Raw genomic sequence first — 144,179 nt, 5'->3', positions numbered from 1 at the left:
CTTCCGACGAAGACTAAGAACTGTCACACTCCATGTCAGTTCTAGATGAGTGGCAAGCAGACCTTTCCGACTCGGACTATGACGCCTGGGGTTCGGACGAGAAGTCTATTTCCGCCTTCATGCGGGAGACCCTCCTGGGTGCGGCCCAGACAGAGAGGAGCGAGGATCCTGCGGACGCAGATACCCCACTTGACTCAGACACCATATTAGACCCTTCGGGTCAGGCTATGTTCGACCCTCGCAACATACGCCACCCCAGATCAGGAGACTGGTCACCACCGGAGCACCTCTCCAGGTTCATGCACCTGCGGCTCCGCAAACCTCTAGACAAAGAGGTACGCAGTCGACTTAGGTTGGAATGCCCACGTCCTTCCCTTCCAGACAAGGTGGCTCAAACCTCTGAATTTGATAAGGTCATGACGACCTTCATGATGCGAAGCGGACGAGACCCTCACAGAGGGATGGAAAAAGGACTGTGGGGAGCTCAAGACAACCTGCTGGATTCCGTTGGCCCCCTTTCCCGCATCATGTACTTGGCGGACGACGCCTATGCCAAGGCCGATTCCTTTTCTGCCGACAATGTCAGGGAATGGGCACATGACATTCGTGAGTGGGCACAACGATGCTTTTGTTTAATTGGAAACACAAATGTTACGCTCTCTTCTGAGAGACAAAAAGCAGCGCTATACCGTATCAACTGTAAATTGGCAGAGCTTGGCACAAAGGAGATTGGGCCCCAGGCACAAGGGAAACTGTTTGGCGAACAGTTCCTCAAAGAACTCAACAAACACGTAAACGCGTTCACTTCACTTAATAAAGCGCAGTCCTCTATGCGCCGAGTTTTCAGAGGCAACCCCATGAGAGGGGTTTTTGGAAGGGCTGGTCGGCAACGGGGCCGTGCCGCCAGCCGGTTCTGGCCTTCAGGCCCCCGCACCCAGCCGACACCATTCTACCCTACCAGGGATTACAGGCAACCACCCGCCTACTCCAGAGGCTCAGACAGAGGCCGTGGACTGCGTGGTCCCGGACGTTCCCGATTTGCTACAGGTAAGCAATCTTATTCCTCCTCTCTTACCATGCACCCGCACTGCGGGCCGTATTTCCCTTTCTTTCCAGAACTGGGCCACCCTGTCGTCAGACATGTGGATTCTACAAACAGTACGGGGCTACATCAAAGACCTGGTAGGAACCCCCGTTCAGGCGCACCCCCCGTGCCACATCTACCTATCATGTCACGACCACGATCTAGTCGATACGGAACTGCACAAACTACGGGACAAGGGAGCCATACAGCCGGCCCACGACGTTGGAAGCTTTTTCAGCAATATCTTTCTGGTCCGCAGGTCATCAACCTGCGCGACCTCAACGCATATGTGGTGTACCGCCAATTCAAGATGGAGGGCATCCATCTTCTACGAGATCTCCTGCGAAACAACGATTGGTTTACCAGGCTCGACCTAAAGGACGCATACCTGTCCGTCCCAGTACATCCGGACTGCCGACCCCTTCTCCGATTCCTTTGGCACGACCGTCCTTGGCAATTCACCTGCCTCCCTTTCGGGCTCAGCTTGGCCCCATGGTGTTTCACCAAACTCCTGAAACCAGTGGTAGCCCACCTGCGGTCCAGGGGCAACCGGTGCATCATTTACTTGGATGACATCCTTCTCTTCTGCTCCGAGAAGTTCAGGCTACGTCAACACACTCGTCTAGCGGTGACACTTCTGGAATCCCTGGGTTTCGTGGTGAACCGCCAGAAGTCGGAATCGACTCCCTCTCAGACGATACAATTCCTGGGCTTCGAGATCGACTCCACATCATGCACTCTGAGACTGCCATCCTTAAAGATCTCGTCAATTCGCAAGGAAATCCGCAGAGTACTCCGTTGCGACTCCATCCCATTACGCAACTTAGCCAGGATCGTGGGACTCCTCTCCGCCTCCATTCAGGCCATATTCCCAGGCCCCCTCCATTACAGGGCCATGCAATGCCTCAAAGCAAGATTCCTGCGCCACAGGCCCACATACGATCAACCCGTCCCAGTGACGGCGGAGGTTCGTGAAGAACTATCATGGTGGCTGGACAGCATGCAGGCCTGGAACGGCAGGGCCATATTCGGAGATTCCCCGGATTTTATACTGGAGTCCGACGCCAGCTTGTGGGGCTGGGGCACTACCAGTGGGACCACTTCCACGGGGGGAACATGGACATCACAGGAGCTCTCCATGCACATAAATTGCCTAGAACTCCTGGCGGGGTCCTTCGCGATCCGCAGACTTGCTCGGGAGAAGTCCAACTGCTGCATCCTCCTTCGCATGGACAACGTCTCCGCAGTCCGATATATCAATCGCCTGGGGGGTGCCCGCTCCCGCCTTCTGTCGGACATCACGAAAGACATCTTCGACTTTTGTCTCCCCCGCAACATCACACTCCAGGCCAAATACCTCCCCGGAGAGATCAATCTCACGGCGGACTGGTTCTCCCGTCATTGGAGGGACGTCAGCGACTGGAAGCTGGACACGAGAATATTCCGGGCCATCACAGCCCGGAGAGGTCCTTTTCACCTGTACCTGTTTGCCTCCCGCAACAACCACCAAACCCCGGAGTTCTTCAGCTGGCTCCCGGACCCGGACAGCAAGGCGACGGACGCATTTCTCCAACGTTGGCCGATCACCGGGGCCTATGCGTTTCCCCCATTCTCCATGATTGCGAGAACACTGCACCAAATCCGGACACAACAAGTGACACTGATCCTCATAACACCCTTGTGGCAGAGCCAACCTTGGTTCCCGGATCTCCTGGCCTCCTCATGCAAGGACCCTCTGCTCCTACCGTCCTTCCCGGACCTGCTCACGGATCCCAAAGGTAATCTTCACCCACTCCTCCTAGAAGACCGTCTGCCCCTTGTGGCTTGGACTCTTTCAGGGGTTCCTGGCAAGTCAGCGGACTATCGCAGGCTACTAGGGACCTCTTATGGAACTCCTGGGTCCTCGGAACTAGACGCTGCTACCTTTCAGCTTGGGCCTCGTGGTCTACTTGGTGCATGGAACAGGACTCTGATCCATTTACAGCACCTATTCCCATGATTCTCAACTTTCTTTCGTCATTATTTATGACGGGTCGCTCTTACCGCTCCGTTAACGTCGTTCGTTCGGCGATTTTGGCGTCCCACACCCCCGTCAGGGACCTCCTGGTTGGCAAAGACCCTCTGGTCTGTCGCCTTCTCCGCGGCATGCGGCTACGCCGCCCTCTGGCCCCCAAGTACACACACCTCTGGGACGTCGGGCTGGTCAGGGGCGTATTAGCCGCGAGGCAAACAAGGCATTTGCCTTGGGCGGCATTTTCCAGGGGGCGGCAAAAAACGCCGCCCCCAAATGCCCAAGGCAAATGTCTTGTTAGCCTTGCGGCTAACAGACATGCTGGGCTGGTTGCTGGTTGCTGGGCGGCCGGCGAGGGAGCTCTTCCCCTGAGCTCTCTGCTCAGCTCCCTCGCGCGCCGCCCGCAGAGTGAGACTAGGAGCCGGAATATGACGTCATATTCCGGCTCCGCCTCCCAGCCTCACTCTGCGGGCGGCGCGCGAGGGAGCTGAGCAGAGAGCTCAGGGGAAGAGCTCCCTCGCCGGCTGCCCAGCCTGCCCGCCAGTGCTGCCCTGCAGCCACTGGACCACCAGGGAATGGGAGAACCCCCCACCCCCAGCATTCCCAAAGGTAAGGAGGCTGGGGGGGGGGAGTAAATAAAAAAAAATGTGTTAATGTGAGTGTGTGTGTGTGTGTGTGTCTAATAGTGTGTGTGTGTGTCTGTTAGTGTGTGTGTGTCTGTGACTGTGTGTGTTAGTGTGTGTGTGTGTCTGTTAGTGTGTGTGTGTGTGTGTGTCTGTTAGTGTGTGTCTGTGACTGTGTGTGTGTGTGTGTCTGTTAGTGTGTGTGTCTGTTAGTGTGTGTGTCTGACTGTGTGTCCGACAGTGTGTGTCTGTTAGTGTGTGTGTCTCACTGTGTGTGTCTGTTAGTGTGTGTGTGTGTCCGACTGTGTGTGTCTGTTAGTGTGTGTGTGTCCGACTGTGTGTGTTTGTTAGTGTGTGTGTCTCACTGTGTGTGTCTGTGTGTGTGTGTGCCCGACTGTGTGTGTTTGTTAGTGTGTGTGTCCGACTGTGTGTGTTTGTTAGTGTGTGTGTCTCACTGTGTGTGTCTGTGAGTGTGTGTGTCCGACTGTGTGTGTTTGTTAGTGTGTGTGTCCGACTGTGTGTGTTTGTTAGTGTGTGTGTGTCCGACTGTGTGTGTTTGTTAGTGTGTGTGTCCGACTGTGTGTGTTTGTTAGTGTGTGTGTCTGTTAGTGTGTGTGTGTCCGACTGTGTGTGTTTGTTAGTGTGTGTGTCCGACTGTGTGTGTTTGTTAGTGTGTGTGTGTCCGACTGTGTTTGTTAGTGTGTGTGTCCGACTGTGTGTGTTTGTTAGTGTGTGTGTCTCACTGTGTGTGTCTTTTAGTGTGTGTGTGTCCGACTGTGTGTGTTTGTTAGTGTGTGTGTGTCCGACTGTGTGTGTCTGACTGTGTGTGTCTGTTAGCTAGTGTATGCGTATCTGTCAGTGAATGTGTGTGTATTTAGAAGGCGGGGCAGGGGGGAAGGGATGGGAGGGGGGGCGCGCACGCGGGGGGGGGGTGTCTGAGTTTTGTCCTGCCTAGGGCAGCACAAAACCAAGATACACCACTGGGGCTGGTTCTCCGTTTTTTTCCGGTATTGGCACCCTAACGAACAATTGTCCCTCCGACAATTGTCAGCTAAATTCGCCTTCCTGCTTTGCCTGGTGTCTTTCCGTCGAGTATCGGACGTATGAGCCTTCGACGTCGACGCTTTCAATGTCGCCCCCGATGGGGTCACATTCCGTATTTCCCGTCGTACCAAGTCGGATTCGACCTCGGTTTTTTACCCGTTTTTTCCAGACGACCCGCAGCTTCGGTTACCTCTCCTCTTCGTAACTCGGTGTCGGTCAACTTCTGGTGTCCTACGTTCGCCCCCACGCTCCGGTCTCTACCACACTGGCTCGATGGATTCGCTGGATCCTCTCTCTCGCCGGTATAGACCCCTCTTTCGGTGCCCATTCCATACGCGGAGCGGCGGCCTCCTCAGCCTTCCTAGCTGGGGCGTTCTTGTCGGATATTCTTCGGGCGGCGGATTGGTCTAGGGAATCTACCTTTTGCACCTTCTACTTCCGCTCTCCTCCTTCTGCTGGGATATCTCTACTTCAGCGTTAAAAGTGCAAAATAGGAAGCCTCCTGTCATGTAATAAAATTGAAGATTATTAAAGATTATGCTAGCTTTAGTGTACTAATAATATTAATTTTAATAAGTACAGGAAGCGAATATTTTCCCTCCCTTTTGTTCCCTCCCCTGACACCTCGGGGGGAGGAGAGGGGGTGGATCTCGAGGTGACGGATATTATTTCTAGTTTAAAGTCGCTGTGTTTCCTACCTATCATGTAGTGGTCTATTCTGGTCAACACTTGACTCTCCTCTTAGGGACCTGACATCTTAAGTTTCAGGAGCATGTTTTATTGTATACTAATATGTGCCCTCTACTCTGTGTTAATTCCTTCTTGAAAGCATACTGATAAAAGGCTCATCTGCTTGACCAGTTATGGTTCAGTACCTAACCTGTTTTATACTCTCCTTTCAGTGTAATCCTCTTTAGGACCTCCACTGGATACCATTTCGGGATCCCTCACGACTCCGCTTAATTGGCTGAGGACTTCGTTTGCTTCTTGGTCCTGGTTTCACTGTTAGGAGTCTCCTCAAGTTCAGCGCTCCATGGAGGACGCTTCCATCGGTTTCGTTTGGGTTTCTAGTTATTTTCGAGTTCAGTCAAGACTTGGATGTCGCTTAAAGGGACTCTATAGTCACCATATAAAAGCAAGAAAGACAGGTCCCCCAGCCTTCCTTCTTGCTTTTATATGAACTTTCATTAATTAAAAAAAAAAAATTCGATGTTTTTATATTAAAAACTTACCTCCGTTCCAGCGCCGAGCTCCCCGCTAGGCCGCGCCCCCTTTTTCGTCAAAATGACGAAATCGCGGGGCCCAATGGGACGGCTTCGCGCTGGACCAATCGCGTTCTTCATAGAGCGGCATTGAATGCCGCCCTATGAAGAACCTGAGCGCTTTACCGCGCATGTGCGTGGAATGCGCGTTCGCGAGCTGAGCTGTCTGACTGACAGCTCAGCTCGCTTTCTAAAATTATCAATCAGGGGGGGGACCTACTGTCCCCCCCCGGCCCCCACCCCTGTGCGGCGGGTGGGGGCCCTAAAATTATCAATAAGGGGGGGACCTATTGTCCCCCCCCGGCCCCCACCCCTGAGCGGTGGGTGGGGGCCCTAAAATTATCGATAAGGGGGGGGGCTACTGTCCCCCCCCGGCCCCCACCCCTGAGCGGCGGGTGGGGGCCCTAAAATTATCAATAAGGGGGGGACCTACTGTCCCCCCCCCGGCCCCCACCCCTGTGCGGCGGGTGGGGGCCCTAAAATTATCAATGAGGGGGGGACCTACTGTCCCCCCCGGCCCCCACCCCTGAGCGGCGGGTGGGGGCCCTACAATTATCAATAAGGGGGGACCTACTGTCCCCCCCCGGCCCCCACCCCTGTGCGGCGGGTGAGGGCCCTAAAATTATCAATAAGCCCCCCGGCCCCCACCCCTGTGCGGCGGGTGGGGGCCCTAAAATTATCAATGAGGGGGGGGACCTACTGTCCCCCCCCCGGCCCCCACCCCTGAGCGGCGGGTGGGGGCCCTACAATTATCAATAAGGGGGGGACCTACTGTCCCCCCCCGGCCCCCACCCCTGTGCGGCGGGTGGGGGCCCTTAATTATCAATGAGGGGGGGACCTACTGTCCCCCCCCCCGGCCCCCACCCCTGAGCGGCGGGTGGGGGCCCTAAAATGATCAATAAGGGGGGGGACCTATTGTCCCCCCCCGGCCCCCACCCCTGTGCGGCGGGTGGGGGCCCTAAAATTATCAATAAGGGGGGGGACCTATTGTCCCCCCCGGCCCCCACCCCTGAGCGGTGGGTGGGGGCCCTAAATACAAAGGGGGGGGACCCTAGTTAACCCTCCCCCCCCCCAAAAAAAAAATATCTCCCTACCTACCCCCCTCACCCTAAAAATAATGAGGGGGGACCATTAACTAAAAACCTGTAAAAAAGAAAAAATGAGATAAAATCAACTTACCATTCGATGTTTTCTTTCTTCTAAAATCTTCTTTCTTCAGCCCCAAAAAAGGCCAAATAAAAATCCATAATAACCGACGCAATTAAAAAAAAAAAAAAAAAAAACGAGCGCAAAAAAAAATAATCCATCTTCACCCATGGAGGGCTCCGCGCAGACTGAGCTCCGCAGGGTGGGGAAGGCTTATAAAGCCTTGCCCCGCCCTGCAATTAGGCTAAGAACACTCTGATTGGTGGGTTTGAGCCAATCAGAGTGCTCTTTGTCATTTTACAAGCGTGGGAAAGTTCTTTGGAATTTTCCCACGCTTGTAAAATGACACAGAGCACTGTGATTGGATGGATTTCAAGCCATCCAATCACAGTGCTCTGTGTCATTTTACAAGCGTGGGAAAGTTCTTTGGAATTTTCCCACGCTTGTAAAATGACACAGAGCACTGTGATTGGATGGATTTCAAGCCATCCAATCACAGTGCTCTGTGTCATTTTACAAGCGTGGGAAAGTTCTTTGGAATTTTCCCACGCTTGTAAAATGACACAGAGCACTGTGATTGGATGGATTTCAAGCCATCCAATCACAGTGCTCTTTGTCATTTTACAAGCGTGGGAAAGTTCTTTGGAATTTCCCCACGCTTGTAAAATGACACAGAGCACTGTGATTGGATGGGTTTCAAGCCATCCAATCACAGTGCTCTGTGTCATTTTACAAGCGTGGGAAAGTTCTTTGGAATTTTCCCACGCTTGTAAAATGACACAGAGCACTGTGATTGGATGGCTTGAAATCCATCCAATCACAGTGCTCTGTGTCATTTTACAAGCGTGGGAAAATTCCAAAGAACTTTCCCACGCTTGTAAAATGACAAAGAGCACTCTGATTGGTTTAAGCCCACCAATCAGAGTGTTCTTAGCCTAATTGCAGGGCGGGGCAAGGCTTTATAAGCCTTCCCCACCCTGCGGAGCTCAGTCTGCGCGGAGCCCTCCATGGGTGAAGATGGATTATTTTTTTTGCGCTCGGTTTTTTTTGTTTTTTTTAATTGCGGCGGTTATTATGGATTTTTATTTGGCCTTTTTTGGGCTGAAGAAAGAAGATTTTAGAAGAAAGAAAACATCGAATGGTAAGTTTTTTTTATCTCTTTTTATTTTTATTTTTTTTTACAGGTTTTTAGTTAATGTTCCCCCCCTCATTATTTTTAGGGTGAGGGGGGTAGGTAGGGAGATAATTTTTTTTTTTGGGGGGGGAGGGTTAACTAGGGTCCCCCCCCCCTTTGTATTTAGGGCCCCACCCACCGCTCAGGGGTGGGGGCCGGGGGGGACAGTAGGTCCCCCCCTTATTGATCATTTTAGGGCCCCCACCCACCGCTCAGGGGTGGGGGCCGGGGGGGGACAATAGGTCCCCCCCTTATTGATAATTTTAGGGCCCCCACCCGCTGCACAGGGGTGGGGGCCGGGGGGGGGGACAATAGGTCCCCCCCTTAATGATAATTTTAGGGCCCCCACCCGCCGCACAGGGTTGGGGGCCGGGGGGGACAGTAGGTCCCCCCCTTATTGATAATTTTAGGGCCCCCACCCGCCGCACAGGGGTGGGGGCCGGGGGGGGACAATAGGTCCCCCCCTTAATGATAATTTTAGGGCCCCCACCCGCCGCACAGGGTTGGGGGCCGGGGGGGGGACAGTAGGTCCCCCCCTTATTGATAATTTTAGGGCCCCCACCCACCGCTCGGGGTGGGGGCCGGGGGGGGACAATAGGTCCCCCCCTTATTGATAATTTTAGGGCCCCCACCCGCCGCACAGGGGTGGGGGCCGGGGGGGGACAGTAGGTCCCCCCCTTATTGATAATTTTAGGGCCCCCACCCGCCGCACAGGGGTGGGGGCCGGGGGGGGACAGTAGGCCTCCCCCCTTATCGATAATTTTAGGGCCCCCACCCACCGCTCAGGGGTGGGGGCCGGGGGGGGACAATAGGTCCCCCCCTTATTGATAATTTTAGGGCCCCCACCCGCCGCACAGGGGTGGGGGCCGGGGGGGGGACAGTAGGCCCCCCCCCTTATCGATAATTTTAGGGCCCCCACCCACCGCTCAGGGGTGGGGGCCGGGGGGGGGGACAGTAGGTCCCCCCCCTTATTGATAATTTTAGGGCCCCCACCCGCCGCACAGGGGTGGGGGCCGGGGGGGGGACAGTAGGCCCCCCCCCTTATCGATAATTTTAGGGCCCCCACCCACCGCTCAGGGGTGGGGGCCGGGGGGGGGGACAGTAGGTCCCCCCCCTTATTGATAATTTTAGGGCCCCCACCCGCCGCACAGGGGTGGGGGCCGGGGGGGGGGACAGTAGGTCCCCCCCCTTATTGATAATTTTAGGGCCCCCACCCGCCGCACAGCGGTGGGGGCCGGGGGGGGGGGGGAAGGAGAGTAGGTCTCCCCCCCCCCCTTCAACCACTATTGTGGACAGTAAGCGTCCCTGTGGGTTCGGGCTTCAGCTGTCAGCTGAAGCTGAAGCTGTCAGCTGAAGCCACGCCCACAGCAGTGCTGACAGGCTATCAGCACACAAAGCGCGTTCACAGTGCTTTGTGTGCTGATAGCCCGTCTGATGCATTCACCCAGAATGCATCGGACGAGAGGCCTTTTTAGGGCCTCTGAACTCGGAAGTCCCTCTGGTGGCCGTCTGATTGACTGCAACAAGAGGTGTTCCAAGCTTCCAATGTAAACACTGCATTTTCTCAGAAAATACAGTGCTTACAAGAAAAAGGCTCCGGGTAGCTGTAGCACTCACCTGAACAACCTCATTAAGCTGAAGTTGTTCAGGTGACTATAGTGTCCCTTTAAAGAAAGAGAAAGTGTGTACAGGCAGCATGACCCTTATATAAACTATGCTGCCCATTGATTTATTGTTACTCTTTACGTTTTTCTTTACTGCTATGGAGTTTAGTAAAGAGAGTTAATGCAAAATACTCGCCTCCTGTCCTTAAAATTAAAATTAAGATTATTAGTACACTAAAGCTAGCATAATATTCAATTATTTGCGACCAATAAATATGGACTATTTTGCAAGCTCAAGGCCCATATTTTGTCCCTTATACAAACTCACTGCAACTCCCAGGAAATCCCCCCCCCATGCAAAAACACGATGCTTTGATAACACCCTCCCTATGCAAACACACCATACTGTGATAATACACCCGCTATACAAACACACCATACTATGCTAATACACCCCCTATACAAACACACCATACTATGATAATACGCCCCCTATACAAACACACCATACTATGATAATACACCCCCTATACAAATACACCATACTATGATAATACACCACCTATACAAACACACCATACTATGATAATACACCCCTTATACAAACACACCATGCTATGATAATACACCCCTATACAAACACACCATACTATGATAATACACCCCTTATACAAACACACCATGCTATGATAATACACCCCCTATACAAACACACCATACTATGATAATGCACCCCTTATACAAACACACCATGCTATTATAATACACCCCCTATACAAACACACCATACTATGATAATACACCCCCTATACAAACACACCATGGTGTTATAATACACACTTCCATGCAAAACACTGCAATTCCCTCAACTGCACTGCCTTGTTAATTTCCAATATTATTTTTATACAATTAACTAATCTACCTAAAACGTCTTATACGAACCTTACGCATAATAGTTGTGACAGGGCCTACCCCTTCAGTCATGGGTGAGTCACGGATTAGTGACTGCTGGGTAGAAGATTTTTTTTTGTTGATTTTCAGTCTGGAAAGTTCAGGCCTATTCTCAATCCAATTCGAATCCATGCATTGTTAAATAGTGTGAACAATGTCTGAGTTTTGCAGTCTAAATGGCCCCATTCAGCATTGCCTTGTTATAAGTAGCTGAATTAGATCTTGGATGCAGATTATCAGGACATGAAAGATTTATTAATGTGTTTTATTTCACGTAATCATCACTACATGGAACACAAATGGTTGTCCTGTGTTATACTGTATTAACAGCAAATGTCTTTAAAGCTGAATTCTCTCCTTCCAAGGCACCCTGCAATTAGTGAGCCCTCCAGGTTATGCCTGTTCTCCTCGAGTTCTCAAGAAACAGCTCATGTTACTCACTAACCCCAGAGACCAGCTAGCCTCTACTTCCCCATCAAGAGCCAGGTGCGGCCATTTTAAACTGAAAGGTCAGGGGTCATGGCTAGAAATAGTGTAAATGTGAGCATTGACGATATGAGATAGTCTTTGACACATGCATTAGTTTTCGTGGATTCATTCAAATAGAGGATGAGAATGTTGTTTGAAAGAAACAAATCACAAATGATAATATGAACCAACCAATTTGTTCATGCGTTCATTCATGTTACGCTGAAAAAGCGGGCGCAAAGGAGCTGAGTTTGGTTTATTCTTGGCAAGTCATCTCCTTTGTTCTTGGTAATATATATAAAGTGTGTGCTCCACGATGTTACGGGACAGCCTCTAAATGTTGATTAATCTTTCTGATTACCTGTGCAAGTATCTCAGGTACTGGTGGGTAGTGTGGTGTCTGCTCTTGGTAGAGTGTGAGTGAGACACCAATTGTTCACTCTCTCTCCACCACCTTGTTTCCCTTCAGCTGACTATGACGGCAAAGTGGCAAGGCCTGGTATATTCCCCTTTGGAGGCTGATGCTGTTCTGCACTGGAAGACAAGGTCCGGTTGCTGGCTGAAGGCATGATATATAAATATACAAAATACAGAATCCAGCGCACTCGCTTATTCACTAAACAATAATTTCAAATCTTAGCGATTGTAATAGTTTTATTTAAAAACACCTCACCTAGGCAAAACATAATGGGGGTTTAGTTACATTATATGATCAAATATAGCATAAGCCTGCCACACCGTCAACGTACCCCATTCTTGGCAGGTCCTACTCTAGCAGCCTAATTCTTGCACTTATGAGATTAATCCACTTACTTGGGAAATGCTTCCTTACTGGGACTCTCTGCAAATCAAGGCTAAATAGGGTCCTGGAATTTTTTGCCTAGTTGAGGTGCTTTTAAATAAAACTATTACAATCGCGAAGATTTGTGATCAAGATGATACTGCGATCAATACTGGGTTTTCATGAAGATCTCCAAAGTTATAATAAGTTAGAATCAATTACACAATTATTACATACACACTATATATATATATTTAAATCAAAATACACTTAGAATGAAATTATTCATGTATAACTTCACAGATGCCTCACACTCAGGGCTCCCGGTCCTGTCAGTTCCTTGGTGCAAAACTCCAGCCTATGATTATAATAAACCTTGATGGGATGCACTTGTAGGTCTTTTTAGGGGTTCAAAACCGCTTTACAGGGAGTGCAGAATTATTAAGCAAGTTGTATTTTTGAGGATTAATTTTATTATTGAACAACAACCATGTTCTCAATGAACCCAAAAAACTCATTAATATCAAAGCTGAATAGTTTTGGAAGTAGTTTTTAGTTTGTTTTTAGTTATAGCTATTTTAGGGGGATATCTGTGTGTGCAGGTGACTATTACTGTGCATAATTATTAGGCAACTTAACAAAAAACAAATATATACCCATTTTAATTATTTATTTTTACCAGTGAAACCAATATAACATCTCAACATTCACAAATATACATTTCTGACATTCAAAAACATAACAAAAACAAATCAGTGACCAATATAGCCACCTTTCTTTGCAAGGACACTCAAAAGCCTGCCATCCATGGACAGGGGCGTATTAGCCGCGAGGCAAACAAGGCATTTGCCTTGGGCGGCATTTTCCAGGGGGCGGCAAAAAAAGCCGCCCCCAAATGCCCAAGGCAAATGTCTTGTTAGCCTTGCGGCTAACAGACATGCCGGCGGGCTGCTGGGCGGCCGGGCGGCACTGCCTGGCGGGCGGGCGGCCGGCCGGCGAGGGAGCACTTCCCCTGAGCTGTCTGCTCAGCTCCCTCGCCAGCCGCAGAGTGAGGCTGGGAGGCGGAGCCGGAATATGACGTCATATTCCGGCTCCCAGCCTCACTCTGAGGCGCGCGAGGGAGCTGAGCAGACAGCTCAGGGGAAGTGCTCCCTCGCCGGCCGGCCGCCCGCCAGGCAGTGCCGCCCGATCGCCCAGCAGCCACTGGACCACCAGGGAGGAAGAGACACCCCCCCCCAGCATTCCCAAAGGTAAGGGAGGGGGGGTGTTAAATGTGTTAAAAATAAATTTTAAAAAAATGTGTTAATGTGGGTGGGTGAGTGTGTGTCTGTGTCTGTTAGTGTTTCTGTCTGTGTCTGTTAGTGTGTGTGTGTCTGTTAGTGTGTCTGTCTGTTAGTGTGTCTGTCAGTGTGTGTCTGTGTCTGTTAGTGTGTGTCTGTTAGTGTGTGTTTGCCTGTGAGTGTGTGTGTCTGCTAGTGAGTGTGTGTGTGTCTGTTAGTGTGTGTGTGTGTCTGTTAGTCTGTGTCTGTGTCTGTTATTGTGTGTCTGTGTCTGTTAGTGTGTGTCTGTGTCTGTTAGTGTGTGTCTGTGTCTGTTAGTGTGTGTGTGTCTGTTAGTGTGTGTGTGTGTCTGTTAGTGTGTGTGTGTGTGTGTCTGTTAGTGTGTGTGTCTGTTAGTGTGTGTGTCTGTTAGTGTGTGTGTCTGTTAGTGTGTGTGTTTGCCTGTGAGTGTGTGTATGTTAGTGAGTGAGTGTGTGTCTGTTAGTGTGTGTCTGTTAGTGAGTGTGTTTGTGTCTGTTACTGAGTGTGTGTGTTTCTGTTAGCGTGTGTGTTTCTGTTAGCGAGTGTGTGTTTCTGTTAGCGAGTGTGTGTTTCTGTTAGCGAGTGTGCGTTTCTGTTAGCGAGTGTGCGTTTCTGTTAGCGAGTGTGCGTTTCTGTTAGCGAGTGTGTGTTTCTGTTAGCGAGTGTGTGTTTCTGTTAGCGAGTGTGTGTTTTTGTTAGCGAGTGTGTGTTTCTGTTAGCGAGTGTGTGTTTCTGTTAGCTAGTGTATGCGTATCTGTCAGTGAATGTGTGTGTGTGTATTTAGAATGCGGGGCGGGGGGGAAAGGTTGGGTGGGGGTGGCGCGGGGGGAGGGGGGGCGCCTGAGTTTTGTCCTGCCTAGGGCAGCACAAAACCAGGATACACCACTGTCCATGGATTCTGTCAGTGTTTTGATCTGTTCACGATCAACATTGCGTGCAGCAGCAACCACAGCCTCCCAGACACTGTTCAGAGAGGTGTACTGTTTTCCCTCCTTGTAAATCTCACATTTGATGATGGACCACAGGTTCTCAATGGGGTTCAGATCAGGTGAACAAGGAGGCCATGTCATTAGATTTTCTTCTTTTATACCCTTTCTTGCCAGCCACGCTGTGGAGTACTTGGACGTGTGTGATGGAGCATTGTCCTGCATGAAAATCATGTTTTTCTTGAAGGATGCAGACTTCTTCCTGTACCACTGCTTGAAGAAGGTGTCTTCCAGAAACTGGCAGTAGGACTGGGAGTTGAGCTTGACTCCATCCTCAACCCGAAACGGCCCCACACGCTCATCTTTGATGATACCAGCCCAAACCAGTACTCCACCTCCACCTTGCTGGCGTCTGAGTCGGACTGGAGCTCTCTGCCCTTTACCAATCCAGCCATGGGCCCATCCATCTGGCCCATCAAGACTCACTCTCATTTCATCAGTCCATAAAACCTTAGAAAAATCAGTCTTGAGATATTTCTTGGCCCAGTCTTGACGTTTCAGCTTGTGTGTCTTGTTCAGTGGTGGTCGTCTTTCAGCCTTTCTTACCTTGGCCATGTCTCTGAGTATTGCACACCTTGTACTTTTGGGCACTCCAGTGATGTTGCAGCTCTGAAATATGGCCAAACTGGTGGCAAGTGGCATCTTGGCAGCTGCACGCTTGACTTTTCTCAGTTCATGGGCAGTTATTTTGCGCCTTGGTTTCTCCACACGCTTCTTGCGACCCTGTTGACTATTTTGAATGAAACGCTTGATTGTTCGATGATCACGCTTCAGAAGCTTTGCAATTTTAAGAGTGCTGCATCCCTCTGCAAGATATCTCACTATTTTTGACTTTTCTGAGCCTGTCAAGTCCTTCTTTTGACCCATTTTGCCAAAGGAAAGGACGTTGCCTAATAATTATGCACACCTGATATAGGGTGTTGATGTCATTAGACCACACCCCTTCTCATTACAGAGATGCACATCACCTAATATGCTTAATTGGTAGTAGGCTTTCGAGCCTATACAGCTTGGAGTAAGACAACATGCATAAAGAGGATGATGTGGTCAAAATACTAATTTGCCTAATAATTCTGCACTCCCTGTATTAGTACACATGTGTGTTATACATTCTGAATTACTGAATTATATACACGGTATATATTTGTTATTTTATTAATTATATATTGAAGGACCTGTCTGACAACTCAGGCAGAAAGTCGAGAGAATGTAATTTGCAAGCTTTATATTGACCCTGTATCTTTCCAAGACACTAAAAAACTAGTACCTAGACTAGTACCTAGACGGCGTATGTCAAATTATGGAGGGCATGGGACGAGACGTGGGCTTGTGCAGGGAGACATCACTCACGCGAGGTGCGATTGGATGTTCTGTTGTGGTATTTGAGTTATTTTCCACCTCGCCTTCGGTTGTAGATCGGCACTTGTCGGCATTAGCTTTCCTGTTTAAGCTGAATGGGTGGGAGGATGCTACAAAGGTTTTTGTAAGGGGCATGAGAGCACACCGGATACGAGAAGACCAGTCTCTTTTGCAGTTTTAGAGGGGCTGCTCATACTAGGGGGAAAGGACATCACCGCTGGCAGCGGAAACCCTTCTTCTCTCGGGGTGGCCGCCTCAGGGAGCAGTAGCCAGAATGAGGGACAAGGTTAATAAACTGGTGTCAATTTTTATAAGGCATACTAGGGGTGTGGAAGTTAGGCATGTGAACTTGGAATCGATGATTCCAGGTTATTACAGGCGGGATGGGGTGCACCCTTTTGACGTTGGAAACGATTTCCTCAACTTGGGTTTCCAGGAAGGCTTACAGCGAGCATTGTTTATGCGTGGGTGGGGTGCTCAAATAGCTTGAGTCTTCATGCTCTGAGCCATGGCGGGAGGTGTAGACATATTGGGGGTAGGTAGGAAAGGTAGCTGGAAGCTTGGAAGTTCTGTACCAATTTTCACTTGGTTGGATTTTGTATTTGGTAGGTTGGAGCCCTTTGGTGGCTCTCAACCTGGTGGTGTAGGGGTGTCTCGGTATACCCCTGCAATGTTAAAACCATTATATTACATTGCCTGTTGTGGCTGTGTGTTGTATTATGCAATTTAATACTGTTATTGTTTATGGATGTTAAATTATGTTGTGGGTCATTTTCAGGGGGTATAATGGTTGGGGATGTAGTTAATGGCATATGTACAGAGTTTTTTCTGACAATATACACCTTTTAATAATTAAAGCCGTGACATTTACCCACTTTAATTTAGTGTCCGTGTCTTTCTGGGAAGGGGGTGAGGCAGGTAATGTAAGGCATATGCCGAAAAGACAACTATGCGCATGTCATGAATTATTCCCTGCTCTGTTCCACTTCAGTGTGCATATAGAATATTGTACTGATTGAACCAGCACATGTCTCGGAGGTGCTGAAATTTGCTCAATGGATCCAACAGACTCAGTAGATGGCGTATAAATACCCAGTTTGGCTGATGGGCAATGATTTCAATAATTCATTACAATTTTGGTTGTTTGCGGAGGAAAAATAAACTCGATGAGATGAGACTTGATGGGATGCTCTGACGTAAATATAAGAATTTTCCACAGTTATGGTCAAATGTAGAGAAAGACATGTTAAAACAATGTGGACGGAGACACAGTGAGAGATTTCCTCTATTTTAGAGAAGAGGAGCCAGGTGTCTGCAGGTTGTTTTTGTGATACCATCAGTGTCATACAAATCCCCTGCACTAAGATAATCTAAACATGTCTGCTAAGGGAATACCAGGTTTACCTTTTCTCCCTCAATAAAATCAAAACAAAATGTTCCACATCAGGGTTATTTACAAAAGTGAGAATTCAAAGTGAATTGTAGATGAATTTAAACTTTAACTTCCCCTATCTCAACAAACAAATATGGGGATTCAGTTCCACCATATGAACATATTGTGTTAAGCCCACCACAACGTCACAATACCCCAATATCGGCAGGTCCTACACCAATTTTAACATGGGAGTTTACATTCTGACTGCAATACTGACAGCTTAAACTGCTTCCAGAGACTCCTCAATTTATGGTTTCCTGTGGTCACATCTTAAAAGGGACACTCATAGTGGATGGGTGGGGTGCTCAGCCCAATAGAAATCTGGTCTCGATTCCAAGTCTACACCGAAAAAAATGGGAATTTGGGGCACACCCAAAACATGCAAATCTAAGTAGTGGTGATGTTGTAAAGACCAAAATCTATACAACATATAGGTAAAGGTACAGCGCACCCACAAAAATAGAGTTTTACATTTTACAAGGCTACTTAAAGTCACTTTCTGGAATAATCCTGTATGTGTCACATTTTCATTTCATGTTAAGCAGTTGCACGCTATTCTATGTCATCACAGAGATAGTAGTGATAAACTGTATCTCTTGGCTCCATGGCTGAGATTATCAATCTTGATGATTTCCAGTGCTTTTTCATAGTAAAAACATTGCAAGACTATTGCGCATGCACATCAAAAAACACGCTGTGCCAGTGAGCATCTCTTCATACAGATGCATTGAATCATTGCATCTCTTATTCTTGTTCTGATATGTCATTTTGTCATTTGACCAATCTCAAAAATCATTAATTGCACTGAAATCTTTTCAGTAAATTGCTTTTCTTAAGTGGATTGTGTACTATACAGAGGCCACAGCTTTTTAAGACCCTGGTGGAAATTAAATGCACCTTTAGAATGACACAGGGTTTGTTCAAATCAATGTTACCTTTTCCATTAGATTGGGACATGTGACTTTATTAGAAACAGGTTTAAAAGCAGGAAATGATCCACGCAACACTCCGCTGTGCAATGCATGACATACAACCTCAGCCGTTTGTTTTTAGGGATTTGGCTGAGTTTGAATGGGAGCGATATGCGGTGACTTTAACCTAGTGACAAGCAGGACACAATTCATCTTGTCTGAGGTGTTTGTGAGCAGGCTTGACGGATGTAATATTATCAGGGCTATTTACTACATATTGGATTTTGTCCCGATATTCCCACGGCATTGGCAATTCTCATATTTACTGAAACCAAATGCGGTCAAATTTTTTTTACTAATTTTCAATGATTTAGATACACACGCATTCACTGACAGACAATCACAAACCCACATTCACTGACAGACAACCACCCACCCACCCACATTCACTGACAGACACACACACACACACACACGCAATTCTCATATTTACTGAAACCAAATGCGGTCACATTTTTTTTACTAATTTTCAATGATTTAGATACACACACATTCACTGACAGACAATCACAAACCCACATTCACTGACAGACAATCACAAACCCACATTCACTGACAGACAACCACCCACCCACCCACATTCACTGACAGACACACACACACACACACACTCACACTCACTCACCGACACACACACACACACACACACACACACACACACACATTTAATTATTTAGACACAGACACACACACTCACTGACAGTCACACACAATCACTCAGACACACACAATCACTCAGACACACAATGACAGACATACACACACTCACTTACAGACACACACTGACAGGTAAGCACACAGACTCACTGACAGACAGACACACACACTGACAGACACACACACACAAAATGATTTATCCTCCAAATTGCTCTCCTCAGAGATCCCCAAACTGCTCCCCTCAGAGATCCCCCAAACTGCTCCCCTCAGAGATCCTTCAAACTGCTCCCCTCAGAGATCCCCCAAACTGCTCTCCTCAGAGATCCCCCAAGCTGATCCCCTCAAAATCCTTCAAACTGCTCTCCTCAAAGATTCTCCAAACTTCTCCCCTCAAAGATCTTCTAAACTTCTCAGAGATCCTCCAAACTGCTCCCCTCAGAGATCCTCCAAACTGATCCCCTCAGAGATCCTCCAACTGCTCCCCTCAGAGATCCTCCAAACTGATCCCCTCAGAGATCCTCCAAACTGCTCTCCTCAGAGATCCCCAAACTGCTCTCCTCAGAGATCCCCCAAGCTGATCCCCTCAAAATCCTTCAAACTGCTCTCCTCAAAGATTCTCCAAACTTCTCCCCTCAAAGATCTTCTAAACTTCTCAGAGATCCTCCAAACTGCTCTCCTCAGAGATCCTCCAAACTGCTCCCCTCAGAGATCCTCCAAACTGCTCCCCTCAGAGATCCCCCAAGCTGCTTCTCTCAGAGATTTTTTCTGTGTTTTCCTTTAGTGTACTGAAAGATATTAAATTTAAATAGTATTCAATACAAATAGTATGTGTACATTTTACAGTACACAGCATTTCCCCACAATTTGATTCATGCATCAAGTGAGAAAAAGTAACCAATAGAGGGAGAAACAGGTGGAGCAGTATTAAACAATATGTCTTTATTATATACGCATCCTCATTTTTCCCACTATTTATCATTTCTCACATGAACTGGGAATAAAATCAACATTTATTAGCTGCCCCCTAACCATTAATCCTCTTTTTTTTCCATTAATCATCTTATTTTTGGCTCCACAGCTGGAACTCTGAACCATGAAACACATGTAATGACTCATCCATTCTTTGTTTTATGATTCGACTCATCACATGAAGATTCCGAGTTACAGAATTCGGGCGACTCGGTGATCACCCAAAATTCGGATAAGTAGCGATTTCTTTAAAAACACGTGCTGCTTCTTAGTAACTATATTTGCACCCCAATAGTTCATCTCAACATCACAATATTTAGTCAGAATACTTGTCTTTTATGGAGTGATTATATAATAGTCATTTGGAAGATTTACACAGCTGAAATGTTTGCATTGACCCATAGCTCATAATCCCTGAACCATAGCTCAGTTTTTCAGACAATTTCAAGGGTTTGTAGTCAGACAGTTAGTTCTATGTGGTGTGAAACGTACAAAAGTAATATTAACTGTCCAGCGGGATACAGACATAATATGAATTTGTTTCTAGAAACGTGATGTGTTATCGGCCTATACACACCACAAGATACATGCATGTCTTGACATATCACAGAAAAACAAAGGATTCTGGGTACTTATAAGTAATTGATTGATGTCCCTTCTTTAGTCTGCTAGCAATTACTCTTGAACTATGTGGGAAGTAATCCCTTATACACTGTCACACACACTGACACAGTCACACAGTAGGTCACAAACTATGAAACAATGTAGCACAAATACCCACTATCACTGATACCCCTGTAAATTCTCATAGAGCCACAAACCTAGCCACAATCGCCACTTCCACAGCATTAAACCTAGCTGGATTCTTAATATTAATTTAACTTAAATTTGCATTTTTGAGCCATGAAAAATAAATGCCACTGTTTTATTATATAGGGAGGGGAAATAAGCACCTGGGGCTCTCATCATTGCTTCAAGGAACACTGTAGGTACTATAACAACGTTATCTTTTTAAAGTTATTATAGTGTTTTTAGTCTTATCCCCACAAAATATTTTATACTGGACACACCCTACTTTTAATTACCTTGGGATGTCTACATTTACAAATGGTATGCCATGATGAGGTTAATTTTCCTTCCTGGGCTGCCATACGGTCTCAAAGGCAACATAGGCCCAGCAAACCAATCTGGCAAATTTCAATGTGCAAACGTGGAAAAGAGGAAATCACTATATTTGATCCCTGTAAGCACCGGTGTATATACCGCGGTAGCAGGGGTCGCAGCTGCGACCGTGCCCGTCACACCAGGGGGCCCGGCTGCCCTGCGGACCACTGCGACCGGGTACCCGCCACCATCTTTTGTAGTCACACAGTCACCACGGAAACCAACACATTGTCAATAATAATTTAGCACTTTGCTCCCAGAATAGTACCTGCTTGTCTGTCTCCCCCAGAACATGCTACAGCACAAACCTATCACACACCCTGCCCCGAGCAACACAGCTTGGTGAATGCTCGACCTGTAGGTGGAGGGTTCTAAAATAATTAGAAATTAAATTAAAAGGTTACTTTTCATAAAACACTGGCTTTTATACAGCCAAAACCAAAGATGAAGAATAACGATAAAACCTGCCACTTACTCCATGGCTGCCGTCAGTGGGGGAGGGATTTAAAGGAGGGAGGGCTGAGAGGACATGCCTCTACTGGCTATCTGCTTTACATGCTGCCATCATGGGTCACATTTACACAGGATTCACATTAACCAAATGGAACTTTTGTTGTGGACTGGATAATGATGCCCCAATGATGCAGCCAGGGTGGAGTTATACCTTCGTCAGTAGAGGGGTTAAACACATACAGACTCCAGGCACCATGACCACTTCAAATCAGTGATGGACATCATGGTACTAGAAATAACCCTTTAATGGGAGTAACCCTCCATTCTTGGGGGAAAGGATACAGAGTTATTACATACATAGTTATTATCAAATCTTTTTATATTAACAGCCTCTTGTCACTGGTCAATGGAACTTTCAAATGGGTCAGTGCCAGAAAATCCTGGAAATGCCTTCTGGGAAACGCAAACACACACACAAAAAAATTATCAAATCTCCAAATGGAGTAAAGTTAGTATGTTTGCAGGCAGGTTCTCGAGTCACGCTCGTTTTCTGTTTAGTGAATCTATCTATATAGTTGTTCTTTATATGTTCTAATTAACAGAATGTTATCTGCTGCTCCATGCGCGGCGTTCACTGCTATCGGGTGATGGAAAGATTCTGGCCAGTCTTTCTGCATTCCTCAGGATAAGGAAAGACATTTTCCAGAACTCAAACTAAAGTGGGAGGCTTGGATTTAAAGCTGGGACCAGGCATAAATCACACTCTATTTTGTTCAACTTCTGGACAATTTTCAAATAATTTTTATGCTGAGATTCTTAAAATCTGTAGGAGGTGACATTACAGAGCAGTAATATTCCCTATGTGAGGATTTCTAGTTGTAGTGTAAATCCATAGGGTATCTTGTCAGAAACACCTAGAGTGCTGTTTCTGTTAAGAAGAAAGAAAGAGAGAGAGAGAGAAAGAAAGAGAGAGAGAGAGGGAAAGGAGGCATGGAAGGGAGGTATGCAGGAAGGAATGAAGGGAGGGAAATATGAAGGAAGATATGAAGTAAGGAAGGAAGGAAGAAAGGAAGGGAGGGAGGGAGATAGGAAGGAAGGAAGGGAGAAGAGAGAGGGAGGAAGTAGTGAAAGAAGATACTAAGGAAGGAAGATAGGAAGGAGAAAGGTAGAATATGTTTAATGATTTTGCAATGTTCAGGGGAGCTAATAGTTAATTTACAGCCATCACACGGAGCACTGAAGGTTTGGTTGTTTAGTACAATAAATCTAATGCTGTGCGATTGCAATGACTAAAGATCATGCAGAGATATGAAGATTCAGCAGTTATAGAATGCATGTTTTTATTTTGCTTTTCCTGACAGAATGCCAGATGGAGGGGTTGTTGGCCCAACACCTGGAACTAATAGCACATGTGAATAAATATTCCATCCCTGATGTCATTGCCGTTATACAGTCCTTTGATCACATATTAATAGCAGCCATTTGTGTCGGCTTGAGAACGGTTTAACCTTGATAGCAAACTGAATGTGGCGTTCTGATGTAGCAGCAAGCCCTTGGTATTATCAGGATTAATTCAATGTTATGGATTCACTCAGCCCCTCACTCGTTCATTTCCAAACTATTCTCTCACGTATTAATGGGCATTAATGTGTAATTCTCACACTCAGAAAACACACATCGTATTCACTAAAGTGAGAATTCAAAGTGAATTTCAAAATAGCCGCATTGCGAAACATTCCCTTAGATATGTTTTCCGTTCAGCCTTAAATTCTAAATTCACTTTAAATTCTCAATTTAGTGAACAACCCTGAGATAACTTAATATGGGTACAAAGAATAAAGGTGTGAAACAGCTTTACCTTAATACATAATACACTAAAAAGCTGTCGATTTGAAGATGCATTAATTATCATCATCTAGCCTGACTTCTATTTTGCAATTCAAGTGTTAGTTATTTCGTAACCTTTTACACCTCTATTATCTCTATGGAAACCTTTCAGTACCCCAATCCCAGATATAAAAAAATTATCAAACTATAGTTATGGGGGAACATAAAGGCTTTCTTGGCACCCCAGGATCAGGGCCGGCCTTAGGGGTGTGCAAGCTGTGTGGCCGCACAGGGCGCCATGGACCAGTTGGCACCCTGACAGCCGACACAGCTCGCACATGGCCGGGTGACAGGGGAGCTAAAACAGGTACTCGGGTGGAGGATTTCATTATTCTCCACTAGGGTCTATTAAAAAAAAAAAAAAAAAATTGAGCCCGTTGGGGCGGGGCTTAATGAGCGGTGGGGCGGGGCTTATCAAAAAGCAGAGGCGGGGCTTATACATACCCGAAGCCTCTGGTAATGAAGCTGCAAAGGAAGTGGGAAGCAGGAAGGCTTCCCTGCTTCCCCAACAACCAACTGCATCCACTCCCCCTTCCAGCCATAATGGAAAGAGGTAAGTCTATGTGTGTGTGACTGTGACTGCCTGCCTGTGTGTTACTGTTTGCCTCTTCATGAGTCTGCCTGCCTGTGTGTGACTGTCTGCCTGCCTGTGTGTGTGTGTGTGTGTGACTGTCTGTGTATGACTGTCTGTCTGTATGACTGCCTGCCTGTGTGTGTGACTATCTGTCTGTGTGACTGTCTGCTTGTGACTGTGTGTGTGACTGCCTGCCTGTGTGTGTGTGTGTGACTGTCTGCCTGTGTGTGTGTGACTGTCTGACTGCCTGTGTGTGACTGCCTCCCTGTGTGTGTGTGTGTGTGTGACTGTCTGCCTGTGTTTCTGTGTGTGTGTGTGTGATTTTCTGCCTGTGTGTGTGACTGTCTGCCTGTGTGTGACTCCAATTGTGTGTCACTGTAGCTGTGCCGTTGTGTGTGCCTGTGCCTGTATGTGTGACTATCTGCCTTTAGCTGAATGTGTGTGTGCCTATCATGGTTCGTGAGTGTCTGCATGCCTGTGTGTGTTTGGCTCTGTGACTGTCTGCCTGTAACTGAACATGTGTGACTGTCTGCCTGTAACTGTGTGTGTGGCTGTCTGCCTGTAACTGAGCGTGTCTGACTGTCTGCTTGTAACTGTTTGTGTGACTGTCTGCTTGTGCCTGTGTGTGTGACTGTATACAGGCAACTTGGTGGGGGGGAGGGGGGCGCTGTGAAAATTTTTCGCACAGGGCGCCTAATGGCCTAAGGCCGGCCCTGCCCAGGATCCCCATTTATCCTTTTACAGCACCCAAGGTGTCCCATTTATCCTTTTCTTGGCACCCAGGCACCACCTTTATCCTTTAAAGACACACCAAGGAGCCCCCTTTATCCTTCCTTGGCACCCCAGGATCTTCTTTGTCATTTTATAGCACCTCAGGAGCCCCCTTTATCCTTTAAAGACACCCCAGGAGCCCCATGTACCCTTTTCTTGGCACCCCAGGAGCCCCCTTTATCCTTTAAAGACACCCCAGGTCCCCCTTTATTGCACCCAGGAGCACCCTTTATCCTTGTAATGCACCCCATGATCAACCTATATCCTTTTATTGCACCCAGGTGCCCCCTTTTTTCTTTTATTGCACCCCAGGATCCACCTATATCCTTTTATTGCACCCAGGAGCCCCCTTTATCCTTTTATTGCACCCCATGATTCCCCTTTATCCTTTTTTTGCACCACAGGCTCCCCCTTTATCCATACTTGGCACTCCAGGAGCCCCATTTATCATTCAACGAACCGTCAGGATTCCCCTTTATCCTTTCATGGCACTCCATGATCCCTTTTATCCTTTTCATTGCACCCCAGGGAGGATGGAGAACTACAGAAAACTTTTATGCTCAAACCATCTTTATTTGAAAAGCAATATTTTTTTTCGATTTTCATTATAAATTGCTATAATATGTTAAAACCATAAATTCTGCAGTTTTTCTTCCCTCTCTCTGCAGTTTGTAGAATTGCTGGGACCCCTTTTTCCTCCAGGGCAGTGAGAACACATGGAGACTGAATTCCAGGGCGCTTGATTCGTACTGTGAAAGAAGAGCACTGCTTGCAGTACAGAACCCTTCTAATAGACGTTTGTTGACCAGAAGCAATGAAAAAGTTTTCCATTTTAATTTATTTTCTATGGAGATTTTAAATCTTGAGTGTTCAGTGTATAATCCTGTGCTCCACTTAACAACACAAGACAGATGTTATTTTGACATTCTGACATTCTCTAATAATAAAAATCTTGTCTTTCTATGCATGCTTAATGCTTGTGCTGCTGGTCTTTCACTAGTAACCCCCACCACTACATTCTGTTACATCTACAACACATTGAGATGGGGAGGGGGGGCTTCCTTGTAGAACAGAATCAATAACAGGTGTGGCAGATACCAGTAAAACCACCTGAAAGACTATATCACTCCCCTGGCCCTCTCACTGAGCTGGAGTGCACTGAATGAGTCATCATGTGTATCTGTGTATCTGTGTTCGCCCTGGAACTCTGGCTTGGCCATATGTACCACCTTGTCCCGGAAAACCTACCTCCTGGTTTTCAACCCTTTCCCAATACTCAAGGAGAGCGCTCTTTGGAGAGGAGCTACAATACCTTGAGTGAAACAATCTCTAACTATGAGCCAGGGGGGCCCCCCCTTCCACAACCATCCATAGACCCTGTTAAAGTACCAGCAAATACCTATAATCACCTGGAACTATTTTTGGCGTTAGACCACGCTAGCGATCAGTCTAAACTTTAATGGGGTTGTGTTTCTACAAACCTCCACGGATCAAAGTGCTATTTGGACAGATTGGGCGCTCCACAGAGAGCTATTCGGGGATATAAAATGTGTGTGTACCATTTTCAGTATGTTTGTGGGTTTTTTATGTATTTGGCTCTCTGTATCCAGGAGATAATTAGCTTACGGAGCTTACTGGGGGGGACAGAGGTATATTCACCAATGGTTACAGTTCTGGCTGAGAATTTAGCGAAGGTAACCAGTCAGGTTACTGGTAGTCCGCTACAACAGGGTTTTAATATTTCCACTTTTTATGACTTTTCTAGTAAAACATTCAATAATTTTGCTATAACTACACTAATTATTTTATACACTAATTATTTTATACACTAATTATTTTGACACACAATTCCTATATGCAGAAGGTTGATACACAGAGAGAGTAATGTCATTGTTTGCCCAGAATTCCAAGGAATGGCACCAGACTCTACTTTAAACACAGTGCGCGTGGAAAGCGTGAAGAGCCTTATCAGAAGCATTTCTATGTTCATAGAACACATTTAGTGATTTTAAAACAAAGTTTAATGTGGAGTTGGATAGGTAAGAGTGGGATGACGGGCGTTTATTCTTTTTTATGCGAACATTATATGTTTTTTACTAATCTTTATTATTTGCATTATTTTAATTATTTTGCTTCATCGCAATGTACGCTAAATGCGCCACTTTGAACAGGATTGCCATTCAAACATGGACCTGAGAACCAAGCATATATTCCAAAGTCCATACAATGCAAACAGCTATAACCTCATGTGTGCTGGAACATCTTCTATGGTCTTTGAAAAAAATCACTGGTATTTAATATCCAATGCAATTACATAAATACGATTGACGTTTTGACCTCTTCAGGTCTTCCTCAAGATCCAAGATCTTGAGGAAGACCTGAAGAGGTCGAAACGTTGATCGTATTTATGTAATTGCATTGGATATTAAACACCAGTGATTTTTTTCAAAGACCATAGGGTGCATCTCTTTTCCTTCCACTATCTATACCCAGCGTGGGATTGTACCATGGCATATTTTTTCACGTTTATATTCCTTGAAAGGGTGAGTGCCACTATACCTGTATATATTTAAATATGTATATATGTCTTCCTCTCTATATTCAATGTGTACTCTGTTCTAATTATTGCAGTCACTTTCTCAATCCATGCAGAAATCTTTACATTCTATTTGTGGTCGGTGCCAATCAGGTGGGCAGTCTGATTGGCACCAACCACAAATAGGAAGGCAGTGCCAATGAGGAGATTTTTCTTACCATCTAAATGACAAAAATCATTTAAGATACTTTTAGCTTTTACCAACAAATACATAGTAACCCCCCTGTTCTAATTATTAATGCTGGTGAAATCTTTCCTTTACATTGTTTAACCTCTACATCAGCCCTTTGCCGTGATCTCAGCCCCAGTAAAAACTTGGTTAATTGCCAATCAGTCATCATGGAAACAGGTGTACTTACAGCAGGTGTTCTGGCTGCTTTCGCCTTCATAAAAATGGCAATTTATTTTTTCCAGTAAAAATATTTTTTTCCATTAAAATGTTATTAAATGTGACTTAAGTGAAATACAAAATCCACAATTTTGTTTCTGAAAGAGTTAGCTATAAAATTTTCTGAAAGTGCTAACAATTTGGCATGACGTACGCGTGGAAATTTGATTCATTATCGCAGAACCTATGAGTAATCCGTGGGTATTAAGTTTAATTGAAGACTTTATGCAAATATATTGAAATGCCAGTCCCTCTCGTTGTGCTGATATTATTGGATGACCGAATCGTTTATATGTCCTACGATATATATTTGTAACAGTCATCAAATGTTTTACATTAACATTTACTGTCATCCAGGAATTTGAAATTAAAGCGGGCATTAAAAAAATATTTTGTCAGTCGTCAGCCATTGAGTAAAGCTTTGACTGGTACTTGAGGATAAAATTCCCTGTAAAATTAGGAAGGATTTTGATGTGTCTCTAAGTGCTTCCAATAGCATCTGAATCCCTTACTGTCATTGTGTCATGTGAGTTATTTCTTCCCAAGAACTGTGTAAGTGGAAAGAACTTTATCCCATAAACCACAGCTTTCCCAACTGCGCGGCGCCACACATTAGTGTGTCGGCTACACCGTCTAAGTGTTTTGCGCAGAGGTGTCTGACAGTAAGGGCACAGCGCTCCCCTCCTGCTGGTCACTCCAGTTCAGCCTCACCTCCCTCCATGTAGTGTAGTCGAGCAGGCGGACTCCGGCAGAGCAAGCGACTGTTAAAAGAGAGAGGTGTTCAAAAGAATATCCCTCTATCAAATGAAGCAGTAATTAGAAGCAATCCTCATCTGATCCGGTCTGCAATTACGGTCTCTTGCCTCACGTGTCTCGAGTGTAGCTGGGCTGCGCGCTCGGGCCTTCGAATGGGGCATTTCCGTCCCGAGCAGCAGCCCAGCTACACACGAGACACGTAAGACAAGAGACCGTAATTGCAGACCGGATCAGATGAGAATTGTAGATTATGCTAGCTTTAGTGTACCTATAATCTTAATTTTATTAATGACAGGAGGCGAGTATTTGCTTAAGTCTCTCTTTACTAGAACTCCACAGCAGCACAGAAAAAACAACCAATCAGAAAAAAGTTAGGTACTATAAAACTCCCCTCCCCATGCATCATTTCCTCTTTCAAGCTGCGACAAAACAGAATAAAAGGCAGAGAACTTCATGGGGAAGAAACGAAGTCCTAGATCTGATGAATATAACGATGTCCACCATTCGAGAATAACCGTCAAACTAGATAGTGTCGATGGACTGTAAACTGAAACGAGAGAAAAACAGAATCGAACAGGTTGATTATCCAATGAAATGTACTCTGAATAAACATGTAGGTACCCAATGTAGCAACCCAAATTAATATTAATATGTAGACATCCCAACCCTACATATGAAGAAACACAGACATAAGGAACAAGCGACAGGTAGCAGAGACAACAAACAGAGTTGCACACTTACCTGATAATCCAAACTATAACATTAAACAAGGGAGGGACAAGAATGGGTGGGAAATACTCGCCTCCTGTCATTAATAAAATTAAGATTATAGGTACACTAAAGCTAGCATAATCTACAATTTTATAACATGACAGGAGGCTTCGTATTTGCTGTTTGAAAGCTCAGTTCACCAATCCAACGCTGTTTGTGTCGCTGGTAATTATACCAGGAAATATCAGAGTAATCCTAATTGGACATTCCAATACGCTAAATGACAGCCGACGGTTCAAAGGAGATGCCAACCGACAAGGTATCTCAAATACGGAAAAAGGCACCCTCCGTCGGTAAATCCATTGTACGTGGCGTAGCAAACTGTTTCCTAGAAGTCGGTCCATGAGCTGGCAAGCCGACCTATTAGTCACATTCCTGTAGTTGTATAACTTCAAAATCCGCTCTATGACCTAGGGTCGCGAGAAGAAAACTGACACCAAGTCTCAACTCATGACCCATAAGGCGGCTCCACCGATCGTGCCAGGGCCATCCGGCGATGTGGCCTTGCAGGGAGATCTCCAATCTCAAGGAATGCACCGAAGACCACCACCAAAATCGCAATAGAAGTCGAGGAGGATCTTCGTACCTTCATGTCCTACCCGGTGGGGTGACTCATCCGAGCATAAATTCATAACGCACACAATGAGAGTGTGGCCAGACCAGCCGTATACAAAGTGATTCCAATAGTCCAAACGGACCGTGTAAACTTCGGACGCCGTAGAGAAAAAGCTCCAGAAGACGTCCGTTCAGGGTTCCGAACTGAACTTGAGTGGAGGAACGGTGGTCGACTATTCTGGGAATAGGGAATCCCAGAAATCCTCAAAGGAATGGGAAAGTGCAAACAGGAACGCAGCTTTCCATCCTGAAATGCCCTCGTCCAAGAGTGAAAGATGTCTGTGTGAGAGTCGGGGTATACCAGGTACCACCATAAGGTCTCGTAGGTCTCCTCGACGATAGTTGGAAAGTAGGGTAGCGCGAATCCAACAAGATGGTTCCCGTGAGGAATAACTAGAGTATAGACGGAGGGTCCTCCATCTCCGAACCCTGATCACCAGGTATACGTTTCGAGGAGACGGGGCAGTCCTGCCATCTTATCCCAAGATCTGAGGACCGGGGAGGTCAAGACAAAACGGGGGTTTCCGGTCGTACCCTGTGAACCATACGTACGGCTTTTTACCTTCAGAGCGGGTAATAGGCTCCCCTTAATCCTGTTACCCGAGCAAGGTAGAGCCCGTTTGCTCCATGAAGGTCCCCGTATCTCCTGCCACCTAAATATGGGAGAAACTGTCTGAGTAGTTGTTCACGATGGTCCGGATATCCAAAAACAGAAAGCAATCCTCTGCTTGTTATGGTGCAGAATATACCCAAACCTGCACTCACATGATACCTGAGTTCCATCCGAAAGCCGTTCCATCTCCAGGAATGTGTATAAATAAGTGGGAGTCACCCCTCGTTATACCACTGTGAGAATATCCCTCCATTACAGGAGAAAGACTAGAGGGAACCAGTCTACCTATGGATATCTTGCATGACCAGGCAGTCCTCTATATCGAAATCAGTAGCACGGACGTCAGAACTACTTGAATGCAGGAGGGACGCCCCTCCATGAAGTCATCGGTGTCTTGCACAGGTACAAGCCTGTGTGAAGAACAAATGGATGGCACCGTAGAGCGTCGAGTGCCTGAGAGAGCCGCGCTCTCTACTAATGTGATCAAATATCGTGCTAACGTCCGGCTGATAGCCTGAGCGGGCCGCACCCGTAAATAACCAAACAGTAGAGTCAGCATCCGTGACTGTTCCTCTCTATGTTCCTCCAAACATGACCCCTGTATCCAGCTCAGTCTCCGGCTGAGGTTGCGGGGGGTTGCGCCCTCTAATAACAAATCAGTGTCCGGTAACGTATCTGAGAGGGGTTCACTCTCTGCTCCAGCCGATGAAATATTCTCGGATTGAAGAGATGGAGAGTCGCACCCTCCTGTGATCCAAGCTAGGGTCCCTAGGGACTCAGGGCGACCAACTAAAGGGTACACTAAATACGAGTATCAGCATAAGGCTGAGGGCAATCTACGGGAAAACGATGGAAAAACTATCAACTGACCGTCCGGATCCCGTGCGCGCGCGCGGGTTCCAGGCGGACCGTTGGTAGTCTGAGGAAAGCAGGAGACGTTCTCCGCAATCCACGAGCACCCAGGAGGTCGGAGGAGGTCAAGTCAGGCCTCTCGACGACCCGAGCGAAAGGAAAAGGAAGTCACGAAAAACGAAAAGGACAACAATAACGTAGGTATGAGTAAAAATGCAAATTCTATCTCAGCTAGAAAGCAAATAGCAGGCCGGAAGGCAGGACAAGTAAGCCCCACCGCACAGGGCCAGGAGCTAACCTTACGCAGGAATAACTACCGATAGCTATATGGATACCGGGAGACAGATACGGAGTTAGTTGATAAAGACAAGGAAAACACTGCGTTCTCCTGTAGGTGACTGAGTACCGGTCCTTGCCTGTGCAAAGTTCTCCTTGGAGATGTGCCGTCGCCGGACTGGCGCAAACCGCGGATGTGTGTCCGGGGTCTTCGTAAGACAACTTGCCCTTCAGGTCTGAGGTTAGGGCCTTCACCCTACCTACCATATCCAGATGGCCGTATATTGGTGTCCTCTTGGATAGCATGGCAATGGTGCTTGTCCGGACACCTGCCTATTTCCGTGTCCTGGTGGGCAGTGGCTTCTCCTCAGTGATATTCCCCTAGGCCCGCGGCCAAAAGGGGGTTCGGCACCAATAGAGCGGGCCCAGCAGGCCAAACTAATGAACACAGGATAGTTGGCCAAGCTAATAGGCACCGACATAGTAGGCCATACAAATGGGGCGCCGACATATCAGGTCGTGCTTAAGGGCACAGACCTAGCAGGCCGTTCTTATGGGCACAGACATAGCAGGCCGTTCTTATGGGCACAGGCAATAGCAGGCCGTTCTTATGGGCACAGACAATAGCAGGCCGTTCTTATGGGCACAGACAATAGCAGGCCGTTCTTATGGGCACAGACAATAGCAGGCCGTTCTTATGGGCACAGACAATAGCAGGCCGTTCTTATGGGCACAGACATAGCAGGCCGTTCTTATGGGCACAGACATAGCAGGCCGTTCTTATGGGCACAGACATAGCAGGCCGTTCTTATGGGCACAGACATAGCAGGCCGTTCTTATGGGCATAGACATAGCAGGCCGTTCTTATGGGCACAGACATAGCAGGCCGTTCTTATGGGCACAGACATAGCAGGCCGTTCTTATGGGCACAGACATAGCAGGCCGTTCTTATGGGCACAGACATAGCAGGCCATTCTTATGGGCACAGACATAGCAGGCCATTCTTATGGGCACAGACATAGCAGGCCATTCTTATGGGCACAGACGTAGCAGGCCATTCTTATGGGCACAGACATAGCAGGCCATTCTTATGGGCATAGACATAGCAGGCCAACTTGGGCTGTGCATTATTACCATATTGTGATGATCATGTTATTTAAATAGTGCCATCCAAGTCTGCAGCGCGGTTCAATGGGTATAGAGTGAGTAACGGGGACCTCTGAGTTCGTAAAGTGGTCCCTAAACCTAGTAGATCCTCGGAGCCTCCTGTGGGATAGGACCCCTAGGTACCAACCCATTTATACCGTGTAATGCCGTGTGAATAACTCGAACCGGGACAGGCAGTCCCTAAATGCCCAGCAGTCAATTAGTGGTAGTCCAGCTGTACCGTGTACAAGCGGAAGTTGTGCCAGTGATTATCGTTTCCAAGAATATAAGATACACTGAGCGGTACTCTCCATAGACTGTGCATGGGTATGCACATGCTCACCCGGATCTGTTTGAGATTTCTTATCGATATCATAGGATACCCTCAATATACCGGCTGAAGGGTATTGAAACCATTGACACTTCCAGGAGTAGGGCTAAATGATAGTCAACTCGATGAAATCCCCTAAGAACCTGATAAAATTCATAGTATCAGTGTAGACTGGACTCCCATACCCATGAATCAGAGCCAAGTCTTGTATCTTCTATATACCACGAACAGAGAATTCCTACCAGAGTAGTCTCAACTGAGACCTTGTGTCTGGACCAGAAAAAAATATATATATACTGGCACTGTATACATCCTGTACGGAGTTTGTATAACTGAGTATGTACATACCTGTAACTTGCAGTAGGCCGTGATATACCTTGACGGTAGAACTCCCAGAAATCTGTGATAGATATACTGTCCGCAAACTCTCAGAAAACTGTGGTAAACACTGTAGGCAAAAACCCACGGCATTCTGTGATATACACTGTCAGCAAAGCTCACAGCAATCCGTGATCTACACTGCCAGTAAAGTGCACAGCTTCTGCGATATACACTGACAGCAATGGACAGCCAAACTCACAGCAGTCTGAGACAGCAAACCAAACTCTTAAACACTCTTAGCGCACGCCGCAATCTGACATATGTATTGCCACTAAAACTCACATCAATCTAAGTCAGCAAAGCTAACTCTTGATAAACACTATAAGCACACACAGCAATCCTACATATGTGTTGCCACTAAAACTCACATCAATCTAAGTCCGCAAACCTAACTCTAGATAAACACTTTAGCACACACAGCAATCAGACATATGTATTGCCACTAAAACTCACATCAATCTGAGTCAGCAAACAAACACTCAATAAACACTATTAGCACACACAGCAACTGACATAAGATTGCCACTAAAACTCCCATCAATCTAAGTCAGCAAACCTAACTCAACACACAGTAATCTGACACATGTGTTGCCACTAAAACCCCACAGTAAGACGTGCATAAAACTGTATAAGGATGTAGAGAAAAAACGACGTGCAAAAACCCTAAGACTCACAGAATCTGTGGGACAACACTGTAAGTAAGCTTACAGCCCTCACAGGCAATAGCAAAAAAGGAGTATTCCCCCGGAGGTCCCAGCCGAGTAACAAGTAGCCGTGATCTGAGCACCGCGGACGGAGGAGGGGTCGCATAGGTGCACTCTCCTCCGCCCGGTCGGCTACCCGCGGCTCTCAGAAGAAATGGAGTGCGGCGGGCGGCCACGTGGCGAGCGGGCGGCCACGTGGATGAGAGAGGCGGCCGCCGGGTACTCGCGTCCGACCGCGAGTACCTCGGGTGCCGGAGAGTCAGAAAGGGGGTCGAGGGAATCAGAGGACAGCCCGAGGCTAGCTGCCAGAAATCCCGAAAGAGCAAGCAGCCCGCGGGAAACGGCGGGACAAGGAGAATGGGGTAGAGAGGGGGGGGAATCCCAATAACAACAAAATAAACCTCTAAATACCATACACCTAACCACATAAGCAGAGGTAGATATATAACAGAGATATATAGTTAAACCCCAAAAATATATCCTGTAAACATACAGAAGGAGAAAGTACAAGATATAAAATAAGAAAATATATATTAAGATACCAAAAATAAATCCCAATAAAACATAACAAAACCCCAAACCACCCACTATAAGCAGGAGGTAGAGGTACTCTGACCTGTACTGGTGCGGAGCAGCAAAGAAAGAGGAAATGATGCATGGGGAGGGGAGTTTTATAGTACCTAACTTTTTTCTGATTGGTTGTTTTTTCTGTGCTGCTGTGGAGTTCTAGTAAAGAGAGACTTAAGCAAATACGAAGCCTCCTGTCATGTTATAAAATTGCTTCTAATTACTGCTTCATTTGATAGAGGGATATTCTTTTGAACACCTCTCTCTTTTAACAGTCAATTGGACAACTGACTGCAAATGAATAGATTTAATTCCACGGTCCACATTTACAGCATGCATAAACTGCGGTGAGATCCAACCATTTTTTCATCATAAAATCAGTGTACTTTTTGCATTCCTTTGAATTTTTCATTTTTGTCATTTTTTCTTATTTTTTTCCTTTTTTCTGCTTTTTCTCCTTTTTTAATTTTTTTTTACTTTTTTTTCATTTTTTCAAACTTTTTGGCTTTTTTCATTTTTTGCTTGTTTTCAACAGAATAGCAATTAAGTGGTGGATCCACCTGAATATTTGAGAACTTTCAGCTTCATGCATATATTGTTCATGGACTGTATATAGTAGTAAATAGTCTGGGATGTTTATATTATGAAATTTTTTTACAAGTATCATAGATGAATTCATAAAGAGATCATCAATTTGTATACTTGGCAATAGTGGTCTTTTTTCTATTTTTATGAATTTGGTGTATCTAGTGTACAATAAATGAATGTTTTCATATTTACACAGTGATCCCTTTTTACTGATAAATATTTTTAGTGAGTGCGGTATTAACTGATATATTTTTTCATTACTATCAGTGCACCTTACTAAAAATGAGTACAGAATGTAAAAATAATGTCTGTATTAAGCATACTGCCCACATACAGTAAATACAGTTAGATCATATATTTCTGCAATAAAGGTATTTAAAATGTTTTGTACCAATCTTAGGGAAGCAAATGTGCTGAGTACTCATTCAATCCTCTCCCCTGGCTGACTTTAGCATTGGTATGATATTTGCCGTTTCCTTTACACTTTGGAAGAGAGGCTGCCGTTTTTAGCCCATTTGCAGACTTTAAATGAATGGAATGAAATTGTTTCTTTACAAGCTAGTAATTATTCCTTGAGTATAAATGTAGGTAAGTATATGTATGCACTACATTCCATTTTGCAAATCAAACGAATGTACAAAACATGCATATAAGATATTTGGAAGTGAAGGGGTTAGTTATTGGTTCCCCTGGTTGGCAAAATACCACCTCAACATGACTAATCACAAAAGAAATTTTATTAATTATACTAAAATATAATTAGTTTTTTTATTTACCAGCTAAATATATTTTGAAAAAAGCACAATTAACTCCATAATGCAGCTACAGTCTACTATGTCGTCCTGCAAAAGCAAGGCTTTTACGCTGTTAGGGCGGCATACTTACCTTTCATAGCGATCTGGATTTAGGGAACTGCTTGACAACTCAGGTAAAGAAAATATGCTGGGGAAAAAACTATTAATTAGTGCAAAAAAATACATGCATTAGAATGCAATTATATATGCATGTATGTATATGTGTATATGTATGTATATAAATATATATATATATATATACATACATACATATACACATATAATTAAAATAAATATATATATATATATATATATATATATATATATATATATATATATAAAATCCAGAGAATTTAATTTGCAAGCCCTATTATGACCCTGTAACTTTCCAAAGAAAAAATAAATATGAACACTAACTTTGGCCAGGGTTTGTGACTAAGTGGCTACTAAAAAGACTGAACATACCCCATTTTGAATATCCTGGGTTGTCTACTATTGCAAATGATATGCCATGATGGGGGTCATTTTTATTCCTGGCTTGCCATATTGTCCCAATGATAAAATAGGTCCAAAAAATCAATATGGCAAATTTCAATATGTTAAGACTGAAATGGGCAAGCTCTTTATTTGACCCTGTAACTTTCCAAAACACCGTAAAATCTCTACCCGTGGGACATCACAGCATAAAAATATGAAGTTACAGCTAACAGTATTATGACATTTACAGTTAAATTGCCATACAGTAGTTGGAAAATACAATTACTTAATTTCTCACAGATTTTTAGCTTTTATTCATATTAAATTATGTTTCATATATAAATGCTTGATGTGAAATTAAAGCCGTGTTTCTCCTGAACAAAATTATAAAAAAATAAAAAAAAATGTGGGTGCATTTAATATAAAAAAGGTAAGTTATTATTGAACAGAAATATAGACAATTCTAGGTTTTGTTGTTTTACTCAGTGATAACCAGGTGTAGAGAAAGATGAATTTTGGATGCTCTTTACCTGTGAGGACAATACAGTGGCCCAATACGCAGTATTAAGTCAAACGCGGAAAAATAATAAACTAAGGAAAAACGTATTACCGGGCCTTAGAATTGCCGGAATTAACGTATATAGAAAAAAACAGAAACTAGCCGAGGTCAGGGATACAAACAGAAGTATAAACAGTAAACAAGAGTCCAAAGGTCAGGAAACCAGAAACACAGATAGTCAGAACAATCCAAAATTGATAACCAGAATAACAATAGACAAAAATGCGCTCTTGGATAACTAAACGGAATGGAAACCACAACAGGTCAAAGAGGAAACAAATTAAGGAGTTTAATTAGCCTAAACCTAACTGCTATTGGTGGGCAGGGATCATGTGATTCCAAAACATGCATGTGCGCCGACGACGTGGCGACGCACGCACATACGTCCACGTGACCCGCGACCCCACCAGAGGGGGGCTACAAAGGACCACGGTTTCGCAGCAGCCAACATCCATAGGAATGCTGTCTTTACTGGGGAAGGACCCTCTGGTGAATCGGGCCGTGACCCGCCGTGTCTTTGAAAAGTATAAGGGGCCAGCTGAGTGGAAATTATGGAGTTATCTACTAAGCGGCTGCAATAGAAGTCCCGAAGTGCCGACGTCCCGAAATTCCAAAATGCCGAAGTTCCAAAATTCCGAAGTTCCAAAGTGCCGAAGTTGCAAAGTTCCGAAGTGTTGAAGTGCCGAATTGCCGAAGTCCCGAATTGCGAAAATCTCGATTTTCGGAATGCCGAACCGAACCGAACCGAAAATGTTCCCCATGCACATGCCTACGTGACATTACCTCCACCCAGATAACAAGCATTGAAAGGTGATGCCAAGGTACAGGTCTGGGCAAAAATGGGTGGCAAAGAGGACAAAACTAGTTTGTGTCAGGGTTTGTCTGGTCACGCCCCCTGGCGCAGTTGCTCGCACCTCTGGTTTCGTTAGTGATTACCGCAACTGGTGTAAGTATTTACAGGTATAAAAAAAAATTCTGTCTTTTCATAAATATGACATCTGATAGTCTTTTTGATTTGTGTGTGGTGCTAGGAGAATTTTTTTTACGAGTTAAAGGCAGCAATTGATTAAAAAAAAAGTTATTCTCCTTAGATTTTCAGACTTAACCAACAAACGTCAAAGCTTTAAAGACATAAAGACATAAAAAAAGCAAACGTTTTTGTTTTACTCTTTCAAATAAATCAGCAGGGGCAAAATAGAAAAAAGTGGGGGCGAAACATCCGTGCAAAACATATGTTTTTGCCTTTTTTGTTCTTATCTTGCATATTTCCTGCATGTTTGTTCACATAGTAATGTGGGCTGTGTAGTAGGGCTCATCGACATAAAACAGGCATGTGTTGTCAATTTTAAAAATAAAAAAAAGTTAAATTTCTCTACGCAATCATTTCTTTGCAGAACAAATGCAGACAAGAACCATCCCTTCCTTTCTCTTTCCCCATCTCTTCATTTTAAAACAATCCTGGTTTTCCCTTCAGAGAAAGTTTTCTTGGCTGCTATGCAAGAGCCACTGGGCATAGAGCCACAGCGGAGGGGCTTAGCTACGAGCAGAGCGCTGAGAGGGGGTCTGGATCCTGCAGCAGAGCATTAGAGCTACAAGCAGAGCACTGAGAGGGGATCTGGATCCTGCAGCAGAGCATTAGAGCTACGAGCAGAGCAGTAAGAGCGTGCCTGGATCCTGCAGCAGAGCATTAGAGCTACCAGCAGAGCACTGAGAGGTGGTCTGGTTCCTGAAGGAGAGCATTAGATCTATGAGCAGAACACTGAGAGGGGGTCTTGATCCTGCAGCAGAGCATTAGATCTATGAGAAGAGCACTGAGAGGGGGTCCTGATCCTGCAGCAGAGCATTAGATCTATGAGCAGAGCACTGAGAGGGGGTCTTGATCCTGCAGAAGAGGATTAGAGCTGCAGAGCGCTGATGGGGAGACATTTGAAGATCTGGAAGGAGGTAAGTGACAGGTCTAATTGGCCAGAAAAAACTTGGTCAACTCTAAGCAAACTATTATGATAAACGGACAGACAAACAGATAGATATAGTTATTTATTACTGGTATTTATAAAGCGCCAACATGCTCCGCAGTGCTGTACAATTGGGGGAGAACGTGCAACATACACAGGCAAAATACAAAAGGTAGAGAGGGCCCTGCCCGTAAGATGATATCTTGCCATTGAAGCTCTTTTATAGAAAGTGCTCAGCAAGATAGCCTGTGAGCTTACAATCTAAGATAGATAGACCGACAAACGGACGGACAGACAGATTGATTGACATGTAGACAGTTGAATGGATAGACAGATTGCTATAGATACATTTAAAGAAAACAGATATCTTTACATATATCTCTAATAAAAAGAGAAGTATTATAATTAAATAAGTGAGTAGAAAGTCCACGTAATAAGTACAGTCATCCCTTGTTAGGTGGAGATGTCTGCACTAGTGGTTAGATAAGTTAAGTGTTAAGAAATCTAGGATTTTACGTTATAGTTAATGAAAACCTTAATCTGTGGTGCAAATGAATCAGTCCATCTACAGGTTCTGCTCATTTATTAAATGGAACAAACAAGACATATTGGGGGGTTTACTGAGTTACACTATACTGTGTGAGCTAGGTAAAATCTCCAATGCTGCCGATGTAAGGACTACTCTAACTCTGTGATATCGCCCTTGATGTTGCAAGTCAGTTATCAGGTCACCAAAGCTTACTGTTTATTGAACAGACTTTGAACAAAAACCTACAGGTGCAATTAATGTATCGCACAGACTATATCTCAAACAGCAACAGATACATCCCATAATCACATGTAAAAGAAACAATATAACATATATGTATATATATTACAATACACAGAAAACTACAATAAATAGGTTGTAATAGATATCTAACAAAGACAATAAATAGCAAACTCCAATCACTTAATTTTTTTAACAAAAAAATGATTTCTAAAAAAAAAAAAATCTCGGAAAAAACAAAACATTGAGGTGTATTTTTTTTTTTACGAGGAATATATAAATAGATAAATAAAGAATATGATCATGAATTTATAACAAAATCAATGAATAGCAAAAAAGATCATGCAGTCAATGTATAAACTAAAATCAGTATCAGGCAATGAACAGAGCTGACAGGTATTTGGTTACATTGTATTTTGCCCTTTTTAACATAGACTTATGTAGGACCAGCAATCTGTGCTCAAGAAGTATTTAAAGGATTTGACAGACCAAAGCAATCTGTTTCATATGACAGAACAGGACCGTCTTACAAACCTATTACCAAGGGAGAGGGTGTGCTCTATACAGCTATAGATAATGGGGATTGGGGCTTAGTTCGAGTCTATAGAGGTGATCTCCTCTGAAATAGTCACTCAGATTTGTGAAAAAATCAACATTAGCGTTCGAGGTGGGGATTGTTTGTTTGTAAAACAACAGAAACAAGTTGTGGTATGGCAATAACATGTCTCAAGCTAAAGATTACTGATACCCCAATTATTGTCAACAATTTAATTTATATCTATTAATTTGAGGAAAGAAATGTATAGGGCTACTCACTAAACACCGGGTTTTGGCCTCAATTAAATATTTTTGGATAATCTTTTTATAAAAATATTTTTTTCTAAATATAAAAATATATAAAACATAAAAAAACTAAATATAATAACATTTGCATATTTTAGACAATATGAAATACTTGAAAGAGTTTATCTAAACATATTAAATCTTTTACATCTTTTGAAAAAAGCTTATCCAACGAGGGTTTCTATTTATTAGTTTTTGTAAAGATTTTAAAATGCATTTTTCAAAAGATAAGCCATTAAAAAATAAAGTGTATATAAAAAACTATATATCACTATATCAAAAAATGGCAAGGTATTACAAAATTAAAACATTTTTTATAATATTTGTGAAGGAAGCTCCCGTGCCACAGACATTTGGAGAGGCATGAAGGCCAGTCTCCTGCCCACTGACTATGGGCCTGGTCCCAAGAGCCCCTGAAAGGGCAATTGTCACTGTGGAGGTGCGTATGGGGGCCTTGAACGCTTACTGTGCTTCACAGCGGGACTTGAGGGCCTCTGGGGATCGCTTGGACTCATTTTACACCTTAAGAGCCTGAATAGGAGATACCCTAAAACACACACTCTGTAACTGTTCTTCGGATTGGAACTGCCTTGAGGTCCGGTAAATCTTTAAGCAGGTACTGCTTTGTTCCTTAACCTAAAATTAGAGTGCTATTTGGAGGGGAGATAAGGCAGACAATGAGGCATCGAAGGATAGCAGGGTCTTGAGTGCGCTTCTTTCCCCAGGGATCCGTGAACCTCTTTTGTGAGACTGGCACGAGGATGTACATTGTTTGGGGGTATGGTCCAGGAAAAGAGGGTTCTGACAGACATTTTGAGTGCTGTGTCTGCAGGGCTGTGAGGGTACAGCAGGGATCTAATTGTGTAAGCTTGGGATCGTGTAATTAAGTCCCCAGACAGAGTGGCACTGGAGAAGGACAATTGTACTGCCCATTGGTTTGTATGGAGGAGCCCCTGCAGGGACAGCCAACATTGCTATGTATACATAGCTGTGTGTGCTCTGCAGTAAAGATCATTCTACCCCCTACATTCAGGCACATCTGAAGAATGAGCTATAAACACTGCTTTACAAGAGTCAAGGTCTCCAGAGCTTCTGCAGCCTGGTCTGGTGGAAGAGGTCCCTTCTGCGACTGGGCCTGAATGTCCTAGAGTCCTCTCTCAAACTGTGATACCGTGTATTGCCATGGTAACCTGTGGCAACGCTCTCATGGATCACAAGAGAAGAGGACCTGATGCTGCTGAAAATGGAAAATTAGACTATTGCCCCCCTCTTCACAATACAATCTTCTGTGTCACTGGACCACCAGTGAATCTAGTATTCCCCCTCCTTGCCCACAAGTAAAACGCAGAGAGGGGGGATATATGTTAATATACATTAAAAAAAAGGATACTCCTCAAATTTTTTTTTTTTTTTTCACTATTTTATATTCTTTATTTTTGTTTGTGCGGGTGATAACAGCATGTTTGATCAGCCACGACAGCTGGACCAAACTCGATAAGGGTAACATATATCAAACAGCATGGCACATAAAAACGGCACATTTTTATATATGGTCTTAGAAATACAAGTCTGGGTCTGTCGTCTCTGTTGTGTTTGCACTGTACTTGTGGGATGACTGTTATATCTGTTAGTAGTCTAACATCGGTAAAAACCTATGTATACTTGGGTGCCTAGGTGTTGCCATATCGCCTATAAGTGAGGCCTATCGTGTCTGCGGTGAGCAGTAGTGGAGGAGCAGCCCAATGTGGCTGTTTTGAGGTTCCTGGAGCTGTATGGAGTGGGGCTGACTAATGTGGTGTTGGCTTGGGGTGCGGGCATGTAATGGGATCCCATACATTCTCAGAGTGATAAGCCTGCATACCTGGCGTCTATGGGCAGCGCCTCTGTCTATATGTGGGCTGTGGTATCTGCAGTCCGTCCGGTGGGTCGTCGGGGGCTACCTTCTGTGGCCCGAGGTGTTAGGCGGAGGTGTTCCAGGATTGGGGGGTGTTTGTCTACAGTTCAGGTATCGTCCTGTGGCGTAGTGCTCTTCTGTCTGTGCGGGGTGCCGGAGCTCGGCTCTCGCACCCAACTAGTGCTTAGGTGGCATGAGTATGTCTGGTAGTCGTCCTGTATATGTTTGGGGGGAGTTATGGGGGGCATGAGCTACGTAGTGTTCCTCTAGGGAGTCAGTCGACGTCAGTGGGGTATGACTTGTGGTGTATGTGACCCAAGATGTCCTGGCATGGGTAGGGGGTAGGCCCGGGGTGTCAGATCCAACCTGGTGCCCTAAGGGTTGGGGGGGTATACAGTACTGTCCAGCTTAAAACGTATCAAACAGGCAAACTAAATAACAATGAAACTCGGCCTGGCCGAGTCCTAATTAGGTGAACTTGAAAGGTTTTCTGCAGGAGACCTCGGCCCAAGTTTAGGTAGTGGCCGTTTTATAGGTATCTTCGTGGATCCTCCGTGGTACAAATGGGGCTGTGCCAGCCGGGTCCCAGGCGTGCGTCGTGGTCGCGGCCCCCGATGCTCCGGAGGTGAGAGCGTCCCGTGGGAGGCCCAGGGTCTCCAGGATGGCCGTTGCCCCTGCAAGGTCCCGGATTGGGTGAACGTTGCCGTCTTGCAGAACCATTAAGGCGTGGGAAGCCTTCCATCGGTAAGGAATATCCCTTGCTCTAAGTAGTGAGGTGAAAGGCTGCAGTGTCTTGCGCCACCCCAGGGTGCTCCCCGACAGGTCTGCAAAGAAAGTAAGGCTTGAATTTTCGAAGTTGTAGGGGGTTTTACCCCTTAGTGCACCTAGCACCGCCGCTTTGTCGTGTTTTGATTGGAAGCGTACAATTAGATCCCGTGGAGCTGTAGTGGGTGCTTTTGACGGTTTCGGGATACGGAACGTGTCTTCAACCGTCACCGCCTTAGCCTGTTTGGGGGTGAGTATTTCTGAGAGCAGCCGCCGCACGCAGTGCGGTATTTCCACGTCGGGGATCGCTTCAGCTAGGCCCCTTATTTTGAGTTTTTTGCTGCGCCTGTGATCTTCCAGCACAGCAAACCTCTGTTCAGTGGCTGTTTGCTGTCGGTGGAGCGTCTGTATCTCCCGTTGCAGGTGGGCAATTTGTGTCCTCGTGTCGTGGGATTCCTTTTCTAGATTTCCCATCCGGCCATTCAGGCCTTGCAGGTCTTTGCGGAATGCCGCCATATCTCCTTGGAGGTCCCTCCGTAGGCCTGCCAGTAGTTCCTGCATGTCTGCCTTAGTTACCGGGGTGGAGTCCGGTTTGGTGGTTGTCGGCGCCGGTCTCGGGTTAGGCTCCCGTTGGTTGGGCATGTGGAAGTCCTCGGGCTCTATGAGCTGGTCGTCGGAGAAGTCGGAACTCTCGCCCAGGTAAGCGGCCATCTTGGGTATGGAGGCACCATGCGCTTGCCGCCACAAGTCCCCGATGCTGGTGCCCGGTTTTGGTTTGTCTGGTTTTTGCTTCTTGATTTTTCGACCCATTTCGGTCCGGGTAGCCTAGGGTCCGTTTTCCTTCTGCTTTTGAGGTTTTTACAGATTTTAAGGGTGGTTAACAGATTGCTGGTCTCGGAGCTCGGTTTGCATGCGACTATTCAGCTCGATGGCTTGGCTCCGCCCCCCGATACTCCTCAAATTTAACTTATTCAACACCACAAACACACACTACATGCGCTACACAGGCTCTGCATCCACTACACAAACACAGACACTGGATCCACTACATCAACACACACAATGCATTCACTACATACACTGTATACAATATACACACTGCATCCACTACACAGGCTCTGCATCCACTACACAAACACAGACACTGTATCCACTACACCAACACACACAATGCATTCACTACATACACTGCATACAATATACACACTGCATCCACTACACAAACGCTGAATCCACTACACAAACACAGACACTGTATCCACTACACCAACACACACAATGCATTCACTACATACACTGCATACAATATACACACTGCATCCACTACACAGACTCTGCATCCACTACACAAACACAGACACTGTGTTTTTTGTGAGGGAACTGATCATTTGAAATACAATTTGTCTGCAGGGTAAATAATACAAAACCCTTGACAACGTGAATGTTAATTAAGTGGGGGCTGGCCAGTCCATGCTAGCTAATTGCCACATTAAAAAACAAAGTAAATAATACAAATTATAATAATACTTATATTAAAAAAAAGCCTAGGAAGGTCAATAAGACCCCCATTTTACCATAAGGGAGGTTTTAAACCTTCCTATGACTTCACCTGCCATGTAGCAGCATGTATCGGAAATATTTAAAATTAGAAACTGGCAGCAATTGGTGCCCTGTCTCTAGAAAGACCCCATTTCATGGGGAGGAGTCTGTAAAATAACGGGAGGCGTGTCTCTCGAAATTTGCTTTCCTTCACCTTAAATTCTCATTAGAGTACTCTGATTGGTTGGCGTACAATCTAACAGACTGTGTTTTCTACAGAACCGCGGCACAATGCAAAATGCGTGTCTCTCTGTGCCTTCACAAGGGTCGCAATTTCCGATATTCTATATAAACGAGTTCCTCTGGAATATCATCCAGTCAAAGTCAGATTTCTTTGCATTGTTTTTTAAAACCCAATACAAAGTCCGAAGGACGGGGGACAGATTGCAGGTTTCCATTAACAGAACAACCCAGGAATAAAATCCAACATTTATTTATTTTTGCAGAAACACAGAAGGTTACATATGCTTTTGCCCCAAAAAATCAAAATGTATAAAGACGACTTTCTCCGGAGCTTGAAAATGATTTCACATTGGGCAGACAGGAGGGGAGAAACTGCTCCTCCACACTGCAGCCCACGTGATGATAGTAATGCTTGTGGCCCCCAATAACCTCAATAAGTAGGTAAGAGCTGCCTGGCCGTGTCCCTTAGTCCACATGTAAGGGTCGAGATTAATACGCAGATTCTGGGCTGTATGATGATTGGGACTAAAAGCTGACATTTAAAGGGACACTATAGTGACCTGAACAACTTTAGCTTAATGAAGCAGTTTTGGTGTATAGAACATGCCCCTGCAGCCTCACTGCTCAATCCTCTGCCATTTAGGAGTTAAATCCCTTTGTTTATGAAGTCACACCTCTCTGCATGTGACTTGCACAGCCTTCCATAAACACTTCCTGTAAAGAGAGCCCTATTTAGGCTTTCTTTATTGCAAGTTTTGTTTAATTAAGATTTTCTTATCCCCTGCTATGTTAATAGCTTGCTAGACCCTGCAAGAGCCTCCTGTATGTGATTAAAGTTCAATCTAGAGATTGAGATACAATTATTTAAGGTAAATTACATCTGTTTGAAAGTGAAACCAGTTTTTTTTTCATGCAGGCTCTGTCAATCATAGCCAGGGGAGGTGTGGCTAGGGCTGCATAAACAGAAACAAAGTGATTTAACTCCTAAATGGCAGAGAATTGAGCAGTGAAATTGCAGGGGAATGATCTATACACTAAAACTGCTTTATTTAGCTAAAGTAATTTAGGTGGCTATAGTGTTCCTTTAAGAAAAAAAAATCAAACTGTACTTAAAAACTTAGACCAAAAATTAACTGTTTTACTGGCAATAGACGTGTGTTAAATAATCAAAAGAAAGTGCTGTTGTAAGTATAGTACAAGATGAATATGTCAAATAATAAACACTGTACAAGCTCCGTGTAAACTATAAAAATCTCAATAAGCAGCAAAATATGGAATAGTTAAACACTGCTTAGCCATGGCAGTGACTGAAAACAATTCACGTGTATTCTTGTAATGAAGGTTGGAACACACACACGGGACACTATGGTCTTGCAATCTCTGTGCAGTACTTTCTGCTACATAGAGCAGACGGATCGCAAAGCGCTAAAAATGGCACTTTCCAATTGATTTCAGCGGGATCAGAACACTGCCGGACAGCCGGAATCCGGACGGAATGCTTCAAATCCTGGAGACTTCCGTTTCAAGCCTGGATGTAAAAAAAAAGGAAAAAAATATTGGAACTTTTTGCCAGATTGCCAGATAGTTAATGTGAATTTGTAAAATGATACCTATTCGTCAACCAATCAGAATGCTCTTACTAATATTAAATAGCATGGGACATTTCCCCCCATAATGTGATAGCTGACAGAGAGCAGGAAAGTACAATATGCCACAAAAGTCAACCAAAAGTCAGAGTTAAATAAATGGAGGCAGTAATACTTGTATATAGTTGACTGTACATCTGTGACAACTACCCCTATAAGTGTACAGAAAAAGGATCGGAGTTACAGCTTTTACCTGAAAAACATGTAGAACAAACAATAGCGTAATAATGTTTGTATGGATGCAGCTGCTGCTAAGGGAGGCTCTTTGCTTCCACCTTATTCCGTGGGACACTGGATACGAATGGAACACGTGGAACACTGGATACGAATAAGAAGATTTATTCCAGTAAATTGACGGTTATAAGGGCTTTCTCCTCTATGAGAGCTCAGTCTGCAGCCAGCCCTCGTGGGGCGAAGAGGAATTCATTTATTCAATAGCGTTTTAAAAAATGTCTGTATTTTAAAAAAGAAAAATTTACAAGTCTGTTTTTTTTTATTAGTTGTGTTGGAATTTATCGATTTTTATTTGTCCTTCTTTGGTGCTGATAGCATTAGGAGAAAAAAAGACTTCTGATTTTAAAAATATAAATATATATTTATTTATTTTAACAGGTATTAGTTTTATTGCCCCCCTGCCCCCCACCTCACTATTAGAGTGAGGAGGGGCAGGTAGGGTCCTTAATTTTTAATGAGGGTGTGGTTAGCTCCTTCCCCTTTCATATAATAATTTGGCACCCCACCTGCTGACAATGGGACACTAGCCCCTCCCCCTTTAATATCATAGTTAAGAACCGCACCGGTGGCTACTAATCTGTCCTGTCCACTTCCCGTTATTTTGTTGAATGTCCCCTACTTGATGCCCATGGCTGGGGTGATGGGGGGACTGGGCCATGGCTGCTAAGTGACTGGTTTTAAACATTTAGTAGACACAATCTGTCGAACAAGACCCTATCTGTCTCATGGCAATTGGGGGAAACTCCCCTTATAGTTATTACTTAACTCCCTTATAGTTATTATGGACCCCACAGGCTATTTATTTATTTTATGTGGTGACTGGCTAACAAGCACTGGCCTGCCGACAGATAATTAACTCTTGGATTGGCAAGGGTTATTTAAATATTTGCTTGCTGGCTGTTAATGCTTAAAACTATTGTTTGCGTTCATAAACGCAAGTGAACGAAAATTGGCCAACGTGCGCCTGTTGAATGCTTTCCGTTCTTTTTAAGTTTGTGAATTTTTCCAAATCCTGTACTTTGTGAAAACAATTTTAATCCAGTGATTGCTGCAGATTTACTCAGATGACCCAAATTCTGACTGTATTTATCTTTAGTAAATATGAGAATTGCCTTTGCGGTCAGAATTTGGTAATTTTCACAGAATTTTTAGCAAAATACGGTGTTTAGTGAATAAATCCTGTTGTGTTTGGTAAGGAATTCCTGCTGTTTTCTATTTAATGGTTTCTTTTTGTGCAAAGAATGAGATCTAGTGAAGGGTGTTATCTACTTATTTGGGATTTTTACACATTCCAGGTAACTTTTCCATGTATGATACATTAATAAATATGAGCCGACAGCATACAGAACACATTCCCACTGATGTCTATGACTGGGAGCATCATTATCATTAGCTAGCTAGGGAGGACATGTCACATTGAAGTCATCTTTCATTTCTATTGGACTATTAGTTAGCATTGTTAACATCACTTACCGCTTTGTCATGTCTTGTTGTGCAAGAGGTTTTGTTGCTGTTTTGGTTCAGTTTTTCAGGATAAATTGTACAAAATTGTAAACATTATGGTTTGTTTGTTTTTTATTTATTTCTATGGGGCTCTCTCTCTTTACGTCTGATCTTTCCATGTATTGGATCAGTGATTGCCAGCAAAAAAAAGTTTTTTATTTTTTTATTGGTCCCGAAGAAAGTACCCAAGTGGGACTGAAACGTTGACAGGCTACTTAACTCGTTTTTTTTCCCCAGACAGTATGCCTGGATGTTCATTATTAATATGATGAAATAAATAAACTATTTTGTTTTCCATTTTTATATGATCAAGCTAAGGCTGATCAAGCATCCGGCAAATGCAATTTACTTACGTAAGTGTGCAAGGAATTTTGTATGTATGTATATATATATATATATATATATATATATATATATATATATATATATATATATATATATATATATATATATATATATATATATATATATATATGATATCTTTTTGTTATTTAAATATTTAAAAAAAATTACTTAAAAAGTTTATACAAAAATATAAAATTATTGAAAAGCTTATCCAACAATATTAAACTGAGGCAAATAGCTAAACGTACACTAAAAGAAATGTAACCCCTACAACTCATTGCATTATTTCAGCTGATTGTGGTGGGTATTATGTCTATCCAAACCCTTCTACAGCTTTCTGTCATATTGGTTTTGAGGGCATTTGACAAAATCCTGTACTCTTTATAATGATATTATTATATCAAATTGGAATTTAAATGTGTGATTTCATTTTCTAAGAGTTGCAGTGGGGGATTTGAGGACTGAAGCCCCAGATGTTGGGGTCTTTAACCCAGGATCTCTACATGTAGTAAAGAGGATATTAGTTTTTTTTTGTTTTGTTTTTAAATTACTCAAAGCAGCTGCCTGATATCTTATTATTATATATTATATTATATGAAACTGAAGATCACTAGTTTAGTGTTCTGCAAGCCTATTAAACAGAGGTGGTCCCTCTCAGGTAACTGTTGAAAGAGGGTGTTTTTAGCCACGGCCGCATTACATTCAATTCTAGGCTGTGCATCATGTTCAGGTTCTGCAATTTTGGGGTATGCAAACTGTACAGCCCCACAGGGTGCAATGCCAACCGTCGCGCAAGGCGGCCAACACAACTCGCACACAGTTCAGGTAGGGTATCCAGCAGGGGGGTGCAGTATATGAAGTTACAGATTCCCTGGTGGTCGGTGGTGGAACGCATGGAGCAGACCATACTAGTCCCAATCTCTTGTAATTCCCCGGCTCTCTGAGTGCATCAGTGCTGGGGGCCATAATTCAAAGCATGTGTTCTTAGTTCCTCAATCAGTGTCAGACCGGGAGGAGCAATTAATAACCAATAAAGCATAGCACTGCAAAATGAATATACCTTTAAGAAATAGTATCCGTCTTTTGTGCTTGACATATTTTTATACACATATATCCCCCCATGATTGCAATGTGAAGGTGGGCTGTGCCATAGTACATTGGAAATATGTATACTATATAAAATATACATACATGTAAATTACATGGGGAAACACACACATACATAGGTATCCACATATGATAATACATATGTGAGAGCATTATAGAATATGTTGGCAAAAATTTCTGTACATAGGTAATTGTCAACACTGTTTTCTTATCTGTAACTTCATGATTTGGTAATTAATCTTTCAGTCTCCATTAAATAATATACTATCTAACTGGAACAAAAAATACATTGAAACACTTTAATTTTCAGGACAGATTCTGGTAATCGTGTTTGGGTTCAATAATAATCACTGTTTTTGTGCTGTTCTGGCAGCTAGATGTTTTCCATCTAAGTGACCCAAAAGTGTGTCAATTCCCACAGAAAGTAACACAGAACAGAAAGGCTATATTAAAAAAAAATCACTCCATTTTGGACGGTGATGAGATTTTCTGAAACCTGGTCAATACAACACATTTGTTTCAAGGGAAACCACATACAATAAGCCTTGGATTAAGTTATTCGTCTGAGTATAAATATTTTCTTTAGTCAATATGCCGACTTCTAGCCAGATCTCTGCACCTCATTACATATTTTCATATTTATGTTATTTTTTCTTCTAATACCAGGGCATGCACAGCTACATTGCAGGCACCATGCCTTGAGATTACTATGGAAAGCCTTTGTTTTTATATTCTAACATTGTTTTTATCACATCTCACAATTGAGTTTAGGGAACATTATCAGGTTAGAAATGTAAACACATTTTCCTAACGCTATACTTTTCCAGTCCCAAATTAGATTAGGCCTCCCCCCCACCAATAAAACATGTTTCACTTACCTTTTTTTTTTCAATGCTGCGTCAAAGTCCTTGAACCCAAGAAATCCTTGTCTCACAACGTCAGATTGTCTGTTGCTTCGTCTTCAGCTTCTCGTCCAATAAAATGATTCTCATCATTTTGTGTCACCTTTTGTGTCACTATACCCCACTCCCTCTAGCATGTCGGGAAGTATTAAATCTAGTGCTTTCCTACAAGCAGCATTTATTGACGTCCTCATGGATGTCGACTGTGAAACTCGGCTGTTGCAATGAAAACGCCTCTAGATAACCACGAGAAGTGTGTTTAGCCCTTCAATGGAAACTTTGTCAAATCTACTAAATGTCAATGTTTTATATTGTAGGGCTCAAACTACAGGATCACTCCACCCAGACCAATTCACTCCTACCCTTAGCTTTTGTGTCACTATACCCCACTCCCTCTAACATGTAAGCTCACTGAGCAGGGCCTCAATCCCTCTGTTACTGTCACTATACCCCACTCCCTCTAACATGTAAACTCATTGAGCAGGGACCTCAATCCCTCTGTTACTGTGTCACTATACCCCACTCCCTCTAACATGTAAACTCACTGAGCAGGACCCTCAATTAGTGTCACTATACCCCACTCCCTCTAACATGTAAGCTCACTGAGCAGGACCCTCAATCCATCTGTTACTGTGTCACTATATCCCACTCCCTCTTACATGTAAACTCACTGAGCAGGGCCCTCAATCCCTCTGTTACTGTGTCACTATACCCCACTCCCTCTAACATGTAAACTCACTGAACAGGACCCTCTATTAGTGTCACTATACCCCACTCCCTCTAACATGTAAGCTCACTGAGCAGGACCCTCAATCCATCTGTTACTGTGTCACTATATCCCACTCCCTCTTACATGTAAGCTCATTGAGCAGGGTCCTCAATCCCTCTGTTACTGTGTCACTATACCCCACTCCCTCCAGCATGTAAACTCACTGAGCAGGGCCTCAATCCCTCTGTTACTGTGTCACTATACCCCACTCCCTCTAGCATGTAAGCTCACCGAGCAGGGCCTCAATCCCTCTGTTACTGTGTCACTATACCCCACTCCCTCTAACATGTAAGCTCACTGAGCAGGGCCTCAATCCCTATGTTACTGTGTCACTATACCCCACTCCCTCTAACATGTAAACTCACTGAGCAGGGCCCTCAATCCCTCTGTTACTGTGTCACTATACCCCACTCCCTCTAACATGTAAGCTCACTGAGCAGGGCCCTCAATCCCTCTGTTACTGTGTCACTATACCCCACTCCCTCTAACATGTAAACTCACTGAGCAGGCCCTCAATCCCTCTGTTACTGTGTCACTATAACCCACTCCCTCCAACATGTTAACTCACTGAGCAGGCCCTCAATCCCTCTATTACTGTGTCACTATACCCCACTCCCTCTAACATGTAAGCTCACTGAGCAGGGCCTCAATCCCTATGTTACTGTTTCACTATACCCCACTCCCTCTAACATGTAAACTCACTGAGCAGGGCCCTCAATCCCTCTGTTACTGTGTCACTATACCCCACTCCCTCTAACATGTAAGCTCACTGAGCAGGGCCCTCAATCCCTCTGTTACTGTGTCACTATACCCCACTCCCTCTAACATGTAAACTCACTGAGCAGGCCCTCAATCCCTCTGTTACTGTGTCACTATAACCCACTCCCTCCAGCATGTAAACTAACTGAGCAGGCCCTCAATCCCTCTGTTACTGTGTCACTATACCCCACTCCCTCTAACATGTAAACTCACTGAGCAGGGCCTCAATCCCTTTGTTACTGTGTCACTATACACCACTCCCTCTAACATGTAAACTCACTGAGCAGGCCCTCAATCCCTCTGTTACTGTGTCACTATACCCCACTCCCTCTAACATGTAAACTCACTGAGCAGGGCCCTCAATCCCTCTGTTACTGTGTCACTATACCCCACTCCCTCTAACATGTAAGCTCACTGAGCAGGCCCTCAATCCCTCTATTACTGTGTCACTATACCCCACTCCTTCTAACATGTAAGCTCACTGAGCAAGGCCCTCAATCCCTCTGTTACTGTGTCACTATACCCCACTCCCTCTAACATGTAAGCTCACTGAGCAGGGCCTCAATCCCTATGTTACTGTGTAACTATACCCCACTCCCTCTAACATGTAAACTCACTGAGCAGGGCCCTCAATCCCTCTGTTACTGTGTCACTATACCCCACTCCCTCTAACATGTAAGCTCACTGAGCAGGGCCCTCAATCCCTCTGTTACTGTGTCCCTCTAACATGTAAACTCACTGAGCAGGCCCTCAATCCCTCTGTTACTGTGTCACTATAACCCACTCCCTCCAGCATGTTAACTAACTGAGCAGGCCCTCAATCCCTATATTACTGTGTCACTATACCCCACTCCCTCTAACATGTAAGCTCACTGAGCAAGGCCCTCAATCCCTCTGTTACTGTGTCACTATACCCCACTCCCTCTAACATGTAAGCTCACTGAGCAGGGCCTCAATCCCTATGTTACTGTGTCACTATACCCCACTCCCTCTAACATGTAAACTCACTGAGCAGGGCCCTCAATCCCTCTGTTACTGTGTCACTATACCCCACTCCCTCTAACATGTAAGCTCACTGAGCAGGGCCCTCAATCCCTCTGTTACTGTGTCACTATACCCCACTCCCTCTAACATGTAAACTCACTGAGCAGGCCCTCAATCCCTCTGTTACTGTGTCACTATAACCCACTCCCTCCAGCATGTTAACTAACTGAGCAGGCCCTCAATCCCTCTGTTACTGTGTCACTATACCCCACTCCCTCTAACATGTAAACTCACTGAGCAGGGCCTCAATCCCTTTGTTACTGTGTCACTATACACCACTCCCTCTAACATGTAAACTCACTGAGCAGGCCCTCAATCCCTCTGTTACTGTGTCACTATACCCCACTCCCTCTAACATGTAAACTCACTGAGCAGGGCCCTCAATCCCTCTGTTACTGTGTCACTATACCCCACTCCCTCTAACATGTAAGCTCACTGAGCAGGCCCTCAATCCCTCTATTACTGTGTCACTATACCCCACTCCCTCTAACATGTAAGCTCACTGAGCAAGGCCCTCAATCCCTCTGTTACTGTGTCAATTTTCCCCACTCCCTCTAACATGTAAACTCACTGAGCAGGGCCCTCAATCCCTCTGTTACTGTGTCACTATACCCCACTCCCTCTAACATGTAAACTCACTGAGCAGGCCCTCAATCCCTCTGTTACTGTGTCACCATACCCCACTCCCTCTAGCATGTAAGCTCATTGAGCAGGACCCTCAATCCCTCTGTTACTGTGTCACTATAACCCACTCCCTCTAGCATGTAAACTCACTGAGCAGGCCCTCAATCCCTCTGTTACTGTGTCACTATACCCCACTCCCTCTAGCATGTAACCTCACTGAGCAGGGCCCTCAATCCCTCTGTTACTGTGTCACTATACCCCACTCCCTCTAGCATGTAACCTCACTGAGCAGGCCCTCAATCCCTCTGTTACTGTGTCACTATACCTCACTCCCTCTAACATGTAAGCTCACTGAGCAAGGCCCTCAATCCCTCTGTTACTGTGTCACTATACCCCACTCCCTCTAACATGTAAGCTCACTGAGCAGGGCCTCAATCCCTATGTTACTGTGTCACTATACCCCACTCCCTCTAACATGTAAACTCACTGAGCAGGCCCTCAATCCCTCTGTTACTGTGTCACTATACCCCACTCCCTCTAACATGTAACCTCACTGAGCAGGGCCTCAATCCCTTTGTTACTGTGTCACTATACACCACTCCCTCTAACATGTAAACTCACTGAGCAGGCCCTCGATCCCTCTGTTACTGTGTCACTATACCCCACTCCCTCTAACATGTAAACTCACTGAGCAGGGACCTCAATCCCTCTGTTACTGTGTCACTATACCCCACTCCCTCTAACATGTAAGCTCACTGAGCAGGCCCTCAATCCCTCTATTACTGTGTCACTATACCCCACTCCCTCTAACATGTAAGCTCACTGAGCAAGGCCCTCAATCCCTCTGTTACTGTGTCACTATACCCCACTCCCTCTAACATGTAAACTCACTGAGCAGGGCCCTCAATCCCTCTGTTACTGTGTCACTATACCCCACTCCCTCTAACATGTAAACTCACTGAGCAGGCCCTCAATCCCTCTGTTACTGTGTCACTATACCCCACTCCCTCTAGCATGTAAGCTCATTGAGCAGGACCCTCAATCCCTCTGTTCCTGTGTGTCCAACTTGTCTGGTTACAAATACGGGTCTGTTAGTCCACCCATTGTACAGCGCTGCAGTATTTGTTGGCGCTTTATAAATAATAATAAGTGAAATACATCTTTGAGCTAGAGCATTGTTAATGGTCCTTTTTTTAAAAAAAAAAAAAGTAAATTTCTAAATTTTCTAAATCTATTGTTTTTTCTTGTTATTGTACGATTGGTTCTGTAGTATGGAGATCGTGTTCCTGACAACCTTTTTCCTTGTGTTTGCAAGCTTTTTGGCTTATAATTATCATCCCTTACTGCAAAGTCCTTAGTCTATGGCTACAGTGCAAAGTGTTCTCCTATTTATATTTTATATCATTCACGGAAATGTATTCTCTCTGATTTAGTCAGTTTTGCAACTTTCTCATCATCTTACGGTAAACAAATGTTCATTGGACAAATAATGAAATGGACTTATAATGTATCTACACTTCCTCATTTGATCATCTAAGCTTTGGCTTAGTGAAGTATTTTTTGTGTATAGATCATGCCTCTGCAGTCTCACTGCTCAATTCTATGATATTTAGGAGTTAAATAACTGTATGTCTGTTTATGCAGCCCTAGTCACACCTCCTCTGGCTGCGACTGACACAGCCTGTGTTCAAACACATTTTAATGACACACAGGAAGCTCCTGCAGGGTCTAGCAAACTATTAAACCAGGGCTGGACTGGGAGAAAAGGGGCGGGGCGGGGCAGCGAGGGTGTGTTTCGTCATCACCAATGACAAACACGCCCCCTCTCAAAGTGAGCATGTTGGTTCAATGCTCTTCCAGGGCAGACCATGCGCAGAACTCTGCTGAAGAGCTTTAGCATGAGAAAAAAAGCCCTGTATTTGTTCTGCACAGTGCAAGCAAATTTAATAACATGCGTGCACTCTGTTTCCTTGCAACTTGTCTCTGGTGTCTCTATAAATGGATACCAGAAGACAAAAGGGCCCGGAAAGAGTATTGTGCATGTGTTTGGAGCCTGCTTGTGGCATTGCGTGTGTGTAGAGTGAGCTGATTGTGGTGTGGTATTGTGTAATAAGGTCGGTTTTAGTTGTGTTGTGTTTTTGGTGTAATGTAATGCATATGTGGCTAGGGACTGTAGAGAATGTGTGTATAGGGGATGTAGCAAGTGTGTGCATACAGGCTATAGTGTGTTTGTGTGTATAGGTGATGTAGTGTTTGTAGGGGTTGTAGAGAGTGTGTGTTTAGGGGTGTAGTATGTGTTTGTTTACAATGAATTTAGTGTGTTTATAAGGGATCCAGAGTGTGTATTTTAGGAATGTAGTGTGTGTGTGTGTGTGTAGGTGGTGCAGTGTGTGTGTATACAGGAGTCTAGTGTGTGTTTGAAGGACCCAAAATGTGTAGGAGATCTAGTGAGTGTGTGTATATAACGGATTCAGAGTGTATAAAGGGATCTAGTGTGTGTATATGATCCAGAGTTGGGTAAGGGATCTAGTGTGTGTCAGGAACGTAATGTGTTTAGGAGTGCAGTATGTGTGTGAGGGGTGCTGTAGTGTATGTATGTGTATATATATATATATATATATATATATATATATATATATATAAATATGTTTGGAAGTATTGTGTGTGTGTGTGTGTGTTTGGTGCAGTGTGAGGGGTGCAGTGGGTGTCTGTGAGGGATGTAGTGTGTATGTGAAGGGTGCAGTATGTGTGTGTGATGGACGCTGTGTTTGAGGGGTGCTGTGTGTGATGTGTGGGGGCTGTGTGTGATGTCTGTGTGGGTGCTGTGTGTAAGGGTGCTGTGTGTGATGGGTGTGAGGGTGCTGTGTGTGATGGGTGTGAGAGTGCTATATGTGACAGTGCTATGTGTGAGAGGGCTGTGTGTGAAGTGTGTGAGAGTGCTGTGTTGTGTGAAAGTGCTGTGTGTGAGTGCTGAGTGTGATGTGTGTGAGTGCTGAGTGTGATGTGTGTGAGAGTGCTGTGTGTGAATGTTAGAAGGGATTGAGTGTTTGGGGGGGGAGTAAAATGAAAAAATAGGCATTATACCCCCCCCCTCCCTTCTTACCTTTAGCCTGGGAGAGAGGGTTCGGGGGGGGGCGGCACTCGCACTCTGACACCATTGCTCTAGATCTCACGAGAGGAACCCGGTGAAGCTGCAAGATAGAGCTCCGCCGGGTCCTCCTCTCCCTCCCCAGCCGCATGTCTGTCCAAGTGGGCCGGTGAGGGAGATCTTTGATCTCCCCACCGGCCCGTCATTGAAAACTGCGGGACCGGGGCTCGGATAGTGCCGGCCTTGCATAGACCGGCAGGGGATGTCCTGTGACCTCCCCTGCCGGCCTTGGAATGAACAATAAAGGAAGTGTAAACATTAGATGACTCTTTACAGGAAGTGTTTAGGTGGGATGTGTAAGTCACAAGCAGGGAGGTGTGACTTAGTGATTTAACTCCTAAATGGGAGAGAATTGAGTGAGACTGCAGGGGCATGGTCTATACACCAAAACTGCTTCATTAAGCTAAAGTTGTTTTGGTGGTTATAGTGTCCCTAAAAATATAGCACATTTTGAATTATGTCTTAAATGCAATTCTGCACATTGTGAGTTTTGTGAACAGTGTCCAATGTGGAGCATTCACCATGAACACCAATAAAGTGTTGCTGCTCCATTTTAGAGGTTCGTATGAATAGGAAGGTTTAAATAATGGGGGCTAGTGGATGAGTGAGTTTGTAAATGGATGTGTGTGGCCAGCAAGGGGCTCTGTGAAGACGCTTTACACAGGACATAAAAAAGGCCCAAGGCTGGCCCCGGGCTTGCTTCCAGCAATGCTTTTATTGACTTAAATCTGACAAAATAGCCTCATAGTTTTGTGAAGCAGACATCCCAACATGAAAAAACTCAGCTCAGGAAGTGCCCATCACCTACTGCGCCACCCCTCCGCCCAACACATACAGTCACCAACATGTCTGGGTTGAAGTGCGTTTTGTACTTCTTTTTTTTTTATTTAGACGCTGCCATGGCTCTAAACCGAGCACTGGAGAGAGAGGGGACGACAGCAAAGCCTGCCTACTGAGAAACCTGATAGGTTAGCTAGCACAAAGTCTTTATAGACGTGATGAGAGAGTGAGAGAGTGACACTCTTTGAAAGAGAGAGCAATCAGGATGCACACTGTTTAATTCTCTCACCAAGTCTGTCACTTGCTCTCTCGGTTTCTCCAGAGTCCGGCATTTAGTTGGAGTGACAGACGTGGCAGGGACGTGGCAGGGATGTATCCAGAACCTAATATTTGGAGGGGCACTGGTAGTGGGTTGTAGTGAGGAGATAGGGGATAGGGGATGTAATTGAGGAGTTAGAGCTGAAGTGTGGGGCAGTGGTAGGTAATGTACGGTATAAGGACTGCAGTAGGGGGTTAGGGGCTGGAGTAGGTGGATGGCTGCAACTGAGAAGTGGGGCTGCAGCAGGAAGGATATGGGATTGTACTGGTGGGTAAAGACTGTAGTCAGGGAATCGGGGCTGTAGTGGGGGATGGGGTGTTAAAAGGAGGTTAAGCACTGTTTTAGGGGATAAGGGTTGCAAGTGGGTAGACAGAGGCTGTAGTGGGAGGGTAGGGTTTGTAGTTGGAGGGATGGGGCTGTAGTCAGGTAGTTTGGTGCTGTAGTAGGGGAGTAACGGGCTGCAATTGTGGGGAAAGGACTATAGTGGGACATATGAGCTGCACTGGGGGATGTACGGTCTCAGTAGCAATGCCACTGTCTGGAGTGTCCGCTCCGCTCGCTCCTTCTGCAAACAGCAGTCTCAGCCAGGTTGGAGGTTCCCTTATGGAGCTGCACTGTAATATCTCAGTAAGCAATTTTGTTGAGAGTCAGCAAGAGAGTTAAATGATCATTTCTAATGGCTATAAACGACCATTGGACTCTCTCTCTAAAAAAATAAATAAAAAAAATATAGAATTTCCAGGCGTCCCGGAGCCGCAATTAAAATGAGGGAGACACCCGAAACGTCCGGGATAGTTTGGATGTCTAGTAACGTATCTTTTGACTGAGCTTTACAAAGACCGATAAGACCCTGATTGGAAAGTGATCCCTACTATTCAGACTCAGGAAATACTACTCAAACCACACTCGGGAACTGCTACTTAGACCACACTCAGTAACTGCTATTCAGACCATACTCAGGAAATACTACTCAATCCACACTCAGTAACTGCTATTCAGACCATACTCAGGAAATACTTCTCAATCCACACTCATTAACTGCTATTCAGACCACACTCAGGAAATGCTACTCAATCCACACTCAGGAATTGCTACTCAGACAACACTCAGGAAGTGCTGCTGAATGATTCCAAGTGTATTACTGTTAAAGCTGCCAATATTTGTAAATTATTATTTTGTAAATAGAGAAAGCAAAACATTTGTATGTGTTCATCCTAAAATGATTAAAACCAAAGAAAAGACTTTGCTGTGGGATTGCTTTTTGTTTTAGTATTAGGTGTCACTGAGTGAGTGAGCTAAAGGGTTAAGTTGTTGAGGTGGTACTTAGTGCCAGGAGTGAGACAGCACTGTTTATAAGAACGGTGTGAGGTTCAGCCTATAAAAGGCAATGCAAGCCTCTGTCACGTAGAAGGGAATGTAAACACATTATATACATCTGAGGATACTGACCTTCCTAATAAAATAACCGAGGATCTGCCATTAACAGGGACTGCAATCATTGCATCAATATCTGAAGAGGACCTCAGCAGAACTGCTTAAAAAAGCGCAATGTAAAATACATCTACTAATACATTGCATTTACTTCTATCTAAATCCGAAAGAACATTTCAGTTTTTTCAGAGTGATTGAAATTCTATGGAGAATAATATGCCGTGCCAAAAAGGTCAACTCACCTGTATTAAAGCACTATTTTCATGCAGAGTACGGCAACCAAGTCCATGCACCAGTTACTTAAAAGTGCAACAGAGATACAACAGCATTGATTGAAACCCTGCGTTGGCCAAATACTCTGCGTTTAGTAAAAACAAGAAGTGCCCTAGATAAAAGCCCAGCTTGACCAACGCATTTCACTATTAAAAGAAAGTGACCGGGGGCAGTATTTCTGTTACCGTCAGGCCAAATTTACATGGCAGGTGTCCAAAGGCGCAGAATTAAATAAAGTCCTTCGTCTGCACATACACTACAAAGATAATTTTATGTTGTGCGTCCAGCAAATGCGTCTCACAATGTCATGTCAGGAGGAAATTACCCACTTTCATGAATTCTTTTTCTCTGAAGTGAACAAAGAAATTATTGGATGGTTTTGGCAGTGAAAGGGTGATAGTCCATTGTTGGGCTTCCATAGTGATAGTACCTCTTTCTCTGTCCTTTAGGTCCAGTGTCCCAATAGACTACCATGTGTTCTACAAGCCCCAATCTCTTGCAATACAGAGCTGTCTCAAAGCAAAGATCACTGGCGTCTATGTCAGCCAAAGGGTAATATTTGTTCTCTACTGGTGGTCTTGGCCGCTGATCGTTCATAGTAAAATTCCCCAGATAAGCTCTGTGCTTTTTACTGTAATTTACGCTAAGTATGAAGCATCAAGCTGGGGAGGCAGAACATTACAGAACACTGGCAAGCCTTCCTCTATAACCAACACAAAATTATGGTTAAAATATAAACGTCTGCAATTCTTTAATGTATACAGACTGTTATAAGACAAAAAACACCTATCTTGATTACACAAACAGAGTTATTCATTCAAGTTTAATTTGTATTTTCTGCGAATTCTATATTTTAGCTCAAAACAGTCCAGCTGAAATTCACTTTGAATCCTGGCAATTCACTTTTTTTTGTAAATAACACAGTATATGCTTAATGATGTGATGATAATGTCTACCAATGAACACCCATTACTATGCTCGCTATCTCATAGTCTGTGTTAAAGGCTTCTCGAGATTTCACAATAAATCCCGAGGAGGAATTATTTTCCCTTGATAAAAACTCATTTTCTTATTTTCTAAAATTATGCCCAGGGTTAGGACTAAGTTGCCTTTAATCCCAGGGCAGCAAGCTGTATATGATTTTTTTGGTGTGGGTCTATTGCGTACACACTATATACTAATTTAGCACCTGATGTTGGATACATTATTTGCTGGTACGCAATATTTTGTCTTCTACTTAGTCAACTTGGCTGCCAGTCAGTTTAGAAGGTTCAGACCTGTTTATAAAAAGCTATTTCTGTAGATGTTCTTTTTATATAAACAATATAAAATGTTTTAAGAAAGCACTGCTCTCTTGTTTAAATGAACTGTTCATTCTGGCAATTTTTGAATGTGAACTGTCTGCACAGGTGTTCATTTTGGAGGAAGGGGTAATGGGTCATGGTATTAAGCTGTGCTGGGTCTAAGCGTCCCTTCCATGACAGGTCCAAGAAAACCTTTTAAAGTGCTGATAGGTTGTGCTCTCTCTAATTACGGCTTAACCAAACAATGGCCAGATTATAAAATAACAATATATGTGCTTTATTTTGTCATTGTGGCACAATCCAACATGGGGTACTGGACAAGGCTCTAAAGCAATCCATGCCCAGATGGCAACTAGTTTAAAGACAACTAGCCCATTACAAAGAACAGATGTATAAAAGACTTAGTGGCAAATGCATCTATTGTGATTACTGACTGTTGTATTAAAGGAGATATTTAAAATTAATATATAAACAATGAAATCAGTTTCACTTAAAACAAAGGATCAATGTTAGCAAAATTAGACAATTCTAGAAAAAAAAACATGGCAGATGGGTAGACTTGTTAAACCTATAAACCACCACTTTAACCGCCCGGAATAAGCCTAAACACAGCAGCCACAATTCTTCAGTAAAAATAAACCATCATAACTTTTCCAGAAGCATATCTCTCTAGGAAATCGTTTTATAAGGCATCGGGCAGAGTGCGCTGATTACCAAACACTGCAACATTAATTAATGTATCCCTGATATTTAAATCAAATAGCAATATAAAAAGAACAAAAAGAACCCACACAAATATATTTTGTAATGGGCTGCCTGTCTGTGGATAATGGAAAACTGAGCTATAGACATGACAGTTCATTTCAAATGCCTCATATTCAAATTAATTTAGTTAATGTAAACTATGAAGGACTGTATTAACCATTGTGCTACATTATACATAAATCTACTGAATTATTTGGTAAGGCAAGAAGATATGACCCAGCTGCGGCAGAGTAGACAATGCGTCTACTAGGTTCTATGTCCACCACTATAGGACTTACAAGGTGGGCACAATAGAGAATGAGGACTTTTCAGGACAATTTCCTTCGCCAATTCAAATCAGGGAGCCTGCTTCAAACTATCAGTATTCCACTGCATGTTCACCAAGCTCAGACGATTTCCTCTGGGAGACTATTATAGGACTGTAAAAACTACAGATATCAGTTAGTAGGGATGGGGAGCCCAACTTCAGAGCAAATATATAGAAGGGAAATGGACATTCTCTGCAGTGAGCACTCCTTCCAATATCCTAGAGCGTCTTGCAGGACTGAAAGCCCTGAAGCATTTTTAACAACAACTTCACCACAAATGGGTAAAGATCAGAACAGACAATGCCACCTTCGTAGCATATATCAACCATCAAGGAGCAACTCAAAGTCGCAGAATGATGAAATTAATGAGACCACTGATGTCCTGGGCACAACTACACCTGGCCGGTTTGACAGCCAATCATCTTCCAGGAGTACAAAATTCTGTGTTAGACTTCCTCGGCAGAGTTAAAATAGATCCAGGAGAATGGAGTTTACCAAACAAGACATTCCAAATGATAGTGAAAAAATAAGGGCTTCCTCAAGTAGACTTAAATAGCAACAAGCAACAACAAGAAGGTGTGTGGGTTCTTCTACAAAAGTCTCAACCCACAAACTGTAGGAAGAGACACACTGACATCATGATGTCAGCTTGATAAAGGCCTCTAGGTAGGCTGAAACATTGCACTTTTTGTTCCAATAAACATGCCTTCCTGCAGCAATCCTGAATGCCTGGACCTAAACTGGGTTTTGACAACCCTGGCCCTGATAAGCACCTGGATTCCTAAGTGTGAATATGGTATGGTATTAGGTTTTATATATATACATATTTTAAGTGTGAAATAAAAATCCCTGTTTCTCCTGAACAAATTATAAAAAACATGATATACAATAAGTGTGGATGCACTTAATATGAAATAGGTACATTATAGTTGAACAGATATATAGTTTAAATTCCAGGTTTCGTTTTGATCAGAACTTGTACAATTACCTCTGTCATTAAAAGGTTAATTCTTTTGGATTAGCACAATGTGTTACAAAAACGTTCTAAAATTACTTATCTATGGAAATCACTGTTAAAGTCGTTAGGAATTTTTATAGATAAATAATTAGAAAAGTTTTTCTAACAGATTGTGCTCGTTTGAAGAGTTTATCCAAAATAATTAAAGGATTTAATATTATGAAACATATTTTAATATCTTCATATTTTTTTTTAAATATATTTATATATTTTTTTGATTTTGTTATATTTTAAAAAAAGATTTTTTGAAAAGTTATTTTTCAAAAATATTAAATAATTTGAAAGGCTTATGGAGCAATATTAAATCGGGGCCTATCTATTCACATCAGACAGTACAGAGTCAGTGCTATATTTATCACTCTTCCGAAATGGCTAGCCATTAATTCAATTGTTTTAAGATCTTTTGAGTGGGGCCTTCTTCTTCACTGTTTCTGGATATTTTAACGTGTTTGTCATAATTACTTTCTTAGATGCCTTTTTAAACCGCTGTACAGTGCTACATAATTTGGTGAAATTTTTTTTAATTATAAAAATTAGAATTTTTTTTAAATAGGAAAAATAAAGCAGGTGGGATTGATGGAGTCACTGTGAAATATTTGAGCAGGAATGCAACGTTCACAGATGCTGCCCTGAAGAGTCAGCCAGGAAGCAAAATGTGTTTGGGGACTACTTAACGGCAAAAGCAACTAAGGGTCGTGGGAGGAATTCTCAGCTTCTGGCCAAAGTCTGCTTCCCATATCCCAGCATGAACCCTAATAATGAGCCCTGGGGATAACCGCGAAAACCAGATACTCAATTCTAACATCAGATGACATCATCAGAAAAACAGATTGATTATTGTTAACACTTTGAATTTCAAGATAACCCAGTATACAGAGCTGCACAATATTTCTGCATCTTCTCAATAAGCTTTCATGGGATTTTAAAGCAGTTCATACAAACATCCAGTCTGATTTAGCAGTAAATAGACAGAAGTACCAATTTTTAGAAATGTGCTTCTTTTGAAAAAGTTGAAGAAGATTCTTATTATACAGAAAGAACAAAACAAATGAAAGTCCAATTTTAAAGTGCATGCTTGTAGGTCATGTCAATTGCACCAACTTAAAGGACCACTATAGTGCCAGGAAAACATACTCGTTTTCCTGGCTCTATAGGGTTCTTGGGCCCCCTCACCCTCGGGGCCCCCTCCCGCCAGGCTCTAGGTTGAGGAAGGGGTTAATCCCTTACCTTTTTTGCAGTGGCGGGCTCCCTCGGCACGAGCCGCGCGTGCATTCAGCCAGTCCACAGGAAACCATTCTTAATGCTTTCCTATGGACGCTGGCGTCGTCTCACTGTGAAAATCACAGTCAATGAGACAGCCACTAGAGGCTGGATTAACCCATATGTAAACATAGCAGTTTCTCTGAAACTGCTATGTTTACAGCAGAAAGGGTTAACCCTAGATGGACCTGGCACCCAGACCACTTCATTAAGCTGAAGTGGTCTGGGTGCCTATAATGGTCCTTTAAGCACATATAATGTAGAAAAAACGCACCTCAGAGGGGATATGATAGCATTGTACAAATATAGTTTAGAAATATATGACCCCAAATATATTTAGGGTCAATACAAACCATTTTCTAGAAATCTATTCATAAACAGGACTATACATAGTGCGGTCCTGCATTTAGACTGGAAGAAAGGAGATTTAGTCTAAATCAAAGGAAAAGGTTTTTATAGTAAGAAGGTGGTTTTATCAGAGTCTGTACAGATGTTTAACCAGCAACTGGATGGATTTTTGCAAAAACATAATATTGAGTGATATAATTTGTAATTAAATGCAAATTCTTTAATATCTATTTGGTAGCAGAATCCATAAAGTCTGTAGAGACGAATGGTGGGCTTGTAGTTAGGGAATCTTACACTTTATTGAATGATAGCTGAAGGTGCCTCCAAAATTGTAAAAATCAGAGATAACAATGAGGAAAAAACAAAAAAATGTAAAAAACAAAATGTAACCTAAAGTAAAAATGTTACTGTCTGCTAAAGGCAATCTGGATAATCCGATATATGCCAGGAATTTGCAGGTTCGGTTTAGAGCAAGTTATTGCCCAAATACCATGTGAAGTGTTGAAATTCCTACATTTACCGGACACCAAATATTAAATCATATCAAATATTTACTTCACCTGATAATAATTTTTTTTTAACAAACCCAGACTTGTTTCATTAAAAAAAAATTCCAATTCATATATTATGTCCGAAATGCAGAATTTATGAAATACCCACATCAGTACTAAATGTAACTAAATTTACCAATTCATCTACCGTGTGACAGTTACTTAGAATTCTTTGTTCAATAAAGTGCAAGGTGTTCACCCTTTATTATATTTTATAATTTCAAATCACTTACAAAACACGAGTCGAGTAATTAAATAAATTAAGCCCTGTGCTCAAACACCCACTGCTCTTGGGCGACTTACTATAATATTCATCAACCCAAACACATAACATGCTGTTCATTAACCCCTTAAGGATCAAACTTCTGGAATAAAAGGGAATCATGACATGTCACACATGTCATGTGTCCTTAAGGGGTTAAAGGGATGATTGACAGGTATTCCAAAGGAACTTGCCGTGAATTAAACTTTTAGACCAAAATAGCTCAAACCAGAAGCATACATGATTTGGAGGATTTTTCCAAGTAATCTGTTTTGCCATAAAATTTGAAATTCACTTGGAATAAATTTTTAGTTTCTGACAATTTTCACTTTAGTAAATAATCCCGATAGAACAAAAAAAAAAAGGTTTTTAGAACGGCTACAATTGTAAGCTCACCTGCTCACGCCAGACCCCTTGGGTGAATTCTACATTAATAATTCACTTTGCAGCTTTCAGCTAAAAGGAAAATCTCTCATGAGACAGAAAGTAATGTTTTTATTAACCTCTACCTGCCTTGACGTGGCAGGTGAGCTTACAATTTAATGGCCATTTTAGTGGTACTAAAAACCTTTATTATTTAAATTTGAGGAGGGATTTGGGATAATAACTTTTTTTTTTTGCGCTATAAAAGGACTAATATATTTCCAGAATTAAAACACATTTCCTATATTCTAATTACTGATTAAATGATATGTTGCTATCTTGCGGCTCCCATACAGAATAATCAGAGATGTTAACAACTACTTAGCAATTGACTTAAATCAGCTTTCCTACTAGATAGCGGTGACATTTTTACCAGTAAACAGCCTAATACTTGCAGCGTCAGGCATTTCAGTATGTAGCGGCTAGCCAGTTGTATAGTAGCGACAATTTTGGAAACATATCCTTAATCTTTATATCCTTGACATAGAGGCCATACTAGGAATATATTACCCTTCCTGTATTACCGCTAGCCTTCACTGCCTCCACTGGAAGGCTATTCCTGGTATCTACTACACTTTCTATATCACTGAAAACCTTTACTGCTCCCACTGGAAGGCTATTCCAGGTATCTACTACCCTTTCTATATCACTGTTACTGCTCCCACTGGAAGGCTATTCCAGGTATCTACTACCCTTTCTATATCACTGTTACTGCTCCCACAGGAAGGCTATTCCAGTTATCTACCGGCTGTATCACTTTTAGCCTTTACTGCTTCGACTGGAAGGCTATTCCAGGTATCTACTACCCTTTCTATATCACTGTTACTGCTTCCACTGGAAGGCTATTCCAGGTATATACTACACTTTCTATATCACTTTTAGCCTTTACTGCTTCCACTGGAAGGCTATTCCAGGTGTCTACTACCCTTTCTGTATCACTGTTACTGCTTCCACTGGAAGGCTATTCCAGGTATCTACTACCCTTTCTATATCACTGTTACTGCTTCCACTGGAAGGCTATTCTAGATATCTATGACCCTCCCTGTATTACTCTTAGCCTTTGCTGCCGTTACTGGAAGGCTATTCCAGGTATTAAGTACACAGTGACCTAGTTAGTACCACAAAGATGAGAGTTAGTGTTTGGGATGTTCCCATTGTGTGATTTACCATGCTTCTGGGTCATGGTTTTATGGGATCTCAGTTCTCAATTAACAATATATATAATGGACAATACCCAAAACTGAAGAAGACATAATCCAATGACACAAGGAGAATGACTTTGATGAGATAACGAGGTTTGTGATGAAAATACGTTCTGGTGACTTTTCAGCATCTTAACAATGCTCTCCTCAGACTCGGTGGGTGGAGATGACAGATCCTACCTGAGCCCTTTCAGCTGCAGAATAAGGGTCAGATTGTACCTTTGTCTGCCTTTATTATTAGGGAATGAATGAAATCGAGGAAGGTCTATTTCCCTTTCTGGATAATATTTCCTGCTTAAGAGGAACAGATTTTCTGTAGGATTTAAGTTCCATCAATGGAAGAATGGAGACATATATCTGTTTATGTATTTATAGGCTGAATTCATTGGGCCCATTAAGGCTTCCTGCAAAGGGCTTTATTAGATCGGGTCCATAAGTTGAATAACTACCCGAGGGAAAAGTGAAGGCCACAGAACCTTCAGGGTTCTTTAGAAACAAGTGATACCTGCTGAGGATCCCTCTGAAGATTCTATGGGGGACAGACCCCAAACATGATTAGTAGCCCCTCGAGCACTCCCCCACCCCACGTGCAGGGTGGTTTAGGGTATAAAACATGACAGCCTTTGCAAACCTCTTGTTCACATGGAAAATGGGGGAAAGTACATTAGTAGGATACGAAAATAATCTCTGAATAAATAACTGTTGACAGTATACTCTATAGTAGATTTTCACTTATCCATTTTTTGGTTATTTTTTTACTTTCTCCTCTAACATTTTGTTGCTAATTAAGTTCCGTTCTGTGTTTGCTCCTTTTTTTCTGGACCCTTTCTGTGCCCTAAAAATGTTGCTGATCCGAGACAAGTGCTGAAAAAATGAGAACATACTGTTAGCCAGCAGTAGAGACCCACAGAGCCAAGAGGGTCCAAACTGGGAGACACAAGTTCAGCATTTTCATAACTACAGCTCCTATGATGCTTAGTCAGGATAAATGACGTGGCGTCGGAGGCTTATATTGATATACAGAAATTGCATTCTTCCTTTTACCAAGGTGATACAGTATTTCAGGAACATTGCTTTGTACAGCGATACTGTTCCCTTTTGCGTCATGCTCCATTTTTGTACCTACACTATTTATTAGGTATCTGTTTTTCCTTTTTCCTCCCTTTTCTTTGATAACACAGCTTTATATCACTGGCTAAGGGCTAAATGCTTTCAGCCTCTTTTCTCATGATGCTGATGGACATGTTTGACTCCTGAGTGCAGCTGCATGAAAACCTAAAGGGGGGTTCTGTGCTCCCTAAAATGAACTCCTTGGTAGTGGCTGGATTGCTAATCTCCCCACTGTAGTAACCTATCCAATATCCGCTTAGGCTTTCTAAACAAAGATGACCTATATGGTCATGGTCCATATTGTATAGCGTAAAGAACAGGCGAGATTAAAGGAGTTAAAAGATAGGAACTGAGCCCCATTTCAGCTATATTCATATTGTAGCGGAATGCAGTGAGCCTGTCCTGCAAAATGCCTGTGTGACTGTGTTTGTATATGTTTTCCCTATGTTGAAATTGCTATTCGTGTGTGTATTATGTGAATTGTATGGTATTCGGTAGTTTCCATCCGTACTATATACTTATGGAAACTACCGAACGGAGGGACCACCCCAGAGAGAAGTGTGCCGGCTATTAAAGTTCACATTCCTTCCAACCGCAAGTTAACCGGCTCATTAATATTGTATCTGGGTGGCCGCCATTCGGCATGCGTACACGTGGCGGCGGCCATCTTACGCATGAAAATCCCAGCGGTGTTTGGTCGTCGAGTGCCTGGAACTCAAATCGGACACTCAAACAACCAAACACCGCTGAGACCTCCAGAGCTCCGTAACTGCCGAACGGAGAAACACAACGAATCCCCATTCGGTAGTAATAAAGTACCGAATGAGGGAATCACTATCTAGGTGAATGTAAATGTGGATGGCAATTATAAATGCCTGTTTTAACTGCCGAACGGAGACCGACCGCAGGGCCCATTCTCGTGGAACCCTTTTCGGATACCAACTCGTGTGCGGTCGGTCAAACTTCCCCTGCCTGTAACTACCGAACCCCTGGTCCGATCTGGGTGAATTTTGGATATTATATTCACCCAGATCAGGGCTACCTAGCGGTACCCTGATATTAAGGATATGTGATGGTTTAGGGGTACATCCAGGTTTGGGGTAAAGTACTGTACAACTTAAGGGGATTATGACTCACTCTGAGGGGAGGAGATGTGTGGGAGGTAACAAGAATGGTATTGGTTACTGTCATAATTACTGTAGTTCCCTCCCTTGCATGGGAGCAGGCTTTATAAGAAACCTTGGAATAAACGATAGTCAGTTCTACTCCTGAAACTGTGTGTCGTCCAGTTATTGGGAGTGCTGTGGGGATTTCGCTGAACCTTTTTACCTGCTGGAAACTCTGCTGTGGATTTACTAATGACTTGTTCCTGAGCCTCCCTTGGATCTAAAGTGGAGAATAGCTGCGAGAAATCAGCTCTCCGCTACATTGGTTGGCAGCGCTGGGATCCAGACTCACAGAGGAACAAGGATTAATGGAGATTGACCTTTCTACGCTAAAAAGAACCACATTGAAAGACCTTCTGGAAGCGAAAGGTGTTTCCGCCAGCAGCAAATCCAAAGCAACGCTTATCACCGAAGTAATGGCAGAATACAGAGCAGAGGAGGTCCAGGCCACGGAACAAAGACCTGAAACAGAACAGGAGGAGTTCCAAAGGCAGTTACAATACAGACTGGCCTTTTATGGGGAAAACCCACCCACAGAGATCATCTCTAAAACCATGACAGAGGTGCAGGAGTTTGTGAAGAGAAATAGGAGACCGCAAACACCAGAAAGAAGTACAGCAGGAGCTGTGGCACAAGAGGGTAAGCCCAAAATTCCCTATCAAGCTTTTAAAACGTATGTGGAAGCAGAGGAGGATATAGATGCCTTCCTCCAGGACTTTGAGAGACTATGTACGCTGCATAATATACCAAGGGAAGAGTGGGTACCCATATTAGCAGGACGGCTGTCAGGAAGGGCAGCGGAAGCCTACCGCACTGTACCAGATGTGGAAATTAGGAACTATAACCGGGTGAAAGAGATTATCCTGGCCCGGTATGCAATAACAGCAGAGGCATACCGGAGACGTTTCAGGGAATTGAAAAAGGTGGACAAAGATTCACATGCAGAGTGGGCTTGCCGACTAGAAAGGGCAGCTCTTGGGTGGATGCAGTCGAGTAAAGCGAGGTCCATGGAGGACTTGTTACAAATGCTGCTGTTGGAGCAGTTTTATGAGGGTATATCCTCAGAACTACAGGAATGGGTGAGGGATCGTAACCCCACCACCCTCACCGAGGCTGCCAAAAAGGCAGATGACTTTATGGATGCTCGCAGACAAACCAAGGCAGTGGGTACCAAACCGGCCATGCGGCCACTAGGGGTAAATTCATTTTCTCCTAACCCTCAACCCCCACCAAGACCCCTTCCTCCACCAGCACCAGCAGCAGCGCAGCAGAGATACCGCACACCTGCTTCTGTGCAATGCCACCGATGCCAGAGGTGGGGACATTACCAGCGAGATTGTCCGCAGTCCAGGGAACGCAACACCTGGATCCGACCAGGGCCTCCACCACCACCACCAAGAGCAGCAGCACATCATTACCAGGACGAGGTACCACTTCCCTACAGCTCTGCCGTTCCAGTCACGACTGTGGAACAGTGGGAAGTGCTGCATGAGGCCAACCCCTTACAGGCACATGCGGATAACCGCCAGCACCATAGGCAGACCGTATATCTGGAAGGGAAGCCTATGCAGGGGCTCCGAGACTCGGGAGCCACTATCACCCTGGTGCAAAGCCATTTGGTTTCGGACAAGGCCAAGCTGAATAAGACTGTGGCTGTCAGGGTTGCAGGGGGAGCCGTGTATCGGCTAGACACAGCCAGGGTACATTTGCATTGGGGTGCGGGGTTCGGGAATGTGGAAGTGGGACTAATGCCGCAATTACCTGCTGAGGTGGTCCTGGGGAATGATCTGGGCAAACTCACCTCCGCATTTGAACCACAAACTACTGAAGAAGCACACCCAGTAGTCACCAGGCAACAGGCCCGCACCCAACAAAACAACGCACTGCCGGAGGTCCAGGTAAGAGATTCCTCCCCTTCCCTAGACTGTATCCCTTGGGCCCCTCCTGACGAGTTTGTAGCCGAGGTAATCACTGACCCTACCTTACAGGTATACCGAGACAAGGTCACCTCTATCCAACCGGGGGCAGAGGGGGAAAGATTTGTATGGGACAGACAGCTATTGTACCGGGAAACAAGTAAACAGATAGATGGGTCAGACCCCATTGCTACAAGACAGCTGGTGGTACCTCAGAGGTACCGAACCGAATTACTCCGGATAGCGCACGATATTCCGCTATCCGGACATTTGGGGGTCAGCCGTACCAGATATCGATTGACCCAAAGTTTCTTCTGGCCAGGGATTAGCCAGGAGGTACGCAGGTACTGTAATACCTGCGACACGTGCCAGAGGGTGGGAAAGAGGGGGGATAAGCGTAAGGCGAAGCTGCACCCCCTACCCATAATTGAAGAACCCTATCATAGAGTTGCCGTAGATATTGTAGGCCCCTTCCGGAAACCTAGCCCCTCGGGCAAACGGTACATCCTGACCGTAGTGGACTATGCCACTCGCTACCCCGAGGCGGTAGCTTTAACGAATATACATGCAGAGACGGTGGCGGAGGCGCTGATGCAGATTTTCTCCCGGATGGGGTTACCCAGGGAGATCATCTCGGATCAGGGCACTCAGTTCACGGCAGAGGTTACCCAACAACTCTGGAAGTTCTGCAAAATTAAGCCTATAATTAGTGCTCCGTACCACCCCCAGACTAATGGGCTCTGCGAACGGTTCAATGGCACCTTAAAACAGATGCTCCGAACCTTCGCCGAGACTCACCGAGACTGGGAAAAATTCCTGCCGCACTTACTGTTTGCTTACAGGGAGGTGCCGCAGGAATCTACAGGATTTTCCCCCTTTGAACTGCTGTTTGGGAGGAGGGTAAGGGGACCCCTAGACTTGATTAGAGAGCACTGGGAGGGAGACCGTAGCGTGGACGGTACCCCTATTGTACCATATGTGTTGGCCCTCCGAGATCGCCTGGAAGCACTCACCAAGACGGTAAAGGAAAACCTACAGGCAGCTCAGACGCGTCAGCGCACCTGGTACGATAGGGGCGCCAGGGACCGCAGCTTTCAGGTCGGACAGAAAGTTTTAATTTTAAAACCTGTCCGACACGATAAGCTACAGGCTGCCTGGCAAGGCCCTTATAAAGTGGTAGAACAACGATGTGACACCACGTATATAATTGGCCACTGCGCAGGGAATGGGGGGCGACGCATGATCCATGTGAACATGCTGAAACCTTACCAGGAGCGTTCAGAGGAGGTGACAGCTATCTGCGCCCCCACCTCTGAAGAGAGCGACAGCCTACCCCTCCCCGATCTGTTAGAAGATGGACAGCTGGCTGGGGATTTAGGAGCAGTTGTATTGGGGGATCGGTTGAGCCCACAGGAGCGTATCGAGGTACAACAACTCCTGCAGGAAAAGCAGGAGACCTTTTCTAATGTACCTGGATACACCCCTCTGGCCACCCACCGAGTAGACACCCCCGGTCAACTTCCCATGCGCCAGACCCCATACCGCATCCCTGAAGCGGTCCGGGAGAATATGCGCAAAGAGATTGAGGAGATGATACAGTTAGGAGTGATTGAGCCCTCAGATAGTCCCTGGGCATCTCCAGTGGTCCTCGTACCAAAGCGGGACGGCACGACCCGCTTTTGCGTGGACTACAGGAGACTGAATGAGAAGACCGTATCCGACGCATACCCGATGCCTAGGATCGATGAATTACTAGACCGGATGGCCAGGGGACAATACCTTACCACGATTGATCTGTGCAAAGGGTATTGGCAGATTCCCTTAGCCCCGGAAGCCATCCCTAAGTCCGCCTTTGTCACCCCATTCGGCCTGTACCAATTTAAGGTCATGCCGTTTGGGATGAAAAACGCACCGGCTACCTTCCAGCGGATGGTGGACCGCCTCCTAGATGGGTTCCAAGACTATACCTGCGCATATCTCGATGATATTGCCATATTTAGCGATACCTGGCAGGAACACTTGGCCCATATAGGAGCGGTTCTAGATAGGATCCGGGAGGCTGGTTTGACCCTAAAACCAGCTAAATGTAGTATTGGGATGGCCGAGGTACAGTACCTGGGCCACAGAGTGGGCTGTGGTAAGCAGAAGCCGGAACCCGCCAAAGTAGAGGCAGTATCACAGTGGCCTACCCCGACAACTAAAACCCAGGTGTTAGCCTTCCTAGGGACAGCAGGGTATTACCGGAAATTTGTCCCCAATTATAGTGCCCTGGCCAAACCCCTCACGGACCTGACACGTAAAAACCTTCCCCGCCAAGTAACCTGGACCCCGGAGTGTGAGCAGGCATTCCAACACTTGAAAGATGCACTTGTTAATGCCCCTGTCTTGGCCGCTCCCAATCCAACTAAACGTTTTCTTGTTCACACAGACGCTTCTATGTTTGGATTGGGGGCAGTATTGAGCCAAGTCGGGGCCGATGGCGGAGAACATCCCGTGGCTTACATCAGTCGCAAACTTTTACCCCGGGAAGTAAGCTACGCCGCCATCGAGAAGGAATGCCTGGCTGTGGTGTGGGCCTTGAAGAAATTGCAACCCTACTTGTACGGACAGGCTTTTTCGCTGCTCACGGATCACAACCCGTTAGTCTGGCTGAACCGGGTGGCTGGGGACAATGCCAGGCTGCTGCGCTGGAGTTTGGCGCTGCAGCCTTTTGACTTTAACATTCAATACCGCCCGGGTAAGCAAAATGGAAACGCCGACGGGTTGTCGCGACAAACTGATCTGGAGAAATGATCCGTGAGCACCCCGGTCATCCCCAAGCCGATCCGTGTGGGATCAGACTGTGTATGCCGGCTTGTGGGCAAGGGGGAGCAGTGTAGCGGAATGCAGTGAGCCTGTCCTGCAAAATGCCTGTGTGACTGTGTTTGTATATGTTTTCCCTATGTTGAAATTGCTATTCGTGTGTGTATTATGTGAATTGTATGGTATTCGGTAGTTTCCATCCGTACTATATACTTATGGAAACTACCGAACGGAGGGACCACCCCAGAGAGAAGTGTGCCGGCTATTAAAGTTCACATTCCTTCCAACCGCAAGTTAACCGGCTCATTAATATTGTATCTGGGTGGCCGCCATTCGGCATGCGTACACGTGGCGGCGGCCATCTTACGCATGAAAATCCCAGCGGTGTTTGGTCGTCGAGTGCCTGGAACTCAAATCGGACACTCAAACAACCAAACACCGCTGAGACCTCCAGAGCTCCGTAACTGCCGAACGGAGAAACACAACGAATCCCCATTCGGTAGTAATAAAGTACCGAATGAGGGAATCACTATCTAGGTGAATGTAAATGTGGATGGCAATTATAAATGCCTGTTTTAACTGCCGAACGGAGACCGACCGCAGGGCCCATTCTCGTGGAACCCTTTTCGGATACCAACTCGTGTGCGGTCGGTCAAACTTCCCCTGCCTGTAACTACCGAACCCCTGGTCCGATCTGGGTGAATTTTGGATATTATATTCACCCAGATCAGGGCTACCTAGCGGTACCCTGATATTAAGGATATGTGATGGTTTAGGGGTACATCCAGGTTTGGGGTAAAGTACTGTACAACTTAAGGGGATTATGACTCACTCTGAGGGGAGGAGATGTGTGGGAGGTAACAAGAATGGTATTGGTTACTGTCATAATTACTGTAGTTCCCTCCCTTGCATGGGAGCAGGCTTTATAAGAAACCTTGGAATAAACGATAGTCAGTTCTACTCCTGAAACTGTGTGTCGTCCAGTTATTGGGAGTGCTGTGGGGATTTCGCTGAACCTTTTTACCTGCTGGAAACTCTGCTGTGGATTTACTAATGACTTGTTCCTGAGCCTCCCTTGGATCTAAAGTGGAGAATAGCTGCGAGAAATCAGCTCTCCGCTACACATATGCTTTGACATTTTGCCTTAATAGAAACAGTTTGCCAACTTTTAGACGTCCCCAAGGAGAAATTCTTTTTAAGAACCGCAATTTATTCATAAAACCACAAAGTTGCTGAAATATGAAATAAAGGGAGTGAAATCTCTTTCACACTGCGAATGACCCGCTCGGTGCTGGAACATGCTTCCCCATACCCCTTAACAAACTTAACTAGATATGCAAAGGGTGAAGGGTTATTCAGACTAAGATTTGCAATCACCCGGTGAAATCACACTTTAGTAAATCACACCAATTTGTTTAGTTTTTTTTTATATAAATGTTTTAATATGTTTATAGAATAGACATAATTACAAATACAGTAAGTATCAAAATGGTCGTCAACCTCCAGAGAAGCAAAGACTTTTTATCGTGATTGAGAAGAGCTGTGGAAGCCTCATGCGGATCCTGCCAGCCATTCATTGGCTCTCAGAGCAATACACACAGAATGCCCATTCCAGGATGGCTAATAACACCTCTGGCACGTAGCCCCCCAAATTTCACACTGGAACACTGCTCATACAGACTCCGAGCACCATGACCCCTTTATATGACTATGACAAGTCATAACCCTTTAAATAATTGGCATTGTTCTATGTCATTTTTCTCTGGTTGTTTTTGTTTGGGGTCATGTGGCCTCTGGCCTCCCACTGGTAACCACAATAAATCTCAAAGTTATCCTTCAGTATGAGTTCCCTAGCAAACAAAACCATAACATAACATAAAAATGAAATAAAGCTAATAATGTGCATCAATTTCCATTTCTCAGTCAATCATCTGAAAACTGTTGGTTTGTTTGTCGTCTCTGCTGTGTTTACACAAAAAGTTTTGTTTCCAGAGCTGCACCTATTTCTCTTTCTAATTAGGAGAATTTCAGAGGGACGGAGGGCTTGTCTGAGGCAGTGTTGCGTGAAAGAAAATGAATGAATAGTGCTTACAGGGAACATTTCGTTGCTTTACATTATTGACCTCTGATGCAGTCTCTTCATACATTTTAGAGTTTTGCTTGGTTTTCTTACGTTGCTACACAGGGGTTAAAAGTTTATTATGTGCTGGTGCCCACAGCTAATAAGCAGCTGTTTCAATCCATGCAAAGTACCACGCTAATTAAAATGACGGCTGCTGTTTAATTAAGCAGCAATTCCCTTATGATGCAAATCAGAAGATCTTGTCTATGGTCCAAACTGGGTGTCATTAGCCTGCCCCTGGACGAAAAGCCCAGGGCTACGTGAAATTCTTTAATGGCCAATTCTATTGTTGGGAGGATGTTAAAAGTGCTTAAATTTAAATAGTAGAAATTCTGCATTTTCATTTTGCCCCGATGAGAGGTTTGATGTTTCTGCCAGGGATTAGAAAAGAGAAACTAATTGAAATTAATGTTAGTAATGACATGATAAAATGCACACATTGCTTAATATGTATGTATGTCCTGCAGATTGCTGATCATCAATCAACATTTTCTATAAACATGAATTCAGTCATTTAAAATGTGTCTAGATTTGTCTTATCCTGATTCCAATAGGTCTCTAACACTGATTGCCTGTTAACCAAGTTTTAGAGACAATTGTCAAAAAGGCTTCTCACAAATCATAAAAAAAATAACATTTCTTAACAACAAATTATTAAATAAAAGACGTGGCGTCAATGCACAGTGGCCTTCGTTTTTCCAAACCTTGTGACATGGTAACAGGGCAAGCACGAATAATTGCATTATCATTTTTATCTTATTTTGCCACGTCTTTTTGACTAGGGAGCACGATTCTACATGTTTGAGGCTGACTGTGCACTCGATGGGCAGTTCCTTTCGTTTCTTTAGATCTAGGCCTGAAGACTTTACACACATTTGGACGTGCCTGAGTGAAGAAGACAATGAGATCAGTTCACCCAGCGGGGTTCAGCCAGCATTACAGACCTTAGTTCATTTATCTTTCTCTGTCTCCTAACAAACACTGAACTCTGGGATTTTAATCTATTTATTCAGTTCATATTCTATGGGGAAAAGCAAAAGATTAAACTTAATTGTGAAGAAATGCAATTAATATTTAGGACAATATTTTCACCACAATGACATTGATCTTCTCCAATGATATACATCTATTCTATAAACAATCTTCTTCACTTCCAGCAGATGAAATGATAAAAGACATTCATATCGTACTAATTATTTGCCTGGCTGCGAACCAAGTCAAGCATCAAGCAACATATAATGCAGCATTTGCCAAAACGGTGTTTATTTTATTCTTAGCCTGAGGATTCCTCCAACAGGAAAATCCCACAACAGACGGAGCTGTTTGTTTAGCTGCGTGCAAACTCCATTCACACACATTGTCTCCATTCACACACATTGCCTCCATACAAAAATATGGTCGGGAGACCTGGTGCTTCCTGTTTCCATGGAGACACTATTATACAGTCTTGTTCAGAATGTCTACAGAACATTGCAAAATTATAACATAAATAGTGTCCTTCAAGTAGAAGAAAGTGGTTGATGTTCAAAGCTGGAATGTTTACGGCCATGCTAGGTTCAGAAAATGCCCCCTCCTCCCCCCCACCCAAGACAGAACAAGATTATACATATAGTAATGTGCATACCGTGGGCGAGATTCCCATCCCTTACCACCCATCCCTTACCATCCCTTAACCCCTTAAGGACACACGACCGAAATATTCCGTCATGATTCCATGTTATTCCAGAAATTGTGTCCTTAAGCGGTTAAAAGCGACTGTTTGGCTACTAATTTCATAATTTCATGTTGGAGGTCACCCATTATACCTCTGATCAATGCAGCTCAGATGGGCAGTATTGATAACTGGACCAGGAGAGTCATTTACATTTATTGGATAAAGGTTGGTGAGATAGCTCAGTGGGCTAACGCATCATCAGTAGAATTTATCCCAAACAACAAAAATGTAAATGACTCTTTTGGCCCAGTTATCAACAGTTGACATCCCTTGGGTCGCATGTTCAAATCCCAGCAGGGTTGACTCAGCACTTCATCCTTCTGAGATAGATAAAAGGAGTACCATTACATTGGATAATAGTAACAACCCCCCTGGATGTTGGGCAAAAGTAACATCCCCAGGATGTATTGGAAAACCAGATTAATCCAAATGTACCTTTCCTGGTTAAATACTTTATTATTATTTTCTTGTTTTGGGGATTTGCAGGATTGCAGATACTCTAAGGGGATCCGTATGGGCCACTGAAATTTTGCGTAGCTTTGTGCTCGTCACGTTAAAAGGCTACTCTATTGCCGTAAAAAGATCAGACTGCATGTATCTATCAAGACGCTGTATGTTTAAAACTGTTCTGGAATCAAGTAACTGGGGTCGAAGCTCTTAAATGTAGTCTCTGGAATTATCCTGTCCTAATGTGTTTTATAACCCACCTCCTATAGACTGTAAGGTCGTTCGAGCAGGGTCCTCTTCAACCTATCATTCCTGTAAGTTTTCTTGTCATTGCCTATTTATAGTTAAATCCGCCCCCCTTATAATATTGTAAAGCGCTACGGAATATCTTGGCGCTATATAAATGGCAATATTAATAATACTAATGCTTATAGATGGAGCTCTGTGTCCTAGTGATGGGAGTTAGTGACTATAGATGGAGCTCTGTGTCCTAGTGATGAGAGTTAGTGACTATAGCTGGAGCTCTGTGTCTTAGTGATGAGAGTTAGTGACTATAGATGGAGCTCTGTGTCCTAGTCATGGGAGTTAGTGACTATAGATGGAGCACTGTGTCCTAGTGATGAGAGTTAGTGACTATAGATGGAGCTTTGTGTCCTAGTGCTAGGAGTTAGTGACTATAGATGGAGCTCGGTGTCCTAGTGATGGGAGTTAGTGACTATAGATGGAGCTCTGTGTCCTAGTGATGGGAGTTAGTGACTATAGATGGAGCTCTGTGTCCTAGTGATGAGAGTTAGTGACTATAGATAGAGCTCTGTGTCCTAGTGCTCGGAGTTAGTGACTATAGATGGAGCTCTGTGTCCTAGTGCTCGGAGTTAGTGACTATAGATGGAGCTCTGTGTCCTAGTGCTCGGAGTTAGTGACTATAGATGGAGCTCTGTGTCCTAGTGCTCGGAGTTAGTGACTGTAGATGGAGCTCTGTGTCCTAGTGATGGGATTTAGTGACTATAGATGGAGCTCTGTGTCCTAGTGCTCGGAGTTAGTGACTATAGATGGAGCTCTGTGTCCTAGTGCTCGGAGTTAGTGACTATTGATGGAGCTCTGTGTCTTAGTGATGGGAGTTAGTGACTATAGATGGAGATCTGTGTCCTAGTGATGGGAGTTAGTGACTATAGATGGAGCTCTGTGTCCTAGTGATGATAGTTAGTGACTATAGCTGGAGCTCTGTGTCCTAGTGATGAGAGTTAGTGACTATAGAGCTCTGTGTCCTAGTGATGAGAGTTAGTGACTATAGATAGAGCTCTGTGTCCTAGTGCTCGGAGTTAGTGACTATAGATGGAGCTCTGCGTCCTAGTGCTCGGAGTTAGTGACTGTAGATGGAGCTCTGTGTCCTAGTGCTCGGAGTTAGTGACTGTAGATGGAGTACTGTGTCCTAGTGATGAGAGTTAGTGACTATAGCTGGAGCTCTGTGTCCTAGTGATGAGAGTTAGTGACTATAGATAGAGCTCTATGTCCTAGTGCTCGGAGTTAGTGACTATAGATGGAGCTCTGTGTCCTAGTGCTCGGAGTTAGTGACTGTAGATGGAGCTCTGTGTCCTAGTGCTCGGAGTTAGTGACTGTAGATGGAGCTCTGTGTCCTAGTGATGAGAGTTAGTGACTATAGATGGAGCTCTGTGTCCTAGTGCTCGGAGTTAGTGACTATAGATGGAGCTCTGTGTCCTAGTGCTCGGAGTTAGTGACTATAGATGGAGCTCTGTGTCTTAGTGATGGGAGTTAGTGACTATAGTTGGAGCTCTGTGTCCTAGTGATGGGAGTTAGTGACTATAGATGGAGCTCTGTGTCCTAGTGATGATAGTTAGTGACTATAGCTGGAGCTCTGTGTCCTAGGGATGAGAGTTAGTGACTATAGATGGAGCTCTGTGTCCTAGTGCTCGGAGTTAGTGTCTATAGATGGAGCTCTGTGTCATAGTGATGGGAGTTAGTGACTATAGCTGGAGCTCTGTGTCCTAGTGCTCGGAGTTAGTGACTATAGATGGAGCTCTGTGTCCTAGTGCTCGGAGTTAGTGTCTATAGATGGAGCTCTGTGTCATAGTGATGGGAGTTAGTGACTATAGCTGGAGCTCTGTGTCCTAGTGCTCGGAGTTAGTGACTATAGATGGAGCTCTGTGTCCTAGTGATGGGAGTTAGTGACTATAGATAGATCTCTGTGTCCTAGTGATGGGAGTTAGTGACTATAGATGGAGCTCTGTGTCCTAGTGCTCGGAGTTAGTGACTATAGCTGGAGCTCTGTGTCCTAGTGATGGGAGTTAGTGACTATAGATGGAGCTCTGTGTCCTAGTGATGAGAGTTAGTGACTATAGATGGAGCTCTGTGTCCTAGTGATGATAGTTAGTGACTATAGCTGGAGCTCTGTGTCCTAGTGCTCGGAGTTAGTGACTATAGATGGAGCTCTGTGTCCTAGTGATGAGAGTTAGTGACTATAGATAGAGCTCTGTGTCCTAGTGCTCGGAGTTAGTGACTATAGATGGAGCTCTGTGTCCTAGTGATGGGAGTTAGTGACTATAGCTGGAGCTCTGTGTACTTGTCATGGGAGTTAGTGCCTATAGCTGGAGCTCTGTGTCCTAGTGATGGGAGTTAGTGCCTATAGCTGGAGCTCTGTGTCCTAGTGATGGGAGTTAGTGCCTATAGCTGGAGCTCTGTGTCCTAGTGCTCGGAGTTAGTGACTATAGATGGAGCTCTGTGTCCTAGTGATGGGAGTTAGTGACTATAGATGGAGCTCTGTGTCCTAGTGATGGGAGTTAGTGCCTATAGCTGGAGCTCTGTGTACTAGTCATGGGAGTTAGTGACTATAGATGGAGCTCTGTGTCCTAGTGATGGGAGTTAGTGCCTATAGCTGGAGCTCTGTGTACTAGTCATGGGAGTTAGTGACTATAGGTCGCAGAGGGCAGGCAGCTATTGGTCAGGGTAGCAAGTAAAAAAGAATAACTATATTTCGAACATAGAACTAACAGGTCTGATGATTAAAATCAAGCAGAACACAAACTATATTGGTTTATTGTATAACTTCACTAGTGAGAAGCGACTGTTTGGCTAATTATTTCATTCTTATTTTTATACAGCAGAATGGTGCTTGCTATGTACACTGTGGTTGGCTGACTCCATATTTCTGTATATATAAATGCACAGCTAGATGGAACATTTCCACATCTCCATTGCCACCTTTGAAAATTGTCATTTTCTGAATAGAATGATATAGTCTTATCTTTCCCTCCGGTCTTTCCCTCAAAGCCATCACGCTCTGCCAGGCTGGGCAATCCCAGTTACTTCAGCCCTCTCTAGGAATATTCCATTGATCTTGTAGGACACCAGTCCATACATAATATCCCTGCTGAGCTAAAAAAGGCCCTCCACACTTTCTCTCTGCTGCAATTCTCTGCCATTTTAATATGAAGAGTAATGGGGTAGGCTCTAGCCCACCAGAACTCGTATGCGTGGCGTTGCAGACCATTGGTGGACAGGGGATTATCCTCTACCTGGTCTGACGGTCTGCTCGATGTGACTGAACGGGATGCGGAATGTAGAGGAGACAAAGTCTTTGCCAGTGTAGCCAAAAATTCTTGCACCAGTCCCGCTGCCTTCAACCCGTAATTATTATTATTATTATTTTATTATTTATATAGCGCCATCAGATTCCGTAGCGCTGTAATAGCTCTGGAGGAAATCATTGCCCTGCCCTCTTGCCAGCTCTCCTATGACTACAGGCAGAACTCTTTAACAAGGAGAATGACTTCTTCAAAGGCCAGTAGAAATGCATATTTTCTTTATACTTTGCTCCAAGTTATATTTTTAATTATTATTATTTTTTTTAAGTTAACGGCACTAGAATTAGTTCCCCTGAAGACATTTCTTTTTAGAACTGGGATACTTTTTGCAGTCACCCAAACACAGCAAGTGCTGTCTAATCCTGTTATTTAGCTAATTCAGAGATGATGGAGAGTCAGTGATCTATTCGTTGCCCTGAGGGTGAGTTTTTTTTCCTTATTGACTTCAAAGACGGTTTTAGGATAAAGCAGACCAGCAGCTTCCGCTGTGAGCACACCCTGGAATGCAGACTAATGCCTCCATGTCCTACAATCTCTGTGAAAAGGATTTCACTTTAACCGGATGTTTGAAATCCAAGCTCTGTGTTTGACTACACTCACACTCATTACTCACTGTGTGACCACACTCAGGCATGCACTCACACTCATTACCCACTGTGTGACCACACTCACGCTTATTACTCACAGTGTGACCGCACTCACGCACGCACTCAAACTCATTACTCATTGTGTGACCACACTCACACACACACTAACACTTATTACTCACTGTGTGATAACACTCACGCACGCACTCACACTCATAGCTCACTGTGTGATCACACTCACGCACGCAATCGCACTCATTACTCGCTGTGTGACCACACTCACGCATGCACGCACGCAATCGCACTCATTACTCATTGTGTGAGCACACACACGCACAAACTCACACTCATTACTCACTGTGTGACCACACTCACACAAACACATTATTTATTGTGTGACCACACTTACAAATGCACTAACACTCATTACTCATTGTGTGACCACACTCACGCACGCACTCGCACTCATTACTCATTGTGTGACCACACTCACGCACGCACTCACACTCATTACTCACTGTGTGACCACACTCAGCACGCAATCGCACTCATTACACATTGTGTGACCACACTCACGCACACACTCACACACATTACTCACTGTGTGACCACACTCACACAGGAACACAAACACATTATTTATTGTGTGACCACACTCACAAATGCACTCACACTCATTTCTCACTTTGTGACCAACTCACACTCATTACTCACTGTGTGACCACACTCACACACGCATTAACACTCATTACTCTTTGTGTGACCACACTCATGCATGCACTCACACTCATTGCTCACTGTGTGACCACACTCACGCACGCACTCATTACTCACTGTGTGACCACACTCAAGCACGCACTCACACTCTTTACTCACTGTGTGACCACACTCACGCACGCAATTGCACTCATTACACATTGTGTGACCACACGCACACACGCACTCACACTCATTACTCACTGTGTGACCACACTCACACAGGAACACAAACACATTATTTATTGTGTGACCACACTCACAAATGCACTCACACTCATTTCTCACTTTGTGACCAACTCACACTCATTACTCACTGTGTGACCACACTCACACACGCACTAACACTCATTACTCATTGTGTGACCACACTCACGCATGCACTCACACTCATTGCTCACTGTGTGACCACACTCACGCACGCACTCGCACTCATTACTCACTGTGTGACCACACTCAAGCACGCACTCACACTCTTTACTCACTGTGTGACCACACTCACACAACACATTATTTATTATGTGACCACACTTACAAATGCACTCACACTCATTACTCAATGTGTGACCACACTCACACTCATTACTCGCTTTGTGACCACACTCACGCACACATATTACTCACTATGTGACACACTCACACACGCACACTCATTACTCATTGTGTGACCACACTCACGCAAGCACACACTCACACTCATTACTCATTATGTGACCACACTCACGCACTCACACTCATTACTCACTTTGTGACCACACTTACACTCATTACTCACTTTGTGACCACACTCACGCACACATATTACTCACTGTGTGACCACACTCACACTCATTACTTACCATGCACACGCACACGCACACACACACACACACACACACACTACTAGTTCAGTGGTGAAATTAATGTAGAGAGGGCCGTGGTGCATTTTTGGGACCCCTTAAGCACAAGGATGTTCCACATCTGTCATACAACTCTCATGATGCTATGCCAGCTGGGGACCTATCATTTTCCCATGCTTGCAGGGTTGTATTTGTCAGTAGTGTTTGTGAGCTTGAACCATGTTTTGTATGGAGTAAGTGTGTGCATGGAGGGGTGTATTTCTATGTACCATTGCCATTGGAATACAATGGTGTACTTCTATGTAATGTTAGCTTTTGAATGCAAGGTTTTTGTATTTAGTGTTAGCTTTTAAATGCTGGTATACATTTGTGTGCAGCATTTGTGTTTGAATTAAGGGATTTGTTTGTATATACTTCCGGCGTTTGACTGCAGGGGTGTGCATGTATGCAATGTTTGCTTTTGATTGCAAGGGTGTGTTTGCATGTAGGGATTACTTTTTATTGCTGAGCTGTATGCACATACACACATACATATTTACACAGACACACACACATACACACAGTGACGCATGCACACATACTAACACAGATACACACACATAAACACATACATGCAGACACATACACATATATAAACACACTGACACGTACACACACAGATACACACATATGTCAAATTTATTTTATATTTTCAGCTGTCTGATGGGAGTGTGGGGCTGGCTGGAGAAGTTCTCCTTGCTTCTGTCCCACCATGCTGCCTGGGCCTCTTACTCTCCTCCCCGCATGGCTCCTTCTGTAGCTGGGAGGAAGGCTCGGTCGCGCTATTAAAGGGCACAATCAGACCCCTTTCCAGCAGTACCCATAGGGTAGCCTTAAGTGCATGGAACACCTGATAGGCCCCCTTAGAGTACGGGCCCAAGTGCAGCTGCTGTACTCACTGTGTTACCACACTTACACACACATTTTGTACCGCTGGATCTATGCAGTCGGCATGCTGATGGTGCAGAGTGGCTCTCGATTAGGGTCCTGGGGGATGCCTGCCAGGTTGAGGGAAAGCAAACTGTGATTAAAGGTCTACAGACTACAGTACAATTGTCATTGTTTCTTCACAGATGTATTAAAGGTATTGCAGGTATATCAATTGGTTTTAGTGCTGTGGAGCTCTGTGACTTACAATATTGTAAGTGTTAGCTCTGAGATGCACTCATACACACTGTATTTCTGTAAAGCTCTGTGATACAATGATACACACTACACAAATACTATGAGTTGTATTGCTGTGGAGTTAAAGCTCTGGCAACAGACGGGTTAAACGGGTATTTGCAGCGTTTCATAGTAAAATACTGCACGTACAGACTCTAGGAACCATAACCACTTCAAATCACTGAAGGCTCATGTTGCTTGGAATAACCCTTTCAATTAAAGGATCCGTGTGAAGCAGACGAGGGCCAAGGCTAAAAGGAGACATGGGAGTTGGCACTATGATGCTGATTTAGGAGGAATTAAGTGACCATGCTAATGAAATAGAAGATGCTAGTAACAACATAAAATGTTATACAACAGTGCAGAAAGTACAGTAAAACCTGGTGGATTTGTGAAGATGAAAACCAAAAAAGGTTATTTGCGCACTATCCCAAATACCAATGCACATTTACATAACTTGAGACTTTTTTTAAATATTACTCCAATGGCCATTAATGTGTAAGCTAACCTGCCATGTCAATGCAAAAAGTCCAGTTATTTAAATTGGCACAGAGATTTGGGGGGGAACAGAGATATTAAGGTAGAAAGCGGGTGGCTGGGAGTAGAATGCTAGAGGTTGGGTAGAAAGCGGGTGGCTGGGAGTAGAATGCTAGAGGTTGGGTAGAAAGCGGGTGGCTGGGAGTAGAATGCTAGAGGTTGGGTAGAAAGCAGGTGGCTAGGGGTAGAAAGCTTATGGCTGGAGGTACAAAAGCAAGTGGGAGGGGTTTTAAAGCTAGTGGCTGGAGTAGAAAGCAGGTGACTGGTGGTAGAAAGACAGTGGCTGGGGGTAGAAAAATAGTGAGTGGTGGTAGAAAGCAGGTTGCTGGGGAAGAAAGCAGGTGGCTGTAGTGGAAATCAGGTGGCTGGGATAAAAATCAGTTGGCTAGGAGTAGAAAGCAGGTGCCTGTGGTAGAAAGCTAGTGGGTGGGGTAGAAATCAGGTTGTTGGGGGTAGAAAGCTAGTGACCGGTGTAGAAGGCAGATGGCTTGAGATAGAGAGCAGGTGACTGGGGTAGAAAGCAGGTGTCTGGGGATAGAAAGGTAATGGCTATGTGTAGAAAACAGTTGGCTGGAGGTAGAAAGCAGTTGGCTGGGGGTAGAAAACAAGTGAACAGGATAGAAAGCAGGATGGCTGGGAGTAGATAGTAGGAGGCTGGGAAAGAAATCTAGTGGCTTGTGCTAGAAAGCAATTGGCTGATGTAGAAAGCAAATTGCTGGAAGTAGAAAGTGGTTGTCTTGGGCTAGAGAGCAAGTGGCTGGGATAGAAAGCAGGTGGCTGGGAGTAGAAAAGTAGTGGCTGGGGGTAAAAAACTGGTGGGTGGAGTAGAAAGCAGGTGATGGGTAGTAGAAAGCAGGTGGCTGGGGTTAAAAAAAACAGATGGCTGTGGTAGAAATCTAGTGGCTTTAGCTAGCAAGCAGGTGGCTGGAGGTAGAAAACAGGTTGTTGGGAAAGACAATTATTGGATGATGTAGAAAGCTGGTGGTTGGGGGTAGAAAGCTAGTGGCTGGGGGAGAAAGAAGGTGACTGGGTTAGAAAGCAGTTGGCGGGGGGTAAAAACAGGTAGATTGGATAGAAAGCAGATGGCAGGAGATAAAAAGTGAATCTCTGGGGAAGAAATCAGGTGGCGGATGTAGAAAATAGGTGGCAGCGGTAGAAAGAATATGGCTTGTGTGGAAATCAGGTGGCTGGGGGTAGAAAGCAGGTGACTGGAGGTCAAAAGAAGGTTGTTGGGGGTAGAAAGCAGGTGGCTGGAGGTTGTTGGGGGTAGAAATCTAGTGGCTTGGGGTAGAAAGCAGGTGGCAGGAGTAGAAAGCAGGTCGTTGGGTATAGAGATCTGGTGGTCTGGGGTAGAAAGCAGGTGGATGGGGTAGAAAGCAGGTGGTTAGGGGTAACAAGCAGATGGATGGGGTTGAAAGCAGGTAACTGGGAAGAGAGAGCTAGAGTGTAGTTTGTGTTTATACTATAAATAATCTATATTGTATTTTATACACATGTGGTCTAGTATGTGTGGGTGTATATATAGTGTATATATATATGTGTGTATTTATAGTGTGTATTTGCAATATGTTTGTGTGTTTATTTGTATGTGTATGTATAGTGTGTGTGTTTATAAAACACCTTTACAGTGTGAGTGCATTCATAGTATGTGTATGTTTGTAAAATGTGCATACATTTACAGTATATATGTGTGTTTGTAAGATAAGTCTATTTATTGTTTGTTTATACTAGATGTGTGTATATTTATAGCATGTGCACATATTTATAGTACGTTTGTATATAATATGTGTGTGTGTCTGTATTTATAGTGTGTTTATAATATGTGTAGATTTATCCTATGTGTTTGTTTATATGTGTGTGAGTATTTATAGAAAGTATGTGTTTAAATTGTATGTTTATTTCTAGTGTGTGTGCATTTATACTATGTATGTTTATAATATACAGTTTGTGTCTGTACTTTTAGCGTGTGTATATTTGTAATGTGTTAATGTCTGTGCGTATTTATACTGTGTGTCCTTATAAGTGTGCTTATACTGTGTGTGTTTATAATATGTGTCTGTATTTTTAGTGTGTGTTTTGTGGTTTATAGTGACTGCACAATTATAATATATGTTGGTATTTATAGTGTATGTGCACAAGTGTATTTATAGTGTGTGTATGTGTGCAGCATTTGTAAATCATGTATGTGTGTATGTATTTGTAATATGAATGTGTATTTACAGTGTGTGTATTGGTAGCGTGTATACTTTTGTAATATGTGTGTGCATTTTCAATGTATGTGTGTACTGTAGTGTCTATGTTTTTGTAATATGTGTGTATATTTAATGTGTATGTGCACTAGTAGTGTCCATGTTTTTGAAACATGTGTATTTGCACGTATGTGTACTGGTAGTGTTTTTGTAATATGTGTGTGTACTTACAGTGTATGTGTGTGTGTGTACTGTAGCATGTATGTTTTCATAATATGTGTGTATGTATATACAGGTTTTTTATTAGCAACCTCGGGATTAGGAACGTTTATATGTGGTGGGTCATTATTACTGTCTGATGCTGCTGAATTTCAATTTAGGGCGACCCTGTGCCTCAAGGAATGCAGAACAAGAGTAAGGGGAGCTAGCGGGGGGGGGGGGGGGGGGCAGAGAAAGGTTGACCAGGGAAAGGGTTGCCAGGAAGAGGGGGACAGCCAGGGAGAAGGGACATGCAGGAAGATTGGGGCAGGCAGTAAGAGGTTGAAAGACAGGGAGGGGGTTAGACATACAAGGGATGCAGACAGAGACAGGCCAGGGGAGCAGCAGTCATGGAAAAGGGGTACGCCAACAAGTGAGAGTGGGGGACAGACAGGGAGAATGGGACAGACAGGGAAAGGGGGTCGGACAGGGAGAGGGGGACAGACAGAGAGTGGGGGACAAACAGAGTTGGTTACAGACAGGAAGAGGAGGATGGACAGAGAGTAGGGGACAGACAGGGAAAGGGGGGCCGACAGCAAGGGAAGGACGGCCAGAGAGTGGGGGACAGACAGGTTATGAGGACAGACAGGGAAAGGGGGACAGACAGAGACATGGGGACAGACAGAGTTGGGGGGGGGGGGGCAGGAAGAGGAGGACAGACAGAGAGTGGGGGACAGACAGAGTGAGAGGATGGACATATTGGGGGATAGACAGGGTACGAGGACAGACAGGGAGAGGATCGGGGGACAGATTGGGGGACAGACAGGTTATGAGGACAGACAGAGACAGGGGTGCAGCCAGGGACAGGGGGAAAGGCAGGGAGATGTAGACAGCCATGGGGGAACAAACAGAAAGAAAGGGGCATTCAGGGAGAGGGGGATAGGCAGTCAGGGAGATAGGATAAGAATATGGGTAGGGGAACAACTAGGGAGAGGGAGACAGATAGGGAGGGAGGGGATATACATGGAGTGGGAACAGACAAGGCGAGGGGGACATCATACAGGGAGTGGGGGATAAGAACATGTGTGGTGGGACAGTTAGAGAGCCGGGGTGCAGCCAGTGAGAGGGAAAAGGAGCCTGGGGGGTATAGGGAGAGGGGTGCTAACCGGGCTAGGGTAGGCAGGAAGGGCCGCCAGTGAGAGGGAAAAGGAGCCTGGGGTATAGGGAGAGGGGTGCTAACCGGGCTAGGGGAGACAGGAAGGGCCGCCAGTGAGAGGGAAAAGGAGGGGGGTGGGGGGGTGAGGAGGCAAGGATATAGGGGACTTAGAGAGGGGAGGGGGGGGGGGGCGACCTGGGAGTGAGAGCCAGGTAGGGGGGGGGGGGGGGCAAGAAAGAAGGAGGGCAGTCTGGGAGAAGGGGATAAAGCCAGAAAGCGGCATCCTGGGGGAGGGAGAGGGGGAATACACAGGCACCCAGGCAGAGGAGGCGAGGGACAGTGGGAGGCAGAGACAGCCAGAGGAGGAGGAGGGAGGTAAGGGGGGGGGGGGGGGGGGAGGAGAGAGGGGAGGAGACAATAAAGTAAATTAACTCATTAAATGCCAGCCCGTTCTGGGTAAGAAGGGGTCTCAGGCACTCCCTCACTCTGTCCCACCCTAATTCTATCCCCCACCCCTAACTACCTCCTCCCATTCTCTCTCCTTCACACACCTCATTCTCTCCCTCCCTCTCTCATTCTCTCCCTCCCTCTCTCTCTCTCTCTCTCACTCACTCACTCCGTGCCCAGCGCTGGGGGATCACAGGCTGCTGACTAGGGGCTGGGGATGACATACCTGGACTGACCCTCTCTGGACCCCAGGCTGGGATTGCTCCTTACATGCTGGATTCATTTCTGGGACCCCTTTGTTGGATTTATTTTGGGCAGCCCTTGGTGAGTGGGATGTTCCCTGCTATTTGGGAACCCTGGACCTATGGTCAGAAGAAGGCCATGTCAGAGGTAAGCCAGGGACACCCTAATCATTTCCATTTTGGGGGGTTTGTGTTTTTATAGATGCAGATGCCCCCCCCCCCCCTTTTTATATGGAGCACTTACTGCTATATACTATCAACATTCTTTATACACAATGTAGAGTATGTACATTATACAGAGTGGGTGTTATACAGAGTATGTAGATTATACAGTGTGTGTAATACAGAGGATGTAGATTATATACAGTGTGTGTTATACAGAGTATGTAGATTATATACAGTGTGTGTTATACAGAATATGTACATTATACAGAGTGCGTGTTATACAGAGTGTGTAGATTATACAGAGTGTGTTATATACAGAGTATGTATATTATACAGTGTGTGTAATACAGAGGATGTAGATTATACAGAGTGTGTGTAATACAGAGGATGTAGATTTTACAGAGTGTGTGTTATACAGAGTATGTAGATTATACAGTGTGTGTAATACAGAGGATGTAGATTATGCAGTGTGTGTAATACAGAGGATGTAAATTATATACAGTGTGTGTTATACAGAGTATGTAGATTATATACAGTGTGTGTTATACAGAATATGTACATTATACAGAGTGTGTGTTATACAGAGTATGTAGATTATATACAGTGTGTATTATACAGAGTATGTACATTATACAGAGTGTGTGTTTTACAGAGTATGTAGATTATATACAGTGCGTTATATACAGAGTATATAGATTATATACAGAGTATGTAGGTTATACAGAGTGTATGTTAAATACAGTACGTTACATTTAATGAATGTAACAGATTGCATGGTATTTCTAATGCATATACATTGTTGTATATATACAATGCATACAGTGAATGCAATGGGCAGTGTATGTTATATACAATGTAGTATATGTTATATATGACATACTTGAAAACGAGAGAAATCTTGATGTATCCATCCTGGTAAAATATTTTATAAATAAATAAATAAAATAAATATTATATACAATGTTCAATGTATGTTATATACACCATATACAATGTAGTGTATGCTATACACAATGTGCTATTTATGTTATGTACAATGTGTAGTATATGTTATATACACTGTGCAATGCATGTTATATGCAATGTATACAATGTGGTATATGTTATATACAATGTGCAATGTATGTTATATGCAATGTATACAATATGGTATATGTTATATACAATGTGCAATGCATGTTATGTACAATGTTCAATGTATGTTATATACACTGTGCAATGTATGTTATATACAATGTGCAATGCATGTTATGTACAATGTTCAATGTATGTTATATACACTGTGCAATGTATGTTAGATACGATGTGCTATGTATGTTATGTACAATGTAGTATATGTTATATACAGTGTGCAATGTATGTTATATACAATGTGCTATGTATGTCACATAAACTGTGCTATGTATGCTATATACAACATGTAGTGTATATTATATGTTTATAAATATGGCATAAGCGTTGTGCATGCTGCTGATTTATGGGAGGCTATGTTGTGTTTCATCACTAAAGTCTTCTGACCTGGCTATTCATTAAACAGTGAACTGTGCTTTGGTTAACAAATGATTTTTTTTAAAAAAAAGTTTCAATTATTCAAGCTGGGAAAATGAGCTGGATTTGATTAAGTGTTCTAGTGCAGAGAGAGGCTGCCTGACCTGTGTTTGCCGAGGGCCTCTGTTATACAGAACCCCATACATTAACTTACAGGGTTATTCGCCAACGTCAGTAGGAATTTATGGTGAATTGAAAGGGAGTTTCAAATTTAAGGCAAAAATAGTAGAAATTGAAAAATTTGCTAAATCAGGTATGCTTCCAGTTCTGCTAATCTGGCCTTAAATTTGAATTCTTATTTTAGTGCATAACCCTGTTACTGGTTCCATGATGGGAAATAGAGACTAGTTTCTCAAAACCACAAGTTTCATTCCCATTAAAACCTTTACATTGTTTGAACGGATTCTGATCAGTCAAACTGGAATTTATCCAGTGAAAGAAACCAAGTATCAGATTCCTGTGTTAATAATGATCCAGTTGTGAATGTAAAAGATTTTCTCACGAAGTCTGGTTCAGAATTGATCAGCTGATTATTGGGGACACAGGATTTGGTTTATTGTATAAAGAATGACTTGCCCTGTGGTTGGTGCTCTGACAATCCTTGGATCACAGATTTAGGTTTTGTCATGGTAAACATTTTATTTTATGAGCTTGATACAAACAAGTATCATTACATTGGGAAATAATACTTGGAGTATCGGACAGGCATCAAGCAGTCAGAAACTAAATGTATCGACGATTAAATGCATTGATCTGATTGTTATTGAATGACTGTGAGATGTATCCTGGTTTCCAAGTCGATGGCTGTCAGATGCCAAAATAACTGAGATTTTCTAGCTATTTTACAGTTTGGTTAAAGCATGATCTAATATTAAAATGATGCCAATCTGAAGGTTAAAATGGGGAAAAGAGACAAGAGGTAGCCGAGGGATTTGGTGGTGATGGCAGAGAGAAATACTAGTATAACTGCAGTAACTGCTAACCGTGATGTCAATCAGCGTGAAGAGCTATAGAGTTATATAGTTAGAAGGAACCCGGGTGGTTGGGTAGAGCTGGGTAGAAATTAAGTGAGTGTTTCAGTCGGCTTGTGGAGTTGGGCCTACAGAATACAGATGCAAAGTTATTTTACAGCTATGAGGGGCAAAGTGTGAGGTTTTTTTTTTTGTGGGGGGGGGGGGGGAGGGGGGGGAGGTAGAGCAACGCAGACCTGTCTTGTATAAAGTTGATATATTTGCCAACCAACTTCTATCAGCCAAATATTAATAACAACATGTGACTGCAAATACAACATATTACAGTAGTAATCTATAGGTAGCATTGTTATAGTTTATGACAGGGGTCAGCAACCTATGGCACGTGTGCCATGCATGGCATTCAAGCTCCCTTTTCATGGCACACAAGGCTGCCAGAGCCAAACAGGCTTTGGCTATCAGGAGTCCCAGTGGGACTCCAGTTCTGCTAGTGCGAACCAAGCTTTGATTGCAGGTGGTGAGGGACAATCCTCAATTTACACATTGCAGTAGTGATCACTTCCTCTTTGCACTTGTGAATGAGAATCTGTACTGGAGTAAATCAGCCTGCAACTGCTATCGCAACTCCTGCCCTTGACTTGTACCTCGCCAGGATGGTCTCTACTGAACCCCAGGGAAGCCACCCACACTGCTAGATATACACAAAGCTGCAGAAGAAGCCACTCCTTCATACAATTAATACAAATAGCCCACCCACAAACACACACAGTACCCACAAACACAACACCACTGACAATCCGCATACATGCACACAAGCCCACAAGCAGCCTCTCTCATTCAATACCAGCAGCAGCACCACACATATACACCTCGCCAAACACACAATGTGGAGGAGGAAGTGCCCTCTAGTGGCTGTCTAGTAGACAGCCACTAGAGGAGGAGTTAACCCTGCAAGGTAATTATTGCAGTTTATAAAAACTGCAATAATTACACCTGCAGGGTTAAGGGTAGTGGGAGTTGGCACCCAGACCACTCCAATTTAACAAAATAGGAAAGGCACGCAAAGGGACTTCAACATTTTCTGATCAAGTTCTGACCAAAACAAAACCTAGAATATGAGCTACAGGGTTAAATATAAGGCTTGCCCATTTCTGTTTTTGCACATTGAAATTTGCCAGATTGGTGATGTTGTATGGCAGCTCAGAAATGAGAATTACCCCTATCATGACATACCGTTTCAAAAAGTATACAATCCAGGGTATTCAAAATGCGGTATGTCAGGTCTGTTTTAGCAGCCACTTAGTCACAAACAGTCGCTAATTCAGTGGCGTCCCCCCAGTACAACAGTATACATCATGTACAGGTTTTATAGTGTTTTGGAAAGTTACAAAGTCACAGGGCTAAATATAGTGCTAGCAAATGAAATTATCTGGACTTTCTGCCTGGGTTGTCAGGCAGGTCCCTCAAATTGTAATTAGTAAAATCACATAATTATGTTAAAAGATTACATAAATATACACATATAATTTAAATAAATATATATATATATATATATATATATATATATATTAACATATATATCCATTCTAAGTGTATTTTTTTTCAATGTTAAATTATTTAATTTTACTATGTTTATTATTTTATAACTATATATATATATATATATATATATATATATATATATGTTTTTACACTTATCTTGATAAAGACCTTCGAGGCAAAACGTCGATTTTTTTACATATATATCCATTCTAAGTGTATTTTTTTTCAATGTTAAATTATTTAATTTTACTATGTTTATTATTTTAGAACTATATATATATATATATATATATATATATATGTTTTTACACTTATCTTGATAAAGACCTTCGAGGCAAAACGACGATTTTTTTTACATATATATCCATTCTAAGTGTATTTTTTTTCAATGTTAAATTATTTAATTTTACTATGTTTATTATTTTAGAACTATATATATATACGTTTTTACACTTATCTTGATAAAGACCTTCGAGGCAAAACGTAGTTTTTAAAAAAAAATCTTTTTAATTTTGATATAATATAATTTTAACTATATTAAGGTAGAGTACATATATATATATATATGTAAATCCTTGCACTCAGGCTATATAACTGCAATGCTAGGTGCTGTAAACCAGGGTCAATTGATACAGAAACGTCAAAAGGTTAACTTGCACTCACGTTTTTTTCAAGATTAAAATTTCATGCTTTATTGAATATTCATTAAAAAGTGGATCGTCATTTTAGTCCCTGTCCGTGACTTTCATCAGAATCATCTGGGGGGCTGCCTGACAACCCATTAATGCTGCTAAGGGTTAAAGTTGCAGTCAGAGGTGAGAATAGAGGCTTTTGTTTCGGTTGGTTGTGGAATTGAACCTTAAAGAGATCCTATAGTGTCAGGAAAACAAGCCCATTTTCCTGGCGTTATAGGGTTAATAGGTCCCCTCCCTCCCTCGGGGCCCCCTCCTTCAGGGCTGAAGGGGTTAAAACCCCTTACCTGAATCCAGCGCCGCTGTCCCTCGGCGCTGGGACAGGCTCCGCATACACTTCTCCCCCACCAACGTTAGCGGCTGCGTGCATTTGACCTCCGCATAGGAAAGCATTATACAATGTTTTCCTATGGGGAAAATCTAACGCTGGAGGTCCATGAGGACATCCAGCGTCAGATAACGGACATAAAGTCGGTTTGGATTCCGGAAGCCCTCTAGTGGCTGTCTGTTAGACAGCCATTGAGGGCAGACTTAGAGCTGCAATGTAAACACTGCAGCACCAAGTGCAAAAGGGTCACAGCACCCAGACTTCTTCAATTAGCTGAAGTGGTCTGGGTGCCTACAGTGTCCCTTTAAAGTCGCTGTTCATATTTACTGTCCATGTGGATCATGGTTTCTCTGTGCTGGTGAAATGGGTGTTGGAAGCAAGAGCTTGGAGGGACAGATATCACCAGATAATTTGGAGGATTATGAGGGTACAGTTGTCATTTACTGTTTAATATAGATTATCCACAATCCCAAAGTGCCAGAAATATCAATGTACCCCATTGTGCAGATCCTACATGTTTACCAACCTAATGCCTTCTCTTATGAGGCTAACACACTTACCTGATCTGTCCTCCTAGAGCTCTCTGTAGCCCTAGGTTTAATTCGGAATGTGGCACCTGTGACATAGAGGACTAAGAGAGAAATAATTGAAGCTATTAAGAAATAGTATGCTTTTTGTTTAATCACTCCTGTACATTTAGGGAAATCCCCATGTGATCCCCCCCCTCTCACCCCCCCCCCCTCCCCCATGAGATATTGCATTTCTACGAGTGTTCGATCGAACAGTGAGGTCAGGTTGCTTAAATACATTGATAAATATATAAAATACATTGATAAATATATATTTCAAAAATTATCTTTTAATATAAGCTCTTTTTATTTGCCTATTAACTATTCCTGTGCCATCCATCCGTATCCTTTGCTAACCCTTTTGATGTATCCTACGGCAGAGCTTCTCAATTTGTGTCCAGATAATTGAGGGGTAAATAATATATATCACAGATTGTCTCATTTAGTAATATACAAGATTAGCAGCTCGCTGGGTAGGCAAACGGTTGTATACATTTTGCATGATGGTGAAATCCATTAAGAAAACTAAATAAAATCATAACAATAGGAAATAAAAATAAAGTAGTTTTTCTCTGTAATGGATCTTAGTAAGGTTTAATATACGCTCCCTACAGAGAGGATCTACTGTGCTCAGGATTACAGGTTTTACGTTTTTTATGTTTTTGATCCAATGAGAAACCTGACTGCCAGTTTGAAGTCAAGAACAATTTTTTCCCCAGTTTGTGGCAAAGTTGGAAATTGCTTCAAATTTGATTATTTTACCTTATTTTAAACAATCAGCAGTGATCCAGCTTAATGAAAGGTGTGTGTGTATATATATATATATATATATATATATATATATATATATATATATATATATATATATATATATTGTTTGGATATTGATTTTTTTAACATTGTAGCCTATTATAACAATGCAATGTTTTGTGGACACAGGACATACTTGAAAACTAGAGAAATCTCAATGTATCCATCCTGGTAAAATATTTTATAAATATATCAACTACCCAGTGGCTGTTACAATGAATCCACTGCTGTTTTATTATCTGGATATGATATCCTGCCTATAGGTCCCCATACTATGGGTTCCATCATGTGGTTGCAGTTATGTTCTCTGGTATATTCTGCTATTTGGTAAAAAATGGATAATTCTAATGTAGCAGTACAGAGAAACTTTAGATATCACAAGGCTCTTCATGCAAGCCATGTTTTCTACCTGAACTGTGGTGGAAACACAACGAGGAGAGAGCTGAGACCTTTGCTTATTTTTTGTGTTTGCAGGTTGATCTTTCAGCGATTTTGTGACCTCCATATAACATGCTGAATTCTCTGTATTGTACAGAGGTTGAATTGTGATTATATTTTATAGGTGGGATATACACTGTCCAGCCACAATATTAAAACCACCTGCCTAATATTGTGTAGGTCCCCCTCATTCTGCCAAAATAGCTCTAAAAGTTTTGAGGTATGCACTCCACAAAACCTCTGAGGATGTCCTGTTGTATCTGACACTAAAACATTAGCAGCAGTTCTTTTAAGTCCTGCAAGTTGCAAGGTGGGGTCTCCATGGATCGCATTTGTCATTCGAACACATCCCTCAGAGGCTCAATCAGATTGAGATCTTGGGAATTTGGTGGCCAAGGCAACACCTTGAAGTCTTTGTCATGTTTCTCACACCATTCATGACCAATTTTTGCAGTGTGGCAGAGTGCGTTATCCTGCTGAAGGAGGCCACTGCCATCAGACAACACCAATGCCATGAAGGGCTATAGGTGGTCTACAACAATCTGCAACAAAAGATGGTATGTGTCAAAGTAATGGATGCCAGGACACAATATTTCCCAGCAGAACATTGGACAGAGAATAAAACTGCCTCTGCCAAGCTGCCTTCTTTTCATAATGCATCCTGCTGCCATCTCTTCACCTGGTTAACAACGTTAACCTGGCTATCCACCTGATCTAAAAGAAAATGTGATTCATCAGACCAGGCAACCTTCTTAGATTGCTCCATGATTCAGTTCTGATGCTCACATCACGACTCTGACTGGTCTGTGGCTATGCATCCTCATGCAATGCACTGAGTTCCGACACCTTTCTATCATGGCCAGCATTAAGTTTTGTTTTGTTTTTTAGCAATTTGAGTTACAGTAGCTCTTCTGTGTGATCAGACTAGATGGGCTAGCCTTCACTCCCCCACATGCATCACTGAGCCTTGGTCACTCATGACCCTGATGCTGGTTCATCGGTTGTTCTGCCTTCCACCAATTTTAGTAGGTACTAACCACCGCATACCAGGAACACCACAAAAGACTGGTCTGACCCAGTTGTCTAGCCAGCACTATTTGACCCATATCAAAGTTACTCTTTTCTTTTCACTTGCCAATTTTTCCTGCTTCCAACACGTAAAATTCAAGATATATATCCACCCTCTTGCTTGGTTCCATTGGAACAATATAATATATGATATTCACTTCACCTGTCAGTGGCTAATCAACACAAAGGAAAGCTGTCATTTTGTGTTATTACTTAAAGGGACTCTCCAGTGCCAGGAAAACAATCGGTTTTCCTGGCACTGCAGGCCCCCTCTCCCTCCCACCTCCCATCCCCGGTTGCTGAAGGGGTGAAAACCCCTTCAGTGACTTACCAGAAGCAGCGACGATGTCCCTCGTCGCTGCTTCTTCTTCCGCCCATGCTCCTCCTCTTCATCACGTCAGCCGGCGGGGGAGACTGAACGTGCCCGCTGACGGGGCAGATCTAATGCGCAATGCCGCGCACGCGCATTAGACCTCCCCAGAGGAAAGCATTGAAAATGCTTTCCAATGCTTTCCCATGGGGATTTTAGCGACGCTGGAGGTCCTCACACAGCGTGAGGATGTCCTGCGACACTATAGCACAATCTGTGCTATAATCCCGGAAGTGCCCTCTAGTGGCTGTCTAGTAGCCACTAGAGGAGGAAGTGCCCTCTAGTGGCTGTCTAGTAGACAGCCACTAGAGGAGGAGTTAACCCTGCAAGGTAATTATTGCAGTTTATAAAAACTGCAATAATTACACCTGCAGGGTTAAGGGTAGTGGGAGTTGGCACCCAGACCACTCCAATGGGCAGAAGTGGTTTGCGTGCCTGTAGTGTCCCTTTAAAATAAAAGATTCCATGTTCTGTAGCATCTCTATTATTTTAATATGCATGCATGTAAATACGTAGCTTAGTGCACCTTCTGGCTTAGCCTTACTGTATGTGGCAGCAATCTGTAATTCCACATTGGTCACAATCACAATTTATCCAACCAAAAACGGTGCTGGTAATCAAGGATAAGTGAGTCTTACACAAGTTCCAAGTGCACTTTAGGATTGATTCAGACCTTCTAATTGTGTACAATGGTACTTGTGGCAAAACAATGCTAAAAATGGACACCCTCATACAGCAAAATAATGCCAGAAGATACAATAGAGACAGTTTAATTTACTAAAGTAAGAATTCTAAGAGAATTTTAAAAGTAAGGCCAGAACACTCAAACTGAAAGGAAAGCTGACTTCGATGATTTTTCCAGTTTGACTTTGTTGACCTACAGTTTGAAATGCACTTTGAATTCACCTTGAATTCATACTTTAGACAATAACCCTGAGACGTCTTTAATGTATACAATGATGTTACATCTAATCTTTTATTTTCTGTAATATTAAAACATGACAAAGCCAGAATGGTGAGCTGGAATCCATTAACCCAGAGACTGCCAGAAGGGTAGGTTGGGCGGATTGTGCAAGTTGTGTGCTCACTCTTCTGAGAATACATAGGAAGGCATTGTGTACCTGCAGAGCATTGCGCTGCATACCCTACCTGCAGAGCATTGCACTGCATCCCCTATATATATATCTCAGCTGCAGAGCATTGCACTGCATCCCCTATATATATATCTCAGCTGCAGAGCATTGCACTGCATACCCTACCTGCAGAGCATTGCACTGCATACCCTACCTGCAGAGCATTGCACTGCATCCCCTATATATATATATATATATATATATATATATATATATATATATATCAGCTGCAGAGCATTGCACTGCATACCCTACCTGCAGAGCATTGTGCTGCTTCCCCTATCTATATCTCAGCTGCAGAGCATTGTGCTGTATCTTTTACTCGCAGAGCATTGTGCTGCACCCCCTATCTATATCTCAGCTGCAGAGCATTGTGCTGTATCCCCTACTTGCAGAGTATTGTTCTATATCCCCTACCTGCAGAGCATTGTGCTGTATCTTCTACTTGCAGAGCATTGTGCTGTATCCCCTACCTTTACAGTAATGTGTTATATTCCCCACATGCAAAGCACTGTGCTGCTTCATCTATCAGTTTAAATTTGTGCATTGCCTCTGTGCCATGCAGGATTTTTTATATATTATTTTACTACTAAACCACAAACAGATGGATGTTCACATGTAGTTTATACTTGTATTTTTTGTTAAATAAAAATGAAACTATTTGTATTAAAAAGAGAAAAAATATGTATCTAAAAAAGATATGTCATAATATGTTTCTGCAGTGGTTTTTAAGAGGAATCATTATGTTGTGCTTGCCTCTCCCTGCACCCTCTGACTGCGCAATGGCACACTGCTCTTCCGGTAGCCATTTTGGGAGGGCACAGGGCGTGGTGGGGGGGCATACTTTATATCTGTAGAGCAAAGTGGTTTCCATCTGATTCATAAACAAACCTCCCCCTTTCCCTTCTCCCTCCTTCCACCGTCTCCCAAACATCATCTGGTATTCATTTTCCTGCGCATTTGGACAGTAGTTTTAAATTGAACCATTTTAAAGGGAGGGGGGGATTTCAAACACAAATGTTATGCTTGGCGTGTTGAAGAGGCATTTTTTTTTTCTTGAATCTTGGAAAACAAAACTGTAGCATTCTTCGCCTCCTTCGCCATACGTTCATCTGAGGAAGCTTCAAGTGGTTACCTGGGGAAGATTCATTCGACACAATCCGATCACATACATCCTTATGGCTACTTAAATAGTTAATTATTATGTAAACATTTATCTCACAAATAGCGTTACTATTCTTATGCCACACCTGTAAAAACACATCATGTTGGTACAAAAAAATGAAAGGGAACAAGTATTCATAATTTTCTTCTCTCATGTAAAGGTTTTTTCGTAACTGCCTAACTATGGCAGCATTTACTGATGGTAAATACCAAGCTTGAAAACCAGAAGTAAATACCTATTTAAAAATAAGCCGTGCTATTCTATTTTGAAAGACTGACCCTCTAAAATATATTTTGGCCAAAATGAACAATCCCTATCACTCTTGTGACGATAGCAATCTCGCCACATTGCATTGGAGGAGTCTGGTTGCCCGCCTGCTGCCTTTAGACTATGGCCCCATGTTGAAATGCTTGATTTTCCCCTGCAAAGACACGAAAGTGGAGTCATTCGGTGCTTGCCCTGTTTGAGCGGTGATACCCCAGATAGCTATGCCCTGGAGCCCATTCGTATAATGAAAGACTATGGGAAAGACTTTGGCTCCATGGCAATTGAACTGTATGTGTGTGATCTGAGCGCCATTCAGTAATAATGTGCGCTCAGATCTGAGCTATCTGGAGATATGTTTAATGTACCTGTTTTATACAATGGCTGCACAGTTATATATTTTTATGTATTTTTTCTTGTCTTTTGCTGCCATGTTTTCAGTGGAGTTTTGCCTCTGTCCTTGGAGATAATTTGATTACTTCCCAATTATCTCCAGGATAGAAGACTCTGTGGAACTGGTTTTGGGCAGAAAAGCCATGCTTCATTTGGTCACAAAGGACTACGATCTATCTTTTGAACCACTGGACCAATTTGTATGATTTTGATGCATGTTTGTATTTGGAGTATGCTGATTCTGAAAATGTAAGTGTAAGTAAGTTTATGTGAATGTGATGCATACTTTTAAGGTTATGAATAATGTGAAAAAAACTGTATTTCTCTGCTTGTGTTAATTACATTACCCATTGTGTAAGGTAATTGTATCACAGGCAGAGGGGAGGATTTTGTGTGGGAGTGTCTGAGTGTATTGTACGTGTTTATTGGTTGTTTTCCAAAACCCTGTGGTTGGTACTAATGTGTATATAAGAACAATAAACCCACAGCTCTGTCTGTTCCTGCTTGACCCTCAAAACGGAGCCTTGTCTCGTTCTTGGGGGGATTTATTGTATGCTTTTCCAGTTTGACTGCTAGGAGTGTAAACCTATTCGTATGGTTTTTCCTTTTCGGCTGTTTACAGCATTCATATGTTTGAGATATTCATAAGCTTCTCTGGTTCGGTGTATTGGTGTCTACAGTAGCTGTGCCTGTGTCTCTGGAAGGGGAAGATCTACTAAACGGCTGTTAACCCCTTTTATGCCTGGGGGTGCCGTTACAACTCTGATATGCAGACAATCGTGTTCAACGGTGTTAAAGAATGATCCGTTTCCCACTCTCATACATGGCGTGGGCAAATGTCCCAGAAGTCCATTAAGACAAACACTGCTCTGGCTGAGTGTGCTTGGGTCTCAGAAGAACAGAAATGGTTTGAGCTCGGTATGCTTTAAATGTGGCCGAGGTCACGCAGTAAGTTGAAGTTGTAGCCATTTCACAAATCCAGTAAGTCTCAAAAACTTGAATATCCTTGAAACTCCTCTCAATGTACGCTGAGGGCACACGTACAACCTTCTGATTCTTCCTCTTCAGACGGAGACAGAAAACACAAGTAGACAGGGGACTGTTCTGATTTGGAGGGAAATTGGGAACTACCTTGCGTAGAAACTTGAAGAATCACTATCTTTTCATGTGGAAAATAGTTTAACACAAATATGCTTGGTTAATTGAATGCTCTCAGCATTATCAGAGCTTTGAAATTTGAAATCAGGAAAACGGCTCTGTCACCCTAAACTTACCTTGCTTCAATCTTTTCCTCTTCTCTTTCTCTATTCTAATCCTTTCTTCTTTTTTAAAAAAAATTATCTTCAAATACATAAGGCAAAAAATCATGACTACTTTGTCTTGTGTATTTTTCCTCCACGTGATAAAACTTGACAAAAGGCAGAGCTATCTCTATCAATATCTACAGAGGCTCTTGCAGGATTCAGGTTGTTCATTAATGAGTCAAATTGTCCCAAACAATGTCCTCTACCTGAACTTCCACCTGAACTAATTGATTGCCATGGAAAACAAAGGCAAATTATGATTTGTTTGGGTGTAGATTAAAAGAATTTTGATTCGGACAATTCATTTAATTTAAGACAGAACTGAATTTTTGCACTTGTCTACTGGAATCTATTATTTAAAGTCGGCTTCTTAGGTCATTGCATATTCTGGAAAGACCCCCGATGGTCTCTGGGATGGAATTTTTGCACATGTCTGGATTTCAGCTATTTGAAAGGTCATTTAGTCAAGGCCTAGGGCACCAGAGGTAAATCGTAAGGAGGGTCAAGTAGAGTTATGATTCTTATAACTGTTTTCAGGAAATGGGACCCAGAGGCCAGCAGGTAACTGTGACAACTGAAATGGGAGTGATCTGAACCTTATGTGAACTCTAGCTAAAGCTCTAGTCTAGTCTGGCCTGCAGAAAATTCAGAACTTGTTCCAAACTTTTTGTGAACATCAACATTAAAGAGGATAACCCAAATCTACAACAAAACATACCTTATACTGGAAATCGAATGCAGGATAGTAGTCACAGTTGCCAACAGGAGAACTTGATGTCTAAACTGTCACTGAGCTTATAGATCTTGAAAAAAGTGGAGCTCTCGATGGAGTCAGATTCCTGATACAACTGGCCAAGCATAAGGAATCATGGACATCTGGGCCAGAACTCAAGTATGGCAATTGCTTATGCTTTCTGTTTGCATATCTTTCCCAGGACGGCTAGAATCAGTAGCTGGAGTGATGTGGCTGATGGAATTAAATGGTCCCTCTAATCACTATAGCCACTATAGCAAAGGTTCTATGGGTACCAGTTCGTGTTAAACCATCTTTTAACAGTTTGACGAAAACTTTGACACCATTTGCTGATGCTTGACAAATGTAGAAGTGAACTTTTTCATTAACCTATCCAACTTTGTATAGCAATAATAGGCTGAGGATGCTGGGGCTGGAGAGGAGCATCAGACCAGAGGACAGAGCACCAGTTAAAAATGCTCAGGCAATTTATTTGCATGGTCTGGTGAATTGTGTATGTTCAACACAGTTCCAAAGTTGAAACAGTATCCATATGAGACCAGAGTAGAGCATTGAAGTATCTCGTAGTACCTTTAAATTGTGACTGATAGAGTTGGGTAAGATGAGCAAATTGCAAAGCATTTCCTGAACGGGAAGCAGCTATATTGCATTTTTCAGATGATGGGACAACGTGTTTGATGCCAAAAGTGAACACTGTTAATGCATTTCACTACGCCAATTTTTAAATCCAGATTTTCAGAGTCTTTCTCGATTTCCATTACCTGAATGATTGCTGTTAAATCACGCATATGAGCTCCTGATCGATGGCATCTCGCGTCTGCTGCTAAATATGCTTTAGTTACATGCTTTTTAGTAATGTAGAATAAGTCCCGTGAGCTGGGGTCAGCTGGTATTTTAGCCACTGTAACAAAATATGAATCTACCTTCCTGTCAATATATGTGGGACACATTTGTATGTGGTGCCATGTTTGGAATAAGAGAATAGTTTAGTGCTTCTGTGGTTAATTTTATCTTAACTTTATGTTTTTTTTTACTCCATTCTCTCTACATCAGGATACTTTCTCAGCAGACATTGGATTTCTTTCCATTCCAGCTAGGTTTTGCTTACGTTTTGCAAATATGTCCTCCGATCAACACACCTTGCTATTTAGTGAATATTCCCCTTAGTCGGCTTCTTGGTTGCCTTGCTTTGTATCTCCGCCCTTCCATTTTTATTTTAACTCCTCTTTGTGGTGAATCTAAAGAGCGCAGTGTGACATTCAGCACTAACATGAAAATAGGATGGTAGGAAACTAAACTCAGTAGGTATTTATAAAGCTTTATGATGGAGTGACCATAAAAAAACAAACACACACGGATTTACAGTTTCCTGCGGCAGAGAACTGGGAGGTCAGCAGAAGAGTAGAAAAGAAAACGAGTATATTTACTTTCTCGGGCCGAAAATATCTGTGGTTAGAAAAACAGGAAAGTAGGGTCATTCATAGAATGGTGGATTTGCCACCGAATCCTGTTCTGGCCACAAGCCGTAACTGGAAAGAACATTTTACTAAAGTTTCTTATAAAAGGTGTAAACATATTTCAAGGTATACCTGAGGCTGGAATGAATCCCATGTGTATGCATTATGGAGATAATGTACTTAAAAAATGCAATAATAAAATACAAAGTGGAATGTTGACAATATAAAGTTGCAAGTGCAGTGTTAATTTAATGTTAGTTAATCCTGGAACCTCAAAGTGTATTCACAAAAAGCAGATAAACATTTAATAGTCATGCAAGAACCAGAGGAGATGTAACAGTAGACTGGAATTAATAGATGGAATGAGTATTAAATAACATTTATTTAAAATGGATACCCTCTTTCAAATGCTAGCAAGTGATCTGAAATGGGAGTGTAAGAAACACACAACAAACACAAGCAGTTAATGTGTCTTATATCAGTGGGATTCAGATTCAACTTTATTATCACTGTATTATGTGCATTCAAGGACCATGCAACACAGTTAACCTCCAAACGGAATGCAGCAGCAATTAATAAAAAAAAAATACTATTTATTCAATCTATACCTAATACCTTAATTCCACTAGTACTCCATAAATACCGTCCTTCATTGATACAAATTTTAAGTCTAATAACACATTGACATTATACAATAGTGCCAACATATACAGATTCAACATACAACCCATAACCCCTATCTAAGTGAAATATTTATCCTATAAAAACCACCATACCTGTGCAGTAAAGGGGCCAACTACCATGCAGTTAATACATAGAGTGCAAATAAATACCCAATCCTTAACAATATACCTTTATCATGTAACATAAAGTGTTTAATATGAGCCCAAAAGGCCACATGCAAAAATGCAAAGTGTAAGCACATAAACCATATATATATATAAAGTGCAAAAACAATGAACACATATGGTAAGTGCAAACAAATACATAATGCATACAAAGTGCAAAAGGTGAAATGTGAACCACTAAGTGCAATTTACCAATCAATATTCAAAGGACTTGTACAGGCCTTATGTATCCTTCTAGCAAACAAACCAGCATCACTAAATCTCAGTACAATTATATTCCTAAAAAAACTGTTGCTTATAGATTAAAATTCAAAGACATCACTGCAGAGGGAACAACGCTATTCCCAAACCTACAACACAGACCTCCTAAATATGTTGGTGTTTTTTGTTGTTGCGGTTTGAGATTTGGTGTGGATATCTGATATTGAATGTGAAGGGGTTAAATCCACATCCACCGAATGCGGATTAATTGGGAGAATTTTCATTTCTCTGTTCCTGTTTTTGCCCCTTGCGCACAATTAGCAGGGCAGTGATCCTTATTGCCGCTGACAGACCATAATAACCTTTGATTTTTCTCTCTTCCATTTTTCTTGGCCCCTGAACCCACTGTATTAGCTGGGGCCCTTATTAAATGGTGTTCCTGCAGAGTTCTTCTATTCAAGCTGTTAGCCCTTTTGAGTACTGAGTTTGTTGCTTCTTTACAGTTTCCTGATAGATTACTCTGTGTGAAGGTGAGAGTTTATTCCTGTCTTATGTAGGCGTGCACAGCACAGTTTATTAGGGTGTGAACCCAGGAATTTTTTTTTTTTTTTTTTTCTATTCGAATATTGGGTGAATATTAAACACTGAATCTAAAGCATTGTAAAATTCGATGAGTTGTGTGTATATGACTCTGTGTGTTTGTTTTGTTTGTGGGGGTGACTAGCTGTGTGTGATGTGTGGTTAGCTGGGAATGATGTATTTGACTGTCTGTGTGTGATGTGGGTGGCTTTGTGTTATGTGGTTGAATGATTGCGGATTGCACATTTTTGTGAAGGCAAAATAACAAAATATTCACAACAAGGCACAAAGGTTGATCAAAATAGAAGCAGAAAAAAAGTATACACAAGATTCATTCTAGTACACAGTTCATTAGAGAAGTAGATCACTCCCAATACTATATGAGAAAGTAACTTGACTATGTACATCCCATGTAATTAATAATAAGTATGCCAGGCTATTGGGACCAGCGATGGAGATGTTTGGTAGATGCCACACTCATAGGGGGAGGAGGAGGGGGTCTGTAATGCATGTGAGAATTCACAAATATTGCTTTAGATAAATACCGAACAAACACATAATAAGTAAACCATAAAGGCTTAAACAAAATTAATACGTTTTGAGGAATTCTGACAAATTTGGCCCAATATTTAGCAGACCTATCTGTCTGCTGCCAGTCACTCTGCCCCCTCCTTTTCTTCTGTCTCCTGGTTTTATTGTACTAAGTTAAAAAAAGAACCATACCACAGGCTTGCTCCGATCATTTCGATCTTATTTAACTCCTCTTAAGCGTGCCAGCCTGCCCCCCACATACCTCCTTCTCCATTCTAAGATTAGAACCCTGTGCAGTGCGCGCATGGATAAAGGCTTTCTAAGGCCTAGTTGCATAGGAACTTCTAAGATATACCTCTAATAAATACATGGAAAATGCTTGGAGGTATATCTACTAAACAGTGATCTGTTTTCACTTTGGCAGTGGGGTGTCCCTTTACTCTTTATTATTTACTGCACTCTCCCTTCTTATATGAAATGGAAAGACGTAGCTGATGTCTGAAACTGCCCAAGTATCCAGTTCAGTAGCAATAAGTGCAGTTTAAAGATGGCTCGTCTCTTGGAATTTGTCCTTTGAACTGGGAATTTGGGAGAGTAGGCAAGAGAACTGGACTAGCCATATTGGCGGTATTTGCCTGTTCAGTTTTGTAGTCTTCAATTTTCAGTTTGTTGTTAGCTGTGCAGTTTGTGCTGCTAAACAACAGCCAGGATTTTTTTTACAGTTACTTTTACCAAACTGAAGGCCTCCCAACTGTCCTGCATTTGGTGGGACAGTCCCAATGTCAGGGTTTGCTTCTGTCAGTCCGTCCTTGCATCCAGTGCCCTGTTAACCAGAGATGCGCCTAGAATATATGAGCTTTGCAAGCACAGCTAGAGAGTGTGTTCCTGCCATTCTAAAAGAGTCTTTACGAGCCACTCCCTGTATGCTGGTTGCTAAAACTGGGTACGCAGTTCAGAGTTCACTTTGTCTGTTTAATATGCAAATAAGCAGTGCTTGGGACTTTCAATATAGAAAGTGTTGCTAGGAAGGCGCAAGTTGTAATACATTGTGTCTCTGCTAACTTCTTGCAAGGTGACCCAATCTGACTACATTTGTGTACAAAAACAAACCCTAGGAAAAAGACAAGAAATATTCGCCTGTTTACCCATATTTGCAGAGATTTTCTTTGTCTGGCCTTGGAGGATCCCGCAAGACCACAGGATCTTCCTTCGATAATCTCAAACACGTCCCCATCAGCAGTTGTAACCGATGGCTGATGGGAAATGGAGGCTGAAACATGACATTTTGACAAATATTGGCAATTACATGGGACAAAGTATATTTTGACAATGTATAACTTTTGATTCACCTTCCAACACAGTCTCTAAAATATCTTTTAAGAGAGATTTTAAATTTGTTAAAAGTTTTAATATGACGGAGCTATAACAACTGTGCATCTCTGCAGGGGTCTTATAAGAATTGCATTCCTAAAGCTATCGTGTCCCTCTGCCCTAAAGTTATTGTCCGGCCACCTGCTGTTTAAAGGGTTAAAAAAAATCTTTTCAGGGCAGGAGATCCCTGGGTGCTGGCCTCGTCTCTGTCTCCTCTAATGTCATCAGTGGGGGCAAACTGTGTATGTTTGCACATTAGGCCTTCACCATAGGAAAGCATTGGGGATATTTTGGACAGCGTGAGAATATCAAGCTTCTTTTCATGGAGTCAAACTCATTGAAAATGCAGACAGCCACTAGAGGCAGTCTTAATTCTGCAATGTAAACATTGTAGTTTCTCTGAAATAATGTTTTAAATTGCAGGGCTGAGGACGCTGTACCTAGACCACCTCAATGAGATGACGTGGTCTGGGTGCATGTAGTGTCCCCACGAATGAAACTATGTAACTGTTTTAATTATGTAAGGTTAATGGTATAATCAGTGGTCCTTTGCTCCACGCCCGAGGAGAGATTTGTTGGGTTAAGCTGTAATATATATGTACATGATTAGCAAATATGTTCTCTGTTCAGGAATTCCATTCATACTGAGAGCTCTTTGCTTCATGTGCGTTCATCCCCCTTCTAAGTAAATAGTATTTGATTGTGGAATCTCCCAGGTCCCCCAGCCTCTCTCTCTCTCTCTCTCTCAGTGGCGAAGTGCTTTATGTTAACACACTCTCCGTGTGTTTTTTTTATGTTCTGTGCTGTCCATGGCCTCCTGCTGCTGCTGTCCTTGAACCGAGAGAATTTAAAATAAACCCACTCCCTTCCCTGCAGCTGCTGCCCAGAAAAAGTCTACTCTGTGGGATATCTTTTCTGAATGTGCAATTATCACATGGCTGTAATGGAGATCTTTAGGTTACCTGCAAGATCGGAGGTCACAGCACCAGGGTGAACTACAGAGCACTTGACTTTCATATATAAATTGCCAGCGTTGTCTCATGCTGGAACATTTAGGGACCATCTCTAAATTAGTTGAGCTGGGAAATAAATCTGTTATTTTATTGCCCCCAGTAAGAAGCATATGAGAGCTGAAGTCTTAGTTTAGACTTGATTAAGTTGTTAATTTATAAGAGTATTACTGGGATAACGTTTATAATAATATAAATAATTTGCTATTTTTATAGCGCTTTTCGCTGTGAGACTCAAAGCACTTTACAAATCTATAAAACAGACATCAAAGTTAAGAGTTTCTGATAGTTACATGAGCTGACTGAATGCCTTATAAAAGAGGTGGTCTTTAGCTTTTTTACAAGTCTGAAAGGATGGTGCCTTTCTGATTGAGTGAGGTGAAAAGTTCTAGAATGTAGAGGCAGCGTGGCTGAATGTCCGGGAACCTGAGTTTGTGTTAAGTCTGTGGTATATTGCGTGACATTGCACTGTATAGCATCATAAACCTGTTACTTAAACAGTTATTCGGATAATGACACGACACCGAGCTAGTTACACCCAGAGGTGATTTATTCCAGGGTCTTCAAGCAATAGAAATCGTGGATGTTAAACTCTTTGTATAATAGGTATTCATACGTGATGGAAACATCTCATGCCATTTTCCCTTCCTTCCAGGTTTCTGTCACCATCACTCCCCCTGGACACTGTGCCTCAGTGTAACCCAACACTATGCTTCCCTACTATGGCTGCTGGAGTCCAGCACTTTGCCTGTGGTTACTGACCCTTGCAACCCGTGCCAACTCGGGTAAGTAAAATCAGAACATTAAATTGCTCCCCCTTTCTCCTAATAGACTGAAAAACATTTTGTGTTTTTAGGAAACATTGAGAAATACTATTTGTTTTGTTTCATATTTCACTTCTGCTGGATGTGTGCTGCCATTTGGGCAGTCCTGCCCCAAAAACGATTCAACACTTCAATATTGCTTGTTTCCATGTGTGCGTCTGTTTCCAGAAAATACTACATAATATATCAGTCTAACTAAACAGCCATATTTGTTTATCCTCCTTCTTGGCGAGAAGGAATCTGTATCAAAATTTTATGTTAATAAAAGTAGGTCCTGATTCATAATCTGACTATCAGAGAGAAGGATCAGTGTGCTAATTTCACTATCTGCAGGTTATCAGTGGATCCCTTTAGCTCATTTATGCACCAGCATTTTCTTTGTCTTTGAGAGGTCCTCTCACTAGTGGTGACACATTGGACCAGTGTGTAGCCATATAATAGTGATAATTGACCCTCTAAGTGCTCCCCTACTGCCAGTCACTGCATGTAGTGTGGCCAAGCAATGGACCATGGTAGAGAAGTTTCTGTTCCCCTACCTGGTCTGACAGGAAGTGTTCTTCTCAGTGAGCACTAAACTGCTTTCTGTCAGACTGGGAGAGGGAACAGAAGCTCCTCTACATTGCCCCCTAGGGACACCTCCAAGTGGCCACTTGAGATGCTTCGTAGGGCAGTGCTACACAGTAGGCACCTCTGCCGTTCAGCGTCTCCACGCTCTGCATGGAGGCGCTGAATTTTCCTCATGGCGTTGGCTCCACCTCCTTGCCGATTTTAGCCAATCCAATTGCATTGCCAGGGCATATATTACTAATAAAAATGCTTTTCTGTTTTAATTTTTTTTTCTGGTGGGGAGAGGGTGGTGGGTGGCAGATAAGTTAATACACAGCATTGCACATTCACAAACTGGTTCACATATTCTCTAGTACACCTTAAAGGGACACTCTAAGCACCATGAGAACTGTAGCTTTATGAAGTGGTATTGGTGTATAGATCATGCCCCTGCCACGTCACTGCTCTATGCTCTGCCATTTAGGAGTTAATGCAGCCCTAGTCACACCTGGCCAGATATGAATAGACAGTTTTTGAAAAACTGAACAGTCCAGCATTACAAATATTGCAAAGTAATTTTAAGCAATGGCATGTTTTGCTGCACCAGTCTTTTTCCATGCGGACAACCGCATTTGAAAGCATTTCTCTCATAAGTGTCTCAATTGTCTCTTTCTATTTAGATGTAACACCTTATTTTATTGAAGAACCCCTTTCCACCATCCAGAAGCCCAGAGGCCACTTAAAGCTGCACTGTTCTGCTAATCCACCATGGTCCCATATTTCTTGGCTCTTTAATGGTAAACAAGTGGACACATTGGAGACGCAGGATGTGGAGATTAAATCGGGGTACCTGACCATCACTTCTCTCGCCATGTCTCATGCTGGGAAGTATCAGTGCGTTGCCAGTACCAGCGAAGGTGCCACACTTAGCACTCCCGCATCGGTGTCCATAGCCTGTGAGTATGTTGTGTCCACTTTGATGTTCACTTGCTTTTTGAAAATGAACGATAAGTCAGTAGTATTATTTGCCCTTCGGGTGGCACTAGCCAGGCAAAAATTAAAAAACCCTTGGCCACCAATAAAAAGTAAAATAAAATTCAATGTTTACCCTTTGGGGGTAAATATGACCTCTATATTACTATAATGCAGGTTTCAAACCTTCCTTATGCTCCAGCCACCATGCTACGAGCATGGGCATGTGTGTATGTGCAGTGTTTCAGGTCATTTGGCAAATAGATTTTTGGGCTGGCTAATATCAGTTCTGTGCATATTTCAATGTATAGAATTATATACATTGGCTGAGAGCGGTCAGCTGATGCTCTTAGCCAACGAATGTCCATCAGGTTTGGTACCCGGCTTATTCAGCAGAGCTGAAGCTGGATGGACATCGCCAGATCTCCAAGGACTCTCAGCTTTCGGTGGGGACACAGGTAGGGTGGCAAACTGTTACAAAACGATTTTCCCAATTACCAGGAAACAGAGCCAAGATAATCCTTCCAACATAACCACTGCTGGGGACTGTAGTGGTTATGGTTCGAGGGGGTTATAATGGTTGGAGTTCCCTTTAAATAGTGGATTTAATCTTTAGTGAATAACACTGATAGAGGTCAGTTAATCTAGTTGAGTATTGGTGAAATTACAACTAACCAGCTTACTTTCAGTGAAGGCACGTTTTTGTTCATCATTATTGCTTTTATGGTATAATTTGCATTCTGAGAGTTTGGGTTATCTTATCCTTTCTTTTCTCTCTTTCCTGCAGATCTGGGGGAGTTTGAAACATCAGCCCAATCTAGTGTTAAAGCAGATGAAGGAAGCAGTGCGCTGATTGGGTGTAAACTACCAGCCAGCAACCCCAAGCCACACATACGATACAAGGTCCGAGGGAAATGGATAGAGAAATCCACAGGTGGGTTGGATATTTTGTGGCTATATATTCTACAAAATGTACTGTTTTCCCACATAAGAGTCATTGGGGGTGAGCCCAGCTTAATTGTCTGAAGTTCAATCTGTTACGCTGTGGCAGATATTTCTTAAACTGCGCAGAAAAAAAGGCACTCCATTCCATCATAAAACATTGATAAAAAGTTGATAACACATTTATTGAAAAAAGTTACAATCCAGGCAACATTAGGACAACACATTGTATCAAGGACCAAACTTCTGGAATTAAAGGGAATCATGACATGTCACACATGTTGTGTGTCCTTAAGGGGTTAAAGGGATACTATTGTGCCAGGAATACAAAGCTGTATTCCTGGCACTATTGCTTCCTCTGCCTCCCCCTCCCGCGTGCACATTTAAATAGCAGCGGGTTTAATTGCAAGGCGGTTTACGTTACCCTTACACTGTCTCTGCTCAGCATTATAACCGGGGGCAGCATTCAACATCTAAAGTCCACCACATGACTCGATACTAAATAATACATAAAGTATGACACAAACAACACAATATATAAAAACACATGTACATTGAAACTAATGATAAATAAAAAGTATGTACATTGGAAACTATTAATTAACATATTTTAGGTGTGCATAATAAAGGAATACTCTGTATATATATATATATATATATATATATATATATATATATGTATAATATATCAAAAAAAAAATCACTCCTACAGGCCTGTCTATTTATTTAAATTATATCATAGATTTCCTTCAAACCCTATTGTACCCTGAAAAACAAGTATCATCAACAGTGCAATTTACACCAGCACAGACCCTTGTTTGCGTATGAAAATCCATTTTGTTTTTAAATAATTGACTATGTTATTGATTATGTTTAACAATGTAAGCGCGCCTATTTTGTTACTTTTTGTTCTCCCTGTCTCTGTTAATACTGTGTGTCTGCCACAGGAGGTAAATGATCAATATCTAGGACAGAACTATTTGATGCCCTCATTACTTGTGACAGAAATCCATTAAATGTTACAGCTTATTACTGTAATAAGATCCACATATTTATATGTCTGTCCGGTACATGGGCTAGTAAATCTGTCTCTGGCTATGTCCACAGGTCATGCATGGCCAAACGCTACACCAACAGATACCTCTCTTATGAAGCCACTTTAGACTTGTTTTGATGCTGATATAAATAGAGTGACAGTATAGATCCCAATGTGGATGTTTTGTTTTAATTTTTGGTGTGGATTGCAAATCTGGGCCTTAAATAGTTTTCTTAAATCCTATCATAGCACAAATAATTCTGAATCTAACTAATAATAATGCACACATATGATGTACTGCGCTCAGTAATGAGTAGCAATATAATCAATATCCAGGATGCAGATTTGTAGCACAGAGTTCGAATCGTTCTACCTGCTCACATCAAAAAGCTGTGAGTGGCACCTGCCTGATTGGTTTTCCTCTTAGCGGGCACGTTGTGGAGCCAGAGAGCGCCATATGAATAGAGACTATACCACCCTCCGCACATCCTGCCGTGACTATACACAGCAATTTATAAATGACTTTTATTTTATTTTACTTTCACTCCCAGCAGTTCATGAAACTATTTATTGTCCATGAAAGACACGTTATGCTCATTGTATACAATTATTTTTGTCTAGACAAGTTCCTGATTCTTCCTTCTGGAAACCTGCAAATCCTCAATGTGTCCAGTGAAGACCGAGGGTCTTATAAATGTGCTGCGTATAATCCAGTTACTGAGGAGCAGAAAGTGAACCCCACAACATACAAGCTGACATTAAACCGTAAGTGCTGTATGCAGCTTTCCCAGGGTTCTGTTCATTTAGATATGTCTACGCTCTATTTCTCTGTATATATGGTATCTGAGCTATATCTCTCTGTATATACGGTATCTGTGCACTATATCTGTATATACGGCATGTGTACGCTATCTCTCTGTATATATGGTATCTGAGCTATATCTCTCTGTATATACGGTATCTGTGCACTATGTATGTATATTCGGTATCTGTGCACTATATCTGTATATACGGTATGTGTACGCTATCTCTCTGTATATATGGTATCTATGCCCTATCTCTGTATATACGGTATCTGGCCCTATCTCTGTATATTCGGTATCTGTGCACTATCTCTCTATATACAGTATGTGTACTCTATATTTCTGTATATACGGTATCTATGCCCTATCTCTGTATATACGGTATCTGTGCACCATGTATGTATATACGGTATCTGTGCACTATTTCTGTATATATGGTATCTGTGCTCTATGTATGTATACATGGTATCTGTGCATTATATCTGTATAAACAGTATGTGTACGCTATATCTCTGTATACATGCTATCTGTGCACTATCTCTCTATATACAGTATGTGTACGCTATATCTCTGTATATACGGTATCTGTGCACTATCTCTGTATATTCGGTATCTGTGCCCTATCTCTGTATATACTGTATCTATGCCCTATCTCTGTATATATGGTATCTGTGAACTATCTCTCTGTATATACGGTATCTATGCCCTATCTCTGTATATACGGTATCTATGCCCTATCTCTGTATATATGGTATCTGTTAACTATCTCTCTGTATAGACGGTATATATGCCCTATCTCTGTATATACGGTATCTATGCCCTATCTCTGTATATATGGTATCTGTGAACTATCTCTCTGTATATACGGTATCTATGCCCTATCTCTGTATATTCGGTATCTGTGCACTATCTCTGTATATACAGTATGTGTACTCTATATTTCTCTATATACGGTATCTATGCCCTATCTCTGTATATTCGGTATCTGTGAACTATCTCTCTGTATATATGGTATCTATGCCCTATCTCTGTATATTCGGTATCTAAGCCCTATCTCTGTATATTTGGTATCTGTGCACTATTTCTGTATATACGGTATCTATGCCCTATCTCTGTATATTCGGTATCTGTGCACTATCTCTATATACAGTATGTGTACTCTATATTTCTGTATATACGGTATCTATGCCCTATCTCTGTATATTTGGTATCTGTGCACTATTTCTGTATATACGGTATCTATGCCCTATCTCTGTATATATGGTATCTGTGAACTATCTCTCTGTATATACGGTATCTATGCCCTATCTCTGTATATTCGGTATCTGTGCACTATCTCTGTATATACAGTATGTGTACTCTATATTTCTGTATATACGGTATCTATGCCCTATCTCTGTATATTTGGTATCTGTGCACTATTTCTGTATATACGGTATCTATGCCCTATCTCTGTATATTCGGTATCTGTGCACTATCTCTGTATATACAGTATGTGTACTCTATATTTCTGTATATACGGTATCTATGCCCTATCTCTGTATATTTGGTATCTGTGCACTATTTCTGTATATACGGTATCTATGCCCTATCTCTGTATATATGGTATCTGTGAACTATCTCTCTGTATATACGGTATCTATGCCCTATCTCTGTATATTCGGTATCTGTGCACTATCTCTGTATATACAGTATGTGTACTCTATATTTCTGTATATACGGTATCTATGCCCTATCTCTGTATATTTGGTATCTGTGCACTATTTCTGTATATACGGTATCTATGCCCTATCTCTGTATATTCGGTATCTGTGCACTATCTCTGTATATACAGTATGTGTACTCTATATTTCTGTATATACGGTATCTAAGCCCTATCTCTGTATATTTGGTATCTGTGCACTATTTCTGTATATACGGTATCTATGCCCTATCTCTGTATATTCGGAATCTGTGCACTATCTCTATATACAGTATGTGTACTCTATATTTCTGTATATACGGTATCTATGCCCTATCTCTGTATATTTGGTATCTGTGCACTATCTCTGTATATACAGTATGTGTACTCTATATTTCTGTATATACGGTATCTATGCCCTATCTCTGTATATTCGGTATCTGTGCACTATCTCTCTATATACAGTATGTGTACTCTATATTTCTGTATATACGGTATCTATGCCCTATCTCTGTATATATGGTATCTGTGAACTATCTCTCTGTATATACGGTATCTATGCCCTATCTCTGTATATTCGGTATCTGTGCACTATCTCTGTATATACAGTATGTGTACTCTATATTTCTGTATATACGGTATCTATGCCCTATCTCTGTATATTTGGTATCTGTGCACTATTTCTGTATATACGGTATCTATGCCCTATCTCTGTATATATGGTATCTGTGAACTATCTCTCTGTATATACGGTATCTATGCCCTATCTCTGTATATTCGGTATCTGTGCACTATCTCTGTATATACAGTATGTGTACTCTATATTTCTGTATATACGGTATCTATGCCCTATCTCTGTATATTCGGTATCTGTGCACTATATCTGTATATACAGTATGTGTATGCTATATCTCTCTGTATATACTGTATCTATGCACTATATTTGTATATACAGTATGTGTACGCTATCTCTCTGTATATACAGTATCTGAGCGCTATCTCTGTATGTACGGTATCTATATCTACCTGTCCTATCCATATTCTTAGTACTCCATGCACTTCAACACGCACATGCTCAGATTCACACGCAAAGTCCTAAATATGCTCGTGGTCTGCAAGCCCCGTGCTAGTCCAAACCTTGTGAGAATTAGAGCCTCACATTGGTAAGATGTTGTGACAGGTTCTCAATGTAATTTGCCTTCAGAGAGCTGGTGCAGCCAGGAGAAAGGTCCCCATCCATCACGCCACTGGTACCGCTATTGACCTAGGGATGGATATGGTGACATACATTGCTAATGTTTCCATTTCCCATGAAACCACTGTGAGCACTGCCCGTTAACATGATTTGTTCCTGTTAAGGCAGTAAACTCTATAATGTGTCCATTCAGATCTATCTATCTGTACGTCCGTCCACCCATCCAATCTCCTTTTCTATCTATCTTTATTTAATTTATATTTTTTTTATTGTGCATGAAATGTCTGCTAATTTTACAATATGTTGAGAATCTTAAAGTTTTCTGTCCTCCATTCTAGGTTCTCTGCAGCGCAGTTCCAATATTCTAAACCCCATTCCAACTGAGACCTTGTCTGTACAGATCCATGAGCCACTGACCCTGGAATGTGTATTTGGAGGAGTTTTGTATCCTCATATTACATGGACCAAGGATGGCCATGACATTACGGAGCTCGACCGAAGAAGAGTGTTTCACACACACCTTGTGATAGAGCGAGTAGAGCGATCTGATGCCGGAAACTATTCCTGCTTTTTCAACAACTCCCATCATCTCCATTATGTTAACTACACTGTTATTGTTCTAGGTAATGTGCAGTGGATTCCTGAATATTCCTAATATTGGTAAAAGTTTACAAAATGCTACTTTGGGAAGATTAAAATGGAAAAAGTGTGAGGCATGTTATAATAGACTGCCTTTGTATCTTTTCTAGCTAATTGTAGCCTCCCCACCTCCCCCCAGGAAATCAAGCTTTCTGTTAATCATAGCTGCTCATCTCTTGATGCTAAATGAGGAGAATATAGTCAGACTATACAGTGGCTTAGGCCAGCATTCACAGACAATGATTGCTATCCAAGGCCAGAAAGGTTTGAATGGATAATTAGAATTCATGGCAGCTCAGGGGTAGGGTGATTTATAAATGTTTTATGTTGGACAAACACTAGAGTTAAATAACCACTATACAAATCTGCAATAAGGCAAAAAAGTTTTGTCTAACACATTACTGTGTAAGCAATAACTTAACAGACGGTCTTCCACAAGACAGAGGCTTGAGCCCTTCCGATATAGCGGACATACTGAAATGTGGAGGTGAATTCGTAATGTTAAAATGTAACATTTATTCAAGTACCTAAAAAAATAATGGGTAATATGTAAGGGTTCCACACACAATGAAAAAAAATAAATAAAAGGAAATGAAACAAAGTATTTAATTTCTTCAGTTACCTAACCATAAAATTGTAACCATAACTATACTGTAGTCGAGTAATAAATGTTTGAGACAGTTTGTCAGAAAATCTGTTGCCAATTGAACTGAAAACTAATAGTATAACTTCCCTCCAGTATCAAAATTGAGTCAATATCGGAACGGTAGAAAATTGTTAGTAGAAGTCCTAAACGGTTACATTGAGTGTGCAAGTCCAACAAAATTGTAACAATAAATATCCACTTCATTTATCGCCTATACGGTTGCCAATGGATTAGCTATACTTATGGGCGTCCACCAGATGCCGCTGTTCTAGTGAATGCAAACATGACTCAAGGTAAACTAAAACTGATTCTAATAACAGCGGTAGACCAAAATGGACCAAGACAAAGAGATTCCCTATTGAAGGGGTCCACCCGTTGGCTGCTCCCTAATCTTATCCAAATTCAATTGTCAATTGCTAATATCTACTTATTTGCCAGCCGGCCCATGTTCCTTTTGTTTGTCAATAAGTAAAGAAATGAATTGGAAGGTGAAAGAAAAAATAAATAATATATATATGTGGAAAATAAATAAGCTAAATAGAAGCCAAAATCAGCAGAGTGATGAAGGATAAGTAACAAAGTAACGAGCGTACTCAACGCGCATTTCATCCGGCTAGAGTCACCAGGATCCTTCTTTAATGTTTTGGGACCCACGGTCCTTTTATATGATGGTGTTTGGAACTCTGGAATATTGCCATATTGAATGACATCCATTTTTAGATACTTTAGGTTAAAACGTAACGTTTATTTAAGAATTCATACCACCTCCACTTCAGTTTTTCACAAATTTGTAATAGTTATGGTGGTTATAGTGTCCCTTTAATATATACCATTGTATCTACACATTAGGCCATTTAAATTATTGTAAAATATATAATCCATGAGATACAAAGTAATAGATCTTATCATTTCTTGATAAACGTATTATTATTATTATTGTAAACCGATAAAAATGAAGTATGTTTAAAGAGTGAATAAAAGTTATTTTCTAAATTCTTGTAATGTCGGACTTTAGTAGAGAGGCTACCAGCTTTCTGTCTCAGATCCCTTACACTTTAAATATGCTTCCTAACAATAGCCAGCAAACCAGTCACACTGACGCATTTTACTTGTATTACATGCAATGGATGCTGCATCAGGCTCTATATTCTGCCCTTTTGTTTGTATATTCGTGGCTAGTCGCATCTGTACTCTTTGATCTTAGAACTCTGTGTGACCCATATTTATTTTCACCCTTTCTTTGTAGAAACTCCTGCTATTACCCGGGGCCCTGAGGATCACGTGGCACTGATTGGCAGCACCATGAGGTTTACCTGCGAGGCACGTGCAAATCCAGTTCCCAATATTACCTGGGTGCACAATGGAACCCCGATTCATCCAACTTCACGTTACCACCTTTTGGGGAACAAATTGAGGGTCAGCAACATTAACGCCGAAGATTCTGGTATTTTTCAGTGTGTGATGGACAATGGAGTGGGTGTCGCTTTGGCTGCAGCGAGGCTGGATGTCCAATCGGGTAAAAGCAGACAGATTTCACACCTAGACCATAAATGTGTAATTGAAAGACGTCAATGAACTTCCACAGTGTCGCACAGGCATGCTCGGTGGGGACCGCTGTAATACATATAGGGTCTTTGGCTGCAGCTTGTGTGTTATTTAAAATATCTCAGAAAATATTAATACTTGTAATGGCAACTATAAACTATACTAAAAAATGATGGTAATTATATTGATAATAATATTTCTCAATATGCTACTACCAATAACATCTCTGAGTTTACTATTATCACTACTACTGCTAAAAAGATCTCAGATCAAACTATATGAAAAAATTATAGTGATGATGTTTCTGACTATTCTACTAATATTACTAGTAGTGATTGTAAAATATCAGAATGTATCGTCCACTAGTAATAATCACATCTAAGAATATGCTACTACTACTACTGATTATAATTGTAATAATATCACAGAATATACTCGTACCTAATCATATTTCAAAATATATACTACTGCAAGTAATAGCTCAGAATATAATATTAATTATTATAAAATAATAATACTACTAGTGCTACTATAATACTATGTATATAAGACTATATTACACGCAGATGAAAAATTTGACATGCTCGAATAGTTTTGCCTGAAAATGAAAAACCATTCGGACAAACCAAATTTTGTTTGCATATTTTTGTTGAAAATGAAATTTTGGTCAACCCATTAATTGTTTTTTTTTTTACCTTTTACTCGTTGGCGGCAAAAGAGGTTTTAAAAATGGAAGCATTTGAAAGCTCCCCACCAGTTCCTTCCCTCATTGCCTTGAGGGCTTAAATACGTCTGCATGCTTAGAAACAAATAAAGGGACATATTTACTAAACATTCTACTAAACAAGTAGAATACGAATGCCCCACTCACCCGACTCATAGTAATATCTCAGCATATAGTACTACTGCTAATACTAATATTATCTAAGGATACAGTACCACAAATTATAACAATTGTATAACAGCATATAGTATTACTACTCCTAATTATAATATTATCACAGTATAAAGTACTATTCATAATATATAACAGCATGTACTAATACTACTAAGAAGGATAATAATAATATTAATGGTTTAATACTACTAGTAGTTACTCTGTATTGTACATTATGGTCTGTGTTAGGGGAAACTCTTGTATATAGGAATGTGCAGCCATTGGATAATTGGTTTAGAACTTCAATAACAGGTAACACAGCATTTTATTCTTCTACAGACAATGATTCCAGACCAATTATTGTGTCACCCCCCACAAATGTTAGTGTCATTTCTGGAGACTTGGTTACATTGACCTGCAATGCTTCAGGAGTCCCAACGCCATTTATTCGCTGGTACGACGCTCATGGAATAATCCGAAGTCATCCTTCTCAAGTCCTGCGCCCAAAATCTCGAAAAGCAGCCCATTCCAGAGCTGCCGACACAACATCCAAGCAGGACCTGGTGCCACTTCTCATTTCTCAGGCTGGTTCCAGCTCCTTGTCTATCCGATTCGCAACAGTACAGCATGCTGGGAAATACAAGTGTGAAGCATCCAATCAGTTTGGCTCCAGCAGTGCTGAAGCTTTTCTGAGCGTTGGTATGTCTGCTTATTAAAAAATTTGGGAATTTTATTTATTTATTTTTATAGATAGAGGAATACAAAATAACTATTGCTTTTGGGTATGGCCATACCTAATTATTTGCCATTAACCTGGCGAGTGTGCTACAATGTGAGCATAATATAGAGCAAAACACTTCCTTAGAATTTAGAGAGTATTAAACTAAATTACTCTAATACTGGGTGTTAATTTGATTTAGATTTACACGATACTCAGTGTTTGCACCTTTTATTTCCAGGACTGTTCTATTCATTGTCTGTAGTTGATATTTTGTAACTTTATGCAGGGGCACATCCAGCGGGCACCCACAGATATAACTTAGGTCCCAACAAGAATTCAGAAAGAGAGGCTCCTTGCTTTCATTATTAGAGTGCAATTCTCCTATTTAAAAGGAACTGCTGCAGTCAGCTCAGATGAATGCAAAGTCATGTATTCTTCCCATTTTAAACTATATGATAGGAATCAAAAGTTTTGAGGTATGAAAATATCAAATAAAGGTCCACATTAAAAAGATTAATATGATGATTGCGATGAAACCATCTACTGCTAATGTCTAATAGATTGTTTCTTCTGAAATCATTTTAATTTAGAATGTTTTATTTGCACTCTTCAGTTCCATATGAGACAAACACCCAACCTAGAGACCACGAGCATGTTCAGAGTGATGAGGAGGATGATGAGTCTGCCATTCGGACATCTACTGCCTCTTCTATATCCGCAACCACAGACAAGCCACCAAACGGAGCAGCCTTACCTGAAGCCCCTATCATCCTCAGCCCTCCACAGGCCACCAAACCAGACATGTATTTCTTGGTGTGGAGATCTGGAAAGGATGGCGGTTTGCCTATTAATGCATATTTTGTTCGCTATCGCAAGGTGAGATGTTTGTGACATTGACTGAGTGTGATATGGGTGTGGTGTAGATTGTGGGAGGATGTGTGAAAGCTTCCTCCCATTAAATCATTTACAAAATGTACCCCCTTTCTGTTTTTCTTTTTTGTAGCACTCAGTGAATTAGTTAGAGCGTTGCCATGGTAATGCATCAGTATGTACTCATTTACTGAGTGCCAGAAAGACAAGGGATGTTTAAAGTGACCTGCACCTGCCAGGTGTGCAGACCATATGCTTGCTAGCAAGATTTTATTATTTCATTTTAAATAGCAGCCTTGCGTGGGCCGGCCGAGAGGCAGAACTCCAGGACCCAATCCCAGCCATCACTTTGCGACCCTGATATCCCCTCCTGTGCGGCACAATTATTACTGATGCACACCCACTGTTATTATACAATGTGGGCATTAATTCACAGCGTTACTATACAGAGAGTCATGTTAAAATCACCCCCTGGGTTTGAGCTCAGGGTGATGTTACAAATCTCTCCCTAAACAGTAACAATAGTACCTAATGTATGTGTAACGCTCCCCTCTTCTTCTTCCAGGACAGTGACATTTTCATTTATAGCATTGCATCATTCTTTACGTGTTACAAGCTTTCAGCAGAATGAACAGTCTGTGAAATATAGAACTCCTCTTTTAACTCTTTACTTCCATAGAATGTTCTGTATGTTTTGACGTTTGTATCCTGTAAACTGGTTTATCTATCAATCGTCTCTCTATAAAGTGAAAACATAAAGATCTTGATCACACCTCTCACAGGATGCAATGTGGGGAACCAAAATACCAGCTTTATATTTTTAAAATTATGGCACAGCAATACAGGGGTCGAACACATTAGCAGTAGAACCAATTGCACTTACGCACGGAGGTGTGTCTACATCACCTTCAGTTTTTATTTAATTTCAATTTCCAAAATCTCAGAGACGTTAACTGGTGCTGTGTGGAATCAAACGGCGATATCCTATGATTTTGTGCATGTGGCCAGCAAAAACCCAAATGTATGAAGTACCTTACAGAACAGTCCCTTGTGGTGTATTCCTAGGCAGTAACACGCCATGACGTACTCGGAATGATTTTCTGGGGTTAGTGAAAAGGGGTCTAAAACCCCCTCATTGGTCACACTTCCTGTTTAGAATAATGATTGACCCAATCTTGTATCTGTATATTTGTTTAGAAATTGTTTCATTTTTTAAAAACCTAAATGCATATAGAAAGTAGCTTCAAGAGTACATCTACCGAATATGTTGCACAGTGCTCCGGAATATGTTTTTGTATATAAATGATTTGTTCTTTTCAGTTGGATGATGAAGGAAATATGGTTGGAAACTGGAACTCCATCCGTGTACCAGCGAGTGAGAGCGAGTTTCCACTGACAGAGCTTGAGCCATCTAGTCTCTATGAAGTCCTTATGGTGGCAAGAAACGCGGCTGGTGAGGGCCAGCCAGCCATGCTTACATTCCGTACAAGCAAAGGTGAGTATTTTGGGGTGTACCAGATATAACAATTAAACAGATCTTTATTGATGTACTTGGCTGATAATGAAATAATGAGTACTATGATCTAACTCTTTAGGTACAAGAGATGTGATTTTACAATGATTTTGGCTCACCTCTAGTGCTCAGAGAGGTTCCAGACTGACCCATTCATTTGATTCTTACTTTATATAGGTAACTCATTATAATACAGTTGCAAGAAAAAGTATGTGAATCCTTTGGAATGATATGGATTTCTGCACAAATTGGTCATAAAATGTGATCTGATCATCATCTAAGTTGATATATATAGAAGATGGTGGATGTGCACTCAACCCTTTATCCATGAATCCAGGGGGCTCCAATGGACTAGTCCCAGTACCAAAAAAGGACCAAGCATAAAATTGAAAATTGTAGAAAGTAATCCAGGCACTCCAATGAATTCCAAATATATAGGCAATTTATTAGAACCAGGAACTACACAGCAACGTTTCAACCCCTTAGGGTCTTTATCAAGCGATTCACACCAGACATCCCAAGAATATTGCTGAAACAGTTCTATAAAGAGGAATGGTCAAGAATTACTCCTGACCGTTATGCACGTCTGATCTGCAACTACAGGAAACGTTTGGTTGAAGTTATTGCTGTCAAAGGAGGTTCAACCAGTTATTAAATCCAAGGGTTCACATACTTTTTCCACCTGCACTGTGAATGTTTACATGGTGTGTTCAATAAAAAACATGGCAACATTTCATTCTTTGTGTGTTATTAGTTTAAGCAGACTGTGATTGTCTATTGTTGTGACTTAGATGATGATCAGATCACATTTTATGACCAATTTCTGCAGAAATCCATATCATTCCAAAGATTTCACATACTTTTTCTTGCAACTGTATATACAAAACAACATTCGAATTATAACAAAAAAACAGATACTCACATTTGAAATTCCAGCATTTGCCGAAGCCTAGCTCCATCTGCCATAAGCTCATCCCTGTCTGGGGTAAGACACTTCAAACAGGAGTTGCAACCCCATGTAGGAAGTCAAATTGTTACTAAATGGTTTCACTACTTACATTGTAGAGATTGCCATAATCACTATAGTGGTTATCGTGCTTGGACTGTTCTCTTAGCTTTCTATGGTAGTGCTGAGAAAATCCCACAAACTCTCACACATGTAACTAGTCCTAACTATCACTTATTTTTGAAACTTAAGAACATAAAAAAAAAAATCTCACCCGCATTACTAATGTTTTACCTTTTCAGTGCGTCTGCCATTTAATGTCACGCAGTGCAGACAGCTATCCAGTGCACTGTAGACCAGGTTAGCTCACTGCATTGCAGCAGCCCAGCTTGATAACCACATCCTTTGTACTGAAATGTAACAATTGCACGAATAGCGCTTTTGATATGCTTGCTTGTCTGTGATACAGAGAGAAATTCTTCTTCCAAGAACACGCAAGCTCCGTCTCCAAGACAAACCTCTCCACATGAAGGCTCCAATGCCAACTTTGGTGTGGTGACTCTGGGCACGTTCCGGCACAGTGGGGGTAAATATTGTGATCACCAGTAAATCTCACTCCTCGTTATGGGATTTAACTATTTTGTTTTCTTGAAAGTGACCAAATGCTTTGCTGATTGATCGAAGGATTTTGTGGCCTTGTAAGCTGCCGCACGGTTTGATTGGCAGGGAGTACATTTGTTTTAGGAGCAGTAATAAATAACCTTTTTATCCTTTTTGTTCCATATGCGCCTTGAGAACACTGCGCTAATTCCTCCCCCTCCTCGTACAAATAACAAATACCTGCACGAGGAAGCCTTTCCATTCTAATGCTAACTGGTTATTTACTGGTTTATTTATGAAATGTTTTGTGGACCCAGGACATACTTGAAACCTAGAGAAATCTTAATGTATCCATCCTGGTAAAATGTTTTATAAATAAATAAATAATTTACTAAACTAAGAATTCAAACTGCATTTAAAGTGTATTTCAAATTTAAGGCCAGGGGACTGGAACTGAAAGCACAGCTTAAGTAAAGAATATATTACAGTGTGGCTTGTATTCGTCCATATCCCTCACTTTCTATATTACAATGTGATGTGTCTGATAGATGTGGTGTTATCCGTTTATGTATTATATTTCAGTGATTTTACTCTTAACTCCTTATTGCTAACGTATTCTCTTTCTTCTTTTCAATTCTTTGCTTTCCAAGTGATCTGTGTAAGTATTTGCTAGAGATTTTTTATTTTACTACTTTTATGCTGTCCTATACCATAACTACAGCTACACTATAATTTATTATACAATACCTACACCTACTATAATTTACTATACCATACCTACAGCTACACTATAATTTATTATACAATACCTACACCTACTATAATTTACTATACCATACCTACAGCTACACTATAATTTATTATACAATACCTACACCTACTATAATTTACTATACCATACCTACATCTATGCTATAATTTATTATACAATACACCTATACTATAATTTACTATGCCATACCTACATCTATGCTATAATTTATTATACAATACACCTATACTATAATTTACTATGCCATACCTACATCTATGCTATAATTTATTATACAATACCTACACCTATACTATAATGTATTATACCATACCTACACCTATACTATAATTTACTATACCTTACCTACAGCTACACTATAATTAATTATACAATACCTACACCTACTATAATTTACTATACCATACCTACATCTATGCTATAATTTATTATACAATACCTACACCTATACTATAATTTACTATACCATACCTACATCTATGCTATAATTTATTATACAATACCTACACGTACATTATAATTTACTATACCATACCTTGACCTATGCTATAATTTATTATACAAAACCTACACCTATACTATAATTTACTATACCATACCTTGACCTATGCTATAATTTATTATACAAAACCTACACGTACATTAAATTTTACTATACCATACCTTGACCTATGCTATAATTTATTATACAATACCTACACCTATACTATAATTTACTATACCATACCTACATCTATGCTATAATTTATTATACAATACCTACACGTACATTATCATTTACTATACCATACCTTGACCTATGCTATAATTTATTATACAAAACCTACACCTATACTATAATTTACTATACCATACCTTGACCTATGCTATAATTTATTATACCATACCTACACATATACTATAATTTACTATACCATACCTTGACCTATGCTATAATTTTTTTATACAAAACCTACACGTACATTATAATTTACTATACCATACCTTGACCTATGCTATAATTTATTATACAATACCTACACCTATACTATAATTTACTATACCATACCTACATGTATGCTATCATTTACTATACCATACATACATGTACACTATAATTTATTATACAATACCGACACCTATACTATAACTTACTATACCATACCTTGACCTATGCTATAATTTATTATACAATACCTACACCTATACTATACTTTACTATACCATACCTACATATATGCTATAATTTACTATACAATACCTACATGTACACCATCATTTATTATACAATACAGACACCTATACTATAATTTACTATACCATACCTTGACCTATGCTATAATTTATTGTACAATACCTACACCTAGTCTATAATTTACTATACAATACATTGACCTACGCTATACCTTATTATAACATACCTACATCTACACTGTACTTACTATACCATACCTTCACCTATACTATACTTTAATGTACCATACCTATACTATAATTTATTATACAATACCATCACCTATACTATAATTTAGTATCTGATACCTTCACCTATACTATAATTTACTATATATTATCTACACCTATACCATAATTTACTATATCATACCTACACCTACTGTATACTATAATTTACTCTTCTTATCTACACCTATACCATAATTTACTACATCATACCTACACTATAATTTACTATACCATACCTACAGCTACACTATAATTATTATACCATACCTACGCCAATAGTATAATTTACTATACCATACCTTCACCTACCCTGTACTTACTATACCACACCTACACATATACTACGGTATAATTAACTGTACCATACCTTCCCTTATACTATCATTTACTTTACCATACCTTCACCTATACTATCATTTACTATACCATAACTTCACCTATACTATCATTTACTACAACATACCTACATTGCTGATAGTGTAAGTTGCTATTTTTTATGCACAATAGTGCACAATAGCAGTACTGGGTATTTTTACACATAATAAAAAAAATTATATTTATACAAATTGTATCACATGTGAGTGAGAGAGTTTATTTCACTTTATATTGCACTTTATGCTGCTTAATGACATTGCACTGTACATTTGCACTTTATGCTGTTAAATGATTTTGCCCTTTAAATTTTAGCGCACTTTTTTTTGCTTTTAGTTACTATAACATACCTACACTTATAGTATAATGTACTGTACCATACTTTCACCTATACTATAACTTACTCTACCATACCTAAACCTATACTATAATATACTATACTTTACCTACACCTATACTTTACTATACCATAACTATGCCTATTCTATAATTTATTATACCTACACCTATACTTTACTATACCATACCTATGCCTAAACTATAATTTACTATACCATACCTTCGTCTATACTTTACTATGCCAGGGGGTATTGTGCTAAATCTTTTTTTACTACTCAATCAGCAGCAAAAGGAGACAAAATAGTAAAGTGCAAGCAAACTTGAAAAAGTTATACAATATAGGAGAACTTGGTGACAACAGGTATAATATATCCATCAATCACAGAAGAGCATAGTCTATTTAAGGAAACACCAAGTCCTCTTTTTTGACTGTGACCATCAATACGAAAATATAATAAAGAAGAACAAGAACACAAGGAACCAAAAACAAAATAAATCTTGGAGAAAGAAGGAAATATTCATGAAGAATAGGCAAGGACGTATTTGGCAGAAATAGCTGATTTATACACATTAATAGTCTGTGTATGTGTATATATATATATATGATTATAGGAATAGAGTCATGGATCCAAAAGACCTCTCCAAGCACCAGTCAGACCAAGATTTCCAGGCTGGTGCCTTGTGCACATGCTTCTGATAAGATGTCTTGTGTCGATTGTGAAAACGCGTTGGGAATTGAAGATTTCCCAAAGCTAGCCAAGCAACAAGAGTTAATTGATGATCCAGAATCAAAGGATGATATTCCACATTGTAATTCAATATAAGATCCTCCTGGAATGGTAGAATTTGAGGAAAATTCACGAGAAGTAGTTCCAGGAGATTTGTAAACCACAGTTGAGTTGGCCAGAATCGGGTTATCAAAACTAGGGTAGCCACTTGCAGTTCTTTCGGAAATTGCACTCTGTGAATGATTGTGAAAGGAGGAAACGTGTAATGTTGTCACAATTGCCATGCCCAGAATAAATAAAATAATTTCTCAAAAAGACATAAATAAATTGGTTGCATAGCTGGGTGCTGTACCCCTTAATTGCAAATAAAATCCTCCTTCAAACCATGGGGACCAGGTTTGCACCAAGCTATGGCAATGTCTGATCTATACCTGTGCCTATACTCTACATATACAGTACTATATGTAGACATATACTACAATTTAATATACCATATCATTCCATACAGCTACCTGTGCTCTAATTTCCAGTATAATCTATACACTTTTACTTTATGATACCATACTTAGCCCAATACTTTAATTTACAATACCATACCTGTATCTATACTATATTTTACTATACCTTTGCTATACCTATACATCACAGAGTATTTTGGCTGTGGTAATGGTCTATGCCTTAGAACTGGTAAACCTAGATTGGAGTCTGTTACAAAAAACTGTTACAAAAACCTTATTGAACTGTGTGCCTTTAAATGCTATTTTCACCTGTCTGACTTATTTGCAGTCGTTGGTATGGTTCAGCACGAATCCTTTGTGTAAACGTATAGGTGGCCGCCATTTCAGGACTTTGCACGTGTTCGCGGCCATCTTACGTACGACCAGCGGTGGTTGCCAGCAATCGTCTGGAACTAAAAACGGAGACGCACCCAGGCGAACACCGCTGAGACCTCCAGGATAGCATAACTTCGTGCTGGACCTACCGAGCGGCCCACCGTTCGGTAGGACGATTACTCTTCGCAGGGGGAGTACAGCGACCCCCAGGATAACTATGGATGGCAATGGGTTCGTGGAGTTTCACCGTACGAACGGAGACCGACCGCAAGGCCTAAACGTGTGGAACCATTTTCGGCCAGGAAGTCTGTGCGGTCGGTCAAAACTTTGAAAACCCATAACTCTCGAACCGTTCATCCGAACGGGTTGGTTTTCGGATATGTTGCTCCCCTGAACAAGATCTGTACAGCGGTGTAGGATTTAAAGGGGTACCCCCTGGTTCTGGGGTACATCCAGAACTTGGTTAAAACTATGTACTGCATAATTGGGTTAACTGTTTATCTGAGGGGAGGAGATGTGTGGGAGGTATCCAATATGTGATTGGTGATTTTATGCCTCCCCCTGGGAGTATCCTGTTTGTATGTAACCACAATAAAAAGCAGGCTGGTCAGCCCAGTCCTCAGTTCTTACTTGACCCTCAAATCGCAGCCTCGACTCGTTTTGTTGGGCAGAAAGGTATCCTAGCTATGCTATAGCTAGTGGGATTATTCTACACTTACAGGACTCATATGGAATATTATGGAAAGCAGCTCTCCCCTCTTCAGCAACTAGGAATCCAGACGACTAAGCGGTCCAGCTCTCAGCAAGCCTAAGAGTAACCGTAACAGAGTCCCACTACTATTATTATAGGCTTTCTTTACCTCTAAAAGACACACCTCCATTCATCTGACTTACACAGTCTTCCAAAACACTTAAAAAGTCATCTACATTTCCTTTATAGCACAGTCTGTTTAATTTAGAATTTCTGCAGGAGACAAAAACTGTGTCTGATTGAAAATGAAACCATTTTATTTTCATGCACGCTGTGTCAGTCACTGCCAGGGGAGGTGTGGCTAGGGCTGCATAAACAGAAGCAAAAGTGATTTAATTTCTAAATGGCAGGGAGTTGCTCAGTGAGACTTCAGAGACATGATCTATACACTAAAACTGCTTAATTAAGCTAAATATGTTTTCTTGACTATAGTGTGCCTTTAAATAGAAATGCTTTACACTGGTAAATGCTTTTCTTTCCCTAGTTCCAGAAGCGCCAGATCGACCCACTATTTCTACTGCTTCAGAAACATCTGTATATGTCACTTGGATACCCAGAGCAAATGGCGGTTCCCCCATAACCTCATTTAAAGTGGAGTACAAGCGGGCAGGAAAGAACTGGCTTACAGCAGCTGAGAATATCCCCCCATCAAAGCTCTCGGTTGAGGTCTCTGAGCTGGAACCAGGTTTGTTACAAAAATGGCATTGTTATATACATATTGGACCTCATCAAAACATAACTGCTAATTTTATATATATCTATAATACAATGCATTATACATGCACACCCATCTAGTCTAAATCACTTATGGTAAAAATAAAAAAGCTAAACGCTCTGATTGGTTTACAAAGTCTAAGGAAAATCCAGAGAGTGAGCTTATAATTTAAATCAGGGCTGCCCATTAGCTAGATCCCAGATGTAGAACGACAACTCCCATGATGCTTTGCATGCATTTAGAATGACAACGCATAATGGGAGTGTATTCTCTGGAATAAAGTCTACGGAATTTCCTGGTTAATGAGACGTCTTGTCAGATGCTGTTCAGGCTACCTTCACCGCACAGGCACATCAGGTCCGTTGTTTTATAACTAATTGTCTCATTAATGATACTGCACGGTAATACTGCACGGTTATAAATCTATCCTTTATCCAATTCTGATGTCCACAGACTCTTCTGCTCATACTACTGTAGTAGAACATGGCATTTTATACGTTTCTGTTTGTTCTCTTAGGATCTGTGTACAAATTCCGAGTCATTGCTATAAACCACTACGGGGAGAGTCAGCGAAGCACTGTGTCACGGCCTTACCAAGTCGCCGGACATAGCAACCGTGTTTCAAATCCATTGATTGTTGGTCCTCGTATCGACCACACAGAGGCTGTGACTGATACACAGATAATGCTAAAATGGACAGTAAGTCTGTTTTATGTTCTCTTGTATATGAATTGTGTATATGTATAGCCCTTGTGCTTCTCCAGTAAATATATGAATACCAATAAATGAGAGCACTCATATTATTATATACCTCCCTGGCAGGTATACGGTCTACCTGCTATAAGTATTTTATATAATTGAGACTTACCAGGCAGACTTCTTTTAAGACCCAAACCTAGTGTGTTTAGCACTTTTTTGGTTAACTTTGTTTGGTTATCTATTACAGATTTTTAATATTTCACCATTAAAAATTTATTATTTTTTATCGTCATTTCCTATACCATGGGTTTCGAGTTATTTACTCTAATTTATGGGCACACCCTTTGTTAGTTTTTGTTGGAAGCTGGACTCTTGCTCTCCCTCCCAACAACTCTGACTTTCGGGATTTTTCTCTACTCATAGTTTATATATATATTAATGTATGCATGTTTGTTTCTATGTATTTATTTGGTGTATATTTACAGCTGATAGAAGCAGTCCAGTTCTATATGTCCATCTTAACTCCCAGCATTGGGACTAAATTAAAGACAGCAGCCAGAAATAGAATGTGACTCCCACTCATCCCAGGCAACCCCTGTGCTGCCGTGAAACCCTAACCCTAATTAAACAATGTAATATAAAGCCTATATAATGGTGACGCTTGTACTATGGCAAAATAATGACATCTTGGGGTTCTGAAGAACGATCTTCGGTTTTGTGGTTTATTATAAACACTTCAATGCCTTTACTTCCCCATAATACACTCAGCTCCATTATGTATTTTGTTATATAACATGATATATTTTACAGTTAGGGTTAAAGTTCTTCTATATTCTCTATATGTTTATAAATGTGTGTGCAAGTAATGTATGTAAATGAGTAATATATATATATAAATATATACTGTGTTCTTATCAGTAACCTTCTTGGAAAAAAAGAAAACACAATTTTTAATGACAATGTCTGTCTTGTTTTTGTTTTTACTTAAGTACATTCCTGCCAACAACAACAACACACCCATCCAGGGTTTTTATATTTATTATCGCCCTACTGACAGCGACAATGACAGCGATTACAAGAGGGACATTGTAGCAGGTGAGTTGGTCTTCATGAAGTTTTGTTTCAGTCTATTCTAATATCGACTATTTTTATTTAATGAGATTCTATGCCTATCACTGCTCTTTTACCTTGGAAACACTTACCACACTGAAAGTTGGACATGTTAGATTCACAATTTATTAACTGAGATTGGTGAAGGAAACCACAAAAGAATGGGTTCTTCTTGTGATAGGATTTATGGACTTCTAAAATTCATACCTTACACAAATCAGGCAAACCTGCCTCACTTTCTACGAAACCAACACTATTAGGCAACTGTCTGGTTAATCCGCTAATCTATGTGCCTCCAGAGAGTCAGACAGATCCTGCTGTCCTAGCTCAATTGCAAGAACAAGATCCAAGCCATCAACACGTATGCCCAACCAGTCATCAGGTACCCAGCTGAAATAATAACATTAACCTGGCCAAGGGAAGGACTGGTCACCATGGATGTCACAACTCACTAATGAATGGAGAATTTCACCCAGAATCCTACACCCAGAGACTGTACACCAGCCAGAAGGAATGAGGTCAGGCCTGATGAGTGTCAATGCCACAGTCCTGGATGAGACACAGAGCATCCACAAGTTTTTCACAAAGATGGTGCCCAAAGACGAACTGTTAAGGGAATGCCTGAGACAACAGAGGATACAGAAAAGGAGAGGGTTTCTTGGCAAGACTCAATGTGGTGTACCACTGCCAGATAGAGGATGTGGCTCAAATTGCAAAATCCTACCAGTGGTTGGAAAAGGCAAGACTGAAAGACCGCACAGAGGAGCGAATCCTAACAGCCTAGGAACAAACACTCAGCACCAGATCAGTAGAAGCAAGGGTCTTCCACATGAGGCAAGATCCAAGGTGCAGACTGTACAAGAAGGGGTCTGAGATAATCCAGCACATAGCAGCTGGGTGCAAGATTTTAGCAAGGGCAGCGTACACTGTGAGGCACAACCAAGTTGTTGGGATTGTGTTGGTAATATATAGATTGTGTGTATAATATCTGCACTCACTATTTGCTGGACCTGCCTAAGTCCAGATGGGAGATACCGTAAGGGGTATTTGAGAATGACAGGGCTAAGATCCTGTGGGGCATACAAGCAAGTAGTGGCCAACTAACATGACATTGTGGTGGTCGACCAGGTATGGAAGACTGCAGTGGTGGTGGATGTGGCAATATCCAGTGACTATAAGATTAGGAAGAAGGACCATGAGAAGGTGGGCAAAAGCCAAAGATGGAAAGAGGGGCTAGAAATGATGTGGAAAGTGAAGGCAGTAGTAGTCCCAATTGTGATAGGAAAACTCTAGGCTGTAACCTCCATGTTGGAGGAGAGGCTTCTACAGATTACAGGTGTGACATCCGAGATAACTATCCAGAAGCGTTCTAGGAACAGTTACGAGACTGCACACAACCCTCAGGAGGGATGAAAAAATAAAATAAAATAAAAATCTATAGATACTGATCAGCCACAACAACCTTCCTAATATTATGTGCTGCCAAAGCAGCTTTGATGCGTCAAGACATGGACTCCACCACACCTCTACATGTGTTCACCAAGACATTAGCAGGAAATCCTTTAAGTCCTTCAAAGTGGTGCGTCTATGGATCACAGATGCTCAGTCAGATTGATAATTTGGAGGCCAAGAGAACACCTTGAACTCTTGTAATTTTCCCCAACCATTCCTGAACATTTTTTGCAGTGTGGCATTGTGTATTATCCTGCTGTAAGAGGCCACTGTAATCGGGGAACACCATTGCCATGAAGGGTTGTACGTAGTCTGCAACAATCTCTAGGTAGGCGATATGTGTAAAAGTAAAATTCACATGAATGCCAGGACCCAAGGTTTCCCAGCAGAGCATTGTTCAAAGCACAGCACTGCCTCTGCTGGCCTACCAGCTTCCCATCCTGTTGCCATCTCTTCCCCAGGTAAATGACACACATGCATCGAGCAATCCACCTGATCTAAAAGAAAATGATTCATCAGACCAGACAACCTTCTTCCATTGCTCCATGGTCCAGTTCTGACGCTCACGTCCACATTGAAAGCACTTTCAGTGGTGGACAAAAGTCATCATGAGCACTCTGACCTGTCTGCTGTTATGCAGCCACATACACAGCCAACTACAATGCACTGTGTATTCTGATATCTTTCTATCATGGCCAGCATTAAGTTATTCAGTAATTTGAGGTTCTGTGTAATTGGATAGCCTTCACTCACAATTTTAGAAAATGTATAAACATTTAATTAAGAACAATAAACATTAATTATAAGCATTAAGTTAATAAAAAATCTATATCTTTTTCAAGCAGGCACAAAGCAGCGCCATTTAATACGAGATTTACTTCCTGAGACATCTTATGACATTAAGATGCAATGTTACAATGAGCGAGGGGCAAGTGATTTCAGTAACGTCATGATCTGTGAAACAAAAGGTAAAAAATATTGCAACAGATCCTGTTAGCCAAAAGTATTACCTTTCTTAGATGTATTATGTATGCCTTGTGTTCCCCCTATTCCCCATTCTCTCTAGATTGTAAACTTGTGAGCCGAAATCTATCTACACCTTGTGTTTCCCCTGTCCTCCATTCTTTATAGAATGCAAGCTTGTGAGCCCAGCTCTATCAACACCTTGTGTTTCCCCTGTCCTCCATTCTTTATAGAATGCAAGCTTGTGAGCCCAGCTCTACCAACACCTTGTGTTTCCCCTGTCCTCCATTCTTTATAGAATGCAAGCTTGTGAGCCCAGCTCTATCAACACCTTGTGTTTCCTTGTCTCTCTATTCCCTCTAGAATAGATTGTAAGTTTGTGAGCCAAGCTTTACCTATACCATGTATTTCCACTGTCCCTTAATCTCTTTAGATTGTAAGCATAGGAGAATAGCTCTTTCTATACCTTGTGTTTCCCCTGTCCCTCATTCCCTCTAGAGTGTAAACGTGTGAGCCGTTCTCCCTCTATACCTTGTGTTTCCCCTGACCCCATTCCCTCTAGATTGTCAACTTGTGAGCCATTCTTCCTCTATACCTTGTGTTTCATTGTCTCTCTAGATTGTTAGCTTGCAAGCCGAGTTCTCTCTGTACCTTTCTAGATTGTAAGTTTGTGAGCCAAGCTCTCTCTACACCCTGTGTTTCCCCAGTTCCCCGTAATAATAGAATTTTCATGTCTGTATTAATTGAAAATCTACTTTCTCTGTCTTGTAGCCAGGAGGAATCCCGGAGCTTCAGAATATACAGTTTTAGATTTCAGCACGCCATCAACAGTGGAACATGCTGCGGGCAGCAGCTCCAGTTCATCTAACTCCCTGGCACGAAGCGGTGACATGCTCTATGTGATAGTGGGCTGTGTACTCGGTGGAATGGTGCTCATCCTTATGGCCTTCATTGCAATGTGCCTTCTGAAGCATCGGCAACAAAGTCTTATGCAGAGTAAGTAGCTAGATACAGGGAAAGACAGATACAAATATCAATAGATTAGTAAAGGTGGATGGACAGTCAAGAGATAGATTGATAAAACATATATCGATAGATTGTTGCCAAAAATAAGTTAGACAGATAGACAGACAAATAGTTATGGTATGTATGTTATTATAAACTGATCATATTGTATGTATGTTATTTTAAACTGCTCAACTGTATGTAACATTTCTCTTTATTTGCTTTTTCTTTGTTTTTTAGAGTTTGAGCCCCCTGGATATTTGTACCAAGGAGCAGATCTGAATGGACAAATTATAGAGTATACTGCCTTAGCAGGAACAAATCATGTTAACGGCAATGCTCACAGTGGTTTCATGGGAAATGGAAACATCAGCAATATATGTCACCATATCCATCCCTATGTCAATGGCGGTACCAGCGGCGTAATGGATGGGGACATTTGTCCTGGCTGCACCAGCTCTCTGAAGGCAAAGTACATTGAGAACCTGTCACAACATCTTTCCAATGTAAGGCTCTAATTCTCTCAAGTTTTGTGCTGGCACAGGGCTTGCGGGCCACAAGCAGTGGTGGCATAGATTTAGAACTTTGCGTGTGAATCTGTGCATGTGCGTGTGAAGTGCATTTAGTACTAAGAATATGTATATATGTTGGGTCTCACTCTTAGAATAGTCTTAACTGGTGGATCATTCTATATTTTAATTTGATTTTATTTATTTTTATTTTTGGTTGTGAAGATGATACGAGAGCCAATATAAGGTAGATTAGCTGCTCAACGCAAGCACACATTTAAAAGGCATGAGAAGAATACAACATGATATACAACATGATGTAATGTAATCAGGTAGCCGCAGAATTTTAGAAAATCATGATGAAGAAATAAACCTCAGTGATTAAAGTTTTATAAGAGTATAAGTCACCCAGAGGCAGAGAAATTTAATGTGGCAGAAAAAAACAGCAATTCTTAGTAATAGATAAAGACGGTGTAGCGGGAACTTTGACCATGTCTTAGGGAGGGCATGATTGGTATGGGGATGGGGGGTGTGCCACCATTTGCTGGTCGTTCCCAGCCTGCTGATAACAGACAACAAACATGCACAGAACTGAGCTTAGCTAGCCTGGAACCAGCCAGGACACTGCCAGGCGTGGAGTTACACCTCAGGCAGATAAAAGGTTAACTCTGAATGTGCAGAGAATGTCATAGCATTCACAAAATGATATCCTCCATTGACTTGCTGTAGTACAATAATTTTTGTATTTTCAGGGTGGTGTCCTGTACACAGCAATCCCCCAAACAGATCCAAATGACTGCATTAACTGTCGAAACTGCTGCAATAACAACAGGTCAGTCACTAGACATTGGCCAAGCAAATATTGTGCATACTCTTCCTACCCCTCTGTTACCCCTCGTCCTGCCCCTCTGTTACTCCTTTTCCTGCCCATCTGCTACTCCTCTTCCTCCCCCCTCTGTTACTCCTCTTCCTCCCCCTCTGTAACTCCTTTTCCTGCCACTCTCTCCTTTCAATGTTTTCGATAAACTAGAATTGCTCTAGCTAAAAGTAACTCGTGATGATGGAGTTTGAGTTATATTTTTTTGGCACCATATCCATTGTATCTGAAATAAACTATTAGGAGATAATCTAAACCCATCCCAACCATTCCCCCATCCTCACAACCTGCCAATGGCTGTGTACCTGGCCACGTACTGTGGAATTGCTCAGTAATTATTATCTTTCCACAAACAGATGTTTCACCAAATCCAATGCACCCTACAATTGCGTCAACGCATTGCCCATCGTACCTACATTCCTAGAGGACAGCTTGGAAGCTCCAGCCCATAGCTTTGATGTGACTGCTTCATGTCCGTCCTCCTGTGAGGCAGAAGATGTTGGAGAAATCACCGAAAAACAATCTCTAAATTCTCAATGTCCCTCACCCCAAGAGGAAAATGAAAATACCTTATGCCACACAGGTGAGCGCAAATGGAAAAGCGGGTGCAATGAACACATATATTCTTCACTGTTGATGTATACGTGAAATAGGGATTATGGGAATTATAGAATATTGCCAATTTGCATAGTTGTAAAATTTGAATTGTTCAACCTAAAATGTGTCTTGTTTTGACAAGTCATGGTTTAGTGAACACATTTATACAAGTGATAATTAGTGGGGGGAGGGGGATTATCAAATTGTTCTCACTTAATTTTTATGTAATAGTTCCATTTAGATGTAAGTTAAAGTGACGTTGAGCAAAAACTATATTTTACAATTCATTGTACTGAATTCTCCTTGGTGAATCCACATATCAAAATATTCAGTATTTATCATCTAGATATCCCACAATTTTCTATCAGGGTTATTTACTGAAGTGAGAATTGTGATGGCGATTCAAAGTGAATTTTAAAATGGAGGCCAAAATAGCTGACATTTAAACATTATCCAAGTTAATTCTGTATTCCGTTTGGCTATTTTGGCCTTAAATTTGCCATTCAGTTTGAATTCACTGGCATGTTGGTGAATAACCCTTTATATGTCATCAAGAACATTCATCTTTGGTCTTAGATCCGTGTGATCTACTACATATAATATTGAGGTGACAGATTCAAGATAAATATGTTTTCCAGCAGTAAAAACATTTACTTTTTATGAAGATGCAGACATCTTCCACAATAAAAAGGGATAATCTACTGTGTTTAATATGTTGATTAAACCTGTTTGAATATGAATGTTTTCATTTGTTCTGAATTCCATTGTAAACTTAAGTATGTAATGTGCGTGTTTCACGTTGGCACTTTTTACCGTTCTAAGATTAATTTGTGCTAATAAATCTCAAAAGACTTTATAAAATACTGCAAAAGTAGCCTCAACATGGCATTCGTGGCGTCCAACAGTTCTATGAGATGCCAAAATCATCATATGGCGAGGCAAGAAGTATTCGTAAAAGAAACATAACTTTAAATGCATAAATTTTCTGGTCTTTCACATAATTTCCTCTTCAGTAGTTGTAGAATCTTGAAAATTGTCAGATTATTTGTGGCTCAAACACACAGAATTAGATAGACCTTCATTATTCTTAGGCTAAATGATGAAAACGGTCTTATATATTTTGCAGGTGAAGATTGTCACAACACCGTTGTCAGTTCTTCATCTTTGACATGGACTCCGCTCAGCCTGACTGCTTTCTCGAAAGATTGCAGTGAGAAGCCAGACTGGACTACAACCGATATCACGCTTTCTGGCTGCACGGCTGATCAAGCACCGTTGTAGCAATCCTGGGATAAAAGAGTCCAATTTATCTGCAATTCAAAACGGTCATATGTAGAGACTGGCACGGAGAGAAATTCATTTTCAGCTTGGTGGGCATTGTCTACAGTTAAATATTCTTTGCTACTGATGATTACTGAAACATCAATGTGTCAGTGACGATTTTTATCAATATTCACTAAAGAATTAGAGTGTCAGAAAAAATCCTGGATTTTGGGGATGTTAGCCAGATTTTTCTTAGCGATGTCTCATTGCTTGGTGATAGAGTGTTAGCAGATCGCTACATGGACGGTAGGATTAGTGGCCTGCTACGACTTGCTCTCTGGTCTTAAAAAAGATCCTGCATTAGAACCTTGGAAAGGTTTAGCACTCAAACTCTGGCATAGATTTGGCATTTAATGAGCTGCATTTCATTCAATAATATCACTATTTATTTTTATAGTAGTCCTAGGTATATGAATATATTGTTATAAAATATTTTCTTTTTTTATTATTTATACCTTAAACCAGGTAGCAGAAAAAAAATCATTGTCCGTTTTAAAACGTGCCCACAATGTCTCCCTTCCCACTATGAATACCCTTACACATTTTCCTTACAGCAATGGGATGAAGATATTACCCCACTATGCTATTTAATTTATTTTATTAAAGATAGGCAGGAGATACGAATAATGTCAATTGGAGAGTCCCTTTTAATTTAATTTGAAACCAACAATATTTATATCTGATTTTACCTAACTCAATATTAAATTGTCATTCTCCTCTAAATTACTCATGTAATGGACCCAAGTGGTGCAAAATGAGTTTTTATTAGTCACAAAAGCAGTTTCTGTCTTAGTATCTGTTGCATTTGACTCTAACTGATCAAATTGTAAAGAGTTTATGTAGCAGTATAGGAAAGCATGATTCAAATCAGGGTGAAATATACATAATCCTGATTTAACCAATGAGAATGTTGCTTTCAAAGATCCTGTTGTAAGATGTTGAAATCTTGCAACTTTCTCCATATATTCATATTTTATGATGATTTCTAACATAACACATTTATTTAATTAAAAGCCAACCTAAAGGATATTAGTTAGTTCGGTTTAGATGAAAATACAACCAAATGTGAAAACGCCTTTAACATTTCGAGATTCTGAGTCTCTAATATTATGTTTTGCAAAGGAAAGCATTGATTCACCAGGATTTTATAGGAAAGGTAAGGAATGAGTTACATTTGCTTAGTGGTCAGCGAAAAACAATCAACGGTCCAATAAAAATAGTCCTCTGACCCACTACACCTAGAGCCTCTAATACTGTTGCAGAAGAGGCAATTACGGACTCTGCAAGTAGTTTTTTTAGTGTAATTAATCGTATTGATACTGTTTTAAGTGTCCTATTTTATTATTTATAAAGAAATTCTATTAGCCTGGCAGTTTGATGTTCATATATTGATGTAAATGAGACTGCTAGGAACATGATTCTGCTGCAGCCAGTAATGGGTTTAGGAGTGATGTACAGTAATGAAAAATCCCTGGTCACCCTTATGATAAATGAGTTGAAAGGGATTAAAGAGACAGCTAACTCATGGAGGTCTTAGTGTTGACATAACGTAACAGTGTGTAGGACTCAGCAGAGTGACACGAAGCATTCGTTGAAATTGTCTTGTTATTACATTGTAAAGTACATACTGTATTTTGTTTTTTGGGGGGGACCAGATCTAAAAACACATAAGACGCCATGTATGCCAATCATTTTGGACCCACATCATTAATCGATGGCTTTACATTTAGATGCCGGCGATGTATTCTGTGTACACATTTCTAGTCCTTCGTAACAATCTATATGTGCATCTCACTGAAACAGATTCTTACTGTTTCTTAGACTAGATGACTCATTGATTGATACATGTATTGTCTTCTGTTCTCTCCAACTGGGATGTACAAATTTAGCACTTTTTTTTATTACGTCTCTCTTTTTTTGTCATTTAAATTCTGTTCACATTTGACTTTTTTTCCTCAGACAACAAATTCTCACCATCTGTTTCCTTAACCTATTGAGCAGTACTGCTTCCCGTGAGTCTTGTTAATCAATATATAGAATCCGAGGTTCAGTCAAAACCACTTGGCCAATCTTTCTGCCTTTTCCATATTCTTGTCTTGTGTCAAGGATTGCCCAGTAGCTGCCATGTGTGTCTCTATACTGAGCAGGGAGTGGACTTGTAGAAGATATTGATTTTGGCAACCCCATCTCTTTTTAACATGAAGACTTATTGTTTTAGGTAGTCATGGAACTTCAAACTGGCAATTTTTGATCACATGATCTTATGAATATCCTTCACTCTTAATTTTACCTTCCTCTCATCTGCCAGAAAATATGGGTATATTTGCTCATTATAAATGTTTCGTGTTACAGAGTAAATTCTTATCTGATGCAATTTTCATTTCTTGTCATAGAAATATATACTTTATTTTCCTATGAAAATAAAAAAAAGTTGTAATTTTTTTTGTTTTTATTCTGATTGTACATAATGTTAAATGATGTAGTATTTGTTTTTTTTTGCCAGGAGTTCAACTTTTTGGTTATTTTGTGAAATAATGTTATTAAACAGATGCTTAATATAAAAGTATTTGTATAAATATTTATTTGTTTCTGGTTTTGAGTTACTAAATGGTCAGCAGTTAATGATAACAACGCTCCATGTTCCATAATTTAATTTAAATTGTAAAAATATGTAAAAATCACGTCAATGTTAACAGTTTGTTTTTCTGTCTGATAAATCTGAAAAATCTTTTGAATAGGGTGCACTGTATCACTCTCAGCAGCAAGACTGGTACTGTTAAAAGTGCATATGCTTTTGAGATCTTGGTTTACAGATTTGTTGGTCCAGTTTAGTTGAGTTACTAGAACCAAAGAACATTCTTAATCAAATTGTGAAACTTAGTCCTCTGACTGTTTTCATGAGTGATACATGTTGCTCGCAACCAAACATGCATACATAGTCCTGCACCCACAAGGAAAAACAGATTATTTGCAACCTACAAACAAAAGGTTTTGATAAATGGCACCTCTCTCAACAGAATGATATTAAAAGCTTCCTTGTCAAAGGGAAAAGTAGGCGATTTGCAAGACCTTATCAACCACACATTATTTGCTTATCAAGTTATTACCTGAAATAGATACCTGAAGATTGAATCCTTCTTCAAAGCATGGTAATCTAGAATGGATTGTGTGGCTGATCAGTTGGCCACCATACCTCCAAATGATGTGCACAGTGTCTCATATTTTAAAGTGTGTAAATGTTGTGCCTTCACTTGGAAGCAGTGTAGACGTACATACAAACACGCATGGCTTTCACTATAACGACACTAAAGAATAAAAGCTTTTTTAAAGAGTTTAAAAAAAAATTGCAATGTAGACTTGGGCATTAGTTCC

At 42.1% G+C, this 144,179-nt stretch overlaps 1 protein-coding gene across 3 annotated transcripts; it reads left to right on the top strand.

The window, feature by feature from the left end:
• Positions 1-38,514: 38,514 nt before the first annotated feature.
• Positions 38,515-143,296, top strand: CDON (cell adhesion associated, oncogene regulated). 3 transcript variants are annotated; one of them, XM_063436746.1, is made up of 20 exons: positions 38,515-39,033; positions 110,619-110,748; positions 112,014-112,289; positions 113,093-113,239; positions 114,905-115,048; positions 118,301-118,585; positions 120,494-120,763; positions 122,009-122,368; positions 123,004-123,266; positions 124,581-124,755; positions 126,189-126,305; positions 132,042-132,242; positions 132,790-132,971; positions 133,961-134,066; positions 136,376-136,501; positions 137,268-137,492; positions 137,742-138,007; positions 138,763-138,842; positions 139,244-139,470; positions 140,611-143,296. In XM_063436746.1, the coding sequence occupies exons 2-20, from the start codon at positions 110,673-110,675 to the stop codon at positions 140,763-140,765; spliced, it is 3,681 nt and encodes a 1,226-aa protein (XP_063292816.1). In that variant the 5' UTR covers positions 38,515-39,033; positions 110,619-110,672; the 3' UTR covers positions 140,766-143,296. The 3 variants fall into 3 exon arrangements, with proteins under 3 accessions (XP_063292816.1, XP_063292817.1, XP_063292815.1); XM_063436747.1 differs by lacking the exon at positions 38,515-39,033 and adding an exon at positions 90,308-90,600 and having other exon boundaries at positions 136,379-136,501; XM_063436745.1 differs by lacking the exon at positions 38,515-39,033 and adding an exon at positions 90,309-90,600.
• Positions 143,297-144,179: the final 883 nt, after the last annotated feature.

Source organism: Pelobates fuscus, chromosome 11, assembly GCF_036172605.1.
Source record: "Pelobates fuscus isolate aPelFus1 chromosome 11, aPelFus1.pri, whole genome shotgun sequence".
Lineage (NCBI taxonomy): Eukaryota > Metazoa > Chordata > Amphibia > Anura > Pelobatidae > Pelobates > Pelobates fuscus.
This window is presented reverse-complemented; position numbering and strand designations above follow the sequence as displayed.

What these genes read in the sequence shown, in the direction of transcription:
- CDON (XM_063436746.1), top strand. Translation starts at nt 110,673, where the DNA reads ATGCTTCCCTACTATGGCTGCTGGAGTCCAGCACTTTGCCTGTGGTTA. An exon ending in TGCAACCCGTGCCAACTCGG is followed by an intron (nt 110,749 to 112,013) that starts GTAAGTAAAATC and finishes CTTTCTATTTAG; the next exon opens with ATGTAACACCTTATTTTATT. An exon ending in AAATACCTTATGCCACACAG is followed by an intron (nt 139,471 to 140,610) that starts GTGAGCGCAAAT and finishes TATATTTTGCAG; the next exon opens with GTGAAGATTGTCACAACACC.